The sequence below is a fragment of the Nelusetta ayraudi genome, unplaced genomic scaffold (assembly GCF_046127955.1).
Source record: "Nelusetta ayraudi isolate G7.1 ecotype Tasmania unplaced genomic scaffold, CSIRO-AGI_Nayr_v1 ptg000018l, whole genome shotgun sequence".
NCBI classification, from domain to species: Eukaryota; Metazoa; Chordata; class Actinopteri; order Tetraodontiformes; family Monacanthidae; genus Nelusetta; species Nelusetta ayraudi.
In genome coordinates, this window is record NW_027466068.1 from 251,441 (window position 1) to 384,099 (window position 132,659).

Genomic DNA, 132,659 nt, shown 5'->3' on the forward strand with positions numbered 1-132,659 from the left:
GTGTCGTTGTGTCTCTGATCATCAGCGTATATGAGTCCCTGACACGCAAACAATGTACTGTGTCGGCAAAGAAAATATGAAGGCAAAAGTAAACAAATGATATGAGGGGAAAAAAATACATTTTTCTTCAGGTGAGATAATTGCGGCCAAGTCTTTCACTGCTGTGGTTGACAGATCATTCATCCGCTGCTGCTGCTGCTGCTGCTGCTGAAACGGCAATTAAGCGAGCGGCGGATTCATCATGTTGGTGTCGCAGCCTCATCACTCTCGCACACTGGACGCCTGCGCTGACAGACAGCCAATCAGAGGCAGCCGCACACAGGAAAACTTCTCTATTAAAAGAGAAGCGTATGAGCGCCGTTCGTCTGCCGTGTTCGCTGTTTGTAGAAAAGGGTTCAAAAAGAAAAAGAGTAGCTTTACGACCTGCCCATCGAGCCAAACCTTCCGCTGCGCTGCTTTGACACATTCTGACAAACTCTCTTCAAATCAGCGAGAGCCGAGATGTTTCCCCAGAGATGGAAACGCTCTCCGCTGGAATGGATGAAGGAGTTTCCTTTATTTTCATTTTCTATCTTGGTACTGAAGCAGTTTTCCACCTGGACGAGCACATTCGTTGTCATCCTGGCCTCCAGTGGAGCCGCCTGACGTCAAGATCAACATCATGATTGATTATCCGGAAAACAGAAGAAAAAAAAAGATCTTCTGGATGGATTTAAAAAAAGAAATTGACAAAGTGAGTTTAGAGCAGGAGTCACCAACCTCTCTGCCACTGATCGCTACTTCATGGGTCCTGAGTCGGATGAAGGGCTGCCAGTTTGTTACAGTCTCCTGAAATAGCAAACTCTCTTATCGTCATTAATGATGCTCATCTGTGTGAAGACGCTGATCAAGTGAAGGAGTTCTCAACTGACCGAGGTCGGATAACATTGAATTTTAGACGCAGCTCAACTCTTCCAACAGGCCTGTGGGGGGCGACTCATGTGGTCCTACCTGGTCCTACCTACCCGCGGGCACCTTGTTGGTGACCCCTGGTTTGGAGGAATTTGGGGGCCAACCGTCTCCATTGGCGCCATCAGCTCCTTCTTACATCCTCACTTTGCAAACCAACTCCATTCTGGTTCATCTTCAGCCCCATGGCCACCAGGTCACCCGACTCCTGGCTCTGTGTGTCTGTGTGTGTGTGTGTGTGCTGAGAGAGAGAGAGAGGGAGAGAGAGCGGAGGTGTTAGAATGGCGGTGCTGACAGCAGACGAGTGCTTTGTTTAGAGAAGCTCCGGCCCTCCACTGAAGAAGAGATTGCTGTTTTGTCTACACGCCAACTCGTCGAGTGTCTGTTTGTCTGCACGCGCGCGCGTGTGTGTGTTTGTGGGGACTCTGCCCTCAGCTGCCGCCTCGCCAGACTAACGACAAGACAAACAGCAGGTTAATTCTGTCTCCGTCTGTCTCTACCTGTGTGTTGAAAGCTCCTGACAGTGTTTGCATGTGTGTGTGTGCGTGCCTGTGTGTGTGTGTGTGTGTGTGTGTGTGTGTGTGTGTGTGTGCGTGCCTGTGTGGGACTGATGACAGCAAACAGAGGGAAACAGTGTGTTGAGCAGCAGCAAGAGGAGGAAGACGGACGACCTCAGCGGCATCTTGAACTGACGCTGACCTTAACTCCGCCCCTCTGATCCCCCCTGCTATCCACCCCCCTCTCCACACACACACACACACACACACACATACACATACACACACACATCCCCTGCCGGGGAAGAGGCCTCCCACATTCAGCAGGTTAAAGACACTGAACTGACATATAATCAAAACCAGAAGTCACAGTTGAAACCCGACACATCATTCAGAACTGTCTCCATGACAGTTTTTCGCAAAACAAAAGCGATTTTTCGTACAATTGCGACTTGCAGATGTTTCATCCATCCATCTTTTCTCCGTCCCCTTGAAACGGACCAATCAGGAATCAAAAAATTGTTCTCTGCCTGTGTCGCCAGCTGGTAGCCCACATTACCAGCGGTGGTGGGCAGAGTCTAACTCAAGGTGAACACGCTGGATGTTTGGGCGTTTTCTCCAAAACTCTCTTCCCGATTGGAGACGTGCGCTTTTCAAGGCGGACGCCGCGTGATTGGCTGACTCGCTGACTCACTGGAGACGCCTTCCTTCCTCCGTGCCACTCGGCGAGACCGACGCCACCCAACATGTCGTCGATTCTTGCCATCCAATTAGAGCACGGCGCTGCGGTTTTCTCGCCAGCATTGTCTGCTCCGCCTCGTAAATTGTCGGCCTGTTGTCCCAGAGAGTCGCTGACTGAGAGGCTGCGTTCACTGCGACCGCCTCCACCGACAAACAGCCCGCAGGGAAAATCCTGGGATTCTTCCTGTCAGCCCAGAGTCGGGAAAAACACAGCGGAGGGCCGAGAATATTCCAAAGACGGACGGGCAAACGCCTCGGGGGGGGTAGGTGGGGGGGTCCAGGGCTGTCACACAGTGGGCGGCGGCCTCCCCGGAAGGCCACAAGGCCAATTAAGGCCTCGTTCAAAGCAGTTCAGAGTGTTTTGTCCCTTTACGAGAAGCTGATTTACTGCTTCTTTTGTTTAAAAAGACAAAAAAGAAAGAAAGAAAAAAATCTCCCAGCTGGAGGAGAGGAGGAGGCGTAAACACCGGCGTAAATCTCAGGGGATTTTCCCACAGCTGTTTAGTGCGGCACTCTCACAGCGGGAAGAACTCTTGTTTTTTTTATTCATCTATGTGTTTGTGTCCGACGGGCAGGCGTCGGATTCTGAAAAAAAACAGTTCAGTTTGCAAAAAAAAATAAAAAATACAGCAACTGGAATGAAACTCAGTGCCTGCTGCCGTCTGTGTTTACACGCTGATTATTTCTGGCGGCTGAAGGCTTCAAACTGGTGCAGTTCCAACCTGCAGGAGGAGTCGGAGGAGGTTCTGAGGTTTGTGCTGCACCTGGTTTATTGAAAATATTCCCAGGTAAACAAGACGACGGAGCCGGACTGGAAGTCCTCAGCGGCGCCACCAGCTGCATCCTGTCAAGACTGCACACGTCAGAGATGACGTTCGGCCAATAGGAGATCAGTGTCGAGCAGGAAGACGGGTCAGGTGTCCCCCTGCAGGCCGGGAGGAGAGGTGACACAGTTGAAGATTTTTTATTTTAGAGGCGACAACGGAAAGAAAGATGCCGGGAGGAGTTGTCAAGTGGAAAACAAGTTTTGGAGCGTTTGAGGTCAATCCAGGATGATTCACGAGTGGCATAGAAGAAGAAGAAGAAGAAGAAGAAGAAGACGAAGAAGAAGAAAAAGAACTCAGATTCGCAATATCTAGCACAGGGCTGGGGAAACTTCTTAACTGGTGGGGCCACAATGGGTTCTAAAATGTGCCAGAGGCGGGTAGCAGAGCAGCAGCAGATGGATGGAGTGTTTTGGTGAGCCGCCTCATAGGAGGAAAAATATATCATGGGATATATGACACGTTGCTTTAATGTCACTAGAAAATGAACCAGCACAAAGTTACAACAAAACATCTGTCTATGAATCCTCACGGTGTTTCGCTCTTTATTGAAATGACTCTGAAAACACTGAAAAAATGGCTGAAATACAGCTTTTTCAATTCTTTTTCAATCAAGTTCGGTGGGCCGGATTAAAAAACTTAGCGGGCCGCACATGGCTCCCGTGCCGTAGTTTGCCCACGCCTGGTCCAGCTGATGCTCTGCCACTGCCGCCGCCCAGGCCTCATTGTTCTGTTTACACTCAGGCCGAGATGATTAATGGGTCTGGAGTCCATCAGGATGAATCAGGTCACAACGCCTGGCTCCGCCCCTTCCTGTCAGTCTGCTTCTCCGTCCACTAATTAGACTTTTTACGACTGGCTGTGCAGCAAATGCTTCATAAATCTGCTGACAGCCAACCATTACATCCCGCTGCTGTCCTCACACACACACACGCACGCACACGCACATGTCATGCAAACATCGTAATCGCCACCCACTATTTCCTGCTTTTATTGCAATTGGCTCCTGATTTAATGACACTTTGATGATGGCGCCGTAAAACGCTACACGGTTCAGGACGCAACCAGGCTGCGCATCACTGGCTGTGTGTGTCTGTGTCTGTGTCTGTGTCTGTGTCCAGTCAACAAGCAGACAACTTTGAAGACATTTGAAGGCGGGTCCTTGTCTATCATTGGCCAGGGGAAGTACTGTGTGTGTGTGTGTGTGTGTGTGTGTGTGTGCGGAAGAACTGGGGAGTGTATTTTCTATCTCCAGTAAAGTTTCCAGCTGAACTCTGGCTGTAGCTCCGCCCCCCTCTGATTGGTCGACTCCTGACTATTCTGATTGGAGCGTTTGACTGCGATTTGCAAAACAAAAAAACAACAACAGAAAAAGGCTGAAAAGAAAAAAGAAATCACCACATTTGTAGTGAGCCAATCAGATTCCTCCGCTAGCTGTGTACCTGCGTGTGTGTGGGTGTGTGTGTGTTGATGTGTGTGTGTGGATGTGTGTGTCGTAAACAGTGGCCAGCCACCATATTGTCTGGCAGCCAGTCATATTTTAGCATGTTAACACACCATCTGTTTACCCTCATGAGCATTCATTACACACAAATGAGTGTACACAGCAGGCTGTCACACACACACACACACACACACACACACACACACACACACACACGCACACATTCCAACACAAATAAACGTTATATATGTGTACAGCGATACACAACACGTACACAAAATAAACACAACCTACAAAACTGTGCGTATAGACAATACAAGGGGAAGTGGTACATTGTAAAATACACTGTTTGAGACAAATACAGAGAGAAACACACACACACACACACACACACTCTGAACAAACAGCTGTTCTACGACACCGCAGCAGCAGTTTCAGTGCAGCACAGAATGCTGATAAATTGGGAGGAGGCTAAAAGTCCTGGATTTCTAAATAAAAGAGTAGGTTTTGAATGTTGAAAACCTAAACACCTAAAATGAGATGAATTTAAATGACAAAAAGTCATCAGTGATTTAATTCCTCCTCCCCTGGACCTCCTCTGTGTCCACCAGTGCTCTAATGATCCCGGTGGCCCAGGAGTTTATTGATCGGTGGTGTGATCGATCTCAGGGTTCCTCCTGATCATCGGCTCATTAATCAGCTCCATTAATCAGAGATGGATGAGTTTCAGTGGAGGGTTTTTGCCAGAGAGCTTCTCCAGGATTCACCTCCTGCAGCTGAGCCTTCAGCTGCTGCTCAGGCACTCGGCTTCTCAACTTCTGGTAAAATGTACAAATTATCGGCTGTGTTTCCATGACGGTTTTGGAGCAGCTATTTGAAGTGAACTAGTCACGTGACTCCGTACCTCACGTCCGCTGACGTGTCAATGTGAAAAAAGTGTTTCCGTGACACTTTTGCGATATTCCTCTACATGGATACGTGTGGAAAACCACCTCATCAAAACCTTTCAGTCATATTTGAGAGGTTTTTCCAAGTTGAGCTTTAGTTTCCATCACCAGGTTTTATTGCCATATTTAGGTTTTGCATAATTCTACATACTCCCGAGATGACAAAAGGTGTCGCAAGATTTGCGTCCTGGTGAAAAAGAACACACACACACACACACACACACACACACACACACACACACACACACACACACACACACACCTCGATTGGTGTGGTTGGTCCAGTTACCTTCCACCTCTTCAAGTGGAGCCTGTTGGATCCACAGATCAGCGGCGCCGAGAGTCTTTCACACAACTTTGCACAACGTCTCGGCTCCTCCTCCACTCTACTGACTGGCTGAGTGTGTGTGTGTGTGTGTGTGTGTGTGTGTGTGTGTGTTTCTGGGAGCAAAACATGCGAGATGACAACTCCCTTCACCGCTGGCAGAGAGATTACATTTCCACAGGATCAGAAAATAAACCAGACAGTCCTGCTCGGACAATCAATCACTGTGTGTGTCTGTGCGTGCGTGTGTGTGTGTGTCTGCGTGTGTGTGTGCGTGATAAAGGCCAAGCCAAAGATAGGGAGCAGTGCAGAGTGTAGCCGACTCACTAAAATACGTCCATACAGTGGGGAGATTCGGCCTGCGTTGTGTGTGTGTGTGCGCAAGTGTTAGTGTGTTTGTGTGTGTGTGTGTGTGTGTGTGTGTGTGTGTGTGTGTGTGTGTGTGTGTGTGTGTGTGTGTGTATGTGTGCACTGGGGAATTGGAGTCATAAATCAAACAGGCTGTCAGAAGTGGTGGTGGGCGAGTTGGAAAACATGGAGGGGAGTGTGGAGTGATGTGGGGGGGGTGGGCGGGCTCAGTCACTCACACACTGCATCCCACACACACACACACACACAGCCTGAATGCAATTTCCCCCTGAATGTCAGGCAGAGATGCAAGGTGGGGTACAGGCCTGTGTGTGTGTATGTGTATGTGTGTGTGCGTGTGTGTGCGTGTGTGTGCGTGCACGCGTCTGTGCCCGTTCACGTCCTCGACACCGCCGTGTGTGACACGGAACTGGATCTCATTATTCCGACATGATAGAATTTGCTCTACGTGTAACCTCATTATCGCCAGCGCCCGATAAGACGTTGTAATTGCTCATAGCAACAAGTGCTACGTTAGCTTAGCGGCTGCTCCTCATAGAAAGGTGCCTGTCCTCTTTTTACAATGCCATAAAGTGCACAATCTTTACACCCCCATCCTCCAACCATGCTAATGCTAATGCACAATTTAGGAGTCAGAAGGAATTCAGTTTTCATATATTCAATATGAATATCCATTAAGATTTAATACATGCCGTAAAACATCATGCTGGCCAAAATTTTATTTTAATCTATTGACCTTCGATTAATTTTAATTGATTAATTCTCGATTAATTTTCATCTATTAATCTTAGATTAATTTTAGCTGATTAAACTTAAAGTTTCTCTTTTCCTGATGTTTCCTCTTGCGGGCAACATGTCTGTGAATCTTCTCAGTCATCCAGGTCGTCTTAAAATAGAAGGGTCCAGTTTGGGCAACTGGACTTGTTCTTGCGATCTTGAAGACGTTTCGCCTCTCATTCGAAAGTTCTGACAAAAAAAAAGGGGTTGGAGAGTCCCAGGTGTTTAACCACCAGGAGGTGCAGGTGGAGCTAAGGCTGATGGTACCTTCTAGTAGCAAAGGTGTTGATTTTCCAACAAAAGGTGTTGATTATGCTATTAGAGGGAAACTCATGAGTTTGGGTTGAACACCTGGGACTGTGCTGAAGAAGCCTTTTGGATGAGAGGCCGAACATCTTCAAGATCACAAGAACTTCACCCGTTGACCCAACTTAATCACTTCACCTTTCCACCTTTCTGGACAACATCCTCACTTCCTGTCAGATGGTGCTGGCTGGCGCCCTCCGCTGACCCCCGGTGGCCTTGTAGCGTACCAGCCGACACCCCTCCCCTGCCCTCCCTCGCCTGCGTTGACTCAGCTGTTTGCCGCTGCTCCTGCGTCTGTCCGGTAAGAATAGCAGCGATGCGGTCGGCGCTCGCCCGGTTTCACGCGGCCGCTCGTTTTTTTCTCCTTTTTTCTCCTTTTTTCTCCCGACCACCCACAATACTCCTCTCTGGATGCGTCGCCGCCGCCTCCTCCTCCTCCTCCTCCTCCGGCCAAAAGCAGCATGGAAAAGCTCACTGCGTGGCTTTACGGCTTTATGGACTTTGCGGTGCAGCGCGGCAGAAGAGGGGAAATGTAGATGATTTGCAGGGAGACCATAATGGAGACAGACGATCCGCCTTTGGTGGTGCACGCCGTTAAATCAGCGCCGCCACCCAGGGAGGCCGGCGCTTCGGCGGCTTCTCTCCCTCTCCTCCCTCTCCCTCTCCCTTTCTTCAGGCCACTTCTAGAACTCCTCTAGACGGTTTCATCCCTGCGTTGGTTTTTTTTGCCTAACGGGCTGCAAGCACGCAGATAAGAGGCCGGCTGGTTCTCACGCCGCTTTTATTTGTCTTCTGGCCGCACAAACAAACAAACCCCAAGAGCGGCCCTTCTTCTGTCACGTTCTCCAAGGCCACACGGGACAAATTACGGCTGCCTCTGTTTTAATGGGGGATTATGGTTTGGGAAAGAAGAAAAAAAAGATGTCGCCCAACTGGAGTTGAAAGACGGCGGCTTCTGTGATCAGCAGCTGATTTAGGGGGAGGCGTGCACAGCTTAGGAAAAAGGGGTGAGTCATGTTCTGCGTAATTCCCACGGCAGCCAGTAGGAGGTGTGGCAGGCGGGCGGATCCCACTCTGCCACTAGGGCCACTAAGACAAGAAACTTTCAAATAACTTGATATGCACGGCAGTTAAACACATTCATTTGAAACAGCAGCTTTTATTTTCACTGAATTTGATCTTTTAAAAATCTGGGGCATACGATCAATTTTAAAAATCAGCAAACTCTGTGCAGGGTGAATTGTAAATAACCATGTGACTCAGGCGAGTCAACCAGGACATCGTCTCTGTTTGACGACACTGGAAAAAATAATTTTGTGAAAACGCTGCAGTGGTAAAGTGCGTGTGTAAATTTGCAGTTGGGCGTTGCAGTTTTTGCAGAGAGGCTCTATTATTATTTCAATCGGATGTAACGAGGTCAGACTGAGTTAATTATCATGGTTAGCAGCACGAGTCGGGGGGGTTTTTGCGGCCCGCGAGATGATTTTGCAAAGTTTAAAAACGAGCTGCAATTTTCCAGTTAAAGAAACTGCAGTTCTGTCCACTGGATGTCGCGATAGCATTTCTGCTTTGCAGACAAACTGTTACCGGAGCGGCTGCTCTATGCTGTCGTTCCACCTGCTCTATTACGTCTCCTGTCTGCCGCCCTCATTAGCTGCGTCTCTATGACCCCTAGAATTTCGCAAAACCTAAATATGGCAATAAAACCCTGGTCATGGAAACGCTTACGCTTGGAAAAACCTCTCAAATATCTCTGAAAGGTTTTGACGCTCTCAACAGGTGGTTTTCACACGTATCCATATCGAGGAATATCACAAAGGTGTCATGGAAACACTTTTTTGGCATTTACACGTAAGCGGACGTGACTTACGGGGTCACGTGACCAGTTCACTGACCAGTGAAAATGGCGCGATCCATGTTGTTTCTTGACAGCAAACAACATTGAAATGCAGATTTATACAAGAAATTATGTACCTTCATCCTCCTCACACTGGGGTCTCACTGGACCAGAATTCCGTCTTATGCGCTTCACACCATTCAATGGAAACACCTGCAAATCGCAATTGTACTTTGTCAAAATTTTAGAACTATCGCTTTTAATTTTTGCAAAAAACTGTCATGGAAATGCAGCTTTTGTGGCCCGTGAACTAAAATGACTTTGACACTCCTACGCTAGAGAGATCGTCAGCGCCACCTGTAATCACTCGCTGTCGTTAGCGCAGCAGGAAAAGTGAACCAGCGGTGGAACTGTGGGAGGTCGACTGAGGCGACCCGAAACGTTCAGGTCAAATGAAGCTGAACAAAGTAAAAGAAAAAAAAAAGCGGATGAAAAGGTTCTCAGTGTGAGTCACATCCGTCATGGAGCACTTTTTACTGCGATGGAGTCAATCATTTCATTGTGTTATGTAAAATGATAAGACTCCAGGGACCTGCAGGGACTATTTGTTGATTCGGGACTGAGCCTCATTTATTTTTAGCATTTTCTTTAGATTTTCAAGTCATTTTAACTGTGTTAGATTAATATTGCTTAAATTTTGCTGCTGCTGTTGACGTTGCTGCTGCTGCTGCTGCTGCTGCTGCTGCTGCTGCTGCTTCTGCTTCTGCTTCTGCTGCTGTTGTTCCTGCTGCTGCTGCTGCGACTTCTCCCTCTGCTGGAGGATCTGATGGATCCGAGACGCAGGAGGTCTGCAGAGGAATGTGTGTCTGCAAAAGGGCCCACGTGTGCGCTCATGTGTGTGTTTGTATGATTGTTTGTCAGTGCAAGAGTGCCTGTGTGTGTGTGTGTGTGTGTGTGTGTGTGTGTGTGTGTGTGTGTGTGTGTGTGTGTGTGTGTGTGTGCAGGAGGGGTTGCCCTCTCTCCTCGCCCTCCCTCCTCCTGCCCTCTCATGCTTTCAGCCCTGACAGTGATTAATGATCCTCAGCTGTCAGCTCCTCCTCCTCCTCCTCCTCCTCTGTCTCCTCACCTGAACGGGACGACATCACACGGGATCAGAGATCAAAAAGGCAGAAGGCCGCCGTCGTTCTCTGCAGGGGAAGAAGACCTTTCACCTGCCGCTGGGAGGAATAATGCGGCTAATGAAGGGGCACAAAATACCAGAATATTTCCTCTGCTCTGGCTCAGCGTGCGTGTGTGTGAGTGTGAGAGAGAGAGAGAGTGTGTGAACCATGAATGTGCTATGTGAAGGCGTTTGAAAGAGGCCAGACGTGGGCTGTCAGCCTCCTCCTCCTCCTCCTGCGAGGCCGATGATGGATGACGGCGAATGAGAAGTTTCCTCTCCTGGACTGCTGACTGCAGCCGCCTGCCGTCAAAGGGCCGGCCATCTGCTTTCCATCGCCGGGGCCAGCAGGGGCCTCTGGTTCTGGTGCCGCTGTTGTTCTGGGTTTTTTTTTCTTTTGTTTTGTTTTGTGTTTTTTTTAATGCAGCTCAGCCAGCATGACGACACTGCTGGGGAAGCCAGGCCTGGAGGAGGAAGATGAGGAGGAGGAGGTGCAAGAGAAAGAGGAGGAGAGGGTAGATGAAGAGGAGGTGAAGGAGGGAAAGAAGAAAAGAAGGAGTTGGAGGTGCAAGAGGAGGAGGAGGAGATGGAGAGGGAAGAACGGTGGATGACAGGAAAGTGGTGAAGGAGGAGGAAGAAGAAGAAAAGGATTAGGTGGAATGGGAAGAAGCGGTGATGGAGGAATTGGTGGAGGAGGTGGATGTGTTGAGTATGGGGAAGAGGGGAAGGAGGAGGAGGAGGAGTGGAGGAAAATGAGGAGGAGGAGGAGGAGGAGGAGGAGGTGCTGTGAAAACCAACAAGTCAAACACAGGAAACGTCATCGTTCATGTCTGGCTGGGGAAGTGAGTCAGTGGATCAGTGAGTCAGTGGATCAGTGAGTCAGTGGATCAGTCAGTCGCGTGGATAAGTGAGTCAGTGGTTGGAATCAACAGCTCCTCACGTCACCGCCGCCGCGCAGCACTTCCTGGTTCGTGGCCCCTCCCACTTTTAAAGGGGCCGGCCTCTCGGCTGTCACTCTCACAGCCTGCACATGTTTGCAGTTAACACAGAGGTTGCAAGTAAAAAGAAAAAAACACTTTCACCATTCTGTGGAATGTTGTTATGAGAAGAGAAGAAAAAGTTTGGAGATAGTTTGTTTTTGGGAAAATCTTCCTGACGAGTCTCCTGCTGACCCCGCCCACCCTGGGGTCACCTCCAATCAAACCCTCTAAAACCTCTAATGCAGGCTTGGGCAAACTACGACCCGGGGTCCATATGTGGCCCGTTGTGCTCTAATGTCTAAATTTATGCAGCTGAGTGACGTCTGAGAACGTTCATTCCAAAAGTGAATCTCGTCAGTTGTGGCTGCTGTGGTTCAACAACCGGCCCGCCGCAGCCGCAGAGGTCGGGAATCGAACCAGCAACCCTGCTGAGCTTGTTTGAAGCCGCCGGCCGAGTGAACGCCTGCAGCCGACTCGTTCTAAATGAGTTTTAGTAGAACCAGCCGCTCGCTGCTCCTCCCTCCCAGAGGCCCCGCCCACTCGCCTCTTCCGGTCAAAGGTCGCCCGGGGGGGTTCGTGACCGCCGCTTGTTGTTTGCCAGCCGTGATTTGAAAACAGCCGGGAGGGATGGAGGAGCCCATCAGCAGCCGGAGAGGGAAAATAAACAGCGGCGTTCCGACAGTCAAACATGTCGAGCAGCTGTTTGTTATTACGGCCCGAGTGTTTGGATTGGCTCCCATCGTTAAACAACCCGGCAGCAGCAACACAAAGAGAACCAGGAGGGAAGCGGAGTGGAAACCGTCACCGTGCGTGGCGTCTCGGGGCGGTCATGAGCTACAGCGTCCACTAGGGGGAGCCGACGCCATCGACTCGCCGTGGCTGAAACTGTCAGTTTCTCTTCCTCCAGTTGTCGCTTCTTTTCCTCGCTGCTCTTGTTTTGTAGTGCAGCTTGGTGAACAGTGGATCCACGCCACTCGACACTGCCCCCACAAGTCTTCTCATGGTACTGCTGCTGCTGTTACTGCTACTTTTATTATTACACGAGACGAGACGCGTGCTGTTTGCACACATCTCACCGAAAAGAACAATTCCACAACTTCTTGTCTTGCTTTTTTTGTCACATCAACCAATCAGAAGGCAGTATTCAACCTGCTGGTACAGAGATCTGTGATGACTGGTTGACAAGTTGTTGTCGTTGTTGTTGTCGTCGTCAGGAATGTTTTGGGGTTTTTTTCAACAAAATTCCGCAGTTTAATCCAGAATCACTGCTGTCGTCTAAATTAAAAATTAAATCGGCCAATGAGAAGCGTGCAGCAGGACTGCAGACCTGCTGACTCATCACTCTGCTGCTGCTGCTGCTGCTGCTGCTGCTGCTGCTGCTGCCGGGGGGAAAACGGCTCCCAGGCGACTCAGGGAGGAGCGTCCGCCGCCTCCACTCCTCCCACTCCCACTCACTTCCTGTCCTCTCTCCTCCCTCCCACCCCCACAGCATCCCACCATCTTCTCTCTCTCTTTTATTTCCTGACAGACGAGTGGGCTCGCCACTTCCTGTCCTCTCTCTCTCTCTCTCTCTCTCCTTCCTTTGTTGGTTTTAAACTGAAGAAAATAGGCAAAGGCAGGTGTGATGAGTGTGTGTGTGTGTGTGTGTGTGTCACTGCTAGTCATGTTCGCAGGTTGGTTTTTAAACAGACGTAAAGCCTGAAGTCCTGTGGTTCCTCAGTGGTTCCTCAGTGGTTCCTCAGGGGTTCTTCAGGGGTTCCTCTGGGGTTCCTCAGGGTACCTCAGGCACCTGCTCAGTTTTGCAGACGACTCTGTTGTCTCAGTGATCGATGACTGAGTTGTAGCTACACTTTGTAGCCACGTTTCCCTGCTCGTCTCGGAACCATTCAGGATTCTCCTGGATTTTGACTGTGCAACAAATGAGCCCTGAAGACACTACCTGGACCGGGACGTAGTGTCGCCCTGCAGGTGGTAGCTGAGAGAAACGTCAGTCCTAGTGTCTGTGGGTCGGTGTGTGTGTCTGTGTGGGTCGGTGTGTGTTTGTGGGTCAGCGGCTGATAAGTGATGGCTGTTGATGGCCTCATCAGCCGCCTGCCAGCCTCGCTGACGTCTCTCTTTCTCTCCCACTGCTTCCCGGCTGCCCATCTCAGTCAGTCAGTCTGTCAGTCAGTCAGTCAGTCAGTCAGTCAGTCAGTCAGCGTCCGCCTCCACTGCCGCCGCCCAACACACACTCAACCGCAACCCCATTGATCGGGTGCGTGGGGGAGGGGGCAGAGCCGGGGAGGCGGAGGTGGTTGGTGTATGGGGACACGAGGGGGGAGGGGCCTATTGATAAGGCGGAGAATTGAGTGATTGGCGGCGTCAATGGGAGACCCTAGGGAACAATAAGATTCCCAAACTGCCAGTGTGTATTTCTGTGTGTGTGTGTGTGTGTGTGTGTGTGTGTGTGTGTGTGTGTGTGTGACGCACAATGCTGGCCGTTCTCCGCCCTCATTCATCCGTCTATGTGACAGGACAATGGAGCGAGGAGGCGTCAAAGCTAAGGAGCTACGTTTGCTTGGTGTTGCCCTCCACTCGCCCTTCAGGATTTTTCTATTCTTCTTCTCTATTTTTGTTCTATTTCTATTTTTCTTTATATAATAAACAGCGGTTGACATGGTGGCGCAGTGGACAGCACTGCCGCCTCACACCAAGAAGGTTGTGGGTTCGATTAAGCATGTTTTAGCATGGTATGCTAATGCACCGCCACGACCGAACACCCTTTTTTTTTTACAGATGATGTGGCCGCCGCCCCATCAGATAGCACCGCCGCTGCTCCTCTATGAATATGTATGTCGGGCCGCGTACACAGAGGATTAGGATCTTTCCTCCTCCTACTGCCGGCTCGCTCGCCGCTCTCAGCTGTTCAAATATTGTCTTTCTATTTATACGAGGCTCGGGGAAATATTTACCCTGGGCCGCCGAGGCAGGCCGGATACGACTGGGCAGCGTCTCAGCTTGTCAAATTAGCCGCCGCTCGCTGCCTGCTAATGTCTCCGTAATTGGAAAGGCTGGCAGCGCCACCCGCCGCCCACCACCACCTGGAGGGGGCGCCGCGTGCTGGAAGTTCCTCAGCGAACACGACCGCTTTGTTCGTAGGGGTCGGATTTTTTTCTTCTTTGGCTGAACTGATGCCAGTGATGCAGCTTTAATAAACTAATTTTCACACACAGGTGTCAAACTCAAATACTCAGTGGTGCCAACATGTAAAACTTGGACAAAGTCTTTGGCCAACACTGATAGTTATTAAAAAAAATCTTCCTCCAGATAGAACAGTGAACCTTTTTATATGGACCCAAACAAGTTTTGCTTCAACCTGAATATGGATCGAGCAAAGCTTAATATTATACAATAAACAACTTGCAACTGCAAAATAAAAACCAAATTTGGCCCGCGGGCCAGAGTTTGACACCTTTATTTCCTATCGAAAATGAAACAAAAAGTCATTCAAGTTCTGCCCGGGCGAGTTTGAAACGTGAAGGAATCATTCAGCACGACGACAGTCGGCGCCCCCTGATGGCATGAACTGTCTCTGTCACATGACTGGCATCAGAGGATTGTCGTGTCTAATTAAACCGGTATATCCTGTTGAAGACGCACATTGTGACTGTTGGAAGATGCATCATGCAGAGGAACTTTGCAGACTAGCAGGAGCTTTGAGGAGACAGGAGGAGGAGGACAGAGAGGAGGAGATCAGGAGATAAATCTCTGACGGGAAGCGGCGGAGACGGCAGTAACTCGGCGATGGAGGCCGTTAGCGCTAACGGAGGCGACTAATGGAGAGACACATCTCCCTGCACACGACTAGAAGATGAGTCGAGGAGAAGAAGAGGGGAGGGGAGAGGAGGGCAGAGGAGAAGAGAAGAGAATACAAGAGGAGAGTAGATGAGAGGAGAACAGAGGAGGAGGAGGAGGAGAACAGAGGAGGAGCCTCCGCCGCCGCCACACTGATATCGATCTACTGCCGGAGAGATTGATGGAGCAATAAGGAGGCGAGGAGAGGAGAGACGGAGGGGAGGAGGGAGGAGGAGGGCTAGGTGAGAGGATTGCTGGGTGTGAGCTGAATGGATGGCAGGCTGATGAAGAGGTGGAGGGGGTGAGAAAGTGATGGACAGCGGATGAGTGAGAGAGAGGGAGGGAGAGAGAGAGGGAGGCCAGACACTGATGTCATCAGCCGAAGGGTGAGAGAGCAGCTGACTCCGCCCCAATTAGGTCAAAGAGAGCAGAGTGGGGGTGTGATGAGGGGGCTAAAGGTGACCCCCTCCCACCCCCCACTCCATCACCCCCCCCCCTCCTCCCCTACTGCCTAATGGGACCATATATATCCTTTAATGAAGTCACAGCACTGACTGAGGGTGGCTGTGTGTGTGTGTGTGTGTGTGTGTGTGTGTGTGTGTGTGTGTGTGTGCGTGTGTGTGTCTGTGTGTGTTTGTCTGTGTGTGTGTGATTTATGGGCGTATGTGGCGGTGAGTGGAGCGGCCATCACTCAGGTCCAAGGCCTAATGGAGAGTCCAGGCAGACAGCCGGCTGATAGATGGCCTGACCACCACACACACACACAGTCATCAGATAACAGCACTAATGCTGCTCTCGCTCTCTACGCGTCCTTCAGGAGTAGCAGGGTGGGTAGGAGAGGAAGGACGGAGAGCGTGTGTGTGTGCGTGCGTGCGTGCGTGTGTGTGTGCGTGCCTGTTGTTGCGCTGAGATTGGTCGACTTGTCTACATGTCTGCCGATATGATCTCAATTTCCCTGTTAGTGCCTGCAGCCAGTTTGTCAAGAGCCATTAGTGTCACCCAGGATCCCGACTTCCTGGACACACACACACACACACACACACTCACACACACACACACTCACACACACACACACACACACACAGGGAGCCCCTAATGGTCTCCGCCATGACGGAGGCCGCCGCCGCACCTGCAGCAGCCGCATGTGTTTTGCGTTGCAGCGCTGCTGTCACTCTCCATCAGCCTGTGTGTGAAGGAGACGCCGGCAGACGGCCGGTTAGCTGAAGTATTTAAAGGCTCCGCCCCTTTCACGACCACCGCCGCCACCACCATCACTTGGTGGGGGGGCACTGAGAGGTTGAGGGAGGGAGAGAAGCAGTTTATTAATTAAGTGTTTGTTCTTTTGATAACTTTTTCTCCTCTGCTGTTTTTTTCCTTTGCGGTCATTTAGTTTTCTTGTTGGAAAAATGTCTGCAAAGTCGTCCCGTCCCCCCCCCCGGTTCCCCCCCGCCAAAAAAACATTTTTCCGACGTCTCACTGAATCAGAGACACAAGTGGCAGGGAAATAAATCACATCAGTCGCTGCTGCTGCTGCTGTGTGAATCTCGCTCCCTCCTCACATCGTTGTTATTTCTACAACCTCTCACAACATAATCCGGCGCCGCGGAGGAAGACATCAACCACTGGCGGGGGGCGGGGGGAGAGGGGGGGTGGCACTCGGCTACAGTCGCACTCCATCGATTCTTCGCCGACTTTTATTGCGCTTCAATCGACGGCTGTAACGGCCTCAGATCCTGCAGCAGCCTGAATAATTCAGCCACGGCAGGCAGGCAGGCGGCCGTCTTGTTTTTCTATGCGCGTGTGTGTGTGTGTGTGTGTGTGTGTGTGTGTAACTCTAGATCAGCGATATGTGATGATGCGCTGCAGCAGTGAGGCGTCTCCCTCCCAGTGCGACACAGCGACTCTCCTGCATCGCCGCCCAGATCGAGTGGAAGACTCACACACACACACACACACACACACACACACACAGAAAGAAAGACAGAAAGAAAAGAAAAAAAAAGAAAAAGACGTCAGTGAGAGTGATCTTTAGCGCCTCACTCCTCTACACCCCCTGCCCCATCCCTGGGTGCGCTGAGTGTTCCCTTCATTTGGAAACAGGACAGACAGGTGGAATGAGACGGAAATGGCACGCGGCCGACCAGCCGACTGACTTCTGGCGACCAGCCGGGATTAAAGCAGGCAGTGACGGAACAACTCAGTACTGGGAACAATAGCCGGAGACGAGGTGTGAGAGAGGGAGAGAGAGAGAGAGCGAGAGAGGGCCAGAGGAGAGGCAGAGGGGAGGAGGGGGAGGTTATAAATATATATATAAAAGGGAGAGTTCAGTGCCAAAAGACAGCAGCAGCAGTGAGGAAGAGGAAGAGGAGGAGAAGACAGAGGACAAAAAGTGCTTCGGTTAAGATTCAGGGCAGGCAGTGGCGGCGGCGGTGAGGGGCGGGGCTATCATTACCATACATCAGGACAATAAATGAGGCTTTCAGCGGCCCGTAATAAGAGTTTGATAAATCATCGGGTCCAGAATTAACTAGACGTCAAAACAATGTGAGGCCCTGACGGATGGCAGAGGAGGGGCCGATGGCACAGATTAGTCTGGGGGGTGGGGGGAGGGGTGGGGGGGGGGCAAGGACAGAAGCTGGCAGGCTGTTAAAGTCTGCAACACACACACACACACACACACCCACACACACACTGATGAGGAACTTTGGACAGAGGCTGGTGTGGAAGTTCCTGGTGTGTGTGTCTGTGTGTGTGTGTGTGTGTGTGTGTGTGTGTGCGTGTGCGTGTGTGTGGCGCTCTCAGCATCTCACATCTCACCCTGGTTTATCATGATGGGAGGTTACTGCCACGTCAAGTCGCTCCCTGGCCTTCACACACACACACATGCCACACACACACACACACACACACACACACACACACACGCCACACAACACCCCGGTGGGTATCTTTAATTGCCAGGCTCTGACCTTTGCCGAGCGGCGGTGACAAGGCCTGTCTGTGGCGGTGGGAGGTGGCAGCGGCTCGATTAGCTGTGACAGCGGAGCCAGGGCGATCGAGCAAAGGAGAGAGAGAGAGAGAGAGAGAGGGAGAGAGAGAGAGAGAGAGAGAGAGAGAGAGGAAGGGACAGAGTGGGTCGAGAGCCAATGCCGGCTAATTGGAGCTCTTCTCCCTCAGAGCAGCGAGCTGGAGCGAGTCACAGCAGTCCAGGGCATGGTGACGTTCGTGTGTGTGTGTGTGTGTGTGTGTGTGTGTGTGTGTGTGTGTGTGTGTGTGTGTGTGTGCGTGTGCGTGTGTGTGTGTGTGTGTTTGCAGGAGGTCGGTTACAGGGAGTCACGTCCACTGGGTCAGTGTGTGTGTGTGTGTGTGAGTTCTGTTGTGTACGTGTGTCTGACATCGATTCACTGAACCTTTGTGTGTGTACGTGTGTGTGTGTGTGTGTGTGTGTGTGTGTGTGTGAGTGTGTGAGTGTGCGCCCTGGTGCTGAGAGACACTGAGTGGAATGGACAGGTAGATTGAAGGGAACGAGACACAATTACCAGGTGAGGCTGAGAAAATAATGTTGTCCCAATCTAACTCAGCCATCTCTCTCTCTCACACACACACACACACACACACACACACACACACACACACACACACACACTCATTTGCACTCTCACACACTCCCTTCTCTTTGAGTCTTTCAAGCTGAAGTGATTGATTGATGATGAGTCGCAGGGTTGAGACCATCCGACCTTTATTAGCTGCCGTGGCTTTTTAACATTTACTTGGCTAACTCGTCATCCAGGTATCAGGCCAGTTGGGTTTCTTCATGCTGATCCACCTGTTAACCGCTTATTAACCCTGCAGAAGCTCATAGGTTCAATGTTTGAACCACGATTGTGACAAACGTTTTACAAACGTCCACAATGTACAAAATGTACGTCGATCCGGACGATTCTGTGTTGAACAGCCTTTGCTAAACTGATCTGTTTCTGTCAATGGACTTGTGTGTTAGTATCACATGGACCGTTTATTTTTCTTCCACTGGCAAAAGTTTAAAGTTGAATAAACATGAGGCAGTTGCGGCGAGCCCCCAGTCAGCACTCTTTAATCATCTGGAAATCTGAATTCAATTGCAGTAACAGATCTCATCTGTGAGTCAAATATGTCTGTGTTCTGTGTTTCAGCGCTGATGAAATTACTCAGCTGCTTGGATTCACTTTCCAATAAGAATCAATCACCCGCAGACTAAACCAGTCCGTCCTGCAACGTCTTTGCAGGTCCCAGGGGGGGAAGCAAGTTTGACTGCGACCAACTCAAAGAAAAAGCTCTGCAGATTTTATTGCATTTTCTTCATCGGAGACAAAGGCAAAAAAAGAGAGAAAGAAAGGAAGTTTGTAGAGTTTGTAGAGTTTGTAATCACCACAACCTCTACTTGCAATTCTCAAAAAAGATGGAATGTAAAACACAAGCAAAAAACAACACAATATTTGTTGGCGCCTCCCAACCAAAGCTCAGTTTACTGCCCCAGTGAAAACAGTCCGTGTTGGGCCTGTGTAGCCCTTGTTAAAAATGATACTCCTGTTGTAGCCAGTGATCTAGGAAACAGACGGGGCTGAGGTGACTAAATGAGGTCGGCCCAGGTGAAGTTTAGGAGTTCACGGCAGGGACAAACTCTGGCCTGCTTGATGGAAGGAGTCCAAAACTCCTGACAGCACTTTCTCCTGATGGCTTTGTTACGCAGAAAGCTGTGGAAATGCACCAAAGGTCCCTGTCAGAGGCAGTTACTGTAGCTCTGATATCCAGTCCTCGGGTAGGATCTTGAGCTGTGGATGGTATTCCAAACACAAAGTATGCCCTGTAGGATCAGACGGCATCCGCTTTGAAATTGGACAAGCAGTTTGGACCACCAGCAGCGGTCCAGAGTGGAACCAATGCTCTCTGAACCTTTGATATCCAATTAAATGACCTCTAGTACACACCCGCAATGAACCCAGAGCATGGTGGAGCCATTCCATATCCTGCCTGGTCTGGCTGGAATAATCTGATTGTGACTGTTGTGACACTGTGACTCATTAAACAGGGAGCCAACACAAGTTTTCTTTGGTATTTACAAAGAAGACCTTGATAGGTGAAGCCAGAGTGTGTGTTTGCATACAGGAAATGTCTACTATTAACCAGCATAGGCTATACAGGCATGGGCAAACACATTTTCCTCATATCCCATGATAGATTTCTTTCTCCTATGAGGTGGCTCACCAAAACGCTCCATGCATCTGCTGCTGCTCCGGCCCCTCCAGAGGCCCTGTTTGCACTTGGTCATTCCAAGTGTTTCTCGTGTTCCGATCGGCAGAAATCACACCAAGTAACCAAGTGGAAACAGTCCAAATCCGTATTGTCATCCGATCACTCAAACCGCCTCAGGGAGGTTGTTTCAACGCTTCGCATAGCATAGCATAGCATTCCTCACGGACGTGTGAACAGAATGCGATCTCAGTCCACATTAACGACCGCCTACTCCGCTCACCTCTCCCGTGTAAGCGGAAGTACGTACTTGGTCGGCGCCCCACCTCCCGGCGTCGTCATTATAAAGTTACAAACAAGAAGCGAAAACAAATCATTTTTGTTGGACTCTTTTATTAGGATGCTAATAAATTTTATTACGCATTAGCATATTTTGTCAGTGGAGCCACCGTTGGTCCGAAAATGAAGTCATCGCCACTCTGTCCCACCAGTCGTTAGTCCTCGTTCGGATCTTTCTGGTTCCGCGGCTATCAAAGCAGAGACGAATGCTGCAGCCCTCTTTCTTCTCCATGCTGCTCTTCTCTTCAGTCGGCGCTCTAAGAGCATTAACCGGCTTTGTCCACGACTTCCGATAATTCGGACGAGCTGAAGTAGAATTAAAATGAGTGACTTATACATGTTGATACACTTTTGGGTTGCCCGAAAGAGTGAGAATCGTCTCGATATAGTCCGCAGACAGGAAGTTGATTCTTATTGGTTTTCAGGTAAAACTCGCCATGGTTTTGCACTTTACTGCCCCCAGTGGTTAAAAGAAAAAAAAACGAATGTGATCACAAGTGGCACGCTCGAGACGCATGTTAATGCTAAGTGCGAACAGATGATTCGAGATGCGTTCTTCGTGATCCGAAGTGCAAACAGGGCCAAAGAGTTTGCCCACCACTGGGCTAATACGTCCAAAAGATAGTTCTGGATGGATGGCTGGTTTATTCGTCTCCTACTTGAACATTAGACACGGTCCAGTGGTCGTAGAAAAAAAAAGAAAGAATTCCCGCATGCAGCACGTCCCTGGGCCCTGTTGGTGATATTAACCAAGTCTTAGTGGAGCACTGTCAAAATCTCTGACTGACAAACTGGGGTGTAATGACAACCATCTGGCGGCGTAATGAAGGCAGCCGTGGCAATGAGATGTTTTAATTAATGGACGCCACTCCATTAGCTCTGATGAGTGGCTTATCAGCTTCGGGTTCATTATGCAAATGGAATTAAGATCGCTGAGTGTCCTGCATTGTTAATAACGGAGACGTTCCGGGCGCTTTGTTCAAAGTGACTTTCGGCGCCGGCTCGGCAGCCATCCCACAAAAAGTTCTTTGTGCTGGATGTGTAGATTCAACCAGTTTTCAGTCCTGCTGTTGGTGAGAAACTGAAAGATTACAGAGTAGAGACGTAAAACTGGAGTAAGGCAGGTAGCGCCGACTCTTCAAGGCTTCGAAATCTGTTTCACTTTCAACTCTCACAATGTTAAATCCCACCGGGAAACATTAACGCAGGAGATGTGGTTGGTTTTTTTTTCAGGGTCTGGAGGAGCTGGGAGGAAGAGGAGGAGGAAGAGGAGGAGGTTCTGTAAAGAACGGGAATAAAGGAAAATACCATATAACCTTTTAACCTAACTTCCTCCTATTCTTGTGTGTGATACTTTTTTGTGTGTGTGTGTGTGTGTGTGTCTGTGTGTCTGTGTGTGTCTGTGTGTGTCTGTGTGTGGGAGTTCTCGCGCTCAGTGGGTAGTGTGTCTCTCTTTGACCCGGTGGTCATTAATCTCACTCGCTGTCAGTGTAATAGACAATGATGGACAGGATTGTGTTTGCTCGCTCCCTCTCCCCCCCTCTCTCTCTCACACACACACACACACACACACACACACACACACATCAGGTTACTCATTCACAGCAGCTGATGGCCAGTTACCGGGTAACACGCAGTGTTAAATTTACAACCGTCACTCCCCCTGCTGGCCAGCCCCGGTAGTGGAGCCATGCTTGGCCTTCACCCTACAGCGAAACATCTGCATGTTCCCCTTCCAGAGTCACTGCGAGGTTAGCACCACCCTTCTACACCACCACCACCAGCCCCCACCCCCACCCTGCATATTAACTTTGTCCGGCCCTGCCTCGCCGGCTTCCTCCACATTTCAGAGCAATTACTCGGTGTTGATTTAGCTGTCAGTGGGCCCGGGGGGTGCGGCGAGGTGCCGGCGGCGTGATTTATAGAGCGAGGCCGCCCGGTGCCAGTTGACTCGCGATAAATTGCACAATATTCCGAAAGGCTCATTTGCTTAGCGCTACATTAGGGGGCCGATGATTGCTACACAAAGCCATGTAAATGAGTTCCGAGAGGGGCCCCATCACTCAGTGTGTCATGTAGCCAATCCCATTATTATTTATGACTGGAGCGGGGCGGCGTTTCCGCCCAGACTGCACCAGGCTGCTGTGTGTGTGTGTGTGTGTGTGCGCATGGTGACAGCTCTGACTTTGTGTGTGTGTGTGTGTGTGTGTGTGTGTGTGTGTGTGTGTGTGTGTGTGCTGACGGCCAGGAAGGAGCCAGGCTGTCTGTTATCTGCTGCAGGCCTGCAGATTAAAAGATGGAGGTGGTGATTGCACTCGATGGACGATAACCTCGCCGACTTGACCGCTCGTTCCTGTTTCTCCCGACTTTTTCCCGGGTGTTTTGTCGCGCTCTCGACATCCAAACACACACACACACACACACACACACACACACACACACACACACACACACACGCACTTAACAAGCCGATAAGTGGCCAAACAAAAGCCTCCCTGGCAGCAGAGATCAGCGCGGCTCGTCGTGTTTATTCGTTCTTATCTCCGCGGTGTCAGGAGATCCCGCGAGGCCCCGCCCACCCGCCAGCCCGCTGTATTTTGGAGCCTTTTTTTGTTTTTAATTTTTTTTTTCTTTTCACGGTCGCTCACACATGTCATAACACGGCTACCAACATTGGCCGCTGTCAAACACGTCGGCTCGGCAAACCATAACAGAGATAACGGCGTCCGGATCCGTCGCTCAGCTCCAAGAGGAAATCTGAGCGCCCGCGCTCGCGCGCTAGCAGCTGTTGACGCCGCAGCCGAGCTGCTGTTTGATCAGAAGTGAAGTGTCGGAGGTGATTAGGTGTAATCAGCCCCGCCAGGCAGTGATCTATGGGCTGCAGCTGGCCGGTGTGTGTGTGCGTGCGTGTTTTGTATGTGTGTAGAACTCCCGTGCGCAGCTGGAAGCCGCTGTAGCAGCAAATCTGATGCAGGCTGTTGTGACGGCACAGAGTCGGACGACTTGACAGCTAACAGAACTTTTGTATTTACGCGATTGGTCGATGTAAACACGGCTAATCAGCCGCAACAGAGCCGCCCTAGCTGGATGCCGTCAGCGTCGCTGAGACAGGAAGCGCTAGTAGAAATGTCTCCTCCAGCGTCGCTGCCTTGCAAACGTCCACACGTTGTCCAGGCTGACTCCACTCTGTTTGCTACCAACAAAAATCTTGTGTCTGTAAGGCACGAGCGAGCGAGCTGACGCCGTAACTCGGACGATGCTAACCACACTTAGCATTCACCGGTTCTACACACTCGACGCTTTGGTGATGTTGACTGCAGAAGTAGCGTGATGGCATTAGCCAGCTAACGTTCATGTCCGCGGGCTAGCGGGCTAGCCTACTCTTAAAACGTCTCGTAGATGAGTAGGCGGAGCTAATACAGACTCTGAGGTCTGGTCTTGGTCTGGGACTGGACGGACTGGAGATTTGTGATCCTGACCAGTGGAGACTCAGCCAAGATTGTAATAACACGATGATAATAACAGAAAAGAATCAAGCCGAAGCTGTTTCACGCTCTATTGGTGACACTCTGCCCTCTTATTCCGAGTTCATTTATTGTTTAATTTTATGAAGCTAAGCTGTTTTGTTTGAAAATGGTTCAAAATAGTGGGCGCTGTGACTTAGTTGGTCAAAGCGCCTATCTTTTAAACAGGAGATACTGGGTTCAACTCCCAGCAGTGCCTATAACAAGTTAGTCCCTTTCTCCTGCGATGAACTGGCGACTCGTCCAGGGTGTCACCCTGCCTTCGCCCTAAGACAGCTGGGAGAGGCTCCAGCAGACCCCCGTGACCCTGAGCTCGGGACTAAGCGGCTATAGAAGATGAATGAATGAATGAATGAATGGTTGAATGAATAGTCGGCAAAGCAGCAAAAAGTTCAAGAAACTTATTAAAAGACACCTTGCTGAAAAGAGATGTTGCTGTTTGATTTAGAACCAAAATTAAGTTTTAAAAATATTCTGGTCATTTTTTCCTGTTTTGTTTTAAAAAAAATTTTTGAAATACAAAGTCGTGGTCTGGATCTCGATGCTCTCCAGTCTTGATAATGTCTCGGTCTCGGTCGGTGCCGTCTTGACTCCAGCACTGTCTGACAGTATCAGGCCTGTGGTCCTTTTTTCCACCGAGCTGCAGTTTTTCCCAAACGTTCATTTTTGACCTTTGACCTGCCGACTTTATTGAAACTTCCTGACCCGAAACAATCTTGAGACTTTATTAAACCTTTTTCTCTGAAGTAGGTGTGACACTTGACTTCCCACCTCAGATGAATCTCTCGGTGATTAATGTGGAATCAGCTGTTCTCACTTCATCCGTTTTCTGCCTGTCCTTTGCCTCACCTCTTCCTCCACCCCCACCACCAACCCCCTTCTCCTCCTCCTCCTCCCCACCGCTGCTGCCGCTCTGCTGGTCTCCGCTCGGCGCTTTTTGTTTTTTAACGGATGAATTATTGACTCAAGCGGCGCCAATTAATCAGGGTGTAATGGGGCAGCAGGGAGGCCCGGGGAAGCCATGCATCACAGGCCAGAGATGAGCTCCGTCAGCCTCCTCACACTGCCCTCCTCCATCACTGCCACATTAGCAGGCAAGGCAGCCACGAGACGGAGGAGGAAGAGGAGGAGGAGCAGGAGGAGGAGCAGGAGGAAGAGCAGGAGCAGCAGCAGCACGTAGCAGCCTGAGACCACACATAGGCGTCATGTGCCACCCAAGACCATCAGCCCTGATCTCCCCAGCAGCAGCAGCAGCAGCAGCAGCAGGGTCTAATCTGATCTACCTCAGATGGCCTCTGTAAGGTGTGTGTGTGTGTGTGTGTGTGTCTGTGTCTGTGTCTGTGTGTCTGTGTGTCTGTGTGTGTATGCACGCGCACACAGAATCAGATCAAACACACGTTACACCCAAACATAAAAATGCCAGCGATAAAAACCCAACTACAGACCAGCTGAGGTTATTGATGGTTTCGGCATTGTGTGTGTGTGCACAGACAAACACACACACACACACACACACACACACACACACACACACACACACACACACACAAGCATGCACACACACACTTTGGTTGTGCAATAGAACAACTGATGACTGTTGTCAATTTATTAGCTGATTGAATTACTGTCCAGTGTGAGGTACATATATATATATACATATATACAGTAGATGTGTATAATCAGTGTACATTTAATTATAATTATTATAATCATTTTTTTTTATCATATATATTCTATAATATATGTAATTTTACATATGTAATATAATATTCTTATATATAAGTAATAATATGGAAAGATGTTATATACATATACATTTATTATCAGTATTTGAATATCTTTATGTTGTGCTTGTTATCAAATAGATGTGAGAATGACCCGCTGTGACAGACTGACAGGAGGAGGCTGCCGGCGTCTTCGCCTGCACGTCTCTTGTTATGTTCTGCCGTCGTTATTCATCAAACCAATCACACGACCAGAGTTTGGAGGGCAGAACAAAAAAACAGCCGTCCAATAGGAAGCTGCGGTCTGAGCCCGGGGCTGAACCCAGCCTCAGACGGCGGCTTCATGTAAAATTCATGGCGGTGGATGTCAGACACGTCGTCTCACTCACACTGATTGACTTATCTGACTCGCACTGGCAGAGCCTGCACACACACACACACACACACACACACACACACACACACACACACACACACACACACACACACACACACACCGTCGACATGTGTCAGTCAGCAGCTTTGGGTCCCGCCAGCGGCAGCGTGTCCCGTCATAATCCTTCCTGTCACCACTCCCAGCTCCACCGGACTGAAATATCCACTTAGCACGCCGTCCGTCATCGCTCATCTGCTGCTGCTCCGTCGTCTCTGCCGGCTGTCCAGACAGCAGCTCCAGCATCATCATCATCATCATCATCATCATCTTCTTCTTCTTCTTCTTCTTCTTCTTCTTCTTCTTCTTCTTCTTCTTCTTCTTCTTCTTCTTCTCGGGTAAATCAAGGACAACTTAACATCTGAAGCCCTCATCTAAGAACTCAAGTCGCTACCACCGCCACTGCTTTTGCTCATTGACAATTTCACATTTTGTCCTCTCGCAGATCTGTGCAGAAAAGCTGCCGTCTGCTTGATTTCAATTGGTTTGCGTGTCACAGGGGGCCAGTCAGGATGCTCTGAGGAGAAAGAGGCGGAGCTACAGCCAGCTTTCGGCTACTGTTAGCCCAGGGGTGGGCAAACTTTTTGACTGCTGGGCCACAATGGGTTCAGTGCAGACTATTGGCATCTGGGCACATGCATGCACGCACGTGCATACACACACACACACACACGGCATCCTTTCCGCCCACCCCTTCCCCTCCTCTCCTCCCTCCTGCTCTCTCTGGCAGGGCTTTATGGGTAATGTCGAGTGACACGTTTAAGCGGGAGCTGTCAGGTCTGTGTATGTAGTGCTGACAGACAGAGCCACTGAACACCAGCGACAGCACACCACACACACACACATTCTCCATTAGTTTGTCAAGAGCATGCTGCGGAGGCCTCAGTTCACTTTGTACATCGAAGGCATCTCACACACACACGCGTGTGCGTGTGTGTATGTGTGTGCGTGCCCTAAACAGCCCATACCACCATTGGTCCACTGATATTCTTTCTTTACCATAGTGTTCTTCTCTCCTCTGTGGAACATGAAGCTGTCATCACAGCGTCCAGCAGGCCAGAGAAGTAGCAGCAGAAAAAAAAATTATACAAACATATATTTATACACAGTATATATATATATATTTATTTATATATATGTGTTTTTTCCAAAGCTTCCACAGATCCAGAAAGCTTTGCCGCTGTCAGAAATCTCCTCTTCTTTGTTGACATTTGGATTTACACGTCTCATTTTCCTGAGTGACAAAGTACATAAACGCACGCTTCAAGTCAGAGAGCTTGGCAAGCCGCTGCACACGCACACACACATGCGCGCGCACACACACACAAGCGCACGGCGTTGGCTTTTTGGGTGATTTGAGTGGGGGAGGGTGATGTGACATGCTTTGATCTGTGCAGCTCTGTGCAGCTGATGAGCGATGAGTCAAGTCAGATGGAGGAGGGCTTTTTGTAGACAGTGCTTGTGTGTGTGTGTGCGTGCGTGTGTGTGTGTGCGTGCGTGCGTGTCTTTGCCGCAGGCTGCTTCTTGTCCCACATTGTTGGACTCCTCCAAGTGTCTGTCTGAGGCGAGCAGCTCGGACAGGAAGTGGCTTAGACTGAGACACACGCACACCAAACTGTTGGAACTCAAACTTTTCCAAGATGCATCAGTGAGAATTTAGATTTCTTTTCCTCAGGGGGGAGGAATTCTTTTTAAGCCATACAGCAGCCAGCCACTAGGGGGCGCACCATCCGTTTATGCCAATCGGCAGCCAGTTGTCGGTTAACATGGGCAACAGAGAGACAGAAGGTCAAATGCGGGATGCAGTATGTTGCATTGTGGGGAAAGTGGGATCCGGTTTATTCCAGTTAGCCATCAGCCAGCCACTCGTCACCATTTCGAACTTCCTGCAAGTGCAATAAATAAACTGTCAGTGGGTGAAACGAATGTGCTCTGATGGTGTAAGTGCTTCCACTGCCAAGTCCAGACATCATCACATTTTGTTATTTATCATTTCTTTCACCCAGTATTTTTAGTTATTAGCATGGTAAATCTCAAAATTGGCCTTAGAAAAAAAAAAAAAAAGCATCATCCGTCAAAGCGCTGAAACGCAGCCGAGCCAGGTCCCATAATGATAAGAGGATTTTTCCCTGGCACCGTCAACGTCCCTCATCGGGCCACATCAGACAGCACCAAACGGATAAATATAAATACAAGTGTGCATGACGCCCAATTATATTAGATGTCAAACAGGCTTATCTGGGCCTCTGACCTCCAGCACTCAGACACCCACACACACACAAACACCGCTGGTGATGTTGTTTCAAGGTTTGTTGGTTCTTTTAGATATTTTTATAAACTGATTTTAGTCTCAAGTGTTTTAAAATCCCTCATTTCTAAATCCAGGAACTTCAGGGCGGGAATGCACCTTTAACGTTACCGTCGTCGTCGTCAACGTTACTTATCAGTGGCTAGCTAGCTTGCTAGCGGATTGCCAGCTTTTGTCAAACGAAGATATTGCTGCTATTTCTTTACATATGATCTGCAGTTGGTGCAACCCAACGATAGCTGCGTTTCCATCACCCCTAGAATTGCGCAAAAGCTAAATATGGCAATAAAAAACTGGTGATGGAAACAGCTCAACTTGGAAAAACCTCTCAAATATGGCTGACACTCTCAAGCAGTGGTTTTTCAAACGTATCTATATACTGTAGTGGAAGATCGCAAAAGTGTCATGGAAACACTTTTTTTTACATTGACACGTCAGCGAACGTGATGTACAGGGTCATGTGACCAGTTCACTGACCAGTGAAAATGGCACGTTATGTTTGGACGGAGGAGGAGACGGAATATTTATTTATAAGTAATCAAAGAGAAAAACATAACAAATCTTGACAGCAAACAAACGTAAACAAACAAAAGCAAATTTAATTCTGGTAGGGGGACGAGATTGTACGAGAATTACAGCTTATGCACTTCACACCATCGCAATTGCAGGTGTTCATGCCGCTCATTGGTCATCATGTGTAACATCTTGTGGGGTTTATTTTACATGTCCGTCTGTGGGGAAAGAGCCAGTTGAAAAACTGGCAATCTGACTTGAAGCAGTGCAAAGGTTGAATAGCGAACCCAGCCAGCAGCTAGTGGAGGGTTTGTGCAGTCGACTCGTAGTGCGCGTTAGCATGTGAATAAGAAACTACACAAGCTCGGCAGATAAAAGTTGAACAAGAGGAGGTCATTTATCAGGAGCTCCGCATCATTAGCAAACATGACGGCGCTGCTCTGTTGTACACGGCAATTAGCATATTTACACTTTACTCAGCCGCTCGTGTCGTCTTGCGTTCAGTCGCAGTTCTGAGGGGGTTTTGTTGTTGTTGTTGTTGTTGTTTTTGTTCTGTGTGTTCCGTGTGAATTTTCATGTCAAAACACAGATGAAAGGAAGGAGCGGCTGCAACACAGTTCTCTTCTCGCCGGCGCTCAAAGTGTGAACTGAATCTGATTCTTAACTGTCTCACACACACACACACTCACCAGAGTCTGTGTGCGTGCCCGTGCGTGCGCGTGCGTGCGTGTGTGCAGAATGCCTTAATTATGGATTAATTGTGTCATTAGCAGGTTTCTGCTGCTGCCACCACATTGGGCCTGTCAAGGTTAATTACTGGAACATGTTTATTTGCTGTCAGCCACTGCCGCAAGCTGTCATTCGCGCAAACACACACACACACACACACACACACACACACACACACACAGCCGATTCACAGGGCACCTTGGGTTCCTCCGGCTCTCTGGGTTTTTCCTCGGCTCCTTTTTTTAGTTGTTGTTTCTGCCTCTGCACACAAAAATAACACTGAAACGGACCTGAAACTTTTTTGTCTCAATTTAGCATTTAAGCAACTTCAAACAACCAAAAAAAAAACATTGAACAGAATAAACAATATAAACAATATCTGAAACATGAACAATCAAAAAATCTATTTAAAAAAAAAATAATTATTTTTCATATTTAAATCTGATATTTCACCCAGTAACTGGACCATTACAGGACGGTGACTGCTCAAGGGTGTTAATAGTCTCAGAGTGGTCTGTTCTGATGGAGTCTTGCTAGTTGAACTGACTTAAAACCACAAAACAAAGTCAGGTGGCGCCATCTGCTGACAAATAGGCAGCTTGCACCTGCCTCTTCAAACTGTCAAGAGTTGTCGAGTCAGTGTATGAGTTTGCGTACGTGTGTGTGTTAAAACAATTTGACCATGTTATTACATTTTATAAATGTCAGATTTGTGTGTGTTCGCGTTTGTCTTTTCTCCCCCACATTTCGTGTCGGTCCGTAAACGTTGCACGGCGTCTCCATGGTGACCGACAGACGCTCAGACCGCCTGAGTGTTGCTCGACAGGTGAAGTAAAGTCACAGCGACCTTATTTTGTGAGATCCCCGTGAAATTCACACTTTAATCTCGGAATTTCGGGCCTGTAAAGCAGGTCGGTGCCAGCGGCGATGGAAAAATGGAGGAACGGAAGTACGGAGGGTCCAGAACTGCTTCCGTAGGGACACGAGGAGCCCCGAGGAGATCAACGAGCGGCTCCTGGGGTCTCGGAACACGTCTGAACTGTTCACTGGACGCCCACGGAGCTCCTAGCAGCCTTAGCGGCGAGCTAATTCACTGCTAGCAGCAGGCTAGTCGGCGTTAGCATGTGTGAAAGCCGAGCGGTTCCGAGCGGGAAGGTGTACCGGCAGCTGTTCGACGCCCAGGTGGGTGAAACTTCGGAAAATGTCGTAAAGCCTTGTGGCTACGAAAGGCAACTTCACGTTGTTGTTGTTGTTGTTGTTGTTGTTGTTGTTGTTGTTGTCCGTCCTACACATGACTGAAATTGACCACACATCACTCATTCTCCCATCCTTGTTGTGATCCAGGTGAGTCATTCTCTAAGCCAGACTTGTGTTGTGTGTTGAAGGTTCAGCTGTCCAGGTCCCTGCTGGCTGGACGGAGAGACCCCCGTCCAGACTGTCTGTCTGCAGAGGACAGTGACACCGAGTGTAGTTCCGCCAGCAGGTGCGTTTTAAGACGTTTGTATACTTTACTGACCATATTTTTAAAATGGCTTATGAGTTTGTTTGTTATTTCTTTGTTTTTCTTGTTGTCAGGTGCCTGTACCCAGTCTCCAGCAGGGGGCAGCAGGTGGACGAAGACGCGGATGATGTCAGCAAACTTCCGGACATTGTGGGTTCGTAACCTTTGACCTCTGCGGACTTAGCGATAACCTTTGGGCACATATGTATTACCGCCTTCAACCCCTCCCCCTCTGTCTGTCTCTATATATATCTCTCTATCTCTCTCACTGTCTCTCTCTTTCATTCTCAGTGGCTGCTCATCGCAACTCTGACATCATCGGGCGGCTGACAGAGAAGAAGCGCAAGCAGCACCAAGACGCTGTCAGGGACTTCAACTCGGAGCTGACGCAGATCTCAGAGGTGATGAACAAACACACCGGTTCTTCTCAACAATGGCAAGACTACGAGTGACCAGGAGTTTGGTTTGATTTTTTTCCCGCTTGCAGATGTGCGCGACCCTGGTGAGAGGCTTCAGCCAGGAGATGCTGTTGTCCCTGCAGGAAGTGGACCTCCGACTGAAGAGCCTGAGGTCCAGGATGGAGGGCGTGAACGGCGTCAGTCTGCAGGTGCTGATGATGATGAGCGGGAGGATCTTCATCTTCCACACGCCAAGGAACCCAGTGGGATTGCCTCAACGTGACCTTACAAGACTATGATGACCACTGAGAACCTTCACAGAGAGATGCTGTGTGTGTGTGTGTGTGTGTGTGTGTGTGTGTGTGTGTGTGTGTGTGTGTGTGTGTGTGTGTGTGTGTGTGTGTGTTGCAGGGTGTGTTTTCCTTCTGGGAGGAGGCGGAGAAGGAGCTGAGGCTGAAGAAGAAGCGAGTGATGGAGCTGCACAGCGTCTTGTCTAAATTTGAGGCTGATCGGACCAGTAAAGTCAGTCCACCTGCTGCTGCTGCTGTTGCTGCCCTGCATGAGCTCTTTTTTTCTCTCACGAGACTCCCATGATGCTTTGCTGCAGATCAGAGATGTGTTCCGGAGGTACTGCCACCTGCTGAACAGCATCAGCTTCCTGCCACCGTCCGACGTCTTCCGGCTCATCCACGGAGAGGCGTCGGTGAGTGCCATCATGACCTTTGACCTTCGGTGGCCCCCTCCCTGAAGTCTGCTCACCCCTTTCTCTCTCTCCCTCTCTCGCTCGCTCTCTCTCTCTCTCAGCTGGTCAACCAGTCTCTCCTGGCCAACCGTCGCAACGTGGCCTTCCTGCAGCTGCGCCTGCGTGAGGAGAACCTGCAGCAGACGTCGCTCTTCCGCCTGCACTGGGACCACTGCCTGAACCGCTGGAGGAGGAACCGGGTCGGCGAGGTCGTCCAGCGCTTCAGGTTGGAGGTTCTTTTTATTCTCCCCTCTTTTTTCGACCACTTGTCTCGTCAACGACTTCCAGCCCTTTTGAATTTGCAGCTTCACTGCCATTGATTGTGTGTGTTTGGTTGTGTGTTTGTGTGCATTGCAGACGCCTGTGCAGCAGCGAGGCCAATCAGCAGCTGCTCTCGGTCCAGCAGACCATCCAGGAGATGAAAGAAACTCAACGGACGTTGGAGGAACGCCGCTGTGACATCATCGGCAGGATCAGGTGGGCGGCGCCACTGTTCTGGGTGAAGAGACCAGTAGGAGGCGCCAGAGAGTCCTCACCAGAGAAGTGTGTGTTTGTGTGTCACAGCTCTTTAGTCCCACCCTACTCCTCCAATGCTCTGGTCTCTGATTGGTTCAGCCAGCTGACAACTGTCAATCATCAAATAGGTTGGTCTCCTCGAAACGCCATTGGTTGTTTGGTTTTGTTGGGGGTTTTTTTCGTCGTCTTCTGCTGTAATTTCATAACAGAGGAAAATCAGCACCATCTGCTATTTGGCGCAACTATTCAGCTAATTGTGTGTGTGTGTGTGTGTGTGTGTGTGTGTGTGTGTGTGTGTGTGTGTGTGTGTTCAGAGAGTCTTCACGCCGACTTCCTTCACCAGCTGCGTTGTTGCTGTGAGCAGAGGTGGCAGGAGCGACTGGCCGAGGTGGAGCGCAGCAAGGTGGGCGTTCTTCCGACTCTGAACATTCACCAGATGTCCCAGTAGAATCTGCTTATTGTGCCATGTTTGTAGTTCTTTTGTTTAGTTGTTTTTTTGGCTGTGTAATTGTGTGAAGATGCAAAAGTTTACCGACAGTTTACCTGCTGAAAGACCTGCCATGCTACTCCACACCACTAGAGGCATCCTATTTGAATGTCTGACTTTCTGTTGTTTGGTTGTGATGATTGTTCATTTCTGTCACCTGTGTTTCCTGCAGGGGGAGCTCTTGGCTCTGCAGCTGCCAGAGAAAGACACTGATGAGGCCGTTGGCACCGAGATCCTGCCTCTGATTGGACAGAGCCAGAATCGGGATGAAGAGCGATTGGCTGATTTAGACGTGGGTCACGCAAATCCTCACTCATTCTTGTTTTTGTTTTTGTTTTTTAAAAGTCAAAGTAAGTGAGTAAAAAAATCAAATAAGTTAAAGTAAAATGAAATAAAATTAGAAATTAAGACAGAGTATAACAGATAGCAGCCAAAATTAACAAAATCAGAATCAGATGACATTTTATAATAAAGTACGGACAAAGAAATAATCCAAGCACAAGGAGAAACAAAAGCATTATTTCTATATTAATCCTGATTAATTAAAAACTTTTTCATTTGAAGAAATTTGCTTTGTGTTTGTGTGTTTGTGTGCAGCTGCTGTGCGATGCGGTTGCCCGTCACAGCCTCACCCTCAGCAGTTGTGCTTTTGCGGTGCTGCGAGGAGCCGTGTTGCTGTGGGAGACTCACCTGCTGGGCCTGGAGACCAGGAAGGAGCAGCTGGAGCAGCAGCTGGACCAGCTCAGGGCCTCACAGCAGCAACGCATGCAGGTGAACCTCCGTCCCCACCGGCCGCACCACAGACAGGCAGGGCTCGCCACATGGAGTGAGCCAATAGGATTCGTCTTCCCATGACACATGGATCATAGAAGAAGAAGAAGAAGAAGAAGACCTCTATTGATCCCACGATGGGGAAATTTGCATAATTACAGCAACAACAAAAAAAGGCTACGGTGCAAAAGGTCAAGAATTATATTAACTGAAGATATAGACAAAAGTAAAATATCTGTAAGTATATGCAGAAAAATAAGAAGCGAGATAAAAAGCAAGATATTTACCTATAAAACCAGGGGTCCCCAAACTACGGCCCGCTGCGTGTCTCTGTCCTGCCCCCGTGAAGGCAGTCATACCCCCACCACCACCACCACCACGTAACTTTGCCAACACGTTAGCGTAGCGCGCTCCCGCTGCCGTTCCCCCGCTCAACAAAGACGTTATCGCTATTTCCAACCAGCAACCCGCCCCCCCCCCCCCGCCCACAGACATGATGCAGCTCCGTCATGTGGCCCATTGCTAAAAAGGTTTGGAGACCACTGTATTAAACATTTTAATTTAATATGTTTAATATAGCGATGGAACATGAGTTTATAAATCTGATAGCCTAAGCAAGGTTTTGTAAACCATTAGTGCATTATTTGCCATCGAGTCCAGAAAAAATGTTCAGAATGCTCTCTGTCACACACAAAGACTAAAGAAAAACAATGAGGAATAATAATAGAGGTGTTCTAATAATTATTTATTTGTATTTATTTTTTGACATCTAAAATTTTGATTTTGTTGGGTTTGAATGTTTGAAATAAAGTTGGAAAAAAATGAAATGTGTGTTTTGTTGCTGTCAGTGGAAGAGGCTGCGTCTGGACAGCCTTCTGGCCGGACTCCGTCAGGAGAGCAGCGAGGAAACTCTGGAGGAGGCTCTGGGCAAAACAGCGTCCTACCTGGAGGACATCAAACTCAGGTATTCCCTCTGACGCTAACGCTAATGCTAATGCCACAGCACACTTGACTACCTAGTCCTGATTGGATAGTAATAGATCCAGAGCAGATTTCATCTGGACGTCGGAATAAAACTGTCATTTTAATGAGTCAGTGCTTTTAATGTGAAGTTGTGTTTCTTGTGTGTGTGTGTGTGTGTGTGTGTGTGTGTGTGTGTGTGTGTGTGTGTGCAGCTGCAGTAAGTGTGTCCCTGATCAGTGCCAGCTGTTTGACGGGCTCCCAGCGCTCTGCATGGAGGAGTTCCAGTCCTACAGCAGCAAGCTGAGCTCCTTCTACCACCTGGACGGCGTCTACACACCGGTAACCGCGGCAACCACTCGCACAAAAAAAACACCAGGCCACACCTGTGAGGGTCATGTGACTGACGCAAAAAAAAAAAACATGTCCGTCAGAGTCGAGAGAGGCTGCGGGAGCTGCACCCACCGCTGGCTGAAGAGCCGCAGGAACCAGGTGGGTCCTCACCACCTCACTGTTCTCCCTTCCGATGGTTCACTGCCACCTCAGCTGGTTCACTGGTTCCTGGTTCTTGTCTGAGCAGAACCACCAGTCCAGGAGTCTCAGGATGACCCGCCCCCACTGGCCCCGCCCACCCACGACTGGCTCACAGAGGTCCAGGACCAGACCAAGACAGAAAGAAATGACCAGCACTAGGACCCAGTGCAGACTAGGTGGACTGGGGATCTTTGATTGTTTTGATGATGTGTTTCCAGGCCGAGTCGTCGCTGCAGGAACTCTACGACAGCAGCAACAGGGTGACCTTCACCTCGTCCAGTGGCGTGGCTTACGCTGGCCCTGCCTTCCGAAACCCCGCCCACTCCCTGCCCGGCAGCCTGCAGGAGGAAGCCCACCTGAGCCGCTTCCCTGAGGGGCTCCTGGTGGACACGCTCAGCAGGTACACACACACACACACACACACACACACACACACACACACACACACAAACCTGTTGAGTGTGTGTGTGTGTGTGTGTGTGTGTGTGTGGCTTCCAGGACGCGGACGCTGTTCATGGAGCACCTGGAGCAGCACCTGAGCAACATGGTCAGCTCGGCCGGCACCATGGTGAGCAACAGGAAGGAGACGCTGCAGCTGGAGGAGGAGCTGCAGCTGCAGCAGCTCCACCCCAAATACGTCCAGAGACTCATCTGCCAGCCACGCCTCGGTAACACACACACACACACACACACACACACCTGCAGGTTCGAGTGATACCACGTCTTCTCCTTCACCTCCTCCTCCTCATCCTCCTTCTCCTCCTGCAGCCGAGCTGCAGCTCCACAGGCGCCGCGTCAACATCCACTGTGCCGACGTGATGGACGTGATGGACTCCTGCAAGGAGGACATGCAGAAGATGATGGACTCCATCAGCTCGAGGAACCAGGGCTTCCTGGCCATGCTGGCCGACATGGAGCGCGACGCGGCCGCGGCCACCAGGAGTCACCAGTGAGCACCGGACCTCCACTTGACTCCTGCCGGTTCCAGAAGCTCCAGGTTCTGAGGTTCCCTGTCACTGTGTGTGTGTGTGTCTCCGCAGGCTAGGGAGTCTCGGCGCCGCCCTGCAGGAGCATTTGGACCAGCACACCAAGCAGACTCAGCGCTGTGAGACAGCCTTCAGGCAGGCGGTCCAGGCCAAGGCGGTGGAGATCCGGAGGAGGACCACTGGGCTTCTCCGCTCCTTCAGGTTCCGAGAGGAGAAGCAGGAGGAGGAGGAAGAGGAGGAGTCTCAGACATTAATGAGCAGCAACTCTCTCCTCTGACAGGCTCTTCAGTGAAGGAGGTGATTTTGCTCCCCAGGAGCTGAGGTTGGTGCAGAGGAGGCTGACGGAGGAGGCCAAGCAGCTGGCCGTGAAGGAGGAGGCCTTCTACTCGGAGATGGAGGAGTTTGAGTCCAGCAGCTTGCAGCAGGTAAAAAGTCCGTCCCGGGTTCTCGCTGGCACACGACGACGAGGAGAGATCGCTCACACCTGAGGCTCCTCCTCCTCCTTCACCTCCTCTTCCTCATCCACCTCCAGGTTAGGGAGGTGTGCACACGCCTGGAGGAGAACATCTGCCTCATGAGGGCCGAGCTGGAGTTCAAGGAGCAGATCCAGCAGGTCTACGGCAGCACGCAAGTCCAGCTCAAAGCCGAGGTGCCTGTCTGCCTGCCTGCCTGCCTGCCTGCCTGTCTGTCTGTCTGTCTCCCTCTGTCCTCCTGTCTGAAGCTCTGCTCCACCTGCAGGTGGTGGGCAGCAGCCAGCATCAGTCGGCCATCAACGGCAGGTTGGAAGATCTGAAGATGATGATAGACAACGCGCAGGTAGCGCTGTGGTTCCACGGCTCTCCCGAAAAACCCTGACCCCTTGTGATGTCACAGAGGGCTCCAACCCCTCTCCTCTCCTCAGGCGTGTCCCGATCAGGTGCTGTCCTCGCTGTGGTCGGCCAACGACGAGCTGAAGAGGAGGCGGGGCTACCTGGAGCTGCCGCCCAGGGCGCAGAAGACCGTGGTGGAAGCAGACAGCCGGGGACGAGCAACCACCGGTAGAGCAACGAGACACAAACGTGTCGCCGGCAGAATTCCTCCGTGTCCCACAATGCACTGGGAGGCACTTTAGATTACAGGTGAGTTTTGTGTGACTCTTGTGAAGACAGTGACGGCTGTTTGTCTGCAGGGAAGAGTCCAAAACGACTCAAACAGAGACCCACCAAGCCTGTGCGGCAGCTGAGGTAAACACACACACACACACACCGCACATACACATACAGAATAGCAGATTTTAGGATAACAGTACAAAAAGTTGTTGGCATCGCAACACCTGGCCAATGTTTCTTGTCTTTGTGTGTGTGTGTGTGTCTGTGTGTGTGTGTGTGTGTGTGTGTGTGTGTGTGTGTGTGTGTGCGTGCGTGTGTGCGCGCGCGCGCGCGTGTGTGTGTGTGTGTGTGAGAAAGGAGGCACGTCAAATTCATCAGGTCTGACAAGAACTTCCAGGTGTTTGGACCAGAACTGGGACCAGAGCAGGGTGCAGAGTGAGTCCCAGCTGCAGCTGCTGCTGCTGCTCCCACATTTCCCTCAACACCAGACACTTGTTTTAGTCCAGGGTGTGTTTGATTTCAGCACCTTGAGCTCCAGAGTGACTTCTGTGCTGTGGAAGGCCAACGACAAGCTGCTGATGGACGGAGAGGTAACAGGTCGAAGGACGAGTGGACACAGAGCCTCGGCATCACGCTGTTGACACAGCAGTGTGTGTGTGTGTGTGTGTGTGTGTGTGTGTGTGTGTGTGTGTGTGTGCGCGCTAGGAGTTCTACCGGGCCAGGAAATCATCTGTCAGCAAGCTGCTGCTGCTCCCTGAAACTCTGGAACTGTGGGCTGCCAGCATGCAGCAGAGGCTGCTGGGATACCAGACAGAGGCCCAGACGTTTCTGAGCATGTGCAGACAGGGTACATGCACACACACACACACACACACACACACACACACACACGGAGTGAAGACTTACACCAGTCTCGTGTGGCAGTGCTGGAGGAGCAGCTGGAAACCTGGGACGAGCTGCTGCGCTTGTTCCCTTCGGTTCTTATCGGGAACCTGGAGCGGCGACACGAGGCGGAGCTACGGAAGGGGGTGGGCGGAGTCAGAGCCAAGCTGGCCAGGACGCTGTCGGAAAGCGAGAAGGAGAGGGTGAGGATGGGCAGGGGGTGGCGGATCCCAGAGAAGAAGCCTTCAGCTCGGCTCTTCGTGATGCCTCATTTTTTATCTGTTTTTCTCCCCGCCGTGCCAGTGCGACGTCTCCTGTCGCCTTCGCATCTCGCTGAGGAACGACAAGCTGCAGGATCTGGTCAACAGGGAGGAGACCAGACAGCAGCAGCTGCACGGCACCATCTGCAGCGCACACCTGCAAGTGCAGGTAGGCTGGGACCGAAGGCACCAAGACACTGAGCCAGCGTTACCACACTGAAAGCGTCTGCGGAGGGGGGAGGGACCAGTGTGTGCTAGCTGTCATACACCAAGGGGGGAGGAGCCAGTGTGACCCCTGTTTTCTTCCTCAGGACTACGCGCAAGTCATCGGGGAGAAGTTTGTGACGTCGCTGGCCTCCATCGCAGAGAGACTGCTCCACCAGCTGGACGCCTCCATCACATCCACACCAGGTGACCTTTGACCCTCTCACAGCTCCGGGGAGTCATCTGACCTCAGGCAGGGTGGGGGGAGGGGGCGGGAGAGTGTTCCAGGTAGACTCCTGTCACACCTCCATCAGTCACACTGATCCTGGTTGTGTTTTTTCCCGCAGAAACCAAGACGCCCTCCTCCGCGACGCCCACCGACAGCCGCTCAGTGAGCACGGAGACCGAGCCGGGATACAACAGCCCTGCGGCCAGCAGGTAACACCTGACCCGACACCTGTCGACTGACTGGTCACATGACCAAAGGTGCACCACAGTAACCACTTTACTGCTCTTGCAGAATAAAAACACCCCGGGCTCTTTTTTAGCACAATGAACGTCCCTTAACTCCAACCTTGTGTGCGTGTGCGTGCGTGCGTGTGCGTGTGTGTGTGTGTGTGTGTGTGTGTGTGTGTGTGTGTGTGTGTGTGTGTGTGTGTGTGTTTTAGGACCTGGCCTGGCATCCCATACTTCCCACCGCCCTCCAGCATCCCAGTGGACCTGCTGCCCAGCGTCGCCACCAGAACCACGGCACCTATCACCACCACCAAGTGCACCATGGGACATCTGTCAGTGGTGGAGCTGCGTGACGCTGCTGTGAAGGTGAAACTGACGGGGAGGGGAGTGAAAAACTGGAAGAGGAGAATACAAACGTGTGTGTGTGTGGTGTGGTGTGTGTATCTCAGAGGTTCGAGCAGCTGCTCCGGACGGAGCTGTTGCAATCTGAAGACGACAGGCACGAGCGGCTGAAGGAGCTGCAGAGATGGAACACTCACTGGAGGCAGCAGATTCACCCGCTGAAGAACATGATATAGCGCCCACGAGAGGCAGGTGCTTCAAATAAAGTCAAAAAAGACCCAAAATTTGTTGGTTATGTCTCTTTTTTAAAAAAAAATCTTTTAATGAAAAACCATTTCATCTAACTTCTTACTGAACCTGCATTGTTAAACCTCTGGACTGCATCTTTCCACTGCACTTCCGAGTAATGCCCTCTGGGCGTCGCTGTTTATCCCCCCTCCCCCCTTTCCTTAATCAGTATTCATAGTCCTTTTCCTTCAGCCATCTCACTGCTGAACGGCGAACAGCTGAGTTAAAAATATATATCTTCTTCTTCTACCGCTTCATCCGGGGTCGGGTCGCTGGGGCAGCAGCCTTAGCAGAGATGCCCAGACCTCGCGATTAAATTGTCCCGTAAGTGCAACATGTTGTAGTTTTCGAAATTTTCCCACCAAACAGTAAAAAAAAGCAGCGAAACATGGCGGAAGAAAAGGAGTTCCCTGACCGGGAATCGAACCCGGGCCGCGGCGGTGAGAGCGCCGAATCCTAACCACTAGACCACCAGGGAAGTTGTAGAGGAAGGTCACCGGCGATAGCATTTACCTTTACACAGTCATGTATAGCATAGCACAGCATCGGCGGTCCACGAGATCCAAGCGGGCCGGACCCCGGAAAGGGTAAGTAATGTGACGTCGCCTTCTGATTCATTACTGGCACAAACTGTTCTGATGCTCACAACGCCTCTTTCAAATCAGCTGCTTAAAAACGAAACACGACGCTGAAGTTGGCACCACATTCGCCGCGGTGCTTCTTAGGTTTCGATTCCACCTTAAAAAAAAAAAAAAAAAAAATCCGTAATTTGACCGCTAGATGGCAGTGTTGTGTTGAGGATGGCCCTTGTAATGTTCTGCAGAGAGATAACGGTCGTAAAACTAGCGCTGGCCGCCAGTGGTATCAGTCCCTGCCTGGAACAACTTTGCCATTGACATCACGGTAGTCCCCCCAAAAGGCCAAAAATGATTTCCCATAAAATATGTCAACTGATTGTGATAGTAGAGCTCCCATGCTTTCCAATGATACATCACATGTCAGATTTTACTGTAAAGGTTTTGAAATAATCCTTGTCAAAGATGAGAAATACAATAATGTGAATGACAAAGTGGCCTACTTTGAAGTCCCCCAAAAAGGCCAAAAATGATTTCCCGTGAAATGTCTCAACTGATTGTGATAATAGAGCTCTCGGGCTTTCTAATGATACCTCACATGTCAAATCTGTATTGTATAATTTCTGAAATAATCCTTGTCAAAGATGAAAAAACATACTGTGAATGGCTAAATTACCTACTTTGTCCCCCAAAAATGATTTCCTGTGAAATGTTTCAGCTGATTCTGAAAGTAACATAGACACAATGATTTATTTTATTTTTTTTATACTGAACCAACTGTGTTGGAAGCACTGCCATCTAGTGGTCAAATCGTGGAACTGTTTTTTTTTTAGGTGGAATCTAAACTTAAGCAGCACCGCGGCGAATGTGGTGCCAACTTCAGCGTCGTAGTGTTTCCAATGTGTTCCCCAAGATGTCATATTTTTCTTTTTGAGATAACTTTTGTTTTATTTAAAAAAAAATTATATCAATTTTTTAAATGTTCTGTCTTTATTGTGATAAAGATCGATATTTACACATGAATTACAGGCGCTCCAAAAATAGGGGGAGAAAAAACAGCCGAGACTTCCAAGGGCTTAAAAACATTTCAAATATGAGTAAATGCAATTAAAAAAAAAAAGAAGTTACATTTCATGAATTCATAAATTAACCCCACTGTGACTCAGTTCTCATGGAAATGCTCAGAGATATGATAAAATCATTAAGTACACTTTCAAAACAAAACACAAATGTTGACGTTGGCCCTGTCTGTCTTGAAGGTCCATTGGAGAGGTTCTGGTTCTGCTGGAGGAGCTCAGGAGTCCCGGTCCACGCTGGAGATCTTGTCCATGGACTGAAGGAGCTGAGAGACGAAGCGAAGAGTCTCGGCCTCCTCCAGCAGCTGACTGGAAGTGGCAGACACACACACAAACACACACACACACACACACACACACACTTACTGTACTGTCTGAATGTTGCTGCTGTGACAATTTAATTTCCTATAAAAGATTAATAAAGTACATCAATCAATCAATCAATCAAAACTTAAAGTTCAAATTCTAACATGGTTCAATGGGCCAGCTGTTATACACACACACACTGACCGGATGGAGGAGTGGGCGTGGCTTGCGGTCTTGTTCAGGTACTCTGACGCCACCTGAGCGTTGTGTCTCATCGCCAGCACAGCTTCCGACTCGGCCGCCTTCAGGCTGACGTTCTCCGATTGCAGGGAGTCCGCTTCCTCCTGACACACACACACACAAGCACACATCCACGTCACGTCTGTCACATGTTCCCCCTTCGAGGGTCTTCTCACCCCAGCGAGAAGTTCCTCTCAGCCTCTCCAGGTGGTCTGGCAGACTGAACCTCAACTCACCTGCAGCTTCTGCAGCTCCGTCTTCAGCCTGGAGACGCTGCTCTCTGCTTTCACCGCCCGCTTCTGTTTCACACACACAGAGAAGGGACTGACAGTTTGCCGAGTGTCCCTCGTGTTTGCTCCTTCTTAGTCTAGAAATACTTTTTTCACTTTCTTTTGTTATTTTTTTTCTCATCAGCAGACGCACCGTCATCAGATGAAGGTTCTGCTCCACCGACTGAACCATGCTCTCCAGGTCCTGCGCCTCCTTCTCCTCCTGCCGCCTCCTCAGGAGCAGCTCCTGTGACAGCTCCAGCACCCTGTTGAGAGCATCCCATTCATGTTTTTATTCATCTCTTAGAAGGTGCAGCAGCAGCTTCCAGGTCACGTGACCGACCTGTGCTCGTTGGCCTGCGACCTCCTCTGCAGCTCCCTGAGGCTTCTCCTCAGCGACTGGTTCTCCTCCTGCAGCTGCTTTATCTGACTGCTCCTCCCACTGCGCCTCCTGCAGGAGGCGGCTGGTTCGGCCATGGAGGTCTCGTCGTCTCCTTCATAGTTCTCTCCTCCTGCTCCTCCTACTCCTCCTCTTCCTTGTCCATCCCTCCGCTGGACTTCAGGTGCGGTGGAGAACCTGCACGCCATGACGCCAGTGTGTTGGAAACATTCAGTCATTGGTATCTTGCAAATCATTTCAAGTATTCCTCACCTGGTCTCCTCCTCCTCCTCTTCCTCCTCTTCCTCCTCTGTGCAGATGGAGGAGGTGCTGTCCACGCCTGACTGGAAGCTACGCCCCCAGTCAGTCTCCTGCTCAGCCTAAATAGGAGAGACAGACAGGTAGACGTGAAGCAGCCAGATCAGCTGGTTTCAGATGATGTCACTGCTGACTGCTGACTCTACCTGCGGCTCCAGCGACGGCTCGGACAAGAAGGAGCTCCTGGCCTCGGAGCCAAAGAGCTGCTTGGTGTGAGACAGAGAGTGAGACGGGTTTAGTGGACTCTGCCTGTCTGCTTCTCTCGGTGCAGCTGAAGCTCCGGTACCTGGCTCTGTGTGTGCTCCAGGTCCAGGTCCAGGTCCAGGTCCAGATCCAGGTGGAGATCCAGGCCTGGCTTTGGCTCCTGGTCCGGCTCAGCGTCCTGGCTCTTCCAGCGGAGGAACTCTTTGTAGGAGAAGGGGTTCAGCTCCTCCACCACCTCATCTGCGCAAAGTTCACAACAACAACAACAACAGCAAACATGGCCGATGAAAACAACAGCAATGTTTGAAAGCGCTCAGACGCTGTTGACAACTATTCAATCATAGTCAATGTGTAAATAACATTTTGTTGTGACGCTACCAGCGCAGTGATGACAATCGACCTAAGGCACGTGTTCAGAATCACGTCACACAAATCCGAACACGAGCCGAACCTACGGGTAGGCAGTCGGAGGTCCGCTGAGCCAAAATGTGGTTCCGAACCATTACCTGGTGGGAACTCACCGTCCGTGATGATGAGACTCTTGGCAGAACTCCTTTGATTGGACATGACGGCGGACTGACAGACAGACAGACAGACTGGCTGACAGCTGGTTCTGTCCCTCTGCCGATCAGTGATCGATCATCATCAATCTCTCTCTGCCGCAGCGACGGAACGGAACGGATCCGGACGGACCCGGAAACTGAGCGGGCACCTTCACCTCACGTGACCAATGTTACAACTTCTCATTGGCCGCCGCCGACATGTGACCCACGAGGGGAATAACATGCTCGGAAGTCCGTTTTCCGAGCCAGCCCGGTAAAAAGAAAAGAACAAGAAAAAGAAATAAAGTGAGGAATAAACTTTCACTCGGCCGTGTTTTAGGTTCTGCGGCTCGGACGGTCGAGTCTGGCACCGGTGAGTCGCTGATCTTTGTGACGCCTTTAGCGCGGTTCTACCGGGTCATCCTGCTCGGACCTGTCAGTAACGTGTTGGTGTCGTTCCAGCTCGGACGGAACCGGTGTCAGGACAGGTTCGGGCTTGCATTCTAAAACAACGGCATCTAAAGGTCTAACGAACCGCGTTTATATAACTGCTAGTTTAACGTCAGTTCTGATCCCCGCTTCGACACAGTTTGTGTCTTGTCGTAAATTTCGAAAAGTTTATGATTGTTTAGTGACAATTTTTGTGCCGAATGAAAGATGACTCGAAAAATACATGTTTTAGTACCTGTTCTTATTTCATGTGTGTGTTGTTATGGCTTAGAACATGATTATTTTTCAAAATGTGCCCTTTTGCATTTGAAGTCTGGTCTGCTTTTCTGAAGAATGTATGAGAGGCTGCAGACCTGCCTTATGTTGCCTAACAGTCAGTGATAAAATGTGTCTTTAGAGCAGCAGAATGTCTGAGGAGGGTCAGAACGAGGGCGAGCAGCCCATGTCCCTGTCCCTGTCCGAGTCCCAGTCCCAGACCCAGTCCACCCAGTCCACCCAGTCTCCTTCCCAAGTGCTGGCCACACAGTCCCCAACCCAGCCCAAGCCTCAATCCCAGTCGGGTTCCAGCTCCTCCAGCGGGGCCACCTCAGCCAGCCAGTCGTCCAGTGGCTCGGGGACGCTGAGCAGCCTGGACACCATCCCCGTCACCCTGCCATCCGTCCCCGAGGAGGAGGAGGTGGAGCCGTGGGGCCGCCTGCTGCCCATGCTCAAGGGCTTCAGGAGCCACGGTGGGTGGGGCCGCTGAGCTCGTCAGCAAACCTCAGAGGACAGAACTGCAGAATGAGTTTTGTGTCTATGTGGGTTCCCAGATTGCATCGAGGACCAGTACCTGTTTGGCCGGGAATCCAAGTGCAACTACATCCTGGACGACCCGGACAACCGAGGCTCCAAGGAGTTCAAGATTTACAGCAAGAAGCACTTCAGGATCTACAGAGTGAGATCACTTCCTGTCTGCTGATTTTGCGCCGGTGATGGTCGGTCGGTTCGGTTGGCTCGGGGCGTCTGTAACCTGCGACCAACGCTGTGTCCACGTCAGGAGGGCAGCGAGGTGTTTGTGCACGACTACAGCAACAACGGCACCTTTGTGGACGGCGTCCTGATCGGGAAGGACAAGAAGCTGCCGCTGGTCAACAACGCCGTCATCTCGCTGTCCGGTCAGAGGAACAAGGGTGCGAGACCTGGACACCTGTTCTGCTTACTGTGACCACGACTCCTGACCGACCGACTGACCGACTGACTGACCTGATCTGTCTGTCCTCAGTGTTTGTCTTCATCAACCTGATGTCCGACAACCAGTCGAGTTTGCCGAAGGAGCTTCTGGAGAAATATGTGATGACTCGGCAGATCGGCACGTAAGTCCCTCCCTCTCACCCTCGCCCTCGCACAACGCTGCGATGTCACCTCTTGCGTCCCGACGCTGACTGCAGGAGGCGCTGTGTGTTTGACAGAGGCGTGTGCGGAGAAGTCAAGCTGGCCTTCGAGAGAGCCACGTGCAGAAAACTGGCCATCAAAATCATTAACAAGAAGAATTTTCAGTCCGAAGGGGTGAGTCCTCCCCTCTGGCCTGTGATTGGCTGAGAGCTCTTCTTCCCATCTCCAACCTTGTTTCCTTCTTTCCCGGAAGGTAAAGAAACACACCTCAGTGTGTTCCTGCATGTGTGCTGGTGTGGCTTGTCAGTGCTGCTCTTCTAAGCCAGTAGGAGGCAGAAGCGAGGGGGTCATGTTGTGTTTGTTTGTTTTTGTCCAATCGCAGACTGCGACACGAAACGCAAAGACAGAGATAGAGATCCTGCAGCGGGTCAACCACGTGAGTCTGACACCACAGAAGAAGACACGGCGGAATGTTCTTCATATGATGTCACCTCAGTTTCTGACGCTGCTTCCTTCTTCCATCTTCTTCTCATTTCCTTTTTTTTTATCTCCTTCTTTTCCTTCTTCTCCAACTTGTGTCCTCTCCTCCTGCACAACCTTCCGTCCTCTCCTGCAGCCTTGTCTCATTAAGACGGAGGATTTCTACCAGACTGACGACTGCTACTACATCGTGTTGGAGTTGTAAGTTTAAACTGGAGAACTTTATTCAAGATGACAGGACTTAGAATTAAGCCATTCACACGGAAAACAAGTGTAATTTTTTTGTTCATAAAAAAAACCCCGTCTGATGGCTCTTGTCCTTGTCCTCCTGTCTGTCTTCTTCTTCTGTGTCGTCCGTCAGGATGGAGGGAGGAGAGCTGTTCAACAGGATCAAGTCCAAGCAGCAGCTCAGCGAGCCGGTGGCCAAACTTTACTTCTACCAGATGCTCAAAGCCGTGCAGGTAGTACAAGACACACTGGTGGGACAGTGCTACACAGTGCCCCCCCCCCCCCCCCCCCCCCGTGACTGTGTGTGTGTGTGTGTGTGTGTGTGTGTGTGTGTGTGTGTGTGTGTGTGTGTGTGTGTAGTACCTCCACTTGAAAGGGATCATCCATCGAGACCTGAAGCCAGAGAACATCCTTCTGTCCTCAGACGACGACGTTTGCCTCATTAAGGTACAAAAACACTCACTCGAGCTTCCCGCATCATCCCTGCACGCAATCCTGACCAATGGAATCCCTCAATGGTGGAGTCAGGTGACAGATTTCAATCAGTCCAGGATACTCGAGGAGACGATGTTGATGAGGACCTTGTGCGGGACGCCGTCCTACTTGGCCCCGGAGGTCTTCACCCAGGCCTCCACCATAGGCTACGGCCCGGCTGTGGACTCGTGGAGCCTCGGCGTCCTGCTCTTCGTCTGGTAGGCTAACCCGACCCCCTGACCTCTGACCCCCTGTCGGCCAACCTCCACCCTCTCTCTCTCCGCCCGTCTGTCCCTCAGCCTCTGTGGCTACCCGCCGTTCCACGAGAACTTTAGCAACCTGACCATCAGTGAGCAGATCATCCGCGGCGAGTTCACCATGCTTCCGGCCAAGTGGAGGAACATCTCGGACGAAGGTACTCGGCTCGCTCGTCACCCTGCAGTAGCGGCCGCAGCACCGCTCACTCTGTGTGTCTCCTCTCTCAAGCCAAAGACCTCGTCAGGAAGCTGCTGGACGTCAACCCAGCGAGCAGGCCGACCATTGACCAGGCTCTGCGGCACCCCTGGCTTCAGGTAACGGTACTGCAGTGCCAACGACCCCATTGCAGTTTCCATGTCATGTCATGTCACGTCACGTCACGTCCTGGCTTGTGTTCAGGACCAGGAGACCATCAGGACGGCTCACAGCCTCATGTACCCTGATGATGGTGCTACTGCTGAAACGGTAAGCACATCTCATCTCCTCTCTCTTGCTCCCTGAATGGGAGGAGCCAAGGTGTTTGCAAGTTAGTAAACAGTGGCGCCTTCAACAGGAGGAGGCTGGTACCTCCGGGAGGAAGCGTAGAAGGGACGGGGACGAGGACGAGGAGACGGAGTTGAATCCGGCCAAGAGAAGCCCGGCTGCACTGACTGCTGTACTGTAAAGTTTGTCTAATAGTTTTCTAATAAAGTTGTGTTTTTCCAACATTTGCTTTTTAGCAAATCTTGCGTTTGCGTGTGTGTTCGTTTAGTTTCACTTCATTATCATGAAATAATTGAAAATATCATCTTTAAGATTTTCACGAAATACCGTCTTAAATTATCTAAACTCAGGGTGTACAAACCAGCGAGAGGGAGAGGTGGCCTCGGTTCGCTTCCAAACGAACCATGGTGCGGTTCGGTTGATGTGCGAAAGCGACCGCACCGTGGCTCGAACCAGTTGTGAAATCACACACTTTATTTTTTTTACACGTCACAGGCTTCCGTAGCCACAACCATTATGGGAAATTATGTTTTGGTTAGCATAGCAGAAAGTTTAGTAGCACGTCGTCGGACCATCAGGCTAACATGAGCTGTGGTTCAACGTGGAGCAATGAGGAGACGCTTCTTGCAAAACGTCTTCAATGTGGCAAAAATGGTAAACATCTCGTCAATCAACGTTGCATCAAATTACCTGCAAACGCTTGTGTGTGTGTGTGTGTGTGTGTGTGTGTGTGTGTGTGTGTGTGTGTGTGTGTGTGTGTGTGTTTTCGGTAGTTGGTGCGTCGAAATTTCGTTTTTAAATGTACACTGAGAAGTGAATGTTTTTAAATGACAAATAAAAAGTCTAAGTCTAAGTTTAATTTCCACGGCCCGGACCGTTTTGTCCAATGATTGAACGATCTTTGCACACATGTGGGTTTGTTGTCAAATCCTGGGACTCTTGCGAAAATTGCAATGAGAAAAGGAACCGAACCAAACCAAAAAGATACATTGTATATTGGTCCGGACCCAAGAAAGCGAACTCAGGGACTTTCCTGGTGTGAATACACTCTGGAGAACCAACCAAGAGCTCCACACCTCCCTGGTGGTCTAGTGGTTAGGATTCGGCGCTCTCACCGCCGCGGCCCGGGTTCGATTCCCGGTCAGGGAACTGACTTTTTGTTTCCCACTGATCTTTTGAACGCTCACCGTCAGCGTCCTTCCAAATCTGCTGTGCACTTTAACTTAGCCTGTTTTGGGTTTTTTCTGTCTCGTAAATTTGCACCGTTTGCTTAAAAAGTTGCATTAAGTTATCCCTCTTATTCTACATCATTTCCAGTTATTTCTAATATTTTTTTTGATATTATGATTCATAATTACTTCTTGTTTTCTCGACAATTATTAACACGACGGAGAGACAAGTTATTGTTATAAATCTCAAGTTTTTATTTCTGTTAATCACACTAAAAATAACATGGATTAAAGTGTCTCCACGAGCCCCGCTAGCCCAGCTTTGTGCTCCCACTGCTTTTAATCACGCACAGGAACCAATCAGTTGATCCCTGAGTGTTAGATTTGCTCAGTCAATCAATTAACATTTATTTGTAAAGCGCTAAACACACCAAAGGCACCTCGAAGTGCTTTGCACAATCAAGAGATAAGCAACTGAAACCCTCCAGAGCCAGCAAGATGTGACAGCAGCCAGGGAAAAACTCCCCTGTAGGAAGAAACCCGGAGCAGATCCGGACTCCAGAGGGTCATAGGTCATCTGCTTTGGTGGTTGAGCAGGTTGTTGATTAGAAGAAAAGAGAAACTTTGTGTTTTTGTTGTATTGATGTTGTATTTGTGCTGTCTGAGGTTGGAAATATAGAAGCTTTGTTGCTTCCATTCCCTTTTCAAACCGTGTTTGTTGTCGTTGTGCCTGCTGTATGTGGTTATTTGGTGTCCTGTGGATTTTCTTGTTATGTTGCACGTGAGATATCGTTTTGTTTTGTTTGAAATAAATCTTATCTATTTTAATGTAAAAAGAAGCTAAAAAATGAATGTGTAAGACAGTGGTGAGAGTGTCTCTGGCTTAGAGGCACAGAGGGAAAACGGCTGAAGGCAGCACAGATTATAAAATGCTGGGCCTGCTTTTGGCAGTGATGAGGATGAACAGGACCAGGAATAAAAACGTTGGAGGTTCAGGAAATAAAGCCAGAGAGGCCGGACGGACGGTAGCTGGGGGGAGAGGTATATGGACGCAGCTGATTGGCTGTGAGCAGCTCAGAAGAGAAGACCGAGATCGAAGGCAAAGCTTGTCACCTGCAATTATCACTCATTCTAATGTGCGTTTCTATCCCCGTCCCACGGTGATGATGTCACAGTTTAGCTTTGTAGCGCTCTCTGATGCTGTACAGGACGGCGTGAGCTCGGTCAAACGACTCGCCCAGCGCCGACTGCACTCTGCTCCTCCAGCGCTGCAGCTGAGGCCGATCCTGCAGGACGTCCCGGCCGCCACCCAGAGGCTGTGGGGCAGAGAACCAATCAGTGGGCGGCGCTCACTCAGAGAAGGATGAGGCGCTCCGGTCGTGAGTGTCTGACCTGCATGAGCTCACAGATGGCGAGCAGGTCGGCCAGCGTGATGTCGTGGCCGCAGAGGAAAGGCTGCCTTCCCAGGAACATGGTCTCCAGCTGGTCCAGGGTCTCCTCCAGCTGAGACAGAGAGCGACTCACACGCTGCTCGTCCACCTGAGAGCCAGTCTGCCGAGGGATCAGCACCTGACACAGACAGACAGACAGAAGCTGCGTTTCCATGACAGTTTTGGCAAAATAAAAGCCATATTTCTAAAATTTAGACAAAGTACATTTGCGATTTTCAGGTGTTTCCATTGACTGGTGCGAAGCGCATAAACTAGCTTGAGTGAGCCTCCGTGAGCCGTACGACTCTAAATCTGTTTGTGTGTGTGTGTGTGTGTGTGTGTGTGTGTGTGTGTGTGTGAGTGTTCACCTCCTGTATGAAGACTCTAGCAGCGTGTGGTCGTGTGTAACTGTGATGCCACGCTGTGTATTCGTCCACTTTGGCTCGTCTCTCCGGTTGCCGTGGATACCAGTGGTCTGGGACATCGTACTTGTTGGCCAGGTATTTAAGGATGGCGTCGCTGCAACACACACACACACACACACACACACACACACACACACACACACACACACACACACACACACACACACACATAAAGAGAGAAAACTCAGAATGCAGTGCCTATGTTTTTTAGTGTGACTATGCAGAGAGAGCATGTGTGTGTGTGTGTGTGTGTGTGTGTGTGTGTGTACCTCTCTGTGAGCACAAAACCGTTGTCCACTATGACAGGGACCTTCTGCATGGGGTTCAGCTTGGTGAACTCTGGGGTCCTGTGGTCTCCTGCAACAAAAGTTTGAAAACAAGGTCAACGCGCCACCAGGTGGTGGTTTCAAGAAATCACATTGACGAAAGTCTCGTGCATGGTCTGCGGCGTGCCAAACGTAGAGTTCGACAAAAAGCATTGAAAGATAACAACTAAAAATGGTTCAGCTGCATCAGCCCTGTGTACACAGCTCATCTCAACTGAGATCAACTGCAGTCATTTAAATGAATAACTTGCACAAGTATAGTGCTGCTGTATTGTTTACGCATATAATAATAATAATAATAATAATAATAATAATAATAATAATAATAATAATAACAACTTTATTTATATAGCACTGTTCATACAAAAGAGATGCAACCCACAGTGCTTAACAACAACAACAAAAAAACAAAAAATAAAAATAAAAATAATAACAACAACAATCATAATAGTAACGATAAGAACATTATTAGGTAAAATATTGTAATATTGCACATGTAGATCTGCGAATGTAGCCTAAAAGCCTCAGATGGCACATGGAGACTTCACCTGCAACAAGCTATTTGTCAGTTCTGTGCGCGCTGCGTCACAGAGAAGGCAGCTCTCGATTGGACCGGCGGTCGAAAGTTCTCTAGGGCAGAGGTCGGGATAGCTGAAGGCAACGAGAGCCGGGCAAAAATAAATAAATAAATAGGAAAAGGACCAACTGCACTTCAGTATGGGACGAGCTTGACAGCTGGTCAACTAGCTTTAACTAGCTCCCTTCCTTTAGCATTGGTTCGAAGCGGCGTTAACAGCTGACCTTTCCTCAGGGCCACGGTGCGGACGGTGTGCGGGATCTTGCAGGCGTGCAGCAGCAGGTAGACCGCCCGGCAGGGCTGCGACAGAAGGTCCAGGTACACCTCCAACAGGCGGCCGCTCGCCATGCCGACAGGAAGCGGACACAGAGACGGAGAAAGCGGGGAAACAAGAGTCCCGACTGCCTGCTGCCAAGGGGACTGTTTACAATGGCTCCACTGCGCCCCTGCTGGCTGCCGCGTTACATTGCAACCGCAAATTGTTCGGCTACGGGTGCCTCGAAATGACAAAACAAATGAATATTACTTGGGTGTACATGCAAGCGTTGATTAGTGTAAGTGCCTCCTTTTTTTCTGTCCGCTGAAAGTGTGACCGGTTCATAAAACCTCTAAATACACAGCTACACCTACAGTAATTTCTTCTTGTATTGTATAAACCTAACAGGTCTCGCAAGACATCGCAGGATCCCTGGTGGTCTAGTGGTTAGGATTCGGCGCTCTCACCGCCGCGGCCCGGGTTCGATTCCCGGTCAGGGAACAACTGTTTTGTGAATTTCTGTTACATCCTTTCTTTCTCCCTCAAAAAACAAATAAACAAACAAAAAAAAATAAGGTGCATGGTACGACTTTTTTCGGATTTACAGATGTTCAGATTTTGTTCGCTATCGTCTAGATTCATGCTAACCTATCATCGAAGTCACGGGCTGATCTGTTGTTGTTTTTTTTGTTGTTGTTTTTAATTTTTGACCCCTTAAAAAACAAACAGTGTATAGTATGACTTTTCGTACACATGTTTAACATTTGTTTGCTATCATCCAGTGTCATGCTAATCTATCATATGACAGTCTTATCTGCTGTAAACCCCAATCCTAACCATAACTCTATAAAAGAGAACGTTTCTTGATCTGCTTCCTCTGTCATCTTTTTATACACATCATCAGACAAGGTTGGTCAAATCTGGTCAGCCGGTTTAACGTAGGTCGACGAATGAAGATTATTTACACGCAACTATGCAGACGTGTGAATACTGGAAAAACGGTCTCGATTATTATATTTTATCCCTCTTCGTTCGCCGTACGGTTGTAAATTTGCGCATGTGCAGTAAAAACTAAGCCCCGCACACATACACACACATTCCGTTACTTTAGCAAGGCAGCCAACGCTAGCGGGCTAATTCTCGCCGTACCGACCCCCCCAAGTCAACGCTCGTCCTCCACTTCTCCCCGCGTCAGACTCGACCCCGACCCCCTTTGCAGCAGAGCCGCTGATTCTCCGCTGAAATCCACGCAGACCGTCCAAACTGCGGATTTCGCGCATCTGCCACTAGCTTGTAGCCGCTGAGGATCACAACATAGCGTTAGCAGTAGCTCGACAACTGGACAACAACATGGCGACGGAGGAGAAGAAACCGGAGACCGATAACATCAAGCAGTCCTCGTCTTCGTCGGGATCGAGCAAGGTGAGTACCGACCGGCTGGGTCTGTGCGGACGGACGCCGCCTGGGCAGCACGCCGTGCTAGGTGGCTAACTAGCCAGCAGGTTAGCGAGCAGGCGTGGCGGAACCAAACATACGATACCGTGTGTGATGCTGTTCTAGTCGCCTGAGCGCTGCCGACACTAGCAGTCAATAGTTTGGACACTCCCCGTCTCACTTGTCCCTGTCTAGTCAACAACAAGTCTCTCCCCCCCACACACACACACTCCTGTCTGCCGTCGAATCTCCACAATAAAACATGTTGTTAACATGTTGTGGTGTCTCCAGTCCAACCCAGCCAAACCAAACTACACGGTGAAGTTCACGTTGGCCGGACACACGAAGGCCGTGTCGTCCGTCAAATTCAGCCCCAACGGAGAGTGGCTGGCCAGCTCCTGTAAGGAAACTCAGCCGCCTCCTGCCAGAGACTTGAGATTTAAAAGTCCATGAATGCAACTTTACTGCAACTCAGTGTATTTGTGTTGGTTGTTTTTTTTTTCAGCTGCAGACAAACTCATAAAGATCTGGGGAGCGTACGACGGGAAGTTTGAGAAATCCATCGTGGGCCACAAACTGGTGAGTGTCCTGGTCCAGGTCCTGGTCCTGGTCTTTGTCTTGATCTCATCCTGATCTTCTGCTCTGTGTTTCTAGGGGATCTCTGACGTCTCCTGGTCTTCAGACTCCAACCTGTTGGTTTCAGCCTCAGACGATAAAACCCTGAAGATTTGGGACAACAACTCTGTGAGGCGCCCACTGTGTGTTCTTCTTGTTTGGTTTCGTTCTGTTCCATTACACCCCTGACTGATCAGATGTGTCTCCCTGCAGGGGAAGTGCCTGAAGACTCTGAAAGGTCACAGCAACTACGTCTTCTGCTGTAACTTCAACCCTCAGTCCAACCTGGTGGTGTCTGGATCGGTGCGCTGCCTCTGCACCATCAGCAGCTCGTCTGCAGCCTCTCCAGCCCGACTCACTCTCTGACTCTCTGTCCGTCTGCAGTTCGACGAGAGCGTTCGCATCTGGGACGTCAAGACGGGGAAGTGTCTCAAGACTCTGCCGGCTCACTCGGATCCCGTCTCCGCGGTGAGTTCCCGACCTTTGACCCCCGGGCCCTCTGAAAGTCCAGAAGTGAGTCCGGCTGCTGGTTCTGAACCTGTCTGTCGTCTGCTCAGGTTCACTTCAACAGAGACGGCTCGCTCATTGTCTCCAGTAGCTACGACGGCCTATGGTACGCACCCGCGCGCGCACACACACACACACACACACACACACACACACACACACACACACACACACACTTGTGCTGGTAACACCGTGTGTCTGTCCACAGTCGTATCTGGGACACAGCGTCAGGACAGTGTCTGAAGACTCTAATAGGTGAGCTGCTGACTCATGGCGGAAATGACCTTTGACCTCCTGTTTGTTTATTTTCCTCCCTGCCACTAATGTCTCTCTCTCTCTCTTTTTCCAGATGACGACAATCCTCCGGTGTCCTTTGTCAAGTTTTCCCCCAATGGGAAGTACATCCTGGCCGCCACGCTGGACAAGTCAGTGCACTCTTCCTCTGCTGCCCCCTGTTGTCAGCGTTAAAGGCACAGTTCGCCTCATACTGTTACGTCACCCACAACAGTGTCTCTCAACTGGTGGAGTCTCAGGATGACCCACATTTTTTTTTCTCCTTATAATGAAATCACGGCCCAAATTTATTCCACAAAGATAAAAAAAATAAACGCTGGCCCACTTCCCATCATTTCTAGAAAATCAATTATTGAAATGATTGAATTTCAAATGTTGGGCAAAATAAATGCGAAACATTTTCTCTGGAAATACACTTTTTATAAAAAAAGAAAAAAAAAGAAAAGGGCCTACAATATACTAATACTCATAAATGTCATGGTGGAGGCCCGCTGTTTGCTGCCAGTTGTAAAGTGTCACAGAGGAAAAGAATTCCACCCTCTCCTGGCCAGCGGCTATCAGTTTGCTTCATTATGGGCTAATAGTAACACAGAGCTAGCCTGATGCTAGCTCTGCTGGCTAAGAGTAACACAAGAGACCTTGTGTCAACACTACTGAGTTGTCGCTGAAAAGTTTCAAATGAGTTTGTGTTTTCTGGTTTTCAGCACATTAAAGCTCTGGGACTACAGCAAAGGAAAGGTAACAGCTACCTGTCTGCCTGTCTGTCTGTCTGTCTGCCTGCCTGCCTGTCTTCGGTGGTCTAATCAGTGTCTGCTGTCTCTGCCAGTGTTTGAAGACGTACACGGGCCACAAGAACGAGAAGTACTGCATTTTCGCCAACTTCTCTGTCACAGGAGGGAAGGTCAGTACGAGTCCCCCGCCCCTCCTTGATACTGGCCCACTCTGGGACTGGGACCCTGCCTTTAACCTTTGACCTCTGCCTTGCAGTGGATCGTGTCGGGCTCTGAGGACAGCATGGTGTACATCTGGAACCTTCAGACCAAAGAGATCGTTCAGAAACTCCAGGGACACACAGGTAGGAGCTGAAACCCCGCCCCCACACTGCCCCGCCTGACTGAACCTCAGGTCATGTGACCGAGCAGCTGCCTGTGTCCCTCCCGCAGACGTGGTGATCTCCACCGCCTGCCACCCGACAGAGAACATCATCGCCTCGGCCGCCCTGGAAAACGACAAAACCATCAAACTGTGGAAGAGCGACTGCTAGACGGAGCAGAACCAGAACCACATCCAGAACACACCAGGCCCTACATCATGTCCCCCCCCAGCTGCTCCCGGCCAGAACCTCCTCAGTCTGTTAACACAGCAGAGCACCACACGGTCCAGTCAGTCTCAGCTCACTGGGCTCCTCTGAAACCAGACTTCCACGTTCCAGGTTTTACTTTTTCCTTTCCAAGGGGTGGGGCGGGGCGGGGACAGGGGGTCGGGGGGTTGTTCCGGTGAAATAAACAGGCTGTGGACAGAATGAAGCTCGGTAAAGAAGAACTATATTTTAGGAAGGGAAGTCACCTGCGTACAGATGAACCACTAGGACACAACTAACTTGCAGTCAGGAAATTTATCTCTTCTAGGTTTATTTTACCACAAAAAAAATCAGCCCAGATTGTTTTTTTGTTTCTCTGTTCAGTGAGAAATATGAGAGAACTAAATATAAACAAGCAGTTTGAGGGGACTTTGTCTGTGATTAACTGCAAAAGAAAGCGTTTAATTTTAAACCTTTTTTAGGCTTTTCATGAAGTTTTGACTCCTTTTTTTTTAACTCTGACATCGTCAGATTTGCGTTGCCTAGCAACGGTTTGAGTGACAGTCTGTTGGGATGCGCCTGACTGGACGCTGACACACCTGCTGCTGTAGCAGCAGTGTGCGTGTGTTTGTGTGCGTGTGTGTGTGTGCGAATGCTGTGTTTACTGACTGAAAAACAAACAGCAGCTCCTCACCGTCATCTTCAGCATCCTGTCAAACTGCTTCCCCCGACAGCCGACTGAAACGAGCAGCGACGAACGTTGATTGAAATGAGTTTTTTCACCTTTCAGTTGTTTGTAAATAAAGATTTTTGAGTATGAAAAAAAACATTTGGGACAACCGTTTCATTTCAGCTGTTTTTTCTTGTGCACACAGGATTCTAAGGTAAATAAAATACATTTATTTAAAAAAATTTGTACAAACCATGTTGAAAGACGTCTGAGCAGAAGTTTAGCTTGTTTTGTTATTAGCTTATGATAACAGAATCCTGTGTATAGAAAAGTTTGAAAATTCAGCAATCAATTTTGTGTGCATGAGAGGAAAAAAAATCTAATTTTCCAAGACTCCATGTTCTGCTCAACTCCACATATTGGAATTATTTTAAAGATTATTTTTCCTCAAGGGTTTTTCTTTTATTTAAAAATCAAAAACAGGACGTAGGAAATGACTTTTCTTCAACTTCTGGATCCTGAGCAGCAAAAGGGGCCACAGGCCACCACAGTGTCCTGGGGGAGGGGGGGCCTCAGAGCAGGAGCCACAAGGAACCCTTGCAGCAGCGTATTTAGCCGGTCCGGTCCGAGCAGCGAGAAGCCCTCAAAGCCTTCACAGGTGTCCAGGTGTAGACCAGCTTTGGCCCAGTTACGAACCGAACCGGTCCCGTCCGGCCTACACCAGCGGCGCCCAGCTCAGCGTGCCGATGGAGATGAGGGTCTGGCAGGTGGCCGAGTCCAACCACACCGACTCCACCAGGCTGAAGAGCAGGAAGCCCAGAGCGAAGCCGCAGCACACGTCTGACAGGTGGTGTTTTCCCAGCAGCACCCTGGACACGCCCACCAGGAAGGCCCACAGGTAGAGCAGGATCCTCAGGGGCACCTGAGGGGGGCGACAGTGAGTCTGAGCCGTGGACACTATTGGCAACCTTTTAGTCAGAAAAATAAAGGAGGCCTCCCTCGCACAGTGCTCGGGGCCATGACCATCACAGCCCAGTGGCTCCCACTAGTGGTCAATCAGAACTTAAAACAGACTTTCAAAAATGTATAAAGTTCATATAGTTTGAACTGCTTTGTTACCAATAGACATTCATAGCCTCCTCCACTCAAGCCAGTACACAGTTGTTGTGAAAGGGTTGCGTAATGGTAGTGCCTGCAGCTACGTAGACGACATGATCAGAGGGGGACCAATCAGACGACTGACCGCCAGGACCAGGTGGTTGAGCAGGAACTTGGAGACCACGGCGGCGCGGCTGGCGTGAGCGGCCGGGAAGGAGTAGAGGTCCATGGACAGGTAGTCCAGGAGCCCCGGCGGCAGGTCCCACGGACCCCTGCGCTTCACCAGCTTCTGTATCCCAGCCACCGTCATCAGGTCCAGGACCAGCGCTGCAGGAGGTGGGCAGGGAGGTGGGGAGGGGAGGAGACAGGAAGTGATGCGTTCATTGACAGCAGGGAATGGAGGTATTATCTCGTATGTAAGAACCGGGCCCGCCAGACTCCAAGATAGCAGTTCATTCATTCATTCATTCGTGATGGAGTTGTTCACCCAGCACCATATCATTACACCGGGAACAGGTTTTTGACTTCCTCATTGAAGGGTGCACAGAGCATGCACACTTCACACCGTGCCGCTGTAACTCCCTCAATACATCAGGAGGACACGTCAGCCAATCAGAACAGGCCGAGACGCAACACACCAGATGCCACGGCGTCACGCTGGGACTGGGAACTCTTTTCTGATGATTTTCTGGCCTTTATAATTTCTTTTAAACAACTAAAAGACCAAAACTGAAAAATCTACAATAGAAAGATTTGCTATGAACCGTGTTTCAGGTCAAAGGTCGTCCTGTCAGCTGTTTTAGAGGCCTTTTTTTTTTGTATTGCAGTCTATGGGGAAAATGCTTTTAGGGCCAATGGGATTTTTTTGCTGCATTATCTCGAGAGGCCACTAGAAAGAAATCCGCATGCCGCCATATTGCCAGTGCGGTATCTATGGTAAGAACGCAATACCAGTGGCCACTTGAGGTACAGCAGTAAAAATTGCACACGTCCCAAAGAGCTCAATACAAAGATAAAGGCCTTTAAAACGGCTAGGAGTTTTTTTTAAGTGCTGGAATTTTCACATTTTTAGGCCAAAAAATTCCAGGAAAAGAGTTTTATATTCCCGGTGTGATGTCATGGCGTCATAACTGCTGCTGTGTCTCACCTCGCCCTCTGATGCGCTCTGGTGCATCACGTGTGTTACAGGGGCCTGATGGCTAGTGACGCTACAGCTACATGCTCCCTTGGAGGCCGCATAATGTGGAAGTGACCCAGTGACACCATACTGGACCCTGGGTGGTGGTGGAGGGGTCGCTACTCACCCAGCAGCAGGTTAACCAGCACTTCCTGTCCCGCCAGCGTGTTGCTCCTCCACAGGCAGATGAGCGTGCCGCAGATCCACAGGAGGGCGTGGCCTGTGAGGGCCAGCAGGGTCACCATGGAACGCAGCGGGGCGCCGGCGCCGTACGCCCCCGAGCACACGCCCAGCCGCTTGGAGAGGCTGATGTCGATGGCCAGCAGCGAGTTGATGGCGATGCCTCGGAACGACGGGTTGAGCTGCATGCAGTCCGCCTCCGGCCAGCGGGACGAGTCCTCCGCTGACGGACCGCCACCCTCGGAGGAGTCCCTCGACCCCCTGGAGAGAGAGAGAGAGAGAGAGAGAGAGAGAGAGAGAGAGAGAGAGAGAGAGAGAGAGGGGGAGAGAGAAAGAGAGCGAGAGCAGTACCGTCAGAGCACCACAGGGGGCGGCGGAGTCGATTTGGACCGATGCAGACGCAATGTTCGGTTACGGGCAGGTAACGACAGATTAACTGTGCCTGCCCTCTTTTTTCGGGGTAAAAACAAATAAAACTGGGCCGCGATGCATTCAGGGACACGTCGGGCCACAAAGGCTCCATGTGGTGCAGCGTTCGGATTCAGGAAGTAAAGGCTGAGCTGGGACGACGGGCGGCTTCGCCTCCGTACAGGTGAAAGCTGCTCCTCTTCATTCCAGTACAATCACTCAATACCAGGGAAGGAAAAGCACTCCACTGACTTTGAATCAATTCAATACACTACAATATTTTTCATTTCACTTTCTCAACAATTTCTTCAATTGTCAACAGATGGCGCTGAGTGTTCGCGTTGAGCCTTTAAACTTAAATCAAAAATAGAGCATTTTTAAATGACACTATTAAATTGGACACTGGAGATTTCTGAAGGAGGAGGAGCAGGACAAGGAGGAAGAGGAGGAGGAGGAGGAGAACCAGTCTGCAGTGAGCCGTCCATCACCTCAGCAGTCATATTTCCTGTTCCCGTCGGAGCACCTGAACACACCACACCACCTGTGAGGGTCTGTGGCACTGAAAGCTCAGTTTCACAGGAAATGGGCCAGGTCCAAGTTTAGGTCCTGGTCCAGGTTTAGGTCCAGGACTAGGTACAGATCCAGGTCCTGATCCTGTTCCACATTGAGGTCCTGCTAGATGTGATGTCCCAGTCTTACCTCGCCGCTGCGTCGTCCTGCTCGCTCCTCTGTCTGAATGGGGTCCTCCTCCCCCGCCCCTCCCCCGCCCCCTGCTCCCTGCGGGGGGTCTGGGTCAACGACTGGAACTCCACTCGGTTCAGGACGTTGCTCCTGTCTCGGGCCCGGCACCGGGCCTGGCTGGAGGGCATGGCGGCGACGGCAGCGGCAGGTGCTGGTTGGCGGGCAGCAGGAACAGACTGGGACCAGGTCTGAGACTCTGAGGGACTCTGCTAAAAATAGATCAGCTGGCCTTCTTCTGCTGTCAGCTGTTCAGAGGAGAGGGAGGCTGGAAAAACACTGCACACACACACACACACACACACACACACACACACACACTCTTTAAAGGAGCAGGCCAGCGTTTTCATATGGGCACTGTAACAGTTCGCTGAGCTTCAGAAGGATTTTTCTCTGCTCTCCATCCCACTAATGAGGTCAAAATGTGGAGTAAAGCTAAATGGAAAAATGTTCATGTTGCTTTGTGGTTGCATCGGTGATTCTGCATCTAAATAAAGAAAATGCTGCGCTCATCAAAAGTTGAACACAACGTCTGAATGACGCCCCTGGTGGCTGGGGTGCAGTATTACCTGAAATGCCCCTCCTCTTTTACCTTCGGCTCAACCAAGAAGAACCTCTAAACCAGTAATCATTCCTGACATCATGTTAAAATCAAAATGTCAGAAGATCACTCTGGATTTGGACTGGAAGGTTCTGCATTCATCGTCGGCGCACGGATGACAGTGTTTATGACTCTGCAAAAGCTGAAAATAGCTCATCAGCATCATAACATCCCTCAGCCGGTGGCACAGTGTTCATATGGAATATCATCTGCTTGCTAAACTGGACATGACTGGAGGAGATCCAGGCTAAATACAGCGTGCAGCATCAGAGGGAGAAAACACACACACACACACACACACACACACACACACACACACACACACACACACACACAAGCTTACTTTTTTTTTGTTTTTATCTAAAAACGTTCAGTGTGTTTATTTATTTATTTACTTACTCACTCTTGATAAATATATAGAACCCCAGCGGAACTCTGAATTGGCGGCGTGTTTCTACCCGGAAGTTGGTGCCGACGCACCGTTGCCATTGGAAGCAGTAGGCGCTTCGCTGGACAGCGGCGGACACCCAAGGTGTGATTTTTTTCTAAAAATTCTTCTGATACCTAACTGTGTGCTTTTTTTTTTTTTTTTTTAATGTTACGTCATTCCACCGGAAACTTAAACTAGCGTGTTGAGTCAGGAGCTAACGCGAGCTAGCCTAGCTCAGCGAGATTAGCCGTAAGCCCCTTTTGGAGAAAAAGGGCAGTGGTCAGCGGTCGGGAGGTTTAGCCGTCTGGCAGGAGGGAAGTTTGGCTGTTCGTTCAGCAACATATAGCTGAGAGCACGGTGGAAGTACGGCAGCCGGCAGGGACATGCGGAGGCTGGGGAGCAGCGGCGGCTCAGCACTGTGAGTCTCAAGTCCGTTTAGACGTCAGAGTATTTGGCATAGTAGCTCAAGGGTGGGCAAACTTTTTTGACCAGTGGGCCACGGTGGGTTCTAAAGTTGACAACAGGAGCAGATGGATGGATTATGTGGTGAGCCACCTCATAGGAGAAAATATATATTGTGGGATTTGGTGCTTTAATGTCTATTGAAACAAAGGCGGTACAACAGAATGTGTATTTGAAGCCCCACGGTATGTAGTTCTTTATTGAAATGACTCTAAAAACACTGCGAATATGGATGAAAAAAACGCTATTTTATTACTTACCTAATACGATTTCTTCAAGTTCGGCGGGCCGCACATGGCCCCCGGGCCGTAGTTTTCCCATGCCTGTACTAAATCTTTACCGATGTGAAGGACATGAAGCCACTTTCTTTACTATCTAGCAATGAAAAAAACAACTTCAAGGTTAAGTTTCTGTTTTTTCTACCAGGCTTTTGGGTTCTGGTTTCTGGACTGGAGGTTTTTCTCTGACCTGATTCTGTTGTGCTTTCCCAGCCGTCAGACCTCCTTCTGGACATGACTGAGATCTGGACGGTCTGGATCCTGATGATGTCATCGGTGGGCGGGACTAGGCCGCCTCTGGACAGCTCTTCTGTCGCGGTGCCACTTCCTGGATGTCGGACACCTCAGACATGTCGGACTGCAACCCTCCTGCTGTAGAGGCCACGCCCAGTACTGGTACCAGCCCTGGTCCTGGTCCAGGCCGGCCCCCTCTGGCTGAGAAGGCCTTGTCTGAGGCGTTTGCCCGGCTGCGGTACCGGGACACGTCCCTGCTGGTCTGGCAGCAGCAGCAACAGGAGCTGGAGGCAGCTCCGCCCTCCTCCTACCTGAGCCGCAGCCAGTCGGCCTGGTACAGCAGCTTCGGGAACCAGGCCGTGGTGGTCCGGGACCAGCGGCGCCGCCAGGAGGGGGAGGGGCAGTCCAGGATCTGCAGACTGATGTAGTCCAGGACGCTGCTGTGCTGTGGGATTAATTAACACCATGTGACAGGAAGTTAGTGAGAACTCAACCAAGTGTTTGGATTTTGTTTCCTGCAGTATTCCTAAAGAGGACACCAGAAAGACCACCAGCCACTTTGTATTTTTCATTCACCTTTTTACAGTCACAGTGTAGTCACACTGGGAAAATGACATCCCTTCAGTTCCCATCAGCAGGAAGTGCAACATTTCCCCATTTCAATACTGGAGCTTTCTTAAAAAAATAAAGAAATTCAAGCTATTTTCCCCCACTTTGCTCATTCTGTGTTCACTCTAAACTGGTTAAAGGACCTTTACAAGCAGCAGTAGCAGCAGCAGAGACTCCTCTGAACAACCTGGTGTTGGCTCCGCCCCCGAGACCAGTTTTAGCAGGAGGTTGCAAACAGAGGGCTAAAATATGCCAAACGGCAGCAATTGTTTACATGTTTAAAGTGTTAAAACGAACGCATTTGTTCCACTAGGGGGTCAGTCTGTGCAGCGACAACATGCACCAAAGGTTTTTGTGCCCAATTTGTTTGCTGACCAAACTAGCTGAGAAACAGGGAGTGGGCAAGGCGTCGGGGGTGGGGCCAACATCCGGCAGCACAACCAGCTGATGTTGTTGTGAATGACAGTCGAGTCGTCGGCTCAGTTTATGTGTTTATTTATGAAAACAAAGGAACTCAGAAAATAAGGATCCCATATCAGTAATTACATCAAATAATTCACTTGTTGGTTGGTTTTTTTTGTTTGTGTTTTTTTTCCTCAGTTCGTCCTCTCTGTCTGTCTCTCTGTCTGTCTAGCGAGCGGAGTTCAATCTAAACCTCAGACAGCTACTATACAGCTACTATACAGTGCTCAAACATACGGAAGAAAGAACATACGGCCGGAGTGCATGCAAATACATAAAATCACTTTTTTCCTTTTTCTTATTAAAATACAAAAAATTAACTATTGGCGTCAAAGCTCGACCATCAACTAAAGAAGAAAGAGAAGGAGGAGAAGAAGAAAACAAACGGAGGAGGGTTACAGTGGTGACGGCCGTCCGACTGTCCAGCAGTCTGTCAAAATAAAAGTCCAAGATCGCGAGGCTGGGTTTGGTTTTATTTTGACAGACAGGTCTTTTTTTTTTTTCTTTCTTCTTCGCAGAACAGAGCTCCAACTTTTTCCACGAACAATGATGATATAGTTTGTTAAAAAAAACAAAAAAAAAAACAAACAGGATTTTCTTTCCTTGAGTTTCCAACAGATTCGGATTGAAAAAAATGAGATTTAACCAGGAATTAACCAACCAATCAGTTCCTCTTGACCAAATTTGAGGGTTCGAATAAAGTTCATCACGTTATGAACCCCCCCCGCACCCCAAAAAAAAATGACAAGTTTTAAAAAAAAATAATAATCCGGAGCTTCTGGTTTCCAGGAAGATGAAAGGGTGACGTCACGATTCATCTGAGTGACACCAGCACCAGGCAGCCAATCACAGCTCACGGCCACCGCTGATTTGATTGTGGTGCGCCTCTTAAGCCCAAAACAACTATCATCCTCCTCCTCATCCTCTGAACCGACCAATCAGAGCACAGCGCCATGACTTTCCTCCACACCGAACCCCTCGCGCCTCCCAACGCCTCAAGTGACCGACTCACTTGAATCACTCGGTCCTACTCAGGCTAAAACACCCGCACTGCCCCCTGGTGGCAGTTCGGGTGACCAATCCACTTACAAACTTGCAAGACATCAAGTGCTTAACAGTCCATCATCTCTTCAAACTGGTTTTTAATGGTTGTCAGATTCAGTACAAATGGACAAAAAGACTTGAGAGTGACAGAGTCTGGCTCCAAATGACATCACCATAATGAGAAAACAGCGCTCCTCCTCCACCTCCTCCTTTCAAAAGCTTTATTCATGTATGGCGGGCTGGAGGGCAGCAGATCTAGTGACCCCTGCTGATCAGAAGCTGTAGAAACAAGAGGAACCACTTTCCTGGACAAACCCCGCCGACCCCCCCAAAAAGAAATCCTCCCAAGAAGCTCAAAGAAAAAGCCGACTGCCACGAGCCAATCGGGTGAGAGAATGAGGTTGTGATGTCATAATCAGGAAGTTGTGTCCAACTGCACAATTAAAAGCGACTCCGAAAAATAATAATAAAAAAAAAAGATTCAGTTTGCGCTGATTAAATTTGACGGTCGACCAGAAGTTGAACATGAATAAAAAACACGACAAAAATAAAAAACATGGAGCGGCTGTGAAGACACTGAAAGCTGCAAAATTCAAACAAAAACAGAAAAAAAAAAAAAAAAGGTTAATTCATTTGAGATGATGTCATCACGAGCCGGAGATTGTAAATGATCCGATGGGTTTAATGTTTTCCCTTATGATTCAAAACAAAGTCAATTTCCTTGTCTGCACTGAGGAGGGAGGGAAAAAAAAGATTATAGTCTGAGAGTCTGTTTTCACCAAACACATTTCCAAGAGTAAAAACCGATAAAAAATAAATGATAAAAATATAAACAGGCGATTTCCTTTTACAGTGTTCGTGAATACATTTTCTTTTTTTTGTGTCCAGGATCATCTCTCTCTCTCTCTCTCTCTCTTTTTTTTTTTAGCCGACGCTGGTAGCGCGTCACTCGCTTGTCGTCAAGAAGACGCTTGAACATGTGACGCCTTCTCATTGGTGGGGGTGGTGGTGAGGGGCGGGGCAGGGGCAGGGCGAGCTGTAACAGTACGGTTTAATTTTCTTATGGGGGTGGAGGGGTTGGGCGGGGGGGTGGGGGGAACAAAGACATTTTTAATATAGAAAACCTTATAAGACACAAAACGAGTTCAGCACGAAACCTGAAAAAAAGTTCAAATGAAAAAGAAAAACGAAATAAAGGAAATGTAGTGTTGAAAAAAAAAAAGTTGGATGAGCTCTCTCTCTGCTGGCGGGAGGGGGGTGACAGCAGAGCTCAGAGTCCGGTGACCTCTGCCCTCCTTGTGATCCTTGCAAACAGGATGTAGTTTACTTTCAGCAGGGGGCAGAATTTCCTCTCAGAGGCGGTTTTTTTTTTTTTTGGGGGGGGGGGGGGTGGGGGGGGGCAGTGGGTTGGCGGGGAGGGGGGGTCTGCAGAGGAAGCACTGCAGATCATTTCATCAGACAAACACCTGCAGATTTCCGGGTTGCTTATTCTAACCAGCAGGGGGAGACAGAGTCCCTGCGCGCTGCTCCTGATGCGTCCTGTCGTACCTGCAGCGCCGGCTGACGGGGAAACAGCCGGAAGCTGCGACGATGGAGCCACATTCCGGGTCCGGAAGTGAGGGAACAGAAGGAGCCGGTGGAGCGAAAAAAAAAAGAAAGAAAACCCAACTGATCCAATTGGTTGGATGGGGGGAAAAAAAGAAAAAAAGAAAAAGCCCCTCCGAGGTCGTCGTCATCTCCTCCTCCTCCTCCGCCTCCTCCTCCTCCTCCTCCTCCTCCTCCTCTCCTCCCATCACGCTGCACAGAACAGAAGCTTCTGGAATGTTTTGAGATGTCATTGGGGGGTGGGGGGTGGGGGGGATGGCAGGGGGAGGGGTCACAGCCGGCCGTCCAATGAGAAGAAGAAGAAGAAGAAATGGAAGGAGAAATAGAAGAAACTAGACTACTCTGTACCACGTCTCCCTCTCTTCCTGAAAGTTTCCTTCTCCTCTTCTTCTGTTTTGCATTCCTCCAGAAAAGAAAAGGTAAAAAAAAAGAAAAAAAAAGACAACACTAACAGCTAAAAAAAAAAAAAAAAAAAGAACAGGTCAGCCTATTTACATACAGTCTCCAAGTCTGGGCGTGTGTGTGTGATTTATAGATCTTTGTAGGTGTGTGTGTAGGTGTGTGTGTGTGTGTGTGCGCGCGCGCATGTATATGTGTGTGTATTGTGAAAAGTTCAGAGTGTGTATCTCTGTCTTGTGTGTGTGTTCAGGATGGAAGTTTTCATGGATGTGTGTTGGTCTATTTTTGTTTGTCTGCAGCACAGAGTTCCTGTGTGTGTGTGTGTGTGTGTGTGTGTGTGTGTGTGTTGAATGGATAAACCTTTGTATGTTTCGCATTCGTCTGTATGTTAAGTAATCTGTGTGTATGTGTGTATTATCTGTTGTGTGTGTGTGTGTTTGTGTGTGTATCATCTGTTTTGTGTGTGTGTGTTCAGTCTGTGTCGGAGGAAGAGGAGGTTCCTGTCGAGGAGCTGTCGTCGGAGGAGGAAGAGGAGCTGCCACTCAAACGACTAGCCCCGCCCCCCGAGGCTCCTCCCCCGGCTGCCTTCTCTGCAGGGAGAGAGAGAGAAAGAGACAGACTGGTTACTCCATGACCGCTAGGCTAGGCTAGGCTAGGCTAGGCTAGCCTAGGCAAGGCCAGGCTAGGTTAGATAGGCTAGACTAGGCTAAGCTAGGCTAGGCAAGGCTAGGCTAGGCAAGGCTAGGCAAGGCTAAGCTAGGCAAGGCTAGGCAAGGCTAAGCTAGGCAAGGCAAGGCAAGGCAAGGCAAGGCTAGGCTAAGCTAGGCAAGAATAGGCTAGGCTAGGCCACTCACGCATGAGCTTGCGCTGCTTCTTCTGCAGGCAGGACTTGACGTAGCGCTCCAGCTCGCGGAGTGTGGAGGGTTTGAGGGTCTCGAAGTCGATCTCGATCTCGTCGGGGTTGGAGTCCCGCAGCGACGGCTCGCGCGACTGGATGATGTGCACGACGCGGCCCAGCTTCTCGCCGGGCAGCCGGTTGATGTCCAGGCTCAGCTGCCGCTTCTCGTCGTACGACATGGGCAGCGAGGACTCCTCGCCGTCGTCGCCGTTGGCCGAGCCGCCGCCCGACGCTTTGCCGCCTTTCTTGGGTTGCCTGGAGGACGGACGGACGGACGGTGGTGAGAGACGGAGCGAGCACTTCTTCTCTTGGTTATGTATCAGGACCCACAATGTTTTCCTTTTAATGAAGTCGGGAGCCAAATTGGTGTCACAAAAAATAAAAAGCCACTTTCTATCATGGCGAGGGAATGAATGATTGAAATTATTAGATTGAATTATCCTGCAAAATAAAGGCCCAATATTTTCTCTATAAAATATGTATGTTTTAAAATGGAAAACTGCCCATGAAGCCTTGACCCAATCAAAAATAGTTCCGGGACCCGCAAGTTGAAAAAAAAAAACAATCCACATTGCTCTAAATGCACTTCCTGACATTCCATGTTTATTTTGGAGGCGATTTCACCTTTAACCTCAGATTGACAATGAGGTGTGTGTGTGTGTGTGTGTGTGTGTGTGTTTACCTGGTGGCCGTCACCGTGCTGTTGGCTTTCCTGGCTGGCGGCTTCTTCTGATTGGCCGGCTTGGGCTGCTGGGCGGCGGCCTTGGGCTTCTTCTCCTCCTCCAGCTTGCCCTTGTTCCCTTTGTCCTTGTCCTTGTCCTTCTTCTTCTCCTTGTCCTTCTTCTCCTTCTTCTTCTTTGGCTTGCTGACGGGCGCCTGGGACAGGACGGCCAGCTGCTCGTGCACGGCCTTCAGCTGGTGGAGCACAACAGCCGTCAGTCACCCCGTCCGCCCCGGCCAATCGGCACAAGTCCAACTGCAGCAGAACTACGTGTGACAGCGACAGCGACAGCGACAGCTCGCCCGTTTGACTGAGGCTCTGGCGGCACCGGTGGTGAGTGTCCGCCGCTGGCACCTCAAACTGGGTATTTTGGTCATTACAAGTCAAGTTCTAGCACGTTTCCACCAGCGCCCGCTGGGCTGGACCCTCCACCGGCTGCTACCAGGGACCGACCTCCAATTCACACCAACGGCGTCGACGGCACAGTGGCAGCTCCGAGTCATAACATCGCGCCAGTCGTGGCGTAGATATCAAGCACTGATGCAAAAGTTTTCAATCACGTTCCATCGCCGCTCGATAACCGTTCGCCGCCCTCTGCACAAAATGGACCAGGCGCCGGAACGACTGCTGCTGCACGGCGCTTCAAGACCGGCGTGAACGACGCCATCGATTCTACAACAACAACTAAGAACACCGGCCACCGCCGGACTCCTGAATTCTGTTGCCCTTCATCTCCGCGATGACGTCAGCAGACACGCAGCGGTGACAGCAGAGGGGGTGCAGCTCGCCGGCGGGGTTGAGACCCCGCTGGGTTGAGACACCCCGCTGGGTTGAGACCCCACTGGGTTTGGTCCGTGGTGAAAGGACTCATGCTCATCGACTGTGCGACGTCCCGCGTTCAAAAAACATGGTGACAGCAGGGTTGGGCAATAAGGGCTAAAAGTTTTATCACAATAATTCCTGGCATCTATCGCGATAACGATAAAAGTGACGATAATAAATATCAAACAATTCAACTCCATGTTTTGGGATTTCTTTGAAACCGCACTCGAAAAAAAAAATAAAAATAAAAATAAAAATAACGCTTTTACACGAAGCTGTATTACCTATGCCCGGCCTTGTGTGGCGCTGCAAGTTTATTCCTTGAAGGCGGAAAAAGAAGAAGAACGCCTGAAGCGTGCCGTGTTTACAGAAGCAGCAGCTCGCTAACAACAAGCGCCACAGAGAACAGAAGGAAAGATCGCTCTTGAAAAGACAGTGTGGACAAACAACAGAGTTCAACGTCTGCTTCGAGTAACTTTAGAGCACAAAGCCTGAAAAGCTCCATGCTAAAATAGACTCAGAGTCGTGCCAGTAAAAGTTCGCTAACATTTTTGCGTTTGCAGCCTCAACATGCCGGCCGGTCCGCCGACCCAAAAGAAAACAAATGAAAAGTAAAACAGGATGTTTGCAACTCGTTTCCGCTGTGTTTATTTTCACTTTGCACACAACTCATGATGGATTCTCCAGCACGGCGGCGACGCTATTGAGCACGGCGGCTACGCTATTGAGCACGGCGGCTACGCTATCAGCCACGTGCTTGTTATTGTGCAACACATGAGCCGCCGGCTGCCAGCCAGAAAGTGCGTTGCACACGTAATTACGTCGTCAACACGAGTTTATCGTTCTTACCGCGAGATGACAGATTCTTACCGCGGTGAATTTGTCTGACGATACATCGCAAACGGCGATATATCGCCCACCCCTAGGTGGCAGCGCTCTAATTTTAGTAGAGAAGAGGCTTTACAGTGTCAGTTCAATTTATTATTATTTTTCTTTTTTTTTTTTACACACAGCGATAGCCAAAGAGTTTTGTTTGGCTGTTGTTCTCTTTGAACGGACGCCAAACTGCCTGGGTTGTAGCGCCACCTCCAGGCGTGAACCCATCAAGCCGCCACGCCGGACGCTGCCCCGCTCACAAACGCGTTTGGCGTGAGAGGGCACGGAGCGATTTCCACGCCGCAGACGCTTTTGGTGTGAATCAGCCTCGACGGGCAGGTGGCGTTTTAGTTCCAAATGAGCCGAGTCAAGCCAAAAAAAAAAAAAAGAAATCAACAGGCCGCTGATTGGACGAGGAGTGAGGACGCACGGCGACCTTCACGACAATCAAACTAAGGCCACAGGGACGGCGTGCGTTGAGAATGTTACATTTCCCAGATATCAATAAAGCTCTGTGAAGAGGTGGCATGATGAACGGAGAGCTGCTGGACGAAGCAGTCTGCCAGGTTCCAGAGGCGATGGCCGCTCAGAACACGTTGGAGGTTGTTGCTCGGTCACATGGACCTGATTGACGGACAGCGAGTGAACGTCTGTCCGAACACACTGCCGTCTTTCTGCAGGTTGCAGCTTTGTGCTCCATCGAGTGATGGTTAAGTTTCATCCTCTACATTTTGTCTGCGAGGACGACAGTGTTTGGATACGAGTGAATGGTATCCACCAAAGAATTCTGAGCTCTCATGAAATTCAAATATATATGTAAAAAAAAAAAAAAAAAAAAGCAAAGCATACAGTGGTGGAAAAAAGTTTTTGGACACCTGGTGCATTGGTGTTGTACTGCGCTACACCGAGAATCAGAATCAGAGTGCAGTGCAGCGACGTTGATCCACGTGCTGCACTGCTCCCTACGAGCATTGACTTTTTTATCTTGTTCAACAATAAAACAACTGAATATTTTCCATGTGTTTGTGTACCTCTGATGCAGCCAAACCGTTTGAAAAGCAAACCAACAAAAGAAAAAGAAAAAGAAAAAAATCCTCTGACAAATATTTAATGACTATAATTGGGATTGACTAAAATTTTAAGGGTGTCCGGATACTTTTTTCCACTACTGTATGAGCCCTGAGTGGGGGGGACGCGGGGGGTATTAACAAGTGTTGCTTGCCATGGTGACTCCACCCACACTGGTGGTGGTACCCAGTTACAGCGGTACACCACCAAACCCAGTCCAGCCCAGCAGGTTCTGGTGGGAAAGTGCCATCAGACTGTCAGAAAGTCTTCTGGACACGTGGTCGACGCCACGCCAGCCGTTTGGAAGCTACTTCCTGTCTGGTATCCAATGGCTGAGAGGGGAAAGTGGGTGGAACCACCAGTGACTGCGTATCAGAGGACAAAAGCCGGTGGGGTTTTTCAATTTGGGCTGAAACTGAGCTGTCAAACATTCGCGTCTGTCACGTATAAAGAACCAAACACTGAAATAAATCAATTTAAATGTTAAAAAAAGAAGAAGACGGGGACACTCTTGACCTGTGATTGGTCGGCTGCACCAACCTGCTCCTGAAGCTCAGCCAATCGCGTGGCCCGCTCCTCCTCTGAGTCAGACGATTCGTCAGAGGAGGAGTTGTTGCTGCTGTCAGAGGAGGCGGTGCTTTTACTGACCAGCGGCGTCGTGGACGGGACGGACGCCTCCAGGCCCTCGTCGGGGATCTTCGCAAAACGCATCTCGAAAACATCCTGCAGGCGGGGGGGCAGGCAGGGAGAGAGAGAGAGAGTGAGATAAAGTTGTGACCTCTGCTGTGGAACAGCTGGAATCGTTCATCAAGCTGCCGGGAGAGGCGGCGACGTACCTGCAGCTTGCGGGCCATGGCCACCACCTCGTGATCCGGAGGGTTGTACTTGTAGCAGTTGGAGAACATTAACCTGACATCAGTGGCGAAACTCTGGGGGTCGTTGTACTCGCTCTTGTCCATCTTTTTCTGTTCAGGGAGGAGGAAGAGGAGGAGGAGGATGAAGAGGAGGAGGAGGAGGAGTCAATCCAAACATTCAACATGCACACTGTTCACAGAGCCACGTATCATTGTTCGAGACACAAGAAGAGGATGCGGTGCATGTGTGTGTGTGTGTGTGTGTGTGTGTAGAGGTGACCCACCCGCACGGTGCTCAGGTCCATGGGGTGCTTGATGATGTCGTGGTAGTCGTGCAGCTCCAGCGCCTCGGCGTCGACGGGCTTGTAGAAGGGCCAGGCATAGGCCGCGTGCTTCTTGGACAGCATCTCCTTCAGGATGGCGTCGCAGTGCTTCATCTGCTCGCCCAGCTTGCCGCCCTTGCGGACGCCGGCGCCGCCGATGCCGGCACCGACGCCCAGGCCGGTGCCGATGCCGCCGGCGCCCAGCTCGCCGCCGGCCGCCTCCTCGCTGGTCTCCCGCCGGGCCTTGGCGGGCCGGGCGGCGGCCTCGCGGCGGGCCGAGCCCAGCTTGGCCGGCTTGCTGTCCTGGGCGGACGGGGAGTCGGCCCGGCCGGCCGAGATGGCCGACGTGGTGGGTGTGGTGGTGTCGGCTTTCCTCTTCACACCTTTCTTCTGTTGGGGACACAGACAGTGAGACGGAGGGACGGACGGAGGGGCGACGGGGGAGGGGGGGCACGAGCGTCTCCGTTACCTTGACGACGGGCAGCGCAGACGGCATCAGGGTCGCCGGGGGCTGTGTGGCGGAGACGGGGGGCGTGGTCTGGACAGGTGTGGGCGTGGTCGAGATGACGGGCGTTTGAGAAGGTGAGGGAGATGGGTAGGAGGGTGGAGACTCGGCCGAGGACTCGGCCTGCTGACTCACTGTGGAGGAGAGAGAGGGGGAGAGAGAGAGAGAGAGAGAGAGGGAGGGAGGGAGAGAGAGAGGGGGGGGAGAAAGAGAGAGAGAGAGAGAGAGAGAGAGAGAGAGAGAGAGAGAGAGAGAGAGAGAGGGAGGGGGAGGGGGGAGAGAGAGAGGAGGGGGGAGAGAGAGATCACACACATGCATATCACCATCAGTATCATCACACACGCGCGCACGCACACACACGACGACAACAAATCTGTTAACAGTTTATGGTCCCACTTAATTAGCTGCTCCAGAGTGTTTGCTAAAAACACAATTTTGGACACTGGCACCTTGTGATGTCACAAAGGGTATTTCTCCAGCCAGGTGTTGGCCCCACCCTCTAAGAATGCCTTGTTTATATCTCCCTGCAAAGCAGGCAGAAAATACACCAGAACGTAAATTCCGCTAGGAGGCAGTCAACAGCGGGCTAAATTAGCCTCATTCTGGACATCTGGGGAGGGTTTGGAAATTTGAAAGCTGCTATTTTGATGTAGAAATCAGGAGAGCACGCAGGATCGCGAGAGTGAAACTGCAGCAGTTCCTCTACCGTACCTGTGGTGGCAGCAGCGGGCAGCTTGCTCTTGTTCTTGCCTTTGGGGGCAGGCGGCAGCAGGGCGACCTCCTCCTGAGGCATCTGGGCCACTTTCTGCAGGAAGATCTTCTCCAGAGCCTGGGCCATGAGGACGATGTCGTCTGTGGGCTGCACGACAGGGACACGTTGGATTGGATTGGGAGGAGCGACACCTTGTGGCGGCCCTGTATCACTACCATTAAGAGTCTGTACCTGCGTGTATTTGATGTGTGTGCGTGTGTGTGTTTACCTTGTTGTAAATGTAACAGTTGGTGAACATGGTGTTGAAGTCCTGCATGGCCTCGCTGGCGCTCCAGTAGTAGTTGTTCTCCAGGCGCTTCTTGATGGTTCCCATGTCCATGGGGTTCTTGATCACCTTGTGGTAGTCCTGCAGCAACGGGAGCGACAAAGTTCAGCTCAGAGCGCCGACACACGGAGCCGAGCCGAGCCGAGCCGAGCCGAGAGCGTTTTGCGGTGACGACTCACCGCCAGGCAGAGCTTGATGGCGTCGACGGGCTGGTAGAACGGCCAGGCAAACTGGTGCTTCCACAGGGTCTTCACCACCACGTTCTGCATGTACTGCAGCTGGTTGGTTTTCCTGCATACACACACACACACAGTCGCAACATTAGGGCTGCAACTAATAAATTACTTTTTTTTTGATCAGTCAATTAGTCACGATTGTCTTCTTTATTTTCAACACCTATTCTGGGCTTCTGTTTAACCTAACTAGCTTAAATGGTCACACCTGTGATATACTGTTGTACTCTGACAGCGTACGTTTCTAAACAGCATACATTTTTATTTTTATTTTTATTTTTGTGTGTGTGTGTGTGTGTAATTATTAGGGGGTGAATGTGTGTGTCAAAAGGTTTTTAACTGACATTTCTGTGTATCTGACTGTCGTTTAACTTATTGCACTACGGCAGGGAAGCCCAAACAAATTCCATCGTTGCCGCTTGTTGCGAGGACAATAAAGAGCGTTTGATTTGAAATATATCGTGAATCAAAGGGCAGGGGCAGGGTCTCACCTGCCAGGCTTGGTGGGATTGGTGACCTCAGGTGGGGCCGGGTTGGTCAGGGTGGGGGGGCTGGGAGGTGCAGCCTCGGGGGCGTCCGACATGGTGGACGACGGTGGCGAAGCAATGCACTGTGGGAAGGCGGCGTCGGACCAGAGGGTGGGAAAAAAACAAAAACCAACCAAAAAAAAAAAAAAAAACTCCCCCTGCCGTCTGAGGGCGCGTGGGTGCGAGTGTGTGGGTGTGTGTGTGTATAGGTGCACACAGGTGCGTCAGTCTGGGTCTGTGTGTTCCGATGTCAGTGGTGTTGATTCTTCAGCTCGATGTTTCCCCCAAGGAGACAAACTCCCATCGCACAGCCTGAGAAACAGAGGAGAGGCAGAGTTAGCGTCGGGGTCGGCAGGCCAACAGAAAAAACGACTGTTGGTGATTCAACGGAATCACAAATGAAAACGATTGTATTTTAAAAATGTATCTGGACAAGTGAGAAACGACAGACCAAAATAACAAGCAAAAAAAATAAAAAAACAACAAAGATAAATCAGCTTCATTTCCTCCACCCAGCTGCAGAGAGGGGGTGTGGCCAGTGACCTCACCGAGGGTCAGAATGACCAGAGAAACCCAGTGGCAGGTTCAAAATGCTCAGTGACAAGGTTTCCCCGAGTTTATTTAAAGGGAGAGTTCACCCCCAAAAGGTCAGGTCTCCTTTTGCACTTCTTATTTTAATCACGGAGAAAATCCCTCCGCATAAAATCAAATCACAACACTTCCGCCTGGTTCTCACAAAAATACATCCACAAAAACCGACACTCGTGGCGCAGCGCGACAACGGAACTCCGGCGTTGAGCCGCTCAATAAACCAGGTGGCCTCCAGAAATCTGAGCACATGGTCGCTGAACAGGTGAGATGACGGCATGTCTTTTGCCTTCAGCCTAAAATAACATCCTTCCTTTAACATTTAAAGTCACACAACCTCCTCCAGAGGAGTGCCAAGCATATTGATCCGTCAATCAGCATCGTGTCCGCCGAGCCAGACTGACAGTCCGTCTCGACTGACCTCCGCAGTGCTAGCGTGGAGTTACATCGCCATGGCAACCCAGACCCATCATTACTTTCTGATGTTGTACCCACAGTGGACAAGACGCAACCCTGTCTGGTCTATAACACATGACACGCAAATATTTTCTGATACCAAGCACAATTTTCCTTTCCTTTCTCAACTTTCAAACAAGAACGATTTTTTCCAGCGCCGCTTCGAAAGGTTTGAAAGTTGATGTCGGGAGTTGAAAAGCCACAGGGTGGCGTCACAGGAGAAAAACCAACCACCGTCAGCTCCACATCCCAGAGCTCAAGTTTGAAAAATCACATTCATTTCATCAACATTTAACAAAAGCTGAAGAACTACAGACAAAGCAACATTTCTAACCTCTAACAGGCGAGTCTGAACATGACAACAAATGAAAACCTCAAGGGAATTTGACAGTAATTATAAACCGCAAGTGTGAGGTGAACTAGTAAGCAAAAGTAATTGATGTAACCACAGGCAAACCGCACTTTTAAATCCATATTTTCCCTTACTCTTTAAACAGCTTACATTCAGTATTCAATGTGAGACAAATTCAACTAACTGAAACATGTATGTGCACAGACTATTTCTTCCTGCACGGAATGGCAAATGAAAGTGGCAGACGGTTGAGCGCTGGTAGTGGACACATTCCTTGAACGAGTTCACCGACGGGATCGACGACAACGGGCCTTCAACAGTGATTTCTTTGACGTCACACTGACACCGTGGACCAAAACCACCGAACTGTCAGGAATAACGCATGCAGCCTAAAGATGCCGGGACGAGAGTTGTGTTCTGTTTGCCTCGCTGGTGCCGCCTCAACACTTCTGTCAATCATTGCAGGAGCCCGAGCATGGACGGACCCCTGGCCCCTGTCCCCTCCTGCAGCGGCAGCACCCGACGCAAAATGTGGACGCTCGGTACAATATATTTGCCTTAGGTTACCGTTCGTCCAGGGGACTCAAGTCAACAGTGTCAAGTAACTAGCCATTAAAACACACACAACTCCGACTACACACACCGGGATCCAGCGGAGATCAACAGATGTTGAAGTCCGACGCTCTTCCCCTTTGACTTGCACGCTCCTGGAGCTCGGCGGCTAACGGGCGAGCTAACCGCTACCGCACACCGCGGCGCCCGTCCAAAAACTGCACGAAATCCCATACACGGCGAAACCATCCGCGGTCCGGCGCGTCGAGCGTCCCCTTTACCGCTAAACGAGCGCTAAAACCCCGCGCTGGCTGAGCAGGCTGCTCGGTGGCTGAGTGTTTTGCAGGCGGCTAACGAAACACCCCCCCATTTATATGGCTTTAAAAAGATGGCGGGCAAGCCAGGGCAAAATACGATGCTAGCTCGCTAAGCTAAGCGAGCTAGGCTACTTACCGAAACGCACGTAAATGCCGAATTAATTGGCCATCACGTTTGTGTGTTCCGAGCGTGTTGCCGCGGGGCAATAAAGGTGACACTCGTTTACTCGCGACACGTAAAACGGACGCACAGAGAGGCGAACCGAGCCAATCTGGGCATATGTTACCGCTCGGTGTTTGGCTAGCTAATAAGCCGTTAGCCTGTTAGCTGAGCTTTGTCTGAAGGCGCCGAGCGAGCGAGCAAGGCTCCGACACACCGACACATTATGCACACTCTCGGACAAACACCGGCGCCCGTTCGCCCGTCGCCGCACCGCAGCCGGCCGGAGAAGCGTTTTTACTTGTGTTCGGGGTCCTCCTGTGCGTCCAACGGCGGCCTCCGGTCACTTTTCAGCAAGATTTTTATTTAGCGAAGTAGCATAATAGATGAGTTATCAGCTGTCGGCCGTGTGCGCTTGCGCGGTGGCGAGCAGCATCAGAGATGTTGTTGTGATTCGATTGGCCGGCGCGGCGGGGAAGGCGCTGCGATTGGCGGACGAGTGTTTGGAATGTTGCGATTTGGTGCGGGCTTCTGGGAATCGCCGTGATTGGCCGCTGGGGTACAAGAAGCGCGGTGACTGGCTGAAGCGAAAGTCGACCGTTTGCGATTGGCCGACGAGGTTTACGTTGACCAGAAGAGCGCCTTAATGTAAACTACGTTTCCCAACATGCAGGTGCGGGAGCAGAAAGCCCGAGGCCCGCTTTTTGCGGTAAAGGTGAGATGATGTTTTAGCGCATGTGAAATGCACATTTTCCCATCAGAATGACACCCCGGGACGAACTGGATGATTGTGTTGTACGGGGGTCGGGCACATAATCATCATGTTTAACATTGTATTTGTTCTAACAGACCATATTTGGCCGTTAAACTGTTAATCGCACTGGAATGTAGCAAAAGTCAATTTCAGAGTCAGTCCTAAGGAGTACAAGCCCTCGGGTTTTGAGCGTTTTAATATTAAAAGATTGAATGGTTCTGTTGTCAAGGATAAATGTTATGTAATTTAGGCCAAATACCAAACTATTGTCTTGACACTTGGCCTACTTTGGTCCACGGCGGACAGTTAAAATCAGTTACCACTGGATCATCAGCCCTTCCACGGAACGTCTTCATCACCTGTAGGGATGAAGGGGGAGAATCGAGGTGTCAGTACACTGCCATCTAGTGGTAAATTGGATCAGCTGTTGAAGGAGGGGTGCGAACAAGACTTGAAAAGGTTCCGAAGGTCTTGGAAAATATATCAGAGTTCCACTGCGGATACGTCTTCAAGTGCTGAACAAGGCCACCCAAAGGACAACGAAAACGTGTCAGTTGACATCCCGACTTAATGTTGTCACGGAGCTTAAGGACAGCACACCTGTGATCAACCAGGATCAAGGTTCCAGTTTTTCTAACAGTCTAACTTCGGGGCTACCACTGCGCAGCCTTGAAGATGCCTTACAGCTCAAGAGAACCTGGTTAGTTTGCCCAGACTCCAACTGCGATACCCTCAAGGTGCATGAAGGTCTACTGGGCAGGAGGTCCCACTGTGGAAAGAGGACTCTAGAGGTCGTGGACGTGGAATGCCCAGTGCTGAACTAAATTAAACTCCTCCTGGCCAAGAGATATGTTGCCCTCCATATCCTAAATCCAACTGTACGCACAAGACTGCAAACTGAGTCATCCAGATGCCGTGCAAAGCCGCCTGCATGGATCCTGCAGGAGTGGCTGGAGGTCTATTCTAGTTAATCATTTGGCCTGGCTCATTGCCACCACAGTCTGATCCTAGGTATGCCGGAATAGGATGGACGATGCATGTGCGTCTCATTATTTTTAATGAAGAAGAGTCGATCTCGTGCCTTTTAAGTTGTGAGTAAAAAATGAAGACCTAGTGAAGCTGAAACAGACATCACCTCCACCATTGCTCAGGCATTCATAATTACACATGCTAAAAATATCAGACTTTGGAGACCGACAGTGAGCGTCTGATTATCAAGAAGCTTTATTGTCGTTATCATCGTTATCAGAGTGGTTATGTCATCGGTATCATCATATTCATCACCATCATTGTTGTGACGATCATCGCGAAGATCGCCACGTTGCTATGGGCCTGTGTGCTGGACTGCAGGAGGCTGTTAACATGCAGCAGAGCCGAGCAGACAGAAAGGTAGAGAGATGGTCGGCGGGACCAGGGTAGGAGAAGGAGGCTGAGAGGTAGACAGGTGGACAGGTAGTCAGGTTGGGGACAGACCGAGAGGTGGGACTGAAGAGGGGGGAACAGACAGAGGTAGATTGACTGACAGGTAGAGAGGCATATAGACGGGCAGGTGAGCAGAGGTTAGAGAGGTTGTGAGGGAAATTGTACATGGGAAAGGAGAAAATGGGTGGGGGGTGGGGGGGTCACACAGAATGGTGGGATCAGGCAGACAGGTAGAGAGACAGACAGGTTGGTCAAACAGACAGGTAGAGAGATGGGTGGGTGGGGTCAGACATACAGGTAGAGAGACGGGTGGGTGTGGTCAGACATACAGGTAGAGAGATGGGTGGGTGGGGTCAGACAGACAGGTAGGGGACAGGTAGCTATTGTGTTATTTACATACAGGTAGGCAGATGCAATAGAAAGCTTATTGGCTGTTTTCCAGAAGCTCCGCCCCCCTCTCATCAGTGTTGCTGGCCGTGTGGGGAGGGGCGGTCTCAGCAGGCTGGGGGGAGGCATGTGAGGAGGAGGAGGAGGAGGCGGCGGAGGACAAGGAGAGGGGGAGGTCAGGTGGTTGTTCAGTCTGTAGCCGCTCCTCTCCGTCCGCTGCCCCTCCCGTCGGCCCCTCCTCCCCCTGCTCCCGCCCGCTTCCAGCTCCTCCACCTCCTCCTCCTCCACGAGATGTGGCGAACTGCAGGTGAGGCAGGAGTGCGGCAGACGCCTCCTTCTCCCTCTCCCCCGCCGCCTCCCGCTCGCGTCGCTCATACAGCGGCGCCTCCAGTCCGAGGTAGGAGGCGCTGAGCTGCCGCAGATCCAGCTCGAAGGGGCTGCCACCGCCGGGGACTTCGCCCGGCTGACCTCCTGCCCCTGCCCCTGCACCTGCTCCTGCCCCTGCCCCTGCCCCTGCACCTGCACCTGCACCTCCTCTCTTGGCCTTGCGGGTGTGGGAGGTGGCTGGAATGCTGTCGGGGAGGAGGGACTGGATCTTGGGGAGCCAGCGTTTGCGGACCCGGCGGGCGTTGGTGCACATATCAGCAGCGATGACGTTCATCTCGCTCTCCTTAAAGTTGGGTGCAAAGTTCTGACAGTACACTACAGGAAGAGGAGGAGAAACAAAAGGAGAAGGAAGAGGAGGAGGATCGAGGAGGAAGCCAGGCAGGAAAAGGAGGGCAGGATTTAGAAGAACAGGAAAGAAGACAGAGAAAGGAAGGAAGGAGGAGGTGGAGGAAGAGAAAAATAAACGACTTGATATCAACAGAATACAGTGAAAAGACGACAAGCTCTGAATCACACACTGCGTTGTCTGCTTGTATGTGGGTGTGAGTCTATATGTACAAGTGTGAGTCTGTGTGTGTGTGTGTGTGTGTGTGTCTGTCTTACATTTGACAGTGTTTAACACTCGGTTGTCCAGGGGCTTTCGGCTCGGATCATTGGTGGAGGAGCGGATTCCTGTTCCGCAGCTATTGGCCAGAGTGTTTCTATGGAACCACAACAACCCAATCAGCACGTATACACGGCTTTAGATCGTCTCGCCGAGACAATGTGACAGAGCGCTTATGTAAAGCAGCAGCAGCGTCTGGAGCCTCAGAATGTTCTGGAGGTTCTGACACGGCCCTCCTCCCCACCCCCAATAGCCCCACCCCACATCACATCACACGTGGTGTCCGGGTGATGACATCATGCCACGCCGCACCTCATGACGTCACGTGGGTTTAGACGCAGTGTCAACAGCGCACGTTTTCTTGCACTGTACGACTGCCAGGGATGCAGTTTAAAGGAGAACTAAACTACACACAACTCAGGGCCCAGTTCTTCAAATGAAGATGAAGAAGTCAGAACTCCGAAATGGACATAAACGGACTGGGATCCCTACAGCAGATTTGAACGCAACGTGTTTAAATGATACATACAAGACAATAGTAACTAACCGTAAAGTATGGCAGGAACAGACGCGTGTTTCAAAGATCCGTGGTAACCCAGAGTCATTTGGTTTGCACAGGTAACGTTGCCCTAAAGTCCTCAAAGTTAAACTGGGACTAAAATAGTTCCTAGGACTAGCAGTCCAAACATGCAACAATAAGGGCATGCTCATTAAAACTGCGAGCGAACTTCCGAGCAACCACTGCGGAGGCTCCCACATTCATGGCTAAAACAGCAGCTTAGACTCAAATCTTTGTCAATCCTGATGCTAATCTAAGCTAACCAGGTGCTAGCATGCATGATTTTGTATATTGAGCAAGAATTTAGGTGACGGCGATGGTTGATGAGGGTGGCGGATCTGCTCACCGGTCAAAAAACGTCGCCAGCAGCCTCCTGAGCAGCACCTTGTGTTTTACTCCGGCACACAGGTGACAGTTCATCAGCTGACCCCGGGTCATGAACACCCCTGAACCTGGGATCATGCATGCAAAGAAAACTTTAGAGGAAAACTCTAAATGGCTGAAGCACTCAGCTGAAGCCCAGCTAGATTCCCCCTACCTGCCACCAGCTCCACCTTCTCTCCTGGGTCTCCCTCAGTGTAGAGCGATGGGTGGCAGCGGTAGCCGATCTGACTGATCAGACTGGCGGGGAGGGCCATGTTGTCCCGACCAACCAGGACGCAGGGCCGACGCTCGTTAGACAGCGGCAGAGAGAGCATCTCCATCTTCTCTTGGACTGGGACAAAAAGAGGCAAAGCTGTATTCAGGGAGTAGGATATATATATATATATATATATATATATATATATATATATATATATATATATATATATATATATATATATATATATATATATATATATATATATATATATATACATACATATGAGATAAAATCAAGAAGTTTCACTGGGTGGTCCCTCACGAAAATGAGACAAAAGCATTGACACTATATAAAAAATGGGTCGGGCTGAAGTACCAGAAACCTGAAATCTTGTTGTTTAGCCAGCAGGTTGCAAAAAGACTCAAAATGACTGGCAGTCAATACGGAGAGGAACCCTACATTTGATTAAATTCAATCAAATTACCAAAAATTCCCTTTAACCAGATCTGAGACACGTGTCCTGATGGGACCAGACTGTCAGCCTGACTCACTGTAGGGGTTTCCCGGGTGTCCGTAGATCTGCTGGTAGATACCAGGGTGGACCGTGCTGCCGTAGTAATCCTCCTCCAGCTCCTCCTCGGTGGCCGGGTGAGACGGCGGGGAGTCTGTGGGAAGGCTGGAGCCTCCGGGGCTGGAGCGCCCCTGGCCTGCCAGCAGGTAGGACTGCAGCCCTGAAACTAGACCCCCACCTGCACCAAGGTAACACAGAGCAGTTCCCCTGGTGGACTGGAGGTCTGCAGCCATGTCCACCCTGAGGGCAGGAGAACAGGGACAGGAGGGGTAAGGCGGTGCTCAGTGTGGTGATCAGGTCTTCTGAGCTCCAGGAGGGGCAGCCAGAGCTGCCACCTCACCTGTACCCTGATCTCTGGATAGACAGCGGAGCGTCTTCTCCGAGAGGCTGAGACAGCTATGTTGTCTGAAGGAACACTTGAGGAGATCCTTCCTACCAAGAGCCATCACCCTCCATAACTCTTCCTCGCTGTGTGACAGATAACATTCTGGCCTTTATTCCTGGACTCAATGGCAAATCTGCACTAATGGTTGAAAACCTTGCTTATCCCTGCCTATGCACATTTTGACTGTATTTTTTGTACATAGATTAACTTATGTGTTTTTGTACCTATACTTCTCCACTGCTGTTTCTGATAACTGCATGACTTGTTTTTTGAGTGGTGCAACTGTGGAGTTTCCCAACTTGGGATTAATAAAGTAAATCTATCTATCTATCTATCTATCTATCTATCTATCTATCTATCTATCTATCTATCTATCTATCTATCTGTTCCAGACTGTGCCTTTAAGCAAGCTGATTGTTTACCCTTGTAGTTCTGCGAATTACCTGATATGTACAGGTCAAATCCCTTTCCCTGTTACTTCCTGGAGGAGAGGATCTGATGCACTTCTTAATGTTTATTTTTGGGTTATTTTGCAGCCACCTCAAGTTATTCCATTTTGCAGAGGAGATTTGACATTTGAGACGGGGCTGAGACGGTGGGTTACCGCCCGGTTGTCCTAGGCTCCCGAGGAGCAGCTTCACTTCATGTATAACAAGATCTCCATAAGAAATATAGCATATTTAGCCTTCTGTTTGTAGTCTCCTGCTAAAACACTAAGTTTTCGCTTCCACTGCTTCCTGATGCTTTGTTAGACCTCCTGCTCATTTTGGAAGGGTGCAAAAATAAGGGCAGATGGAAGGGCCAACACCTAGCTACAACCTGGGAGAGGTGTCAGTGCTCTTCTGTGACATCACTGAGGACTGAATCCCTGCAAAGTGACACAAAGTGCTCGCTCACAGGATGAAGACATATTCATGTTGGAATTCTGGTCAAGCTTTGCAGTTTTTCTGTCGCTGGGCTGAAGGGTTTGAAAGCGAACAGAGGGAGGAGATGTGAGACGGCCCTGGATACTAATAATAAATGTTCCTCTGATGGAGAACAGCGGTGAAATGTCAGTGACGCTGGAGATGAACGCAAGACTGCAATCATCCGAACAAAAATAAGTGCTGAGGGCACGAGGGACGAGCTCCTGAAAGAGTAATTACTCTGAACGGATTCTGCTTAGATTTGAATTGTTCCATCGGCAAAATAACACAAGGTTGTACGTCAAAACACAATTTGTCCTCACCTGGTGTCCTCACAACCTCCTGCTCCTCCTGCCTCCTGCGCCGGAGGAGTGTCAGCTCGTTCCTGTTTGATTCTGCTGACGGCCAACAGCAGCTCCTCAGGGCTCAGGGACGGCTCCTCGGGACTGGCCTCCTGCAGCTGGGGGGCACTGTGCTGCTGCTGCTGATGGTGCTGCTGTTCCACCATCACGGCGTCGATGCCACCCAGCTCATCAGCTGAGGTTGTCTGGAATGTACAGATTTATCCAGAATGTGAAGTGAAACACATTTAGGACACATATTTTCTTTCTTGATGATAAGTTGTCAAGCTTCATGGTGAGCTGTGCACAGTCAGGCTGGAGGTCTCTGCGGCTATGACCAAAGGAACTCCTGTGCACCCTTAGTGTGAATTAAATGAACTGCAGTACACCAGACCTCCACTGGAAGCTGCTATAGTTCTTTGTCATAAAGGATTTTATTTATTGGATGTGCATGTGACGAGGACATGATTTTGTTTTAACTGATCAAGTGTTTAAAATTCTATTCAATCTACGAGTCCACACAGTTATTAAACTCAGAGGTGTTTCTAGGGCGGCGGCCTGGCCCATCACTGCACACACACAACTTTTTCTCTAATCACCTGAACATTTTATGGAGAAAACATTTTTTGTTTTGTTTTTTTAAATCTGACCCGATATACTTTCTACTCAATCTCCTTTCTCAAACTTAACTTAACATAACTGCTAACATACCGCAACTGACTTGCTGCCATGTGGTAATGCCAACTTTACCAACAAGTATGAAGTCAACACTGTCCAGTTGTGCTGAACTGGTTCACCTTGTTTTCTTTTAAAACTCATAACTCCAGCTGACTAAAGTGCCCAGTGTTGGTTGTTTGACGCTGTGTCTGGTTTGTCTTGGTTGCACAGCTCGGCTTTGTTAACTTGCCAGCCGCTTCCGTCTTGTCTCCGTGTCCGACGTCAAAGGCCTGGACCAACTCACCTGAGAATCACAGCAGAGAGGCGAGGATGAGGAAGAGGCCTTCATCATCATCAGCTCCATGCCGCGCTCCACGATGTTCTGGATCTGCAGGTACCCGGCGGTGTACATGAGCACCAGCTGCTCGCTAGCGGCCATGCTGAGGCGCCCCGTGTAGCAGAAGGACAGGATCTGCTGGAAGCATGTCGGGGTCACCGAGGATGGCAGTTCGAACACGGCCTGCGAGGCGGAGGAGTCGGCTGCCGCCGAGCTGAACAGGTCTCTAAAGTAGAGCGAGGAGGCGGCCAGCACGGCCCGGTGCGCCTTGAAGGACTGACCCTGCACCAGGATGGAGACGTCACAGTAGTGGCCCAGCAGCCGCTGCTCGTTCAGGCTGCCCAGGACGCTGCTGCCGAAGTCTGGGATCTCCACCTGCAGCAGCCCCTCCGTCATGGTGGCTGTCTGAGTGGTGGCGGGACAAAGAGTGACAGACAGGTGCAGGCGAACTGGCGGAATGGGTCTTCCTGGGTGGTGAGGGTCCCGTCTAGGTGTCAGGGATGCTGCAGGTCTCGGCCCCAGAAGGCATCACATCCATGTTGTTTGCAGGAGGACACGTTGAGGAGGTGAGAGGGCAGGGAGGAGAAGCAGGCAAAGGGTAGGAGGCGGCGTCCAGGTAGGAGGCGTTGAGTCACACAGAGACGAGAAGGAGGAGGAGGAAGAGGTGGAGGAGACTGTAGCACATCAGGATGGAGGTCGGCTCAGCGCAGGAACGCAGCTACAGCGTGAGGAGAGAGGAGGGAAGCAGGGAGGGGATCGGTGCAGGGTGAGGAGGGGGGAGGGAGCAGGGAAGGAGGGAGGGAGGAGAGCTTTAGAGTTTGGTAGTTTTAGCTTCTTGCCATCCTGCAAAGTAAACACACATGAAATGAGATGAGCTGTGGACAGGAAGTCCAGCATGAAACCTGATGAGGCAGGCTAGCTGGCTAGCATGCTATAACTATAGTGGAAATCTGAGGGAAAGTATCCCCAAAAAGCTCATATAGAGATATTTCAACATTTTGCTACACTGTGAGGGTTGTGTGTTTTGTAAAGAGAAGTCCATCACGATCAAACACATTTTCTCTTCCAACAAATATATTGTTGAAATCCCTCTGTCCAGCAGGTGCGTCTGGAATGTATTTCTGGCTCTGCATTTACCTCGTAGAGAACTCTTAATCTCGTAACCTTGCATTATTATTTGATAGTGCGGTGAATGTGCAGGTCACAACTCGTCCACCAGAGCGTCTCAGAGTTGTTGGATTGTATATTTGATGACTTTGAGGCACGAGTACCGCTCACCTCTGCTGTGTTTGCTGAGCTGCGCCCCTCCCAGATCTCAAAACAACAGTGATAATAATTGAAGGTAATGTGCCGACTCATATGGCTATGTGGATCATGGCAATAGTCCATTTTGCCAAAACGTTGAACTATCCCTTTAAATCACATTTGGCCTTGGTTAATCCCAAAGATTGTGGAAGTTTAGATTAGTTTCAGTTTTTTTCTTTTACTTGGCTTATACAAAAAGGTGAACCATTAGCAGTCAGACGGTGCTCCTCCGCTGCATCACTGCTCTGACTCGCACAGCCTCAAAATGGCATCGCTAGAAGCGCTGGATGGTCGCGGTAGAGGGGGTTTTGTTCTTTTTTTTCTTTCTTTTTTTTCTTAATTTGATTTTCATACGGTGGAGGGAAGTGGAGAAGTGTCAATTGTCTTTGTTTCGGGCTTGTTGTGAGCCCCAGATTTTGCAAGAACATTGATAAACAGAACTTCATATGAACTAGCGAATGGACAGGGAAGACTTCGAGTCTTCAAGCGATTGACTGGTTTCTGATTATAGACAACACAACACACTAATATAGGTTTTTATTTCCATTACATTATTTTATTTATTTACTAAAGCACAGCCCATCACATTTTAAGAAAATCTGGACAAGTCTAGGAAAGACAGAAACTTTACGGTTAAGTCTAGTGGAGATAGAGAGTGAGAGATAGCAGAAACACTCTAGACTAGGTGCAGCATGATTCAATGGCCAGTTGGGAAAAGTCCGGCCTGTTTTGATAAAATAGGCCAGCCTAGGTCAAGGTCTAGGCGAGTACAGTAGGATCCAGTAACCTTTAGAAGACAACCCAGAAGACTTTAGTAAAGTTCAACAGTCAGGCCCAGTCCAAAAGAGTCCAGCATAGAGAAGAGACTAAAAACAGCCCATCCAGTACGGTTCTATATAGTCTAGAAATGTCCCATAGAATCTAACACTGCATTGCAGGATCTAGGTCAGTCCAGAAAAGTCTAGTCTAGTTTGATGGTGGCCAGACCAGACCAATCCACCAAGGTTCAGTAGTGTTAGTCTAGTCTAGTACACTATAGCACCGTTGTAGCCGGCACAGGTGGACACTAGCCAAGTCCAGTACAGCTTAGTGCAATCTAGACCAGTTCAGAAAAGTCTTGTTCTTTTTTCTAGAGTGTAGGCCTGTCCATTGAAGCTTATCCCCTTTAAGGAGAGTCTAACTGAGTTCATCCAAACCAGCCCAGCAGAGTCCAGCAAGCCTAGCTCAGTTTAATGAAGTCAAGACCTGTCCAGGAAATGAATTAGTGCTAGGTCCTGTCCAGCAGAGCCCAGCACAGTCTAATGAGAACCTGGCCAGCCCACTCTAGAGTGAGACCTTGCTGAACTGTGTCTGGACCAGTCTGCTCAAGTCCATCAGGGTATATCAGTAGTACATATTGTACCCAGTCTAGCAGAGTCTAACAAAGTCTAGCTTTTTAAAGTGGGGTCTACCTGTCCATCAAGGTCCAGAATTGTTGAGGCGAGTCCAGTTGAGTCCAGCAGCACCTACTGTAGTTCAATACCATCTACATCAGTCCAGCAAAGCCAGGCAAGTCTTTGCCAGCCAAGGACTATTGGGACCAGTTCAATAAGTTCAGCAGCTTTGTGACCAACCTGGCCTGATTCAGTCTCGACCAGTCCAGTAAGTCTAGCGCCAGTTCTGGTATAGGTCTGTCCACACGAAGTCCAATTTACTTCAAGTAAGTCTGGAGTCAGTCGGTTAAAGTCAAGCAGTGTCCGGACCAGCAGCATCTAGAATAGTCTAGACTAGTCCAGTAGAATCGCGCGAGTCTAGTCCACTTTCAGTTGAGACCCGTCTGTTGAAGTGGCCCAGTAAGGAAGAGTCCAGTAGGATCTAGGCCAACCCAGTCCATGGTCTAGTGTAGTCTGAGTCTGAGCCAGGTGGAGCCCGGTGCAGCAGAGTCCGACTGAGTGTGACACCAGGTGAGTTCAAATGTTTGCAATGAGTTCAGCTCAGTTCACTGTCACTGTTGTTTACAGTGCAGCAGACAAGACAGACAGACAGACAGACAGACAGACAGGCAGGCAGGCAGGCAGGCAGGTAGACAGGTGGCAGAGAGACCGAGACAGGAGGCACACAGTTTGAGAGTGGAGACTCAGACGGACAGACAGTCAGGTGGGGGGGCAGACAGGAAGACAGACAGACAGACAGACAGACAGTCAGACAGACAGACAGCTCCTCACCTCCTCGCTGCTCCTCTGTTCCTCCATGCAGCAGGCAGGACGGCTGGCTGGCTGGCTGGGAGAGGTTTTCTTCTTCTCCTCCGCTCAGTCAACGCATCGTCTGGTGTGTCACAAGAGGGGGGGGCGGCGGCGAGGGAGGGAGGTAGGGAGGGCTGGAGAGGGAGGGAAAGGAAGGGGGGAGGCAGAGACACAGCAGACAGCCGAGGAGGAGGGAGGAAGAGGAGGAGTCATCTGAGGACAGAGAGGGAGCTAATGCGGCTAACTGCCCTGCAGAGGACGAGAGAGACGGAGAGAGAGTAAGAGAGACAGAGAGAGAGAGCGAGTGAGGGGGGCATAGGCAGGGTGGAGAGAGAGAGAGAGAGAGGGGCGGGCGAGTATGCATTACACTGCTCTTGTGCTGTAAGGAGAACACACTGCAAGGTGGAATATTAACGAGGAAAACATACATAATGGCACACTTCTCGATCCCACACACACACACACACACACACACACACATCACGTCTTTGTGTGCGCACTGCACTCTGTGTGTGTGTGTGTGTGTGTGTGTCTGTCTGTCTGTCTGTCTATGTGAGTGTGTGTGTGGCATGACTGGGCCAAATGCACAGCGCTGCATTGCAGTGTCGAGGCTGAGTTGGCATGCCGAGTACATAGCGTGCATACTGCGACTGTGTGCCAGGCTGAGACACACTCACACACACACACACACACACACACACACAGTTGCACGCGCACAGGCGCAGGCACGCACACAGACTCACACACACACACACACACAGCAGCAGCAGCAGCAAGGTTTTTTGCTGCCTCAGCTCCCATCATCACGTATAGTTCAAAAGAGTTTGGAAGACGTCACACACACACAGAGACACACACACACACACACACACACGCTCTGCCTGTCTGTCTCTCTGTCCCACGGAGAGACAGACGGGTCGCAGTCTGTATTTAAACTTCTTCATCAATATTAACGAGAGAGAGAGAGAGAGAGAGAGAGAGAGAGAGAGAGAGAGAGAGAGAGACTGAGAGGGAGAGACGGGTGGGTGGATGTTAGAGGGAGGGGGAGACGGGCCAGAACAAGGACTCACTGTAGCTGCTGTGTGTGTGTGTGTGTGTGTGTGTGTGTGTGTGTGTGTGTGTGTGTGTGTGTGTGTGTGTTTACGTGCAGAAGTGGCACTGTGGGGACATAAATCTGCTTCCAGTCACATTGTGGGGACTCACCTTCATCACGAGGTCAGAAACTGGAGTCCTGGCAGAGAATTGTCCATTTCTCAAACAGGTTTGATCTAAAGCGCTGTGAGGTCCCACCAGCCGTGGGGTGGACGTGAGGCTCAGGTGTGTGTGTGTGTGTGTGTGTGTGTGTGTGTGTGTGTGTGTGTACGTGCGTGTGTTATCATACATCAGTGGCCTGGGCTGCGTTGAGGTCAGTTCTTCTCATCAGTTCTTCTTCAATAGCAATTAGATGCAACTGTGAAGCAAAATACTCAGCGTCCTTCATTAAAAAGAAAGCACTTGGCCCCATTGTCAGATCGGGTGACGTGGAATTGTGCTGGTGCATTGGTGCAGCACTCACACAGGATGGAGTCCGACCTCAGGTCTTCCTGCCGTGGAGCTTCTCCTCGTTCCCGAGCGGCTTCTCCGCTGGTGCTGCGGCTCCGCCCACGCTCCAAAGCAGGGGTGGGTAAACTTTGTGACTGGTGGGCCGGAGCAGCAGCAGATGGACGGAGTGTTTTTGGTGACCCAACCTCATTGGAGAAAAAAATATATCATGTGATATGTAAGAAAAGATGTGCTTTAATAACAGAAAAGAATCCAGCTGCTGCCGTTTTACGCTCTGTTGGTGACACCCAGAATGACACCCTTATTCCTAGTTCATTTATTTTTAATTTTAAGAAGCAAAGTTGTTGTTTGTTTTTTGTTTTTTGAAAAAATGGTTCAAAATAGTTGGCAAGGCAGCAAAATGTTAAAGAAAAGTATTAAGACACCTTTCTGAAAAGGGATGTTGCTGTTCCATTTAGCAAAACTTGAACTGGAATTAAAAAAATATGCAGGTCATTTTTTTCAGTTTTGTTGTTATTTTTCTTTGATTATATAAAGTCTTGGTCTGGTCTTTGTCCCGGTTGGTGCCGTCTTGACTACAACACTACTTTGAAGCCCCACAGTATTTAGCTCTTGACTGAAATGACTCTGAAAACACTGATAAATGGATGAAATACAGCAGTTTTATGACTTACTTACTATTTATATAATTTCTCCAAGTTCGGTTGGCCAGATTAAAAAGCTTAACGGGCCACATATGGCCCACGGGGCCTCAGTTTGCCTATGCCTGGTCCGACGACGCGGCTGGTGAGTAGCGACTCTAAGTGTCCTGACCTGGGACATGTGGACGTGTGTGAAAAGGCTGAATCTGGTGTCAGTCCAGCACGCTTCTCATCCTAAACATGATCAACTTCTATTTGTTCCCTCTTTAATCCAACCTTTGAGACACATTCAAGTGTCAAAACTCTGGAGCTGCAGTGAAACACCAGCAGCCATTTTAAAGATGGAGATGACGATGTGATTTATTTCTTTATTTACACCCGATTGAAGACACAGAAACCAGACACAGAAAATCAGAGTGGGGACGGAGGCAGGCGGAGGAGTTTTTCCTCAGCCGTGACGCTGCATCCAGGCACTGGCAGATACAACAACATTGATCGGGTTTCAGCAGGTTTTGTCGTCACCGCAGACGGAACCTTTTTATAGCAGGACGCAGGATCAATCGGACCGAGCGACGGCTGCAGCAGAACTCTGTCGCCCTGCAAGTACGGTCACACAAAACTCAACGAGGCGACGAAGGCAAAAGGAGAAAATATAAAAATAAGATAAACTAGACTCTGAAAGAAGTTGTACAATACTTTTTTTAACCAGCAACGTCTCCTTAGTCATCATTTGAAGGGGGCATTTGATTGGTCAAATAAAATATTTGAATTTCTTTGCATTTTGAGACGCAGAAGTACAGAATTTGTATTTGATTTCGGTCAGTGTGTCAGTGTATGATTGATTTGATTGATATACGATATTCCTACGATCCAAAGTGGCTGTCTTAGTGTTTCTAGATGGCACTAGAGAGTAAATGATGGAACAGAGGGTTATTTTTTTAATTTATTCATATATATATTTAAATTTTCACAATCCCTGAGGTGTGAGCCCAATCTGCTGAGTAGCAGCACATCTGGGTTTGAAGCCACGCAGGAGAAATAAAACAAAGAAAAATGAACGGATAAAATACAACACAGTCTCGCATTTCCTAATAAAAACAAGGAATCCGCACTTTTACTTCATTTATTTTTCCCACTTGATGAGAATGAAAATAAAATAAAGGCAGCAGTGAGCTGGAAATGTATAGGAAAACAAAATCTAACCCCTTAGAGAAAAAAACACAAATGACATTTTCCTCGTCTGTGCTTCTTGTCAATTTACATTTGGAGTTTTCTAATCAAAATTTTACTCAAAGTATGCACTCAACTTGAGCAAGAACTTTCAAAAAGATCACCAAAAAAATAGATCCTTTATCTGGAATTTACTCAAATTATTTTTTCACCGTCTAAAAAAAATAAATCAATTTTATTTTTTTCAATTTGACTTTGCTGATCTACTTCATTAAAAGTGTCTTGATTCGGTTTTAACAATTTTATTAATATGGTTTTTCTTCTCTGTCGGTACCAAAGTCACTTCTCCGCTCCAAATGTAAGCTAATAGTTAATGTCTGGAGATCTATGATGTCACTTCCTGTTACAGTAAATCAGAGTGGGGTTCGTTCCGGCTCGTCGTGAGTCGCAAAAAGTGTCGACAGCGTACACAAGGGGGCGCCAAAGACAACAGAGCCAAAGATCTGCACCACTGTGTTGTTCACACTGAAAATGTTCAAGTTTCACAGTTCTGGAGTTTCGTCTTGGTTTCCTCTCAACTTCAACACGAGCAACGCGCCCGCACTCGCACACAAAGGCCCAGTGTTAGTGCAAGTGGAGGAGGCGGGGCTTGAGAGGACGGCGTCACTGGCGCCAGTCAGCAGCATTTTGGCACAAAGTGAAGGTAGCAGGACCGGACCGCTGCGGTTCAGTCCTGGGAGGCTCCTGGTCCCGATCCAAGGATGAACGAGTGGGTTCGGTTGAAAAAAATAAATAAATCCAGACCTGAGAGTCTGACTGAGGTTTCAAACTGGCTCTTCACAGGACGCCGGTCCAGACCAGCTTCCGGGTTCCGCCACTGGGGCGCCGCGGACCGACCCGGACCGGAGACTCACGAGTCGCGACTCACAGGATTAAACCCGACGTAGTGGATTCACCACAAAATGAGGGTCAAAAAACAAGCACACAATAAATCTTTGAATGAATCTGATTGGTCAGTTCTGGTCTGAACCGGTGTGAACCGGTTTGATCCAGCCTGGTCCGGCCTGAACCGGCCTAGTCCCAAATCCACTCCAGTCCCACTTTGAAAATCTCCTGCCCCAAAGTTCCATCCCGAACTGGCCTGATCCAGTCAAAACCAGCCGCCCGGAGCGGTGAGCCGGGTTGGACTGGACCGGACCGGATCAGACCGGCAGGCGGGAGTAGCGCAGCTTCCACCTCCTGTTGCGAACTTTGAAGAAGAAGAAGAGGAACATGAGGAAGAGGGCGGAGCAGACGTAGAGGACGACGCAGAGGCTCATGTCCACGCTGTTGAAGCCCAGACCCAGAATCCACACCCCGCCCCCGCCGTCCTCACCCGCCTCCCCCCTTACACCCCCACCCCCCTCCCCCCTGTGAGCCCGGTGTCCGGGTTGAGGCGCTGGCGGCTCGTCGCTTTTCTTCTCTGCCGCCTCCGCCTCCTCCTCCTCCTCCTCTTCCTTCTTCTTCTTCGTCTTCTCCTCCTCCTCAACCTCGCCTCCTCCTCCTGCCGCCTTCTGCTCCTCCTGAGGCCCGGTGCTGTGTGCAGAGGTGGGAGGAGGTGCGGGGAGCTGCGGGGGGGTCACAGAATACTTGGGGGAGAGGTTGGAGGCGCCGTAGTGATGGCGGAGGAAGAGCAGCACGCTGTCCTGGTTCCAGACGTGGACGCCGCTCTTCTCCTCGTGGCAGGACGGGCAGAGGGAGGGGCTTGGCCACGGAGCCTTGGGGAAGAGGGGGTCATCGCTCAGGGAGCCTGGAGGAGGAGGAGGAAGAGGAGAGAGGAGAGAGAGGAGGAGGAGGGGGAGGAGGAAACAGAGGAGGGGAAAGAGGAGGAGGAGCAGGAGGAGGAGGAGGAGAGAGAAGAGGAGGAGCAGGAGGAGGAAGAAAAGGAGGAGGAGGAGCAGGAAGAAGAGGAGCAGGAGGAGGAGAGAGAAGAGGAGGAGCAGGAGAGAGAAGAGGAGGAGGAGGAGGAGGAGAGAGGAGAGGAGGAGCAGGAGGAGGAAGAAAAGGAGGAGGGGGAGGAGAAGGAGGAAGAGGAGGAAGAAGAGGAGGGGGCAGAAAGAATGTATTTTTTGGTGGCTGATTGCACAGGCAAAATATTTTCAACTTTTAATAAAGCTAATAAACAAACAAAAACAAAACGTGAGTGTGTGTCTGTGCTCATACCAGCCAGCCTGGTGTTGACCCGGTTGTGCTGGTTCCACAGCCACAGCACCTGCTCCTGGCGGCTCTTCACCTGCTCCATGCTGGCGGCGGCCGCCTCCTCGAAGTGTCGGCCGCACTCCTCGCAGCCGAAGAACGTCCTGATGTAGCGCCGCATCACCTGCAGCACCGGCGCCGCCTCGCCCTCCAGACCTTCCCAAGAACACACACACACACACACACACACACACACACACACACACACACACACACACACGTCAGAGGTGGCAAGTCCTGCAGTCAGCGCGCACACGCGTGCGTGGGTGTGTGTGTGTGTGTGTGTGTGTGTGTGTGTCTATACCAGTGTTGTCCAGGGCGTTGGGCGTGGCATCGTGTTGGACAGTCAGGACATGGAACAGTGTCCAGAGGGAACATGGGTAACCCCGGAGCCCCGCCCTGCTGCCTTGGCAGCCAACCCAGCGAAGCTCCGCCCCCAGAAAAACACCTGAGATCTGAACATGAGACAGGAAGTCAAGTCAGCTGGTGCGTCTTCCTCTTGAGGCACGGGTGTGTGTGTGTGTGTGTGTGTGTGTGTGTGTGTGCGCGCGTTCTCACTCTCATCTTGTTGTCCACGAGGTCCAGAACAGCCTGGTACGGGATTCGATTCAGCGGCAGGCTGACCAGCCAATCAGAGAGCGTCTCCATCAGCTTGACCACAGAGCCACTTCCTGGATAGAGCTGAGCAGGTACAGAGAGAGAGAGAGAGAGAGAGAGAGAGAGAAAGAGAGAGAGACATGGTGTCACATGGCTGCGAGCGGCCAGGCTGATTGGTTCTGGGCTCTCTCGGCTGTTACCTTGGTGACCAGCATAACAAAGTCTTTGAAGATTTTCAGCTCCTCACCCTCCAGGGTGTTGTGGGTGGCCAGCTCCACCCTCAGCAGGTAATGGAGGGCTGACTCCAGGTCAGCCGAGTACACCGTTGCCCTGCGGGGGAGGGGCAACAGTAGCAGCTCCTCTAGCAGCGACCAAACCAAACGAGGTGCGGGTGAGTCCGAACCAGACGCTCACCTGTCAAAGTCTCTCCAGGGTTCGTTGCTCTGGTGCTCCGTCAGCGCCCCCGTCTGGCCGCCAATGGAAGTGCGGCTGCTGTCCGACTTGAGCCTGCGCTGGACTCCGGGCAGCGTCCGCAGCAAGGAGGAGAAGAAGAAACGCAGCTTCTTTTCACTGAATGAGACAAAGAGGAGGAGAATTTTTAAAAAGAAATCACACAGTGTGTGTGTGTGTGTGTGTGTGTGTGTGTGTGTGTGTGTGTGTGTTTGTGCATTCACTCACACGTGCAGCTGCGAGTGCGTCCCGTTGGGGTGCAGCAGGTAGACGGAGGGGAAGGCTGTGATCTTCAGGGCGTCCAGCAGGGGGCGGTCGGAGCTCAGAGCTCGTTTAACGTCCACACCAGAGTACTGCTGCAGGTCCAGGATCACCTGAGACCCAGACGACAACAACAAACAACAACAAGAGGGCGGTGCGTCATCTCCTCTGCTGCCCCCTACAGACCGACCGGAGACGCTGCGCTCCACTCACCTCGCGCCCCACGTACGACTCCGGCTCCTCCACGATGACGGCTGCGTAGCGGTCCGACTTCCGGCCAAGCAGAGGGAGGAGGTCCACGGAGCTGTGGAGGAGAGCAGATCCAAGTGAACAACAAACTCCACACGCTGCTTTGCTTCTTCAAAGTGTTGGGGTTTGTTTGGGGGGTGGGGGGGTTGGTGGTGTGTTGTGCGTTGGTGGTGTGTTGTGCGTCTTTGTTCCCACATAATGAGACCAGTCGGAAACAAAAAGTCAAAAATACTTTGTTGGAAAAACTCAACAACAACCTCTTCAGCAAAGTCACACACACACACACACACACACACACACACACACACACACACACACACACACACACACACACACACACACACACACACACACACACACACACACGACTGAGACAGAGGAACATTTTGATCTTCTCGTCAGTCTGCTGCTACCAGACATAAAGTAGTTTAAGAGACGCTGCCGGTGTTTCCCAGTTTGCAGATCAACTTTCTTACATCTGTCAGAAACCACCTCAAGAAAGTGTTCACAACCTTTTGAGTTCAATTTTTTTTTTCAAATTAGTTTGTTTTAGTTTGTAGTTTTCCAATTTGGGATCAATAAATTACATCTATCGATCCATCTCTCTCTCTCTCTCACTCTCTCTCTCTCTCTCCCTCTATCTATCTCTCTATCTCTCCCTATCTCTCTCTCTCTCTATCTCTCTCTCTCTCCCTCTATCTATCTCTCTATCTCTCCCTCTCTCTCTATCTCTCCATCTCTCTCTATCTCTCTAGCTATAATTAGAAAGTTTCCTTTCTAATTATAGGAGGGAATGATTTCCCCATCAAGCTCAAACTCCCCACAATGTGCATAAAAAACCAACAAAACATTAACAGCAAACATCAAAGCACTGGTTCAAAACCAGGCGGCAAGAATAAAACAATGAATAAAATTAAATTAAAAAAATGTGGGACTGGTTCTGGTACCTGTACGGTCCCAGCGTGGGACAGTGGTCCGGCCAGTCCAGCTTGGTGTGGTTCTGCAGGATGTTCACCATCAGCTGTCTCACTGACTGGATCTCTCTGTCCGCACCTGGACACAGACAGACAGACAGACAGAGGTGAGACAGGTGGTCCGGGACAGGCGGGGTCAGAGGACCAGAGGGGGGCGGAGTCTCACCTCTGTAAGTCGTCCCTCGCTCCGTCTCTGCACTGTGAGCGTGGAAATACTGAGGAGAGACAAGCAGGACAAAGAAGGTCACGACCCCACTGCAGGTCAGAGCAGAAGGTGCAGCGGACACGCAGGGAGGTGACGGCGTACCTTGAACGTCGGGTAGAACTTGATGCCAAACTCTTTGCAGATGTCAAAGTTCTCCTCCTGAGCGCAGTCCAACACTGCCACGCCGATGACCTGCTCCCAGTCTGAGGGAGGGAGGGAGGGACAGACAGACAGACAGACAGACAGACAGACAGACAAATCAAAGAACAGAATAAGAAAATATATGAGCCAATCAGGAGCAGGGGCTGTCACCAGGAAGTGGCGCCGCTGACACACTGAAGAGCTTCTCCAGTCAAGACTGTCACATGTTGGTCGTCATCACACACACACACACACACAGACACACACACACACACACACACACACAGACACAGACACAGACACACACACACACACACACACACACACACACACACACACACACACACACACTCCCTGCTTTCATTGTCTGGACCTTCTGTCCGAGTCAAAGGACATGTTGGAAACAAAGACCCTCCGACCCCACTGCACCCCCGCACTCTGACAGACAGCTGGGAGTGTGTGTGGTGCTCTAAGTGCATCTGCTCGTGCGTGTGTGTGTATTTTTGTAAGGGAGCAGCTGCTCTCCAGTTGAATTATTCCCCAGAGAGCACTGACAGCAGACTGGTTCCCACAGCTCCTCCTGCTGTGAGTGCGTGTGTGAGAGAGAGAGTTGACACACCTCTACACACACACACACACACACACACACACACACACACACACACACACACACACACACACACACACACACACACACACACACTATACTCAAAACATCACTCTGATATCTTGTTTGTTTGTTTGTTTTACAATTAAATGTTCCAGTTGGCAGCATATTGAGTGATTAATACTGGGATTCCGATTCAGCTCATTTTACATGAACCAACAGAGTAAATGACTGATTTTAATAAATACCCAACGACCAAAATTTGAATTTGTGGATATTTCACTCTTCAGGTCAAGGAATCGGTTTAAAACCCATTCAGATGAGAGGAACGACTGCATCTGTGTTACCAAGCACAACCGTTGAAGCAAAACAGTGTGAACTTTGTCGTCTGCTTCCTTGTTGTATTGTCGAAATCATCACTGCGTGTGCTGTGACCTGCACACCCAGCCAGGCCAACGTCCAATAAAGCAACAGACGCTTTGTTTTGCGTTTGGAAACTGTGATCGCTCGCACAGTGACACCAGCCGGTGTGTTTCCAGCCCTGTTGGGCAGCCTGTTGTGTGCTAACTGGGCTAACTGGGCTAACAGCAGTCGGAAAGTCAGACTGTTGACAGTCGATAGCGGATCGATTTTTACGATTCGACTTCCTGAGACCCGCGGGGTCCATGTAGCCCGGAAACAGTGGCACTCGCTGCCCAGTTACCAACTTCCAGTTAGCGGAATGAAGCTAACGAGCGCCCCGGCCGCCTCCTTTATGATGCTCTAATTTTAGCTCATTAGACATAATCTGACTCGGCGGTGTCGGTAATCCTCCCCCAGTCTGTCTGGAGAAGACAGACCGACACCTGTGTGTCACTTGAGTGAGGAGTTCAGGTGTCGTGCCGGCACCACGCAGAGGTCCGCTAAAGAATCTGCCACTTTTGCGGCCACTCCAAGCGACTTCTAGGTTGGCGGCCGCATCACAGAAGCTGTCAAAAACGAGGTTTACTTCACGCCATAGGCGGGAATATGTGTTATAAAGCGTGCCGAATTTAAGGAGAAGGACACTGCTGGTCAAATATATCCCAACATAGATATTGTATTGCCCTCCATACGCAAAGAATAAATATAAATGATACATAAATCGAATCAAGTTTGGTGTTAGTATAAAGCGAGGGATGGCGCACCTTTGACGTCCTGTGCCAAAGCCTTCCATGTGCTCGAGTAGTGGATGCAGTGTCCGCACCAGGAGGAGAAGAACTGGACCAGCCAGGCGGAGGACGAGTTGGTGACGGTGGGCTTGAGGCTGCCGCTACTCAGGATCAGCAGCGGGTCCTCCTCGGTGTACAGGCGGGCGGCGGCTCGCACACACCCGGGGACGAGCCACAGGACGAGCGCCGCTTGGAGCCAGGAGCAGACCATTATTCCGGCGGAAAGGACCAGGACGGGAGCCGGGGTGGTGGGTCGGGGGAGAACGGTCGAGAAGCCGGAGACTGTTTTTTGTATTTCTTTTTTTTCCTTTGCCGATCACCTACTGAAAGAACCGGGGCGACATGAGAACAGCAGCCCCGCTCACATCCAAGCTACGTGTGTTTACAGCAGAGAGTGGTCAGGCGGTGGTCAGACGTCTCACTCCGAGCCCAGTTCCAACGACTAACGGCGCCGCCAAAAACTGGTGAACTGTGTTTGGAAATAATGACGAAAAACACTCTATTGTGGAAAGTTCCAGTTTACAACCAAGGACACGAATGCCCGGCAAAGGGCTGTTGTACGTGTTGGGACTGTTACTTTACGCCTGTGTCAGTTTTTCTTTTTTCTTAAACTGGAGTGTGTTTTCTGTCCTAAATACGATCTTTAAGATTGGGGCGGGGGACAGGAGAAGTGACGTGAGAAGATGTCCTTTGGATATTTCGGAAGAAAGTTACCTCAAATGCGTTTGTGTAGTAAATATTGAATCGTTTGTTTTTGACCGTGGAGTTTTATTTATTTAACTTACAGAAGTTGGTTGTACTCTTACACACAGCGTGAACACAAACTATTGTAGAAAGTTATTTTATTAACATTCATTTTCACTCATCATAAGCAATTATACATATCTATTTCCTTGAAGAAAGCAGCGCTCCCATTGGCTCACGGCAAATTGTTCTATTATTCATCCTAAATAGCATTTTTGGTGAAATATTTGAATGAAAATCATCTCTGTACTTTGAAGCCCTAAACTGGAAACTTCCTGTTGAGTGGTGCTGTCTCTATGGCAACCCGGCAGCCCAACACAGGCCATGACAAGTAGGTGAACCAAATTTTCATTAGTGGCGTTCACTAAAGCAACACAGGTAGGTCTAATAAGGTTTGTTTGGAATTTTAAGTAATGTAACTTTTGATGTGTTTTAGCGTCGTTTTTAAGTGAACAGAAACTCCTTTGCGTTTTATGTAAAATACCTTCAACTCTAATGTCGGGGTGTTTGTTTTTAATACTACTTGGTGATCGGTTGCACAAAAGTAACGAACAGATAATCTGCTAAAAAGATTTACTTGAGTTCTGGCATCTTGAGTTAATGGCTTACTTGCTTTAAGGCATCTGTTGTTTTATCCCTCACCGGTTATAAGATTTAAGTCAAATTTCCGCCTTTAAGAGCTCGAAACTCTGCCCCTAATTCTCAGATTAAGGTAATTTTTTACGTGATTGCGTAATTGCGTGATTTTTACACCCCGAATGATGACTTTTTTCTCAGAATTCTGAATGATCAGTCAGAATTTAACTCACTCTATTTATTTATAAATATATATATATATATATATATTTTTTTTTTAAAAAGTGTGTGGGGCCTACGGTAGTTACAGAACAAACACAGAGACAGTCTTTCCTGTCGCTCTTCACCGTCACTCAGAAGAACCATGGCCTCGCGCAGGATGGGTGTGGTCCGGGAGTCTATGCTGACCAATCCGCTGATCATGAAGGTAAACACGGCATTTCTTTGGTCATAATAAACAGCTCGAACAAATAGTTTAAAACCTTACTGTGAAAGTATGGGAAGTTTTTACTGTGTCAGAACTCGAGCGTGAGCACCGTATTTTTTTATTATTTTTTTTTTTTAATATATCTTTATTAAATTCACAAACATTAGAATTTACACATAACAGGAGACAAATTATACTTTGCACAAGGACAAAGAAACAAAAGCATCAATAGCAATAAAAAAAATAATTAGATAAACGAAAGGCAAACAAGACAAAGAGGAAAAAAAACAACAGAACGCCAGGGATACAGAGCAATTAGCAAAAGATGTTAAATTGGGAGCATAAATTCACAGTTTGCAATGTTTTCTTACTCTTAGCAACAGCTATTGAATGGAAATATATCTGCAGTTCCTTCATAACGGGTTTTGACTTAACAAACTGTCAGGCTGGGACTCAAGGCAGGACTCAGAGGGTAGTGAGAGGCAAAGATATTTATTGAACCCAACACACGATACACCTCTCAACCAAGTGATCAAAATAAGCAGGCAGTGAAAATCCTAGAGTACCTAATCTATGAAACAAAAGGGCAAGATGTAAGTTGCTCGAGGGATAAAGGGCCGAGGATGGGGGAAAAACAAGGGATAAACTAAAAATCACTCCAAAGGAGGAAAATGGGGGCAAGCTACATATAACTAAAGGATAAACCTAGACTAAAACAAATTGAAACCAAAAGCGCTCACTGGGAGGAATGCAAAAGGGCTAATAAAGTAGAAACGAAAAATCACTCTAAGAGGGGCTAAATGACAGAATCTCCAAAACAATTAACTAAACTTTGACTAAGAACAAAAATTCATCAAGAACAAAAAAAATCACTCGTCTTCAAGGCTGAACCGGCTTACTGTGCGTTTTTCTTGGGCTGCGGCAGGGAGCTAGACGTGACGACACAAGACAAGGGAGACACAGACTATTTAAACACATGAGGTGATGAGGCACAGGTGGAGACAATGGGTAATTGGGTCAGACGCACAGGTGGCACATGAGGAGGGGGAAGTGATCTGAAACGAGAGGAAGGTTAGTAATGATGTCAAAATAAAACAGGAAATGACAAAACAACACCAAGACAAGACGCAACCTCACTGCAGTGTGACACAAACTTGCATTTATGAATTGCTAAAATTATTATCAGGTTGATAATGAAGTATTCTTTTGCAACTGAGGGGTCAAAGTATGTAAAACCAAATAGTACATTTTGAAAGAGGACCTCAAAGTCACAGTATATGTTATCTAATATAAATTTACAAATGTCTCGCCATAATTTACGCGTATAAATGCATTTCCAAAACATGTGGGTAAAAGTGTCTGGATGGGAGTCACAGAAAACACAATTTAAATCAAGGTCATGCTTAAATTTCACAAAGATAACACAGTGAATGATTGTGAATGACACTTCCTTCACCTTGTTAACAATAAAATAAAAAAAAATTGGGGGCAGAGTCCAAATTTGCTTCCAACATAGGTTATTTACATGGCTATTCCAATAGGAGATAGCAGGGGAAATAGAGAGGACCGTATTGACGACAATGAAACGCTGAGCAGCTGTGACGTCGTAATCGTTCATGACTAGTGGCCAATTGGTGTAGGGCCCCCAAATTAACACTAGATGGCGGCACAGACCCATTTAGACAAATAAAGAGCTCGTGATGTTGATGATGGTGATGGTGATTGTGGTGGTGATGATGGTCGAGGGGGTGGTGGTGGTGGTGATGGTGATGGTGATGGAGATGATGGTGTGATTGTGATTGTGGTGGTGATGATGATGATGATGATGCCCCCCTCCCCTCCCCTTCTGCAGGCCCCTCTAGGTCAAACCATGTCCAGAGGTCTATTCCGTCCAGATCCAGATTTTATTTTTGGAACCAGCAAGATTAAAATCAAGGAAGGAGGCGTCGCTGAGGGTAAGTCCCACCCGTCTGAAACAGCACCAAAACTCTTCGATCAGCAGTGAACCAAAGGGACTGAAAAGGTCAAAAGGTCCCATCTCCTCCCAGACTCCAGTAGAGCAGCCTCACACCGTTCATTGCTCAAAAATCTCTCTAGCCACACCAAAGAATAACTGTTTATTTAGCCCTCTGTTTGCAGCCTCCTGCTTGGTTTTAGCATAGTTAGCTTGGTTTTTTTGTTTGGTTCCTGAATCTTAGTTAGCGTAAAGTTTTTTAGGCTTTTCTGCTGCAGCCAATAATATTGATGCATCTAAAGTTCTAAGTCTGAGGTACATTAGAAAATATTTGTATTATTTATTGACCGACATCTATTAAAGGAAAAATGCCATTTTCTTTTTGTCACTTTGTGACAGTTTTGACCAGTTGGAGCGCTCACACCGCCCACCCGGCGCTGAGCGCACCGCCCCCTCCCAACATTGTGGCTCTGAACCGGGACGCGGTCAAGTCTGGCATGGTCACAGCCAAAGAGGTGAGTGAGTACCGCGCCCAGAGGGCCATGTTTGTGGGCCAGGACTACACCCCCAAACCACGCAAGGGGCAGCGCTCACAGAGCCGACAGTTGCCCGACATCACGTTTGGCGTCGCCACCTGCAGGTGAGAGAACGGGCCGGTGAGTTGGTGAGTGACCGCCGCCGCAGAGAGACGCGCCTCTAACCCGCCGTGTTCCAAGCAGGTCGTCGTCTCCTCTGTCGGACCTCCTCTCTCACCAGTACGGCCGGCGTTGGATCGACGAACAGCTGAACAGGAACCTGCCCAGCAACGACAAGGAGCAGCAGAGGCTCCGAGCCAGGGTGAGTGGCTGCAGTACACAGCCAAGCAACTGTATAGTAAAGGCAGGCGGAGCTTCAGCTTTTAATGCCAAAGCGCCCCCCCCCAAAAAAAAAATCTGCATGACATAGTTTAGCCAGCAGGGAGCGCCAAAAAACAGCCCACACATCCAAATTTGGCCCGTGGTGTAATTATATTTGTCCCATGGTGTAATTATATTGGGCCCATGGTGTAATTATATTTGGCCCATGAGGCCAACACTAAATCACTACTAGAGCAGCTGGCCAACTGCTATTATACAGCACATGTAACCGCTAATACTACAAATCCCAGAATGCTCTGCTGGGGCGTCAGTCAGGGCAGGATGTTCATTAAAGGATATTATTACCACTGAATTGGTTTATTGTTGGTATTTTATTTTTAAGTCATCATAAGCAGGCTGTGGGAAAAAGGCTATAGTTGAAAATTAAATTAGAAGTCTGCAAATAAAAAGAGGCATAAGTTTATTATTGACATTTTATTTATTTTTATGAGTTTTTTAAATGTGAAATTGGATCTTGCATGTGTGCAATATGAAGTTATTTATTGTATAGTATGAAGCTTTGTTTGTTCCATATTCAGGTTGAAGCAAAACTTGTTTGGGTCCATGTAAAAATGTTCAGTTTTCACTGTTTTTTTTTTTTTTTTCATAAACTATATGTTGATTTGCGACTTTGTCCAAGTCTGAAATTTTGGCTCACTGTGCATTTCAGTTTGACACCCCTGGTCTACAACATGAAACCAACATGCAGCCGTCAAAAACGCAGTGGCTGGTAGTTTACGCCGATTTTCTGATGTGTGTGTCCAGGTGAAACCAGGAAGTATCCCTGACACCAGAACCAGCCTGCTGAGGCGCAGCCAGCCTCTGCCCTTCACTGAAACCCCCTTCAAACTGCTTCGCTTCACACAGGCAAGTGCACCAGCTGGGTCCGTGCGCCGGAGAACTGCGCAAAACCTAAATATCGTAATGAACGGCTGGTCATGGAAACAGCTACGCTTGGAAAAACCTTTTTTTTTGCATTGACACGTCAGCGGACGTGACGCACGGGGTCACGTGACCAGTTCACTGACCAGTGAAAATGGCGCGTTATGATTGGACGGAGGAGGAGACGGAATATTTTTGTACAAGAAAAAATATAACAATCATTCTTGACAGCAAACAACATGGAAATGGAGTTTCACACCATTCAGTGGAAACACCTGCAAATCGCAATTACACTTTGTCAAAACTTTAGAAACGTCGCTTTCATTTTGGGAAAAACTGTCATGGAAACACAGCTACTGACCCGTTCACCTTCTGCAAACTTCCACTCTGCTTTGCTTCGCTATGTTGTTTTCGCCGACGACGGACGCAAACATCTGACGGCTCTCCGGTGTGCGTCTGCCCTGCAGGTCGGCCCCGCCCTCGACACCTTCAGGACCCAACAGGCCCGTCGCCGAGCGATGGGGTCGTACGCCTCAGAACCCTCGTCTGGACCCGAGCGCCCAGAGGAATCCGATCCGACGGGACCCGAGGAGGAAAACGTGTTAGAAGTGTCTGAACAAGTTGTTCCACCATTAGATTGAGGGTTCTCCACAGGGACGGCACTACAGAGCCCAGCGTGTTCAAAGAGAGCCCAGTCCCGCAGGGCCGCCGGCGCACACAGACCCCCCTGTGATACCTACATAACAAAACTTAGACAAAAACCGAAGACAGGAAGCTCTCAGCTCCTGCTGATTGAAGAATCAAAACATCTGTGTGAACACATTGGGGTTTTTAATAAACCAGAAGAATTCTAATTGTGTCTTGTCCTGTGTCAACCCATGGTTTAAACTGAAACAACTCGTGAATTGAAGTCAAATTTGATCACGTCAGTGATTTCAATTTGTGTGGGTGTGTTATGTAGGATTTTTGGATCAGTCGGTTTGTGTAAGGTTGCTATTATCAGCTGTAGCTACTTAATGTTATGGCTGTGCAGTTATTAGGTTGATTTTTTTTTAAACAAAAACCAGGGCGCCTGGCCCGACAATGAGGGCATCATTTAAGTAAATGATGCCCAAAGTTTACTCAAAGATTTCAAGGGCAAATAATTCAATGGTGAGAATTTTTCATTATTCTATACAATATTTATCACTTAAAAACAACAACAGGACACCCAGGACTGGGCGTGAAGAAAATGGATGATTTATGCATTATACTAAAGGTCGAAATGTGACCACCTTTTCAATCCAACACACACACACACACACACACACACACACACACACACACACACACACACACACACACACACACAGGTGGAGGAGGAGCTCCCTCCTTCTTTCCTCCCTCTCTTGTTGAGGAAGCAGCGGCTGATCGATGGATTCATTTCTGATCGGGATCAATAACCGTCGATAACGCCCGCTGCACTTTTCTGGACTCTTAATTTAGTTTTCTAGTCTTTCATTATGACGTCAAAGCAGCCGTAAGTTTTGTCGGTTTGTGTGTGTGTGTGTGTGTTTGCGTCACGCCACCTGCCGCTTGCCCGGCGATGCTCGTGCGCACCGACTGACCGAGGAAAGTCGCCCGAGTCCGGACGGAGATGGAGGTTTCTGCCTCCGCCTGCTCCCGGTTCCTCATCGACTCCCTGCTCTCCCTCGGGCCGCCCGCGGCGCTCCTCTCCGGGGTCGACCTTCCGGACTTTAGCCCGGCGAGTTGCAGCGGCTACTCGGCGCCCCCGTCGCCGCAGACGGTGCGCCTTGGCCGGCTGGAGTCCGCCGTGCTGGCCGGCCAGCCCCGCACCGCCAGCGGCAGCTCGTCGTTCCTGATCCGGGACATCCTGGGCGAGTGTCCGGCCTACTCGGACCCGGGACGGGTGTGTCACCACCAGGGACAGCCCGGGCCGTTCCAGTCGGTACCGGAAGAAGATTTTCAGGACAAAAGTCACAGCAGCTCGTCCTCCGACTGCGAGTCCAGAGGTGAGAACTCAAATATATCCTCACAATAGTACAAACAGTAAATTAATAATAATCAATTAATACTCACATGAAGCGACGAGTAATGATAATGTAGCCGAATTAACACAATTAATGATAATCTCTTAAAACGCACAGTTTAGTATACAGAAGAATATCTTTGCTACTTAAAGGGCTTTAAATGATTGGAATTAGAAGTGAGAAGAATTCAGCAGTCTGGACATCTACTGTTAATTTTTTTTTTTTTTTAAACCAACAACAACAACTAAATACATTTACACCAAAAACTATAATTTGCCTGATTGAAATCAAGTTGGCTGCAAGGGATTTCCTGTCGCAGCATTTTTTCCCAACGTATTTAAACATTTTTGCTGAAAGTAACCAAAATTTCCAGTTGAATTAATCCGAAAGTGAAAGTTTGTTTTGTTTTTGTTTTTTATTTACAAATTAGACGACAAGCACCCTTGAAAATATGAATTGTTTTATTTAATCTTGAACTCAATTGTCAAATAAAAAACAACTAAATTTAAAAACTAATCTAAATTCAAAACAAAACACATAAATAATTATTGTTATTTATTTATTGTTATAACATACTTTCGTACAAATATACCTCACTTTTTGAGTTATGATAATAGAACTGTTATTTATACTTCCATCCATCATCGCAAACTGACTTTAAACTAAATTTAATGTAACAAACAGGTAGATTTTTTTTCTTTTCTCTTTTACAGTTTAGAGAAAAACGTATAAACGCTTTACCTTTGTCTGTTTAGAATTTCAAAATAATCTTTCCTTCTGAGGCCGACTTGGTTGTCTTAATGAGGCAGAAATGCAGAGCTGCTCATTAATGATTCATCAGGAAATGCGATGAATCAGTGTAATCAGGCGGAATAACCTCCACCTCTTTGGGTGTCGGGAAGGTTTGGTTTTTGAAACCAATAAAATCAAACCTTTGCATCTTAACAAAGAGACCAGATGAATATGGACCATGTTGATGTAACAGTGTTTGATTATTTATTTATTTATTTTTTTACTTTTTTTTGCTCACAAAAAGACTGAACAAACCTTCCAAACCTTCAAATTCAGCCAGCAATTGTTATATTTGCTGTTCCCAGGATCTCACTGTCCTGCCAGACCGACCGACGGCACTCCTCACTGACTGATCAATCAATTTGTCCCTTGTCAACCAATCAACAGTGGCGGGCGGGGCCTCGGACGACGGCGGCGCCATTCGTCTGAAGAAACCACGCAAGGCTCGGACGGCGTTCAGCGACCAGCAGCTGTCCAGGCTGGAGAGAAGCTTCCAGAAGCAAAAGTACCTGAGCGTCCAGGACCGCATGGAGCTGGCGGCCTCGCTGCAGCTCAGCGACACCCAGGTCAAGACCTGGTACCAGAACCGGAGGTAAGAACCCCTCAGAGGTTCGGATGCCAGGTGGTGTAGTGGGGTGAGCTGCAGCTACTGGAGTTTAGGAGAGAAGAAGGTCAAATATCAGATGGTCAAACTGGCTGATTTGAGATACATCACCTGGTACCCATCACCTGGTATCAGAAGATCTTCTGGATCAAGACTTCTTGAGCAGAGGTTATGGGATGCCAGAGGTCAAGACGACCTGGGGTCCGAACTCGAGGTCGGACTCGGAACCAGAACCCTGACCCTGAATCAGGGAGGTCAGAGGTGAGAACTGGTACCAGAACAGGAAGTAAAGGAATCGGCTGGTGAGCTCACACCTGGTACGAGAACAGAAAGTGAGGGCTTGGACCCAGAAAAACAAAACCAAGAAAATAAATCTCATTTTGCCGCTTTAAATTTTTGATACACACATCGTGTAATATTTTTCTTATGTATTTTTCACACAACACTTTAGCGCCGGAGCAAAATAAAACCATAAATATTTCATTTTTCCGCCGCGTCTGCGAGTTATTTCAGGTGTCTGCGTGTGTGTTTCGGCCCGCGTATCACTGCGGACAGACGGCGGTGAGACGCCTCGATTAATAATGAACACGGCCCGATCAAAAATTCAGCAGTGCGGCCTATAATTATCAATCAATAATTGATGCTGTAACAAATCTGGAGCTTTTAGCGCCGATTCGAGGGAAGTGCAGGGGGAGCAAACAGCAGTTATTTATTAATACATTTATTTTTATTGAGTGCTGCCTGGTGATTGAGTTCTAGGTCTCGCTGCCTCCAAAAAGGACCGGTTGGTTTTTGAGTGGCTGCACTATTTTCCTAAAACATACATTTTTCATGTGGTTTTTGATATTATTTATTATTATTTCTTTTTTATATTTACACTTTTTTTTTCTTTATTTTTCTCCTTAAAAGGAGAAAAATAACTGACTCTGATTTTTAATTATGATCCAAATTATGTTTTGAATAAAATGTGAAATTTGCCGCTGCGCTTGTTCCCCCTGCAGGACGAAGTGGAAGCGTCAGTCGGCCGTGGGCCTGGAGTTCCTGGCCGAGGCCAGCAGGATGTTCCTGCCCTCGCACTTCCTGTACCCTCCGGCCCCGCCCACTCTGGACCTCTACCTGTACCGGAACCTTCCCCAGGCTCCGCCCCCGCTGCTGCCTCGCATCCTCAGCCACGTTGTCGACCCGCAGCACCGTTAACAGTGTGCAACCAACAACAACAACAACAACAAAAAAAAAAAAACTACAAATAAATACCTGAAGGAATATGAGAGATTGTTTGGGGGGGATGAACTCCTGGGATTTGAAGTGGCTGCTGGCCAGGAGGTGACGCTCTCGAGCGTTTGATGCAAGGACTCCCAATCTGGATGCAGAGGTCGAGTTTGTGGCTCCTGATTGGACAGAATATTTCCAGGAAGCCAAGCAGGAGCAGCAGGAGCAGCAGACTGGCCTGCTCACACTTTTTTACCTGCATTTCTTTCCATCACTCAAATAATATGCAAACAACTTCATCTTTGACTCTGTTGCTCGATTTGATACTGAAATATGACGCGACTGATCATGTGACTTATCTCAGGTTTTTTTTTTTCTTCCAACAATTCCACCTTTAAATTAAAGCGCCAACGAGTTCCGGTTGGATTGAAACAGAACCTGATCCGTTTTTCCCCCCTGTAAATAGTTTTTATGAACCTGAGCCCTTTTTTCTGCATCATCAGGGCAAATCAGAGAACTTTTCTTGTTTTCTAAACATCTCGGGTTTTCTCCAACATGCCTTGAAAAAAAAAGAATCTTTTTGTCTGTTTTGGGTCCTCGAGTTGCTGCTGAGAACGCAACGTTTACACAAGTGTGTCAATTACTGCACCGATTCCAAAAACCTCTGTTCTCTCTTTGAATCATTTTCAATAAAGTTCTAGGTTTAAAAAAAAAAAAAAAACACCCTCACCTGTTTGTGTGTCGAGTCATAATCCCAAAATTACAAATACAGACCCTTTTCAAAAAATTTGAATATCATGGAAAAGTTCATTTTCAAGTGTGCAGTCTTCCCCATGTTGAACCGAACTGAAGCAATTTAATGGCACCTGGGGAAACCTGCGCAGGTGCTTTGAGTTTAGTAGTTGACACTTCAAAAAATCCATGCCCTGCAAAATCCGGGCTGATTTCTTCACAGTATTCTAATTTTTTGAAATCCTGTTTTCGTGGGTTTTATGAGCTGGAAGCCCAAATGATGTGAAAATAAACAAATACATACTTGAAATCACTTAAATTGTGGGCCCTGAATCTATAATCTGTGAAAGTTTGATTTTTTGAATGGAATTATGGAAATAAATGAACTTTTCCATGGTATTCTAATTTTTTGAAAAGGGTCTAAAGCAGCAGTGATACGGGAGAAAGCTCAGTTGGAACTTGGATGGAATTTCAGTTGGACAGACGTCTCCGTCAACGCCAGGAGGAAACGGAGAGATTCGGCCGTTAAGACACTTCCTGAAATATTGATGCGGTTAAAAGGCAGCAAGTAAAAAAAAAAAAAAAACACTCAAAACTCAAGTTTTACAATTCGCCTGGACTTTTACGCGTCTTTACTTATTCATCATCCCGGTTTGTTTTGATACGCAGCGGCGAGTTTTGACCATTAGAGCGGCGCAGCAACGCACAAACACACCGCAGCTGCTTTGTTGCACCTGCGGTGACCGACTGCAGACGCACTTTCACCGGGGAACTCCAACGTCAGAGCATGCAGACACATGAAAGCAAAACATTTACGCATTGACGACATCCCAAAATAATTTATTTTAGATTTTTTTTTTTTTTCAGAGGAGCTTTAGAAAATGACCCTTTCATGGCAACCAACATCCATTTCATTTTCAGCAACTACACTTAGCAAAATGCTAACTCGTGTTCGCTTAACAGGCTGCTTCTCTCCTGCTAGATGTAAACTGAACTTTGTGTTAGTTTCCTAACTGTAAAGCTGCTGAAAGACAAATGAACTTCCCGACTGTAAAAAGTTTGCAGCAGCAAAAATTTTGTATAGTAATAAAAAGGCAGCAGAATCACAACCGATATGTAATGGTACAAAGGTAGCAGGCTAACTGCATTGTTTCTCGAGTTGAATGTTAGCAGAACTGGCAGTTATTAATTCAGTTAAAAGTTAGCCAAAAAGCTAACAGATGTTTTCACTGTGGAGACGTTAGATTTACGCTAACTGGAAATTCTCTCTGTAAATGACTGCTGCGATGTCACTAATTACCGATTTTAGCTGCGACCGCTATTGTTAGCTGAACAAGCTAACAGCTCCCGTTTTCCTCTCGATTGTGTTAATTTATGATCTCCCGTTTGGCCATGGAGGGCAATTCTGGGACTTCCTGTCCAGGACTTCACAGAGTCATCAGTCACATGTCTAAATGTCCATCATGTCAACCTGACAGTGAGTTGTCATCGTCACCTCCTCACAACTCTTCCTCCTCTTCCTCCTCTCCAGTCACCTTCTTCTTCTTCTTCTTCTTCTTCTTGGACTGTTGGCCTTGCAAACCACTGGAGAACTCGGAACGCAACAGGCCGAGTTCCCTCTGACCCTGAAGGAACCTGAGGTTGGAAACAACGACAAGAAGGTCACTCCTCAAGCAAACGTTCAGAAAGAAGTCTAGGAATGCTCAGCCGACTGCTACTTCCTGCTACAGTCTTGATGAAACAATAAATACATGATGGACGGTTGTGTTAAGAAACAACACACACACACACAAACTGTAGTTTTAAATATGTATAGCATAGCTGTTTGTCTGTGTGTGTGCGAGGCTGTCAGTCATCTCAGCATGAGGTGAATTAATGAGCAGAATTGACTGCTGTCTCTCACACACACACACACACACACACACACACACACACACACACACACACACACACACACACACACACACACACACACACACACACACACACACACACACACACACACACACACACGGGGAACAGGCCCCTCCTACCTCTTTTTCCCCTGTGCATCGGTCCGGCTGAGCTGCGCCTCCTTCTGGCCCTTGGCTGCATGGCGGCTCTGCTTCTTGCCCTTACTGGGGCTCTTGGTGGCGCTCAGGCCCTGCGGGGCGTCCCTGAGGCCGAAGCTCTTGGCCGTGTGTCCCAGGTGCAGCGAGCGGATGTGGAAGACGTGCTTGAGGTGGGCGGGGTAGGTGGTGTAGGCCCGCAGGAAGGACTGCAGCGCTGGTGACATCACAGCCATCAAGAGAGACGGGTAAAAAAAAAAGAAAAAGAAAAAAAGAGCAAAGATCAGCAGAACGACCTCGGCGTTCCCAAAGCGTGAAACTGCACTGCTTTGGGAAAAACATGCAGCTTCACGGCTGGCGACTGTGTCAATGGCAGCAGGTGGAATCGTCAGGACAGGAAGTCAATGATGGGAAAACACGGCGGATTCGTCACAGTTTGGACAAGCAAAAAAATGTTGTTTTCTTTAAATACACACAAAGCTTCCTGGGTCGGAAACATGCTTGGTGGAACAGGCTGCACAGAGCAAACGCCGGAGGCGCCCCCTCTTGGCTAGACGCAGTATAGCTCCCGTGCCCCGCCCACCTCGGACGTACCTTTCTTGGCGTTTTGAACGGACTGAGCGTCGGCGTGGACGAAGTTCTCGAAGTCCGTCTGCAGGACGGTGGCTCGCTCCCGGGTCTCCTGCTCCAGAGCTCTGTGGGAACTCTGAGGGACAGCACGCAGACTTGGAGTCACTCCACACCGGGCCCGGAGAGCATCATCGTCACTCGCTGCAGAGTCGCACCTTGCTGTGGTACTTGCCCCGCCCCTTGTAGGCGTCGTCCATCATCAGGCTGGACAGGATGTCCTGCAGCTTCATCTCCGACAGGCTGGACCAATGACAGAGGACGACATTAAAAACCACAGAGGGACTCCTGAACCGGCCAGTGATTGGCTGTCAGTTGGTCGGTGGGCGGGCGGCGCACCTGATGTTGTGATTGGCCAGCTCGCTGATGAAGGCGGTCTCGGCAGGCGTGAGGAAGAGGAGGCTGCTCCCTCTGCCGCCGATACGAGCCGTCCGGCCCACCCTGTGGACGTACTCCGCCACAGTGGCCGGGGGCGTGTACTGCAGGAAATTGAATTTGAAAAAAAAGAAAAGAAAAGGAGGGTTAGGCCCCGCCCACATGCTCAAACAGGAAGAGGCTGTTGAGCTGTTAATCCAATTTTTATAGCTTTGATCTTTGACATTAAGCAAAAAAAAAAAAAAAGGATCATAAAGACACCTGAACTCAAACTCATGTGACTGTATATAGTTCTAATGGTTGCTGTGTTGCAACCAGCCACTAGGGGGCGAGCCACCCAGAATGCCCAGGCTGCTCTGTGTTTGTTTGTGTTTTTGAAGGGTTGCGTCATTACCTGGACGATCCAGGTGACCTGCGGCAGGTCCAGGCCTCGGGCCGCCACGTCCTGAAACACACACACACACACACACACACACACACACACACACACACACACACACACACACACACACACACACACACAGTGTCATAACACACCTTGTGACATGTGTAGCCTGATTGTGTCGGTGCAGCCACACTGACCGTGCACAGCAGGACTCCGCAGCGACACTCTGAGAACTGCTGGAAGACGCCGGTGCGCTCCTGCCGAGGAAGAACACAAACACCACCCCCCCCACTCGGTGTGAAACCATCTGCGAACCCAGAGCGCTGACGCGACCCGGCGTCTCCGGCCGTCTTACCTCCTGCTTCATGTTGCCGTGGAGACGCAGGAAGTCGAGCGGAGGCTTCCGATTGGCCGAGGCCTTGGAGAGGACGGCGGTGAAGAGGGAGTGGAGGAACTCAACGGCCTCGCAGCTGGAGGCGAAGACGATGACTTTGTTGTTCTGGGAGAACTGAAGCACACAGACGGTTGGGTCAGGTTCCGACGGGAAGCTGAAGGAAGCGAGGACGCGACGACATCCTCACCTTGCACTTGTCCAGGATGAAGGCCGCCAGACACACCAGTCGGACCTTGCTGGGAACGGACACCACAAACTGCTGCAGAGCCTCCGGGACGGCGAAGCTCTCCGATTGGTCTTCGGCCGCGAGGGGTCCCAGCGCCGGGATGGAGGGGGCAGAGCCACCAGACACATGGATGGTGACCGGGTCCTTGAGACAGATGTCTGCGAGCCGAGTCACACCTGGGGAACAGCAGGGGGCGCCTTCAGAGGCCGAGGGCAATGTGTGTGTGTGTGTGTGTGTGTGTGTGTGTGTTTACCATGTGTGAGAGTCGCAGACAGGAGGACGTTCTGTCTGCTCGACCCGGCCGAGTTCATACTGTTTAATATGAAGGTCAGATCCTTCTCGAAACCCAGATCCAACGTCCTACACACACACACACACACACACACACACACACACACACACACACACACACACACACACACACACACACACACACACACACACACATTCAATCTTGTGCATTAGAGGATGACAAACAGCGTTTTTCACAAAATACAAAATAAAAAAATAAAAGCGATATTTCTACAATTTCGACAAAGCATAACTGCGGTTAGCAGGTGTTTCCATTGAATAGTGTGAAGAGCATAAACTGCAATCCTTCTAAAATCTCCTCCCCAGAGATTGAAGAGAATTACTTTGCTTTTGTTCGTTTACTTTTTACTTTTTGATTACTTGTAAAAACTCACCGATCGGCCTCGTCCAGCACCAGCCAGCGGAGGGCGCTGAAGGCAATGCTCAGCGTGTTCCTGATGTGGTCCACCAGGCGGCCCGGCGTGGACACCAGGATGTTGATGCCTTTACGCAACCTAAGAGGAGACGGTGACAAGATAGTCAGCGCACTTTTCCGTAATAACCTGAGCGGCCTGCAGGGGGAGCCAGCGGAGCTCCCCTCCTGAGGCTTTTGAAAGGAGATCCCAAGTCAAGGACGAGGGCTTGGTGGCGAGGAGGACGATGGCGAGCACCTGGCCTTCTCCGCTTTCCTCTTCTCTCCTCCCATCAGGACTCCAGGAACGATCCAGGTGAACGGCTGTGGGTCCACAAACAGCAGTTAGTCAGTTGTACTTCCTGTTTTGCACCACAAGGGTTTTTTTTTTTTTTTTTTTACACGTGCGTTACCTTCACAAGCTTCTGGAATATCTGAAACGTCTGCTGGGCGAGCTGAGAGAGAACGAGTGAGAAATGATTTATTTCCAAACGTTGGCTTCGCCCCCTGGTGGATAGGCATAAAACAGGGCATACGATCTACACCAAGTGATGGTCAATTTGAAACTATTTCAAAACATTTGACAGACTGCTCAATGTTGACACACAGTTACATTCACTGGCAGAGCTTTGTTCTACCCTGACTGATGAAAACACAGAGGTATCAAACCAAGACAAACCTCTCTGGTGGGAACGATGACGACTGCCAGAGGGCCGTCGGAGCGGCTGACCTTCGGCTGCACCGCCTGGAGACTCTGGACCACGGGGACACCGTAGGACAGAGTCTTACCTGCAGAGAGAGAGAGAGAGAGAGAGAGTAGAGAGTGCAGAGTCACACATTCACACCTCAGTAGAAGGAAAACCAATAAACCAATGAGTTCTGAGGTTCGCGTAGTAACGCAGTGAGCGGTGGCGTCTCACCTGAACCTGTCTGAGAGCGAACAACGGCATCTCGTCCAGCCAGGAGAGCTGGGATTGTCTGTTTCTGGACACTAAACACACACACACACACACGGTCAACATCTAGGCCCAGTCTCAATCCCACCACTCTCTCCCCTTGACTCACCTGGTTACTGTAGACACGTTCAGGACCTTATTCAGTGTCGCTACCTGGTGGACAGATCACGTTCAAACATTCAGTGTCTGTCAGAGTGAGGGTGGGAGTGCATGTGGGAGTGGGCGGTACCAGGTGTGGGTGCAGATCCATGTCTGAGAAGGAGTCGCTGGTGAAGATCTTCTCCTTTACCTGGGACACGGCAGCACTGGGGGGGGCAGAGGGGAGGAAGACGTCAGGGCTTGGAGTGCAAAGCTCTCAGACTCGTGGAGGAGCAGGTTCCTACCTGTGGATCTCTGGGATCTCTGGGTTGTGTTTGAACAGAGAGGAAGTCTTAATGCCGCCCTTTCCTGCGTCTGACTTGCGTAGCGGCGTCCTCCTGTCTGCCTGTGTGCAATCAGTAATACAAAAAAACCCATAGATTTATAACGGGAATTTCACTGTTAATGTTTTGACTTCTTCACAGCTGAATGTTGAGTTTACCTGAGCACCAGTCTGCACCTCCTCCAGCCTCCTTTGTTTGAAGGAGCTCCTCTCCTCGGAGGAGGAGTCGGCCCGCCTCTTTTCCGCTCTCTGTTTCTTCTGGAAAAACACAGGCACAGCTACAGAGCCAGTCTCTGACCTTCAGAGCTGCGTTCAAGTACAGCTTCCCATCAACCACATCAGGACTGATGCTTACCTTTTGTTGCACATTTTTCTGTTTCTTAGCAGGTGATGGCAGCTCCTCCGGTAATGACATCATCAACACGACACAACACCTAATGCAGAAGAGGAGGAGACGGTCAAACCACAGAGTTTGAGAAGCAAACATGTAAACACCCACTTTGCTTATCATTGCCTCTGACTGTCTGTTGCACATCTGCTTTGGCTGTTGTTGTACATGCAACTACAGTATAGTTTATTTTTAGTACTTCTTTTTAGTGCTGCTACAGTGTAGTTTACCAATTTGGGATCAATAAAGTACATCTACCTATCTGCTCTGTTTACGTGCAAAAGGATAGTTGCTGGAAACACAACAGTGAATCATGGTGTTAATGGAAAACCTACTAAGACACAAAGACCGAAGATGTTTGGTTCATTTAAACGAAAGCCGAACAGACAACCGGAAGCTGTGGTGTCTTGACAGTGTCCCAGTGAAGACCGCTGGCAACACTTTTTGACTCTAGCAAGTAGCCAAACTTTAAACCGGCCGAACTTCGTAATGGAGTTCGGCCCGATTGGTGAGTCCCTTTAACCACTAGCAATTTAGCAGCGCTAGCTTCACTTACAACGCACGGACTAACCATAAACTACCAAAAAATGTGTCGGGAGAACACAGAGGACGTTCAAAAGTAGATATAATAACAACAATCTAAAACACGCACACCCTGCGGACACGTGCGTGTGTGTGTTTCGCCGAGGTACAGACGTAGCGCACTAGCTAATGCTAAACTCTTGCTAACAGCAACCACTTCCGGCAAACAGTTTTCGGCGTCAACGAGACAACGTGTCTAATAAATACGTTAGAATCACATTAAAATTATTAAACGTTTAAACTCACCGCGAGACTCTCCCTGGTGCGCGTGGGGAAACTTCTTCCGGTTACGTCAATGACGCTCCGCCCCGTTCACAGCTGACGGTGCGGGTGGACGCAGTAGTTTGAATACAGTGCGTTTTTTTTGTTTTTTTTTAAATAGTTTTTATCTTTTTGAATATTTCAAACCCTGTGCCTTGCTTGAAATGCGGAACATTAAAAAAAGAAAAACAAATTATTTTTACAGTATAGTTTCAAGTACTTTTTTTTTTTTTTTTTTTACATTACCGTTGAAAACTAAAAAAAACAAAAAACAAACTATGGTTGGTTCAAATGACTTTTAATCTGAAATTTTCAGAAATAAGGCGACCATTTTTAAACGCAGGTCACATTCAGGAACCCTCGGACCTTTGGACATCAGAATCAGACAGACAGCCAGCAGCCTGTCTGTCTGATTCTGATATCTGGGTTCCAGTGAGTCCAACAGACTCTGAAATCGTGAAGACCATCGTCTCCAGGACAGAACTCCAGATCCAGAAGAAATTGGATCTTGCTGCCTTGCTCGGTGACTCCGTTTAATTCGGCGCTGGAGACAAACTGTCTGTCTTCACATCAGCGACCGTCACGTCGCATTTCCTTCCCCGCTCCGCTTCCTGTTGTCGACGGGAAGACTTTTTTTTAAAAATAGAGCCGTCAATCAAGGCAGCGAGTCCGGCACCGCTGGGACTCAAACCGGCGCTCAAGAGGATTAATTATAGTCATTTACCAAAATCAGCACTTTGAAGCGTCGGCAGAGTGTCTGAGTGACGGAGAGACTCTCAATCATCTGAGAGCAAAGTGGGATATTTTAACATGAAGGCCCCGAGTAAACGAGGAGCTGCGAGATGAGAGGCGCCGTGATGGGGACGTCAGTGGCTGTCAAACGCTGGCTGACAGACAGACAGACAAACAGACAGACAGACAGACAGACAGACGTGTCAAGAAAGAGAGACAGGCATAAACTGAGGGACAGACAAACAGACAATGTGATAAATGGACAGAAAGTTTTGGAGACGATTCAGCTGCTGACAAACAGAGAGACAGACAGGCAGACAGTGATGGATGGACAGACTGAGAGACAGACAGGCAAGACAGTGATGGATGGACAGACTGAGAGACAGACAGTTTTGCAGAAGAAACAGACAGAAAAGAGAAGGAACCACCGTCCAGACAGACAGACAGGTAGGCAGGTAGACAGACAGAACAGAGATGGCGAAAAAAACAAAAAAGTTTACTGAACCATTGAACCTCCAAACACTGCTCAGTAAAAACTGTTGGACATTAAAACAAAGTAAATGTGACTTTTTGTCAGTGACATCTGTCACAAATACTTGCTTTTTTCTTTTTTGTTTTTACGCTCAGGTGAAAAAAAATAAATATAAAAAACAAAACAAAACATAAAAAAAACAACATGACATCTGCAAACATCTGAACTCCGGGACGGGAGCAGGATCCAAAGAGGAAGAATGCCTGAGGCTATGGCACGCACGCACGCACACACACACACACACACACACACACACACACACACACACACACACACACACACACACACACACACACACACACACACACACACACACACACTGCTTGTTAACACAGATTTCTAATCAGCCCATCACACGGCAGCAGCTCAGTTTAGTCATGAAGATGCAGTGAAGTCAACCTGCTGAAGTTCAAATTGAGCGTCAGGGTGGACCACATGATCGTGACCACGCCCACCCCTTTATGACCTCATACAGCAGGATGAGGTCACAGCTATAGTCAGTCTAGAACCGTACCACTAGTTCACTGGACTCTATTGCATTCACAGTCACCAGATCCCAGTTCAGCAGAGGTTGTGAAGGCACCAGAGGTTCCGACCCGGTTCTAGCAGAGTGGACCAGTTCCATTCGCTGGTCAGGTGACAACATAGAATAATTCCCCCAGAAAAATCACATGTCAGGAGCAAGAGAATAGGTCAGCAGCTGTTAAAAGAACATTTCTTTATTTGCTGTTAAAAAAAAAAAAAACATCTTGAAGGCAACCTGGACTGAACCAGGTGAGTCCAGGTAGACCCAGGTGAGTCCAGATAGATCCAGGTGAGGCCTCAGTTCGCTCAGTCTGCAGTCAGTCTGCTCTCCACAGTCTCAAACACCGAGTATGGATCCTGATCAGCATTAACGTACACTGCACCTGAGAACATGGACTGCACACACACACACACACACACACACACACACACACACACACACACACACACACACACACACACACACACACGCGTGATGGCAAAATGTTGCTGTATGAATACAGGTATGCAGAAGTATTCGTGTGTGTGTGTGTGTGTGTGTGTGTATGTGTGTGTGTGTGTGTACCTGCAGGGCCTCCACGTTCTCCTGGTACCGACTCAGCTTCAGTGTCACCGTCTCCCTGCTGTCCTCGGGTCGGGTCCACAGACGCTCCTGGACCTCGGCGCTCGGAGCCGGACGAGTCACGGCGTGGTACCTGAAGGAGGAGGAAGAGAGGAGGAAGTGACATCAGAGTCAGTGTGGGCGTTAGGACATGTGACTAGTGGTGTGGGTGGCGGCCCTGACCTCTCCCCAGTCACTGGGTCTGTGGCTCTGAGTGTGACCCTCTCCAGACAGACATCGTCGGTCACCTCCAAGAAGAAAACCCTGAGCAGGCACAGGAGAACTCACAGGTTACTGCGCACGTCCAGGTGTGTCTGATTGTGGGTTTGTGTGTTAGCCGCACCTGTTGGGCTGGTACTGGGACTCCTGCAGGCACGTGGCCTGCTGCAGGTCCCGTGGGAACCCGTGGAGGATCCACCCTCGGCAGCTGCAGTCCAGGCGGCTCAGACGTTCCTCCAGAACCTGCAGCACCAGGGAGTCTGGAACTGAAGCAGCGGGTCCGTCGTTAGTCAGCAAGGCAAAACGCACAGCAGAGAGTCAGCCAGTCAGTCAGTCAGTCAGTCAGTCTGTCAGTCTGTTAGTCAGTGGCAGAAGACGTTAAGCCAGATGGAATTGTCGATTTTGATGGAATTGACTGAGGACCACGGAGGTTCTCGGCTCTGTGCTCAGCTTATTATATCCTCCAGAAAGTCCAAGAAGATGTTCCAAAACACCAGGAAGTGTGTGTGTGTGTGTGTGTGTGTGTGTGTCTGTGTGTGTGTGTGTGTGTTTGTGTACCTGGCCTGTCGTCGTCCAGGTACGACTGGACCTCGATCCCCTGCACCGTACCTTCAGCGGCCACAGACCTCAACAGCTCGCCACAACCCACTGGCAGACAGAACGTACAGGAACCGTGGTGGGTGTTGTTGCTGCGTTGTATGATCGCGTGTGTTTGTGTGTATCTGTACCATCCACCATCTTGTACTTCTGTGACAGCAGTGCGGCCTGATGACTCTTCCCCGACCCTGGCGGGCCCAACAGGAGAACCCTAGGAGTTCTGTGGTACCGACGGGTCCTCACGAAAGCTAGCGCTGAGACAACAGGAGCGAGTTATTCTCCTCACACACGTCAATGTGGAGAATATTCAGTAAAACTGCATTTCTGACTGAGAGGTGAAGAGTTCCAAGGCAGCAGCACAGAACATAAAAACCCACATCGTGTCTGAACCAGATTAAAAACGTGCGTGGCAAGCCATTCTATACACGCACCTTGGGAGTCCACGCCATCAATGTAATACATACTGTGTACTGTATACCGTATAAATATACGGTATACAGTACATTATACTGCATATACCATTCAGTGTATACGGCATACTGTAAAATACTGTGATTGTTAAGGAGTTGAGTCGTCTGCATAGACACAAACACAGAGAGGAATTGTTCTGATCGGGCTAGCGAGAGAACTTTTGAGGTGACATCATGACGTTGCATGAAATGCACGATTAACGGGAAGTTTGGCTAACGTGAGAACGACGTACGTCCCCCGAACACATTGGTACCGGGTTCACACAGGTCCGTACCTTGCAGGTAGATGTCGGGGTACGGCTTGTCGGAGTCGATGACCTTCAGGACGTGCTCATAGGCTGAGGACAGCCCCGTGACCTCGCGGCGAAAGCGGTGGAGCTCGGACAATCGCCTCGCCTCTGAGGATTTAGGGTCCCTCTTAAGTCGCTTGGCGATGGTCTCGTCCTTGGGCCACATGAAGATCCGATGGTACACGTCTATGGAGGAAACGGCTTGTTTTGTTTGTTCTCCAGTGTTTCTATCTGCGTGTGGCTGTCTGGGGACTCACCTCCGGTTTCTAGGTCAACCATTTTCCCCCGATCCCTCTCTAGCAGCACTTCGTTGGGAGCGTCCAACACCACTGCGCAGCCAAAGACGACATGGCATCACACACACACACACACACACACACACACACACACACACACACACACACACACACACACACACACACACACACACACACACACACACACAAATGGAACCGCCCAGAATTGGGCTCAGAGGGATGAGACGAGGCGAGGCGAGACGAGACGTGAGACTCTCACCTACGTGGTGAGGAATGACTCCGGCTTGCTGGAGACTCAGAGCCTGCAGACGAGTCTGCGGGATTCCCTCCAACACCCAGCCCTGGAAGAGGACGGAGGTGGTGGTTAGGGAGCTTGCCTGGACGGAGGTGGAGGTTGCATTCACATCTTTCAGGCCTCCTGCTCAGTGCGATTGAAAGTGTTGCAGAAAGACTGCAACCCACAACGTCCCTGTTCCTCCACCACCAGGTGCAAGAAACTTCTCCAAAGCGCGGCAGTGTTTGTGTGAAGGTGTGTTGCATGCTGTATGGACTCTTTTGTTTCCGCCATGTAAAGCCGCTCATTAGGCTCCATCCTCTGCCTGAACCCACCAGTGTTTTTGCGTGAGCTGACAGCGGCCGCCCGACAACGCCGTCACATCTCGATAAAGCGTCTGTGTTTCAATGCCGAGCGCTTCGTCGGCAGTGAATCCCCGAGTGCGGACCTGCCAGCCCGAATGAAGACGAGTGACAGCGGCGCTGATGCACGCACACAAGTGACAGGGACGTGTGCGCGCTGTCCGATCGAGTCTCTGCTGCCCGGCTGCTGAACGCACCATCAGACGCCGCCGCCGCTTACTGCCTCACATATATTGGCGCGGTGCTGTCAACGCAGAGAAGGTTAATGGGAGCCGGTTACAGATCCGCACATCCGCCGAGACGTAACACAATGTTTTGCTTATGATAAAGAAAAATAGGTTTGTTGCGTTTGACGCTGATGTGTTTGCACACAAGGCAAGCATCCAATTATTGACCGTTTAAATGCGGTGTGATGTTCTTGCGATCAAAATCGTCACCCCGTTCCAAATAAGAACCGTGTGTGTAACGATAAACAACTCGATATAAATGAAAGTCGTTGTGGACACCACATGCTAGGTGATTATTGTAGCTAGCTAGCTGATACCCTCCTAGCTAGTTCAAATAAACATGAGATCAGACTATCACACCATAGGTGCACTTTATTGAAGGGCACAAACAGAGGCATGCTATTTTGGGCTAGCTTCTGATTTTTGTTTAGAGTCGAGTAATGACTCTTTATGTATATACAACATTTTGATAAACCTGCTTCTAGTCTAAATTATGGATGCAATTTTTTTTTATATATATGATCTTTAACAGACACTTTTCCAGTGGTCAAATATCATCATCATGTTTTGCATCTCCAACAGGGTAACCTAACCTACAACTCGCTAACACATTACTACCACAAAAGCCCAACTTTAGCATCTGGAAACATGCTAACATCCGTGTTAGCTTGCTAAGCATGCTGACTCCAACCTTAACGGAACAGCTCGTGTCATATGGAAGGCGACAGAACGCAGTGAAGGAAGTGGATCGTTTTTGTCTGGTGGTGAAGAAACAGAGGCAGACAGGCAGGTAGAGGGTGAGACAGGTGGAGGGGCGAGAGGAGGAGGGGTTCTGATGGGGCTGTCAATCTTTCTGCTTCTCTCCATTCACACTGACAAAAACAAAGATGTCTTTTTGTGACACACACACACACACACACACACACACACACACACACACACACACACACACAGACTACGTTTTTTTTTTCGCTTTGCTATTCGCTGTCCCTGGTGTGCGCGTCTGATGAGCTTCGCCTGCGGCCAAAAACAGCCATTAACAGATGAAAGCAGCTGCTGATATCACACACACACTCACAGACACACACACACACACACACACTAAACACCGATGCTAAATGCTAAACGCTGGAGCTAAACACTTGAAGCTTAAAGAAGCGGCTGTTTGTAAATGTTTAGAGGAAAAGAGACAAAACTGGGAGTTGGTTTGCTGCTGATCACTAAAAGGCTGCCACACACACACACACACACACACACACACACACACACACACACACACACACACACACACACACACACACACACACACACACAGTCACACACGTTTCTTCAGGATTACCAGCGTACACATACACCAGAATTATTTAGACACCGGACTACTGAACACCAGAATCACTGGAACCTTTGGACACCAGAACCACTGAGAACGTCCTGAGACTAAAGACCGCTGAGACCCTGGATCGCTGAGACCCAGAACCACTGAGATCCAGAACAACCGAGACCCAGGACCACTGAGACCCTGGAACGCTGAGACCCTGGAACACTGAGACCCTGGACCGCTGAGACCCAGAACCACCGAGACCCAGGACCGCTGAGACCCAGGACCGCTGAGACCCTGGACCGCTGAGACCCAGCACCAGCAAACAGTGTGTGTCTTTGGGTCTCTCCTTGAGACGTCTCCTGTCTGGTTGAGTTTCAGTTTTGTGAAGGTGCAGCAGATGGTGTGAAGAGATGTGATTCGAGGGCAGGCGATCAATAGGCACTGTAAGTGTAGTTGTGTGCTCTGTTGTGTGTGTTGTTGTTGTTGTTGTTGTTGTTATTGTCGTCGTCGCCTCGCCTGCCTTTAATTCCCTTAAAGTGATCACAAGGCAGCCGGCGGTGTCCTGATGAACGCTGACAGGAAACAGGACGTGACGCTAATGAGGAGCAGCAGAGAGGACGGGACCGAGCGGGAACAACACGGGCGACGTGACAGCGGCGCCGACGTTTGATCAGCCAAACCCCCCTGGGGGGCAGATGCGGCGGCACGCCGCTAGGCCTGCTGGGAATCAGAGCGGGACACGGCGGCGACCAGAGCGCTAATTATTATCATCACAGCGGCACATCAGAGGCGGAGACAATCAGAGACACCAGGCAGACGGGCCCGGCTGATCTCGCCACCGCCCCAGTCTGAGGAGCAGCGCCACCCGTCTGGACGGTTTTGGCACTGATGCAACATTAAAGGGACATTTTGGTCCAAAACTTGCGGCTCAGTGTGGGCACCTCTGCCCTTGACACACTGTTTTATTCACGGCGCAGAAAAGGAGGCAAACATCATACACACCTCACACCTGAGTTAGCTTGATTAGCCTTAGCAGTTAGCACTACAATATCACCAGAAAAAAAACCCAACATATTTAGCCCTGTGTTTACAACCTTCTGTTAAATCTGATGACTTGTTGGAACCGTCTACATGTTAGAAAAGGGGGAGAAAAACATAGCAGTCCCAGAGAGCTGAGCCAACACCTGGCTAGGGGTGTGGACACTAACCTAGGAGAGGTACTGGGCCCTTTGTGACATCCCAGAGGGCACAAAGTTCAAGTTTTAAAACACAGGCGAGCTGAATGTCATGTTTTGTATCATCTGCAAAAAATAAAGGTGGTGAGTCAGAGGGACTGCCAGCGGTGCACTGAGGACAGTTTCCCATCCTGTGATCAGAACTGAGCTCTATTTGTGAAGGCAGTTCTTCAATATTTACTGAGTCAGGACGTCACGGAGTGATGATGTCACGGAGTGATGATGTCACGGCCTTACTTACCCTCTCCGAGCAGTCGGCGTCCCCAAGTCTCTGTTGGATCAGGTTGACCAGGAGCTCTGCAGGAATTTCCTGGTGAGACAGAGTGAGGGTGAACCCAACAACCCAGTGTTTGTCTGTGGGTTTTTTTTTTTTTTTATGTGTGTGTGTGTGTGTGTGTGTGTGTGTGTGTGTGTGTGTGTGTGTACCACAGCTCTTGAAATGACTTGGTCCTGCAGCAAACTGTCCAGGTTGATATGTACGGCCCTCAGGTCAGCGCTCAGACTCTTGGCCTGGGAGAAGAAGAAGCAAACATCATCACCCAACCACCAGCCGGTGCAATGCCAACCAACCCCTTTTTTCTGAGGAGGAGGAGGCGGAGCCTGTGCCAGCCGCTGCCGGGTGGAGGCGGGGTCACGCACACAAGGTGGGGTGCAACGACGACTTACCACTGTGTGCTTGCCAACAGATGGAGGGCCGAGCAGCATCACCCTGGGGACTGACACACACACACACACACACACACACACACACACACACACACACACACACACACACACACACACACACCAATAATGTTAATATGCAGCAATAATATTCTGGTGGTTTGTGGCGTTAGCGCTCCCTCTGCTGACTGTCATCTTAAACCTGTAGCAGTGAATATAATATAATATAATACAATATAATATATTACAATATAGTATATTATATTATATTATATTATATTATATTATATTATACTATAATATAATATAATATAATATAATATAATATAATATAATATAATATATTATAAAATAAGGATTGAAGTGTTGCTCCCACTGTTGTTGCACAGCAATTTCCATATTTTGGGGACAAATATAGGCATGAATTTATTGATTGATTGAGTATCTAACAAGTCTGATACAGCTGTTGCATTTTTGTGTCTTATTATTTAGTATAGCTTTAGTATTTTTTAAAGACTAATTTCATCCAACAATAGCACCAACAATGACTCTGGCTAAACGGCTCCTGACAGTTAAATCTCCACTCCTCAACCGCAAGGCTGGCTTCCTGCCGCAACAGGTGAGCAGACAGCTGGCGGCTACGTGATGCGTTCACTTACTGTTCAGGTTGCTTCTCTGCAGCAGCTGGATCAGGTAGTTGATGGGATCATCCGGCTGGTCGATCACCAGACTGGACAGAAGGCTCTGCAGCAGGGGCCACACACTCATCAAGCAGCATTCAGTGTGTGTGTGTGTGTGTGTGTGTGTGTGTGTGTGTGCAGCTGTACCTGCAGCAGCTGGAAGATGTTGTGTTTGTCCAGGTAGAGGGACATCTGAGGGGGAACCCTCAGCGGCCTCTCGGTCTCATCCATCAGTAGGAGGAGGAAAAGAGCCGGACTTCTTTTCCTGAGGACAGTGAACGCATCACACTTACGGTCACACATTGACGGGCAGTAAACGCACCACAGGAGGGTTTGGGGTCAAAAGCCAACGCTGACACCTGCGTGTCACTTTTATTATGAGCCAGTTACGATCTGCAGAGTTGACCTTCAGCTGTTGTTTTTGTCCTGATGTCGGTGCATTTTTAATGCTGATTTTTTGATTTTGTATGCAAATTGATGTGATTAGTCTCTGACTTCTTTCTTCAAACTAACTGGAGGGCTGTGAGAAAAGCTCAGCGCTGTAAAATATATTTCCCTGCATTGATTACTCTTCTGCTGTTGATGATACACATGACTCAGGCTCAACAACCTGCTCTTCAAATCTGGTCTTTGTGGATGCAGCCTCATGCAGGAATATTTTCTTGCTGCTACAATATTTTTTTGCGGGGTACAGTGGCCAAATTCAGAGTGGTAAACCTGCCTTAAATCCCAGGGATGGGTTAACACAACAGTGTCTGCACTGAGCTGCTACCAGGCTTCATCTGAGCACCGGCGACGACCTGTCGGACCTCCAAGCACTCAGGGGTCTCAGTCTCAGCCAGAGGGCCAAGGAGGCTGCAGGCAGGAGCAGCCGCCCAGTAAAAATGCTGCAGTTGAAGCGGGACTTTGATGCGGGATTAAAGCGCTGAGCTGTAAACTGACTTACAGGGCACGTTGAAAAGGTGCTAACGTCTCTCGAGGCTGGTTTTTACATTTTCCACATTCAGCTCCCATGACCCCAAAAACACACTCATGACATAAATAAATCAGACAAAATCCAATTTTGTCCAATCAAGGTCAGAATCCAAATGTTAAATGTACGTATAAAAACTCATTGAGATGCTAAATGCTGAAAAACATTGAAAGGTTCACCGCTGATTTTACTGATTTTTGGTGTAGATGCATATATACAAACATTTATCATTATATAACTTCAAATATATATATATATATATATATATATATATATGTATAATGCATCTTATAGGATATATATTAATGAGCTGTATCTATCTCTATCCATCACACATATGCAAGATCCTATCTAAACTTTTGGCAAGCAGTCAAACGAAATCAAGGGTATATTTTTTGAGGGGGCGCTTGTTGACGTCATTCCTGAAGGGATGCACGAGCTCTTGTTGGCCGACCGCACGTCATCGTAAAGTCGCCCCCTCCTGGACACTATCACAAATTCCTCCATGTTCCGCGCGTGTTCCTGACTGCTGCTGCTGCTGCCGCTGCTGCTGCCTGACCTGAGCTCCGCAACAACCTCATGCAGAGAACGAAGATGCCATAAAAAATGACTAGTAATGGAACTCTGCCGTCAGAACGTCCTACCTGCCAGCCGGTTGCCGAGAAACACTCGCTCGTTGCTGGGGAAGAACGTCATCGGATCACGTGACTGTCAGCGACGGGGAAAAAAAAGAGAAAAAAAGTTTGATTTAAAGGAGTAAAATGAATAGAAATTCTTATTTTTTTTCTTTTCCCGAAAACCAACACGGCCAAAGTCAGACTTGTTTTTAAACATTCAACATAGCATATCGTTATTAGTAGCGTGCAGAATGCTAGGTGGAACTTAGCATTAGCACACAGGTTCATTTCTGTTTCTGTTCCTGCTTATAACAACGTGTATAATTGATTTGGACATCATCACTTACCGTCATTTTGGTTTCGATGAGGCTCGACTGACATTCCAAGGGAAAGATGCACAAACAAACAGACAGATGATTTAATATCTTTATTTCTTTAATTTTTTTTTTCATTTCCCAACATTCACAGTTAAACGTCTCTTGAGGGAGTGAAAGGGAGGAGACCGTTGGGGTTCAGTCTTCCTCCTCATCCTACGTCACCCACAAGATCCCTCCTCTTCCTCCTCTTCATCAGTCTTTGGCTCTTTAGCTGCAAAACGGTCCCGTTCCTTCCTCCGGGAGCTCAAAACAAAAACCCTGTTCACATCTTCACAGCTGGAGTCAGACTGTGGGGTGATGATGACGATGATGATGATGATGATGATGATCTGGTTCATTCTGGTTTACAGTCTGCAGTGTCCTGAACTTGGTGCAAGCTGGTCTTAGAAGGAACAACAACTTGGTGTCAACCACGACGTTGCATGTGTTGTGTAGTGTTGTGCAGGAATTTGATAATACTATCAGAGTCAGGAGAGTGTAGCTTGAATTCCTGAGGAAGGTGTGTGTGTGTGCTGAAGGTCTGATTGTGTGTTAGTGTTTTCACTCTTGTGGAGCAGTGAGATAATGGTGACCCTCTTGAGTCACAGTGTGAGGAGCACTGCTGGATTCATCGTTGTGTTCTGATTCCATTCCCTCTTCTTCTGTTATTTTAATTCCCTTCTGTTTTTGGTTTTGATAAACTGCTCCTGTCAAGTCCCAAAGCAGCCTCGTCAGTCCAAGCCAGACCATCATGGTTTAGTACTCTGGCAGCATCTCATCGTAATCCATGATGGTCAGCTCGTGTCTCCTCTGGCGGACAGCCAGGGTCAGGTCAGCAGGGGGCGCTGCAGCTCCAGCAGGGAGGTGAGCTGAGGCCTGCGGCTCCAGGGGGGGACTCCCAGCCAGGAGGATGGCCTCCTCCGCCTCCTGGCCCACAGGAGGACTCTCTGGCTGGGCCTCCTGCTCCTCCTGCTCCTCTTCCTCCTCCTGCTGCTGCCCCTCCTCCTCCTCCTCCTCCTCCTCCTCTTCCTGGCTCTGATTGGCTGGCCTGAACAGCTGCCGAGCGCGCTGCTCCAGGTAGGAGCCGACGGCCAGCGGGGACTCGATGGGCGACAGCGAGAGAGGGGAGGAGGAGCAGGAGAGGAGGTGCAGGGGGGAGGTGGAGAGGGCCTCCACGCCGCCGTTAATTATCCCCACAGAAGAAGAAGCAGGTGGGCGGGACGTCCGGCCGCCCGGCAGAGCCGGTGAGGGGACGCCGCCCCCGCCAACGCCGCCAACGCTGCCGTTGGGCCTGAGATCAAAGAGAAGAGCAGCAGCAGTGACATCAGCTGTTTGCCTGCACTGACTGGATAATTCCAGAGAGCATAGAGAGGAAGAGGCTGGTAGATATTTTCACATACGTCTTGAAAATATCTACTGTAAATATGGATATAAGCATACTGTACATTCTGACTACATTACTATCTCTATATGGGCCAGAGGTGGGCAAACTTTTTGTTTACTACCAAAAAATTTCAAGTAAAAGTTGTTTTATTTTGGCAATTTAACATAAAAGATAAAAGCAACAAATTTTACTGAGCCATTACACGCAAATTGACATCTCAAGCAGTTCCTTGTTGTAACTTTGCTGATTAAGATTTTCAGCTTGTTAAAACCACAAACCCACAAACTCAGAAAATTATAATAAAATTTGAGGGGTTTTTTTAAGCTGCAAGACCTGATCAGCAAAATCCAAATAAATAAAAACTTGAAATATATTGATTTGCATATTATTCCTTTATATAATATGTCACATTCACCTTTTAAGTTGAATTGCAGAAATACAACAACCTTTTCAGGATATTCTAATTTTCTGGGTATTACCTGTATATTAGTCTGTAAGCATATGTTATATTGTTATATTATTAATGTACTGAAACTATTCATATAAAAGAATAACTGCTTTATAATTACTTCCATAGAGAGCATAAGGATAAAAGATAAGGAGTCCTGGGGAGTGAATATAATAAGATTTTTCTTTCTATGACTTCTTGTTGAGGCGGCTGTGACATCACCGACTGCTTTACCTGCTGTGGGCCTCCAGGCGGACCTGACTGTACAGCTGCAGCATCTCCGTCTGCAGCGTCTGGACCAGTCGCCTCAGCGCCACGCAGCGACTCTCGCAGGCCGACAGCTCCGCCCTGTGAACACACAACCCCATGGAAATAAAAAAAAAAAAAATCAAAATCAAATCCAAGATCACATGGTCCAGGTGCAGATCATCAGACCTGCTCTGGTTCTTGGTGTCCTCCAGCAGCTTCTTCTGCTCCTGGATCAGCTGCTCCTTCTTGGCCAGCTGGCTCTCCAGCTCCGCCGTCCTGTGATTGGCCGCCTCCAGCTTCTGCCTCTGCTGCACGTCACTGTCCTTCAGCCGCTGGTACTCCTTACCCACAGTGCACTGCAGCATGGAGGCCTCCTGACACACACACACACACACACACACACACACACACACACACACACACACACACACACACACACACACACACACACACACACACACACACACACACACACACACAGTGAATCAGAACTCACACAGACTTAGAATTCATTATATTGTAATCACTGAAATTAAGCACAAAGTCGATTTGGGCAATGAAATTTTGCTGTATTGGTTTCAAGATATATAAATACACACACAAAACACACAACATTATAGTGAAATGAAAACACTAGGTGAGTGTGTGTGTGCTCTCACAGTGCAACAGTGAGTGTCCCCTCTGTCCAGCTGTTCTCTCAGACCTCGGTTTGCCTCCCTCAGCAGGACGAGCTGCTGGTTCAACAGGAAGACGTGCTGCTGCAGCTCCTCGCTGCTGCTCAGCTGGAGAGACGACGACAACAACGACCGCAAGTCTCACAACAGCGCTGAACTTGCGGAACTCGGGGCCTCGGCTCGGCGGTGAACAACGACGCCCTCCTCACCTTGACGGACAGCTGGGTCAGCTGGTGCTCGGCGTTGTAGGCCTGGTTGTTGGCCTTCTGCAGCTCCGCCTCCATGTGGCCCAGCCTGCTGCGAGAGTCCTGCAGCTCGCTCTGAAAACCATCGCAACACCTCAGCGCCTCAGCCTCAGCCTCTGTGAGGGTGTGTGTGTGTGTGTGTGTGTGTGTGTGTGTGTGTGTGTGTCACCTGCAGCCGCTGCTTGTCCCGCTGCTCCTCCTGACGTTGCGCCTGCAGCTGCTGCATGTCATCCTGCAGCTGCCCCGTGCGTGCATGCGTCTCCTGCTGCAGCTGCCTGTACCTCCTCTGCTCCTCCTCCAGGCTCGTCCTCAGCGAGCGGATCTCCTCATCCAGAGCGCTCAGCTGGCCCTTCTGCAAGTCACACACACACACACACACACACACACACACACACACACACACACACACACACACACACACACACACACACACACACACACACACACACACACACTAATAATAGTCATGATATAATAATGAATGAAATAAAATAACAGCAATAAACCAATGAGGTCATAATAATATCCTTTACGCCCTGTCCTGATTGATGGGCCAAAATTCCAGCAGAGCATTCAGGGATTTGTAGTCTTAGCTGTACCTGTGCTGTAAAATAGCAGCGGGCCAGCAGCTCTAGTAGTGATTCAGAGTTTGACACTTATAGAATATACCAGGCATGGGCAAACTACGGCCCGGGGGCCATCTGCGGCCCTTTAAGCTTCTCAATGTCACACATTTTTACATTTTACAAACCATTGTGTCCCACCAGTCAAAAACTTTGCCCCCTGCTGGAATAGATGCAAAAGATGGAAGGTTGTGTTGCGGGCGAGAATGGCGGTGGTGGCGGCAGGGTTACCATGGCGACGCCCTGCTCCTCCAGCGTGGCGGCGTTGATGACTCGCCGCAGGAGCCGGCGGTTCCTGACGGCGTGCTGCTGCCGCTTGAAGCGCTCGTACTGCAGCTGGCTGTGCACCAGCAGCAACTGGCTGCGCAGGGACTGAAGCTCCTCCCCCTGGGCGGGGCCTAACACACACAACACACACAATTTTTTATTTATTTGTCTTTTGTGATGATATTCACATAGCTTTCAAATAAAACAAAAAAACAAAAAACAAATCTCAGTGGAAGTGAGTCGAGCTACTCTGATACCACCAGTAGGGGGAGCCAGTTTAGTCTGACTGAAGTCTGGTCATTAATCGCACTGGTCTGGTTAGTCTGATTACTCTGGTTAGTGGATGACTTCACGGTGCATTTGTTCTCAGCTGCTTCCTCATACGGCAACACACAGTTTGAATTAAAACACCAGGAAACTGCTGTGTAATCGCACTGACTTCGCTAGAAACACAAAAACCACACAATAAACATTTATCAGCGCAATCTTTCACTGCACCAACAGGGGGCGCCAGTCTTTCATTCAAGCCAAATTTTTTTTTTTTGTTGTTTTTTTTACACACACACACACACACACACACAAACAAACAAGCCCGCAGTTCAGTTCAAGCTGCAACGTCCACAATCGTCATCATCCAACCAATCAATGCATTGATTAATTAGCAAACCAGTTAGTGGTGATCAGCAGTGTCACTGTTAGTTTCAGGTACCTTTAGATTTCATGCTCTGCTGTTTACCTCCAAAGTGGCTTCGATCCAAAGACCTGTTCGCTGCTGACAACCTGCACACGCACACACACACACACACATACACATACACACACATACACATACACACATTTTACTTTTAAACCCTCACTACCACTGCCATTGTCACTCCTTTACCTCAAATTTTGACCTTAACCATTCCTTTACTTCTTTATTTTAATATTTTTCTTCAAATGTTGTAGAAACACTCAGGGGTAGATCCACAAAGCGATTGCGCGGCTTTTGCGCCAGAAAATCCGTGTAAACAGCGCCAAAAATGGTGATTCTGATCTACCCCTGAGGGTCAGATCCTCAAAGAAGGGCGCGC

General features: G+C 49.3%; 16 protein-coding genes and 4 non-coding genes across 35 annotated transcripts in view; 10 read left to right on the top strand and 10 right to left on the bottom strand.

Moving 5' to 3' along the window:
- The first annotated feature begins 24,205 nt into the window (after positions 1–24,205).
- trnak-uuu (transfer RNA lysine (anticodon UUU)) lies at positions 24,206–24,279 on the top strand. The gene has a single exon. It is a non-coding gene; the product is annotated as a tRNA-Lys (tRNA).
- Positions 24,280–30,516: 6,237 nt separating this feature from the next.
- Positions 30,517–40,205, top strand: ccdc180 (coiled-coil domain containing 180). Of its 2 annotated transcripts, XM_076025473.1 has the most exons (36): positions 30,517–30,613; positions 30,696–30,969; positions 31,173–31,270; positions 31,363–31,442; positions 31,580–31,689; positions 31,776–31,895; positions 32,098–32,208; positions 32,294–32,389; positions 32,491–32,654; positions 32,786–32,905; positions 32,993–33,072; positions 33,259–33,347; positions 33,604–33,723; positions 34,029–34,202; positions 35,051–35,166; positions 35,378–35,504; positions 35,597–35,654; positions 35,740–35,813; positions 35,915–36,096; positions 36,195–36,364; positions 36,465–36,645; positions 36,737–36,883; positions 36,963–37,107; positions 37,215–37,331; positions 37,421–37,498; positions 37,584–37,719; positions 37,851–37,905; positions 38,128–38,205; positions 38,294–38,360; positions 38,476–38,617; positions 38,695–38,855; positions 38,956–39,081; positions 39,224–39,323; positions 39,464–39,554; positions 39,785–39,938; positions 40,022–40,205. In XM_076025473.1, the coding sequence occupies exons 2-36, from the start codon at positions 30,910–30,912 to the stop codon at positions 40,148–40,150; spliced, it is 4,056 nt and encodes a 1,351-aa protein (XP_075881588.1). In that variant the 5' UTR covers positions 30,517–30,613; positions 30,696–30,909; the 3' UTR covers positions 40,151–40,205. The 2 variants fall into 2 exon arrangements, with proteins under 2 accessions (XP_075881588.1, XP_075881587.1); XM_076025472.1 differs by having other exon boundaries at positions 30,578–30,969.
- A 403-nt stretch (positions 40,206–40,608) lies between these two features.
- On the bottom strand, positions 40,609–40,680 carry trnae-cuc (transfer RNA glutamic acid (anticodon CUC)). Its single transcript has one exon. It is a non-coding gene; the product is annotated as a tRNA-Glu (tRNA).
- Positions 40,681–41,748: 1,068 nt separating this feature from the next.
- On the bottom strand, positions 41,749–44,268 carry entr1 (endosome associated trafficking regulator 1). 2 transcript variants are annotated; one of them, XM_076025481.1, is made up of 9 exons: positions 44,091–44,268; positions 43,652–43,809; positions 43,512–43,568; positions 43,321–43,427; positions 43,012–43,245; positions 42,823–42,934; positions 42,636–42,698; positions 42,364–42,503; positions 41,749–42,162 (listed from the first exon to the last, which is right to left on the bottom strand). In XM_076025481.1, the coding sequence occupies exons 1-9, from the start codon at positions 44,134–44,136 to the stop codon at positions 42,072–42,074; spliced, it is 1,008 nt and encodes a 335-aa protein (XP_075881596.1). In that variant the 5' UTR covers positions 44,137–44,268; the 3' UTR covers positions 41,749–42,071. The 2 variants fall into 2 exon arrangements, with proteins under 2 accessions (XP_075881596.1, XP_075881595.1); XM_076025480.1 differs by having other exon boundaries at positions 43,512–43,571.
- Positions 44,269–44,339: 71 nt separating this feature from the next.
- On the top strand, positions 44,340–48,077 carry chek2 (checkpoint kinase 2). The gene is made up of 15 exons (XM_076025479.1): positions 44,340–44,484; positions 44,959–45,289; positions 45,371–45,495; positions 45,598–45,730; positions 45,823–45,913; positions 46,010–46,106; positions 46,315–46,368; positions 46,549–46,613; positions 46,774–46,873; positions 47,001–47,087; positions 47,169–47,332; positions 47,414–47,529; positions 47,601–47,686; positions 47,772–47,837; positions 47,926–48,077. Exons 2-15 carry the CDS (start codon positions 44,968–44,970, stop codon positions 48,034–48,036), a joined length of 1,617 nt encoding a protein of 538 aa, XP_075881594.1. The 5' UTR covers positions 44,340–44,484; positions 44,959–44,967; the 3' UTR covers positions 48,037–48,077.
- An 855-nt stretch (positions 48,078–48,932) lies between these two features.
- Positions 48,933–49,004, top strand: trnae-cuc (transfer RNA glutamic acid (anticodon CUC)). The gene has a single exon. It is a non-coding gene; the product is annotated as a tRNA-Glu (tRNA).
- A 251-nt stretch (positions 49,005–49,255) lies between these two features.
- gstt2 (glutathione S-transferase theta 2) lies at positions 49,256–52,222 on the bottom strand. Its single transcript, XM_076025485.1, has 5 exons — positions 52,007–52,222; positions 51,149–51,236; positions 50,823–50,973; positions 50,417–50,593; positions 49,256–50,340 (listed from the first exon to the last, which is right to left on the bottom strand). The coding sequence occupies exons 1-5, from the start codon at positions 52,128–52,130 to the stop codon at positions 50,194–50,196; spliced, it is 687 nt and encodes a 228-aa protein (XP_075881600.1). The 5' UTR covers positions 52,131–52,222; the 3' UTR covers positions 49,256–50,193.
- Positions 52,223–52,467: 245 nt separating this feature from the next.
- Positions 52,468–52,539, top strand: trnae-cuc (transfer RNA glutamic acid (anticodon CUC)). Its single transcript has one exon. It is a non-coding gene; the product is annotated as a tRNA-Glu (tRNA).
- Positions 52,540–53,101: 562 nt separating this feature from the next.
- Positions 53,102–56,612, top strand: LOC142887681 (WD repeat-containing protein 5). The gene is made up of 13 exons (XM_076025482.1): positions 53,102–53,460; positions 53,764–53,872; positions 53,978–54,051; positions 54,127–54,216; positions 54,301–54,390; positions 54,472–54,555; positions 54,645–54,700; positions 54,803–54,849; positions 54,944–55,019; positions 55,593–55,626; positions 55,715–55,789; positions 55,876–55,963; positions 56,052–56,612. Exons 1-13 carry the CDS (start codon positions 53,389–53,391, stop codon positions 56,150–56,152), a joined length of 996 nt encoding a protein of 331 aa, XP_075881597.1. The 5' UTR covers positions 53,102–53,388; the 3' UTR covers positions 56,153–56,612.
- A 609-nt stretch (positions 56,613–57,221) lies between these two features.
- Positions 57,222–61,593, bottom strand: LOC142887683 (inactive phospholipid phosphatase 7-like). Of its 2 annotated transcripts, none has more exons than XM_076025484.1 (4): positions 61,464–61,593; positions 59,261–59,574; positions 58,102–58,283; positions 57,222–57,780 (listed from the first exon to the last, which is right to left on the bottom strand). In XM_076025484.1, exons 1-4 carry the CDS (start codon positions 61,547–61,549, stop codon positions 57,574–57,576), a joined length of 789 nt encoding a protein of 262 aa, XP_075881599.1. In that variant the 5' UTR covers positions 61,550–61,593; the 3' UTR covers positions 57,222–57,573. The 2 variants fall into 2 exon arrangements, with proteins under 2 accessions (XP_075881599.1, XP_075881598.1); XM_076025483.1 differs by lacking the exon at positions 61,464–61,593 and adding an exon at positions 60,421–61,031.
- A 969-nt stretch (positions 61,594–62,562) lies between these two features.
- brd3os (BRD3 opposite strand) lies at positions 62,563–64,253 on the top strand. Its single transcript, XM_076025487.1, has one exon. It carries the CDS (start codon positions 62,563–62,565, stop codon positions 62,890–62,892), a length of 330 nt encoding a protein of 109 aa, XP_075881602.1. The 3' UTR covers positions 62,893–64,253.
- A 393-nt stretch (positions 64,254–64,646) lies between these two features.
- On the bottom strand, positions 64,647–77,310 carry brd3b (bromodomain containing 3b). 5 transcript variants are annotated; one of them, XM_076025476.1, is made up of 12 exons: positions 77,174–77,310; positions 74,412–74,759; positions 73,867–73,978; positions 73,631–73,768; positions 73,362–73,509; positions 72,615–72,784; positions 72,107–72,532; positions 71,805–71,933; positions 71,485–71,691; positions 68,164–68,396; positions 67,438–67,736; positions 64,647–67,173 (listed from the first exon to the last, which is right to left on the bottom strand). In XM_076025476.1, the coding sequence occupies exons 2-12, from the start codon at positions 74,501–74,503 to the stop codon at positions 67,055–67,057; spliced, it is 2,073 nt and encodes a 690-aa protein (XP_075881591.1). In that variant the 5' UTR covers positions 74,504–74,759; positions 77,174–77,310; the 3' UTR covers positions 64,647–67,054. The 5 variants fall into 5 exon arrangements, with proteins under 5 accessions (XP_075881591.1, XP_075881593.1, XP_075881592.1 ...); XM_076025478.1 differs by having other exon boundaries at positions 71,617–71,691; positions 72,107–72,535; XM_076025477.1 differs by having other exon boundaries at positions 71,509–71,691; positions 72,107–72,535.
- A 1,550-nt stretch (positions 77,311–78,860) lies between these two features.
- Positions 78,861–88,376, bottom strand: LOC142887686 (nucleus accumbens-associated protein 2-like). Its single transcript, XM_076025488.1, has 8 exons — positions 88,274–88,376; positions 84,732–85,482; positions 83,753–83,976; positions 82,120–82,379; positions 81,524–81,700; positions 81,332–81,437; positions 80,426–80,523; positions 78,861–80,137 (listed from the first exon to the last, which is right to left on the bottom strand). The coding sequence occupies exons 2-8, from the start codon at positions 85,158–85,160 to the stop codon at positions 79,473–79,475; spliced, it is 1,959 nt and encodes a 652-aa protein (XP_075881603.1). The 5' UTR covers positions 85,161–85,482; positions 88,274–88,376; the 3' UTR covers positions 78,861–79,472.
- Positions 88,377–91,582: 3,206 nt separating this feature from the next.
- Positions 91,583–98,947, bottom strand: qsox2 (quiescin Q6 sulfhydryl oxidase 2). The gene is made up of 12 exons (XM_076025489.1): positions 98,530–98,947; positions 96,718–96,818; positions 96,577–96,625; positions 96,384–96,489; positions 95,401–95,491; positions 95,155–95,300; positions 94,891–95,046; positions 94,677–94,806; positions 94,438–94,560; positions 94,184–94,334; positions 93,847–94,035; positions 91,583–93,433 (listed from the first exon to the last, which is right to left on the bottom strand). The coding sequence occupies exons 1-12, from the start codon at positions 98,762–98,764 to the stop codon at positions 92,847–92,849; spliced, it is 2,064 nt and encodes a 687-aa protein (XP_075881604.1). The 5' UTR covers positions 98,765–98,947; the 3' UTR covers positions 91,583–92,846.
- Positions 98,948–99,397: 450 nt separating this feature from the next.
- cfap77 (cilia and flagella associated protein 77) lies at positions 99,398–104,785 on the top strand. 2 transcript variants are annotated; one of them, XM_076025490.1, is made up of 7 exons: positions 99,398–99,628; positions 100,231–100,300; positions 102,153–102,255; positions 102,654–102,894; positions 102,974–103,091; positions 103,916–104,017; positions 104,500–104,785. In XM_076025490.1, the coding sequence occupies exons 1-7, from the start codon at positions 99,594–99,596 to the stop codon at positions 104,671–104,673; spliced, it is 843 nt and encodes a 280-aa protein (XP_075881605.1). In that variant the 5' UTR covers positions 99,398–99,593; the 3' UTR covers positions 104,674–104,785. The 2 variants fall into 2 exon arrangements, with proteins under 2 accessions (XP_075881605.1, XP_075881606.1); XM_076025491.1 differs by having other exon boundaries at positions 99,585–99,675.
- Positions 104,786–105,392: 607 nt separating this feature from the next.
- Positions 105,393–108,655, top strand: LOC142888007 (barH-like 1 homeobox protein). Its single transcript, XM_076026013.1, has 3 exons — positions 105,393–106,044; positions 107,242–107,446; positions 108,460–108,655. The coding sequence occupies exons 1-3, from the start codon at positions 105,669–105,671 to the stop codon at positions 108,653–108,655; spliced, it is 777 nt and encodes a 258-aa protein (XP_075882128.1). The 5' UTR covers positions 105,393–105,668.
- A 1,568-nt stretch (positions 108,656–110,223) lies between these two features.
- On the bottom strand, positions 110,224–116,847 carry ddx31 (DEAD (Asp-Glu-Ala-Asp) box polypeptide 31). 5 transcript variants are annotated; one of them, XM_076025495.1, is made up of 21 exons: positions 116,751–116,847; positions 115,890–115,968; positions 115,694–115,789; positions 115,497–115,597; positions 115,343–115,418; positions 115,223–115,266; positions 115,078–115,148; positions 114,837–114,946; positions 114,571–114,612; positions 114,417–114,481; positions 114,141–114,260; positions 113,708–113,814; positions 113,416–113,630; positions 113,190–113,342; positions 113,032–113,091; positions 112,844–112,894; positions 112,414–112,553; positions 112,233–112,317; positions 112,042–112,153; positions 111,433–111,664; positions 110,224–111,034 (listed from the first exon to the last, which is right to left on the bottom strand). In XM_076025495.1, exons 2-21 carry the CDS (start codon positions 115,950–115,952, stop codon positions 110,899–110,901), a joined length of 2,079 nt encoding a protein of 692 aa, XP_075881610.1. In that variant the 5' UTR covers positions 115,953–115,968; positions 116,751–116,847; the 3' UTR covers positions 110,224–110,898. The 5 variants fall into 5 exon arrangements, with proteins under 5 accessions (XP_075881610.1, XP_075881607.1, XP_075881611.1 ...); XM_076025492.1 differs by having other exon boundaries at positions 115,694–115,792; XM_076025496.1 differs by lacking the exon at positions 116,751–116,847 and adding an exon at positions 116,266–116,514.
- Positions 116,848–118,727: 1,880 nt separating this feature from the next.
- ak8 (adenylate kinase 8) lies at positions 118,728–127,391 on the bottom strand. Of its 2 annotated transcripts, none has more exons than XM_076025509.1 (15): positions 127,368–127,391; positions 125,898–126,015; positions 125,730–125,814; positions 125,074–125,123; positions 124,834–124,917; positions 124,649–124,717; positions 121,248–121,329; positions 120,989–121,060; positions 120,717–120,917; positions 120,103–120,225; positions 119,933–120,022; positions 119,499–119,640; positions 119,339–119,419; positions 119,120–119,249; positions 118,728–118,950 (listed from the first exon to the last, which is right to left on the bottom strand). In XM_076025509.1, the coding sequence occupies exons 2-15, from the start codon at positions 125,979–125,981 to the stop codon at positions 118,861–118,863; spliced, it is 1,383 nt and encodes a 460-aa protein (XP_075881624.1). In that variant the 5' UTR covers positions 125,982–126,015; positions 127,368–127,391; the 3' UTR covers positions 118,728–118,860. The 2 variants fall into 2 exon arrangements, with proteins under 2 accessions (XP_075881624.1, XP_075881622.1); XM_076025507.1 differs by lacking the exon at positions 127,368–127,391 and adding an exon at positions 126,472–126,576.
- The window catches only part of LOC142887695 (bile salt-activated lipase-like), a 17,354-nt gene continuing 11,944 nt past the window's right edge, over positions 127,250–132,659 (top strand). Inside the window, exon 1 of the mRNA XM_076025506.1 lies at positions 127,250–127,266. The gene's annotated coding sequence lies outside the window, so the exon portion shown is untranslated. The remainder of the gene's footprint in view (positions 127,267–132,659) is intronic.
- Positions 127,753–132,659, bottom strand: part of tsc1a (TSC complex subunit 1a) — an 11,285-nt gene continuing 6,378 nt past the window's right edge. For 2 of the 3 annotated variants that reach the window (XM_076025498.1, XM_076025497.1), the window contains exons 15-22: positions 132,296–132,366; positions 131,551–131,717; positions 130,866–131,048; positions 130,661–130,771; positions 130,437–130,559; positions 129,964–130,151; positions 129,763–129,876; positions 127,753–128,987 (exon numbers count right to left, since the gene is read on the bottom strand). In XM_076025498.1, coding sequence (XP_075881613.1) covers positions 128,453–128,987; positions 129,763–129,876; positions 129,964–130,151; positions 130,437–130,559; positions 130,661–130,771; positions 130,866–131,048; positions 131,551–131,717; positions 132,296–132,366 — 1,492 coding nt within the window. In that variant the 3' untranslated portion in view covers positions 127,753–128,452. The remainder of the gene's footprint in view (positions 128,988–129,762; positions 129,877–129,963; positions 130,152–130,436; positions 130,560–130,660; positions 130,772–130,865; positions 131,049–131,550; positions 131,718–132,295; positions 132,367–132,659) is intronic. The other variant, XM_076025500.1, reaches the window with a different exon arrangement.

What these genes read in the sequence shown, in the direction of transcription:
- brd3os (XM_076025487.1), top strand. Translation starts at nt 62,563, where the DNA reads ATGTCGGACACCTCAGACATGTCGGACTGCAACCCTCCTGCTGTAGAG.
- ccdc180 (XM_076025473.1), top strand. Translation starts at nt 30,910, where the DNA reads ATGTGTGAAAGCCGAGCGGTTCCGAGCGGGAAGGTGTACCGGCAGCTG. An exon ending in CGGAAAGCGAGAAGGAGAGG is followed by an intron (nt 38,856 to 38,955) that starts GTGAGGATGGGC and finishes CCGCCGTGCCAG; the next exon opens with TGCGACGTCTCCTGTCGCCT. An exon ending in AACAGCCCTGCGGCCAGCAG is followed by an intron (nt 39,555 to 39,784) that starts GTAACACCTGAC and finishes TGTGTGTTTTAG; the next exon opens with GACCTGGCCTGGCATCCCAT.
- entr1 (XM_076025480.1), bottom strand. Translation starts at nt 44,136, where the DNA reads ATGTCCAATCAAAGGAGTTCTGCCAAGAGTCTCATCATCACGGACG. An exon ending in AGCCGTCGCTGGAGCCGCAG is followed by an intron (nt 43,428 to 43,511) that starts GTAGAGTCAGCA and finishes TCTCCTATTTAG; the next exon opens with GCTGAGCAGGAGACTGACTG. An exon ending in AGAACCTTCATCTGATGACG is followed by an intron (nt 42,699 to 42,822) that starts GTGCGTCTGCTG and finishes TGTGTGAAACAG; the next exon opens with AAGCGGGCGGTGAAAGCAGA.
- ak8 (XM_076025509.1), bottom strand. Translation starts at nt 125,981, where the DNA reads ATGGATGAGACCGAGAGGCCGCTGAGGGTTCCCCCTCAGATGTCCCTC. An exon ending in AGTCATTCCTCACCACGTAG is followed by an intron (nt 121,061 to 121,247) that starts GTGAGAGTCTCA and finishes TTGGCTGCGCAG; the next exon opens with TGGTGTTGGACGCTCCCAAC. An exon ending in GACCCAGTGACTGGGGAGAG is followed by an intron (nt 119,250 to 119,338) that starts GTCAGGGCCGCC and finishes CTCCTCCTTCAG; the next exon opens with GTACCACGCCGTGACTCGTC.
- LOC142887681 (XM_076025482.1), top strand. Translation starts at nt 53,389, where the DNA reads ATGGCGACGGAGGAGAAGAAACCGGAGACCGATAACATCAAGCAGTCC. An exon ending in AGATTTGGGACAACAACTCT is followed by an intron (nt 54,217 to 54,300) that starts GTGAGGCGCCCA and finishes GTCTCCCTGCAG; the next exon opens with GGGAAGTGCCTGAAGACTCT. An exon ending in CTGGCCGCCACGCTGGACAA is followed by an intron (nt 55,020 to 55,592) that starts GTCAGTGCACTC and finishes TCTGGTTTTCAG; the next exon opens with CACATTAAAGCTCTGGGACT.
- gstt2 (XM_076025485.1), bottom strand. Translation starts at nt 52,130, where the DNA reads ATGGCGAGCGGCCGCCTGTTGGAGGTGTACCTGGACCTTCTGTCGCAG. An exon ending in GGTTTTGTGCTCACAGAGAG is followed by an intron (nt 50,974 to 51,148) that starts GTACACACACAC and finishes TGTGTGTTGCAG; the next exon opens with CGACGCCATCCTTAAATACC. An exon ending in CCATCTGTGAGCTCATGCAG is followed by an intron (nt 50,341 to 50,416) that starts GTCAGACACTCA and finishes TCTGCCCCACAG; the next exon opens with CCTCTGGGTGGCGGCCGGGA.
- ddx31 (XM_076025492.1), bottom strand. Translation starts at nt 115,952, where the DNA reads ATGATGTCATTACCGGAGGAGCTGCCATCACCTGCTAAGAAACAGAAA. An exon ending in AGAAAAATGTGCAACAAAAG is followed by an intron (nt 115,793 to 115,889) that starts GTAAGCATCAGT and finishes GTGTTTTTCCAG; the next exon opens with AAGAAACAGAGAGCGGAAAA. An exon ending in GCGGAGTCCTGCTGTGCACG is followed by an intron (nt 112,895 to 113,031) that starts GTCAGTGTGGCT and finishes TGTGTGTTTCAG; the next exon opens with GACGTGGCGGCCCGAGGCCT.
- LOC142888007 (XM_076026013.1), top strand. Translation starts at nt 105,669, where the DNA reads ATGGAGGTTTCTGCCTCCGCCTGCTCCCGGTTCCTCATCGACTCCCTG. An exon ending in CTCCGACTGCGAGTCCAGAG is followed by an intron (nt 106,045 to 107,241) that starts GTGAGAACTCAA and finishes ACCAATCAACAG; the next exon opens with TGGCGGGCGGGGCCTCGGAC. An exon ending in ACCTGGTACCAGAACCGGAG is followed by an intron (nt 107,447 to 108,459) that starts GTAAGAACCCCT and finishes TTCCCCCTGCAG; the next exon opens with GACGAAGTGGAAGCGTCAGT.
- cfap77 (XM_076025490.1), top strand. Translation starts at nt 99,594, where the DNA reads ATGGCAACCCGGCAGCCCAACACAGGCCATGACAA. An exon ending in TTTGGCGTCGCCACCTGCAG is followed by an intron (nt 102,895 to 102,973) that starts GTGAGAGAACGG and finishes TGTTCCAAGCAG; the next exon opens with GTCGTCGTCTCCTCTGTCGG. An exon ending in AGCAGAGGCTCCGAGCCAGG is followed by an intron (nt 103,092 to 103,915) that starts GTGAGTGGCTGC and finishes GTGTGTGTCCAG; the next exon opens with GTGAAACCAGGAAGTATCCC.
- brd3b (XM_076025474.1), bottom strand. Translation starts at nt 74,503, where the DNA reads ATGTCGGACGCCCCCGAGGCTGCACCTCCCAGCCCCCCCACCCTGACC. An exon ending in GCCCGCTGCTGCCACCACAG is followed by an intron (nt 72,785 to 73,361) that starts GTACGGTAGAGG and finishes TCTCCTCCACAG; the next exon opens with TGAGTCAGCAGGCCGAGTCC. An exon ending in CTGCGCTGCCCGTCGTCAAG is followed by an intron (nt 72,536 to 72,614) that starts GTAACGGAGACG and finishes TGTCCCCAACAG; the next exon opens with AAGAAAGGTGTGAAGAGGAA.
- chek2 (XM_076025479.1), top strand. Translation starts at nt 44,968, where the DNA reads ATGTCTGAGGAGGGTCAGAACGAGGGCGAGCAGCCCATGTCCCTGTCC. An exon ending in AGATGCTCAAAGCCGTGCAG is followed by an intron (nt 46,874 to 47,000) that starts GTAGTACAAGAC and finishes GTGTGTGTGTAG; the next exon opens with TACCTCCACTTGAAAGGGAT. An exon ending in ATGGTGCTACTGCTGAAACG is followed by an intron (nt 47,838 to 47,925) that starts GTAAGCACATCT and finishes CGCCTTCAACAG; the next exon opens with GAGGAGGCTGGTACCTCCGG.
- LOC142887686 (XM_076025488.1), bottom strand. Translation starts at nt 85,160, where the DNA reads ATGACGGAGGGGCTGCTGCAGGTGGAGATCCCAGACTTCGGCAGCAGC. An exon ending in CTCTCTGCTGTGATTCTCAG is followed by an intron (nt 83,977 to 84,731) that starts GTGAGTTGGTCC and finishes TGTACATTCCAG; the next exon opens with ACAACCTCAGCTGATGAGCT. An exon ending in GAAGGTGGAGCTGGTGGCAG is followed by an intron (nt 81,438 to 81,523) that starts GTAGGGGGAATC and finishes GCATGATCCCAG; the next exon opens with GTTCAGGGGTGTTCATGACC.
- LOC142887683 (XM_076025483.1), bottom strand. Translation starts at nt 60,590, where the DNA reads ATGCCCTCCAGCCAGGCCCGGTGCCGGGCCCGAGACAGGAGCAACGTC. An exon ending in GCTGGTTAACCTGCTGCTGG is followed by an intron (nt 58,284 to 59,260) that starts GTGAGTAGCGAC and finishes CACCTCCTGCAG; the next exon opens with CGCTGGTCCTGGACCTGATG. An exon ending in TCAACCACCTGGTCCTGGCG is followed by an intron (nt 57,781 to 58,101) that starts GTCAGTCGTCTG and finishes CGCCCCCCTCAG; the next exon opens with GTGCCCCTGAGGATCCTGCT.
- qsox2 (XM_076025489.1), bottom strand. Translation starts at nt 98,764, where the DNA reads ATGGTCTGCTCCTGGCTCCAAGCGGCGCTCGTCCTGTGGCTCGTCCCC. An exon ending in GCGAGGGACGACTTACAGAG is followed by an intron (nt 96,490 to 96,576) that starts GTGAGACTCCGC and finishes GTCTGTGTCCAG; the next exon opens with GTGCGGACAGAGAGATCCAG. An exon ending in TCGTGGACAACAAGATGAGA is followed by an intron (nt 94,335 to 94,437) that starts GTGAGAACGCGC and finishes TCTCATGTTCAG; the next exon opens with ATCTCAGGTGTTTTTCTGGG.